The sequence below is a fragment of the Scyliorhinus torazame genome, chromosome 7, assembly GCF_047496885.1.
Source record: "Scyliorhinus torazame isolate Kashiwa2021f chromosome 7, sScyTor2.1, whole genome shotgun sequence".
Taxonomy (NCBI): Eukaryota; Metazoa; Chordata; class Chondrichthyes; order Carcharhiniformes; family Scyliorhinidae; genus Scyliorhinus; species Scyliorhinus torazame.
The window spans coordinates 134,236,981-134,358,876 of record NC_092713.1 but is presented as its reverse complement, the minus strand read 5'-3'; the positions used below and the strand labels follow the sequence as shown (position 1 = coordinate 134,358,876).

The window sequence follows — 121,896 nt, the reverse complement described above, 5'->3', positions numbered from 1 at the left end:
GCGCACCTGGCACCGTGGGGGCGGACACCCGCTCCCGGTGGCCGTCAAGATATTGGTCGCCCTGAACCTATACGCAATGGAGCCCTTCCAGGCGCTGAGTGGGGACCTGTCTGGGATCTTGCAGGGCTTGGTGCATTTGTGCATATGCGCCGTCACGGAGGTCCTATATGTTCAGTCGGCACAATACATCCATTTCAATGTGGACGATGCCCACCAGGATGCCCGGGCAGCGGGGTTCGCCGCCATTGCCGAGATGCCTGGGTCCAGGGGGTGATCGATGGGATGCATGCCGCCCTACGAGCACCTGCAGATGACAGGCTGCTCTTCACAAACCGAAAGGGGCTCCATTCGATGAACGTGCAGTTGGTGTGTGACTTTCAGATGTGCATTATGTACGTCTGCCCATGATACCGGGGCAGCGGGCACGACGCCTTCATCCTCGACGGTTTCCAGCCTCTTCGAGGCACTCCACTGGCTTGGGGGTTGACTTTTGGGTGACAGGGGTTATCCGCTGCGGTCATGGCTGATGACACCTACCTGAAGGCCACAGACTGATGCGGAAACCCGCTACAACGATGCCCATGCAGCGACCAGGGGCCTGATTGAGCGGTGCTTCAGCCTCCTGAAGATGCGGTTCAGGTACCTGGACCGCTCTTGAGGGGCCGTGACCATTGAGTCTCTGGCTGCGATGGGAGCAGGCCTCCAGGACTTTCAGCGCCAGATGGCAGGGGAGCCTCAGGGGTTATCTCCGCTCGCACACCCATCCCAAGGAGTAGCCCAGGGGCCATCAGGCATCCCAAGGGAGGAGGAGGTGATGGGGCCCGTCCCGGTGACTCGTGCAGGGGTGGTGCCCTCAGACCCCCCACTTCCGTCCCTGGTGCATCTGATGCGCAACGGGCAGAACATGGTAGCCCCATGCCACCTGGAACATCTGAGTGGCAGCCAGGCCCACCTAGGCTTGATCGCCCCAGAAGACGGCCACCAAAGGGGACCCAGGTCACAGGGCGGGAACCGCAGCAGGCCGCCTCCGCTCCTGATGTACCGCCTGGGGATCCACCTGGATGCAGCATTTGGGCCTGTAAGGCCAGAAAAGTAGACACCAGTTAAGTTTGCACCGATACTGCACATAGTATAGTGTTAGGGGTTGGAGCACACACCTGTCCATATATATTCATCATTTTACACAATAAAATGAAAAATGAAATGAAATCGCTTGTCACAAGTAGGCTTCAAATGAAGTTATTGTGAAAAGCCCCTAGTCGCCACATTCCGGCACCTGTTCGGGGAGGCTGGTACGGGAATTGAACCGTGCTGCTGGCCTGCTTTAAAACATAGCTCTTTAGTCCTGTGCTAAACCAGCCCCTGAATAAACATCTGTTCATAACATTTCAACTCGGTGCTCTGTCAGAAAGGTGTGTGGGATGGCTTGGGCTGGCTGCAGAGGGCTGGGGGGTGAGGGTGGGGATGAGATGGTGAGATGGGCGGACATTAGGGGTGGGCTTGGGCCAGGGACCCTAGTTCAGCCAGCGCTCACCACTCCTGTGCCCCACCCTCATCCCTCTCCACCCCATATCCCCCACCGCCACCCGTCCTGACCACCCCCACCCGTCCTGACCACCCCCACCTCCACCACTCCAAGGGTGCGGTGGGACCGTGTGATGGAATGGCCAGCTCGCATGCAGGGATCACCCAGGCGGATGGTATAAAGTATTAGCGTGAGCAAGAGTCACTGTCAAATGGTGTGGAGCACCAGAGCTCATGGCAAAATGGGTTGTCATCATCCTCCAACCCATGGACCAGACCGCTGTTAATGCCAAACCAGGGCCTGCACCCCATAGTGAAGCAGGTAGGCATCAAGGAGGGAGTATCAAGAGGGGGTTGTCGCCCTTATGCGTGTGTGCTGTGGGGGAATCTCTGATATTGGGGGGGGGGGGCTCTTGTCACCCTCATGCATGCATGTATGGGGGAGGGGGTTGACCCAGCAATTCCCATGGCTGGGAGGGGGGTGGGGAAGGAAGATGCCCCGACAGAGAGCAAGTTTTGCGTTGGGGGTTAGGGGGGGTACCCAATTTATTTCCCCAATTAAGGTGCCATTTAGCATGGCCAATTCATCTACCCTGCACATCTTTTTGGGTTGTGGGGCGAGTCCCACACTGCCGTATGTAATTTGAGGTGAAGAGGTTAGATACATTTAAGGGAATGCTACATGAGAAATAATGAAGGGAAGAGATGGCTATGTTGAAAGTGAGATGATAAAGATGAAAACACCTCAAGAGGAGCATAAACTATGGTATGGGCTGGTTGAGCCGAATGGCCTGTTTCTGAGCTGAGGTATGTTTCCATTTTTAACCATAGTGGATATCGCGGTGTACAAGTAACCCGCTCTGGAGATACGAGTGCATCATTCTTTAAGTGTAGCTCCATTAAAGGGGCTGGTTTAGCACACTCGGCTAAATCGCTGGCTTTTAAAGCAGACCAAGGCAGGCCAGCAGCACAGTTCGATTCCCGTACCAGCCTCCCCGAACAGGTGCCGGAATGTGGTGACTAGGGGCTTTTCACAGTAACTTCATTTGAAGCCTACTTGTGACAATAAGCGATTTTCATTTCATTTCATTTCATACTTTACCCCAAAATACTTAAAGGAAAGTCTCATTCAATAAGCGCATGGTTGCGGTTCTTCTCGATTCCAATCCTATTTCCACTCAACTTCTCTTAACACACCCAACTTCAAATTGCATATAAACTTAGACTTGTGTTTTGAACCCACTGTCCCCCTGCCCCAGCCAGATCCCAACTCCACCTTATTATCAATGCCAACATTCCAGCAAGAGAGAGCCTATTAACTGGAACTTGCCTTAAAGGTAGAATTTTCTCTAATCATTTGATAGGGAGTCACCAACTTAACAGCTATAAGATTAATAAGCAAACAATAAAATTAGATGATTTTATTTGACTGTGAAAATAATCACTATAAAAAGTGAGACACAGAATCAGCAATTTGCTAATGCTGCAAAAGCCACATACTGAATTTCTATGACAATACATCTCTTCCCATTATTGAACATTCTGTAGATGTAATTTAATAGTAAAATGTACCATCATTACTATTACAGAAAGTAAAAGTTAGAAAGATAGTTTTTATAAGAGCAGTAACAAAAATTAAAAGTTGCAGCATCTTTAGAGCATGGCTTTAGAATCCTACCAATAGGCTAAGAAGTTCAAGATAAATTTAAAATTTGGCCATGCCTGGCTTCAAAGGATCCTAATTTTGTTTCTAATGGGAGTTGTTCGTCCTCATTTCTTTACTGCTTGAAATCACTGTAGTAAAGTTTAATCTGTGTTACATGCCAGAGTATTGGTCCAGAATATGGGGTGATTTGGAACAGACATAATTAAATTGGACTGCAAGCTGCAATACAAACTCAGCTTTTGTGGGAGAAGGTGAGTATAGTAACTATAACAGACCAACTCTAATCTATGGAAATTATGCTTTAAAGGCTCAGTTTCAAAATATAAATATCCTAGTACCAATTGAAACCCTTCATATAGAACACAGACCTATAAATATGTGTGTGTGAGATAATGCAGTGAGTCATTTTTAATTGCAAGTGTAAGTTCCATAACTCAAAAGTGCTGTAACTGAGAGTTATGAAGGTCTTACCCACAATTAAAGAAATAATTAAGTTGAACCGTCACTCAAATGATATTCTAATTATTGTATGGGTTTTGAGTTTTAAAAAAAATCAAATCAATTGTCACATTGAATATCACGAGTAGATAAAACAATTAATTTTAATGTGAAATATTAGCCCTACAAAATTCAACTGTACCCAGTGACCAAAACCCATTCTACTGAAAAAATAAATCGGTTTCTATAATGCAAGTAATGATTTAAATACTAAAACTGTAATAGTTTACTAAAATTTTCTTTCAAAGAAAATATTTAAATTATAATTTAAGACCTGTTTGGCTATAACTGTTGCTGAACAATGTACAAATGGACCGAGTTACATTTTGTTGTGCAGTTTAACTGTTGTAAAAAGATGACGTCAGAAGGATCTTCCTATTCTGCTTCATGTTGCATTTTAAAGCCCATTTGCAGTCAATTCTCGGACTCCTTTCTCATCTATAATCAGCGGAGGTCGTAAATCTCGTCCTGCAACATATTTATCCAGACCCTGAAACACAAATTTCAGTTTTAATTCCAGTAAGATTAGTAAGAGATAGCACCATTCACATGGAATTAGAACACATTTTCAGGATGGTTGTGGATTATAACTGTTCTGTCAATACTTTAAAAAAATATATATTTTATTCCAAACAGTCACATCAACAAAATTACGCAGTCCATCAAAGCATAATCCAAAGTTTGTAGTTTTCTCCCCTTTTATTCTCTCCCCCTCGCTCCGACAAACAACTCCTCAAATAACATTATGAACGGCCTCACCGCATCTCGAGACCCTCCTCAACTTCTTCCCCGGCCAGAGAACGTTGCGCAAGTCCCCCAGCCAGGCTACCACCGCTGGCAGTGTATCCAATCTAACAGGATCCTTCGCCAGGCAATCAGAGAGGTGAAGGCCACAACATCGGCTCCCTTCTGCTCCAGCATCTCCGGAACCACTGAGACCACAAAGATTGCCACCATAGGTTCTGGCCTAACCTCTACCCCCATTACCTTAGATAATATCCCAAACACTGCCTCCCAAAAACTCTCCAGCTTCTCGCAGCCCCAGAACACGAGGATGGGGCTCCTTCCACTTGCGCTTTATTCTCACTACTTGTATCCCACCCAGCTACCCCAACCACCCGTATATATCCCCCAAATGGTCAGGGAGCAGCAGTTGCTCCAACAATGTGTACTCCAGTAGCTTGGGGAATGTCCACCACTCCTTTCGCGCAATGTCCCGCATCTGCATAGACCTAAACTCATTGCCCCTCGGCAGATTAAACCTCTCCGCTGTCATAATATCCACTCATGTATATAATGAGATGCAGACAGGCAGTGATTGACACACAGGATACCCAATGAACACACACGACACAGAACAACCAATCACCAGACAGGACACCACCACTACAAAACACACATGGCATTAAGACTCTCCCTCTTCTCACAGGATACAGCTACAGAGATAGTTAGAGTGCACAAGGCCGTGAGCACCGTCTCCATGTGACAGAGAGCTAGTCTGGTCAAGCCAGTCAGAGGTTATCAGTTTAGATTAATAGAGTGTCAACCCACAGCAGATTATGTACAGCAATCAGCAGGTTCAATAAAACAGTGTTGGACCATCTCCGGTGTCAGAAGCCTGTTTCTAGTCTCACTGCATCCAGTTGCAGTCAATGTTAAACCAACTCAGATAACACATCATGGTACCAGGGAACTATTAACTCTTTTTTTAAATTAAATAATTTTTATTAAGGTTTTCATAAAATATCAATAACAAAATGAAAAAGGAACCCAACAGGGTTAAGTACAAAACACAGTCTAGAAAAGCAACCCTCCATACCCCCCTCCCCCCGTACATGAATAATAAATTAACATTAACACCCCGACTTAACACAACAGGTATATACACCCCCTCAGACCCTCCAGTGTAAGTAACAAAAACAGGAATAAAGTAAAACCCCTCCCGCCGAGTTGCTGCTGCCATTGACCAATGTCTACCGTTCTGCCAGGAAGTCTAAGTACGGTTGGCACTGCCTAAAGAACCCTTGTACCGACCCTCTCAAGGCAAATTTCACCCTCTCCAACTTAATAAACCCCGCCATATCGCTGATCCAGGATTCCACGCTTGGGGGCCTCGCATCCTTCCACTGAAGAAGAATCCTTTGCCGGGCTACCAGGGACGCAAAGGCCAGAATACCGGCCTCTTTCGCCTCCTGCACTCCCGGCTCCTCTGCCACCCCAAATATTGCCAGCCCCCAGCCCGGTTTGACCCTGGATCCTGCCACCCTCAACACCGTCCTCGCTACACCCTTCCAAAATTCCTCCAGCGCTGGGCATGCCCAGAACATATGGGTGTGATTTGCTGGGCTCCCTGAGCACCTAACACACCTGTCCTCACCCCCAAAGAACCGGCTCATCCTTGTCCCGGACATGTGTGCCCTGTGCAGTACCTTAAACTGTATGAGGCTGAGCCTCGCACACGAAGAGGAAGAGTTCACCCTCCCTAGGGCATCTGCCCACATCCCTTCCTCAATCTCCTCTCCCATCTCCTCCTCCCACCTACCTTTCACCTCCACCACCCAGGCCTCCTCCTCCTCCTGCATCACCTGGTAAGTTTCCGAGATCTTCCCCATTCCCCCCCACCCCCCCCAAGAGCACCCTGTCCTGTACTGTGTGTGGCAGTAGCCGCGGGAATTCCACCACCTGCCGCCTGGCAAACGCCCTTACCTGTAAGTACCTGAAGGTGTTCCCCGGGGGGAGCCCGTACTTCTCCTCCAGCTCACCCAGGCTCGCGAACTTCCCGTCCACAAACAGGTCCCCCAACCTTCGTATCCGTGCCCTGTGCCACCCCAAAAACCCTCCATCTGTTCTCCCTAGGACGAACCGGTGGTTCCCCCGTATTGGAGTCCACACCGAGGCCCCAACTTCCCCCGTGCCGCCTCCACTGCCCCCAGATTTTGAGGGCAGCCGCCACCACCGGGCTGGTGGTAAACCTCCTTGGAGGGAACAGCAGCGGAGCCGTTGCCAGTGCCCCCAGACTCGTACCCACACAAGATGCCATCTCCAGCCTCTTCCATGCAGCCCCCTCCCCCTCCATCACCCACTTGTGCATCATCGTCGCATTGGTGGCCCAGTAGTACCCACAGAGGTTGGGCAGCGCCAGCCCCACCCATCTCTACTCCGCTCCAGGAACACCCTTCTCACCATCGGAGTCCCTCGCACTCACACAAACCCCATTACACTCCTATTTACCCGCCTAAAAACGGCCTTCGGGATAAACACGGGGAGGCACTGGAACAGGAACAAAAACCTTGGGAGCACCGGCATTTTGACTGGCTGCATCCTACCCGCCAAGGGCAGCGGCAACGCGACCCATCTCTTGAACTCCTCCTCCATTTGCTCCACCAGCCTTGTGAAATTAAGTCTATGCAGGGCCCCCTACCACCCTTTCCCCAATCTTACCTGGTCTGCCACCTTCAGGTGTGTCTCCTGGAGCATAACCACATCCGCCTTTAGCCCCTTCAGGTGCGCGAACGCGCGGGCCCGCTTGACCGGTCCATTCAGTCCCCTTACATTCCAGGTTATCAGCCGGATCAGGGGGCTATCCGCCCCCCTCCCCCGCCGATGAGCCATAACCCCTCCTCGGCCAGCCACGCGCCCGCACCCCACGCCCGGCCCATTCCCCACGGCGCCAGACCCCTGTCACGACCACCGCCCACTCGCTCCAGCTCCCCCTCGACCATAGCAGCAGCAACTCGATCCCCTCCCCCTCCCCCCCAGGACCATCCTAGCTGTTTTACTCCCCCCATTGCACTTCCGCAAGTCAGCTGACCCCGGCCACTCCCGCCTCTCCTCCGACTCCTCCCATTGTGTGACACACCCTCCTCTTCCGTTCCCCATCCACAGGCTCTCCCCCTCCCCCTTCCATCTTAAACGCGGGAAATAACCCTCGCTTCCCCGCCCCGGCCCAGCCCCCTCCAGTCTTCAGCACGGGAAAAAGCCCGCGCTTTCCACCTACCCGGCCCCGCCACCTCTGACGCAGCTCCTTTTACAGGCCCAGTCCCCTCACCCCCGACTCCAGCCTCCCCCTCCCCCACGGGGCCCCATCTCACCGCCGGCCATCCATCCCTGTTCCATTTGCTTACCCCCCTCCAAGAGCAGCCCCGACCAACCCAACCAAAACAGTGCCCAACCCGCCCTAACCGACCAGAAAGCGAAAAACACAAAGAAAAAGAAACCAAGAGCAAAGGACCCCCCATCAAAAAGTAACATATCAACCGCAGTCCCCAAACGCCCATCCCGACCCTCAATCTGTGTCCAACTTCTCGGCCTGAACAAAGGCCCACGCCTCCTCCGGAGACTCAAAATAATGGTGCCGGTCCTTGTAAGTGACCCACAGTCGCGCCGGCTGCAGCATGCCAATCTTCACCCCCTTCCTGTGCAGCACCGCCTTCGCTCGATTGTACCCGGCCCTCCTCTTCGCCACCTCCGCACTCCAGTCCTGGTATATTCGAACCTCTGCGTTCTCCCACCTGCTGCTCCTCTCCTTCTTGGCCCACCTGAGCACACACTCCTGATCAGCGAACCGATGAAACCGCACCAGCACCGCCCGCGGAGGCTCGTTAGCCTTGAGCCTCCTCGCCAGCACTCTATGGGCCCCTTCCAGCTCCAGGGCCCCCTGGAAGGACCCCGCTCCCATCAGCGAGTTCAACATGGTGACCACATAGGCCCCCACGTCCGGCCCCTCCAGCCCCTCCGGGAGGCCCAGAATCCGCAGATTCTTCTGCCTCGACAGATTCTCCAACTCCTCGAATCGCTCCTGCCATTTCTTGTGGAGCGCCTCGTACGCCTCCACCTTTACCACCAGGCCTAAGATCTCGTCCTCGTTGTCGGAGATATTTTGGCGGGCCTCGCAGATCGCCACCCCCTGGGCCGTCTGTGTCTCCAGCAGCTTATCAATAGAAGCCTTCATCGGCTCAAGCAGGTCCGCTTTAATCTCTCTGAAGCAGCGCTGGATACCCTCCTGTTGCTCCTGCGCCCACTGCAACCACGCTGCCTGGTCTCCACCCGCCGCCATTTTGTTCTTCTTCCCTCGCACCTTCTTCGGGTCCACCACCACCTTTTTAGTCGCCCCGCTCCTAGTAGAAGCCATATGCTATCGGGGAATTGTTGTAATCTCCTTCCCACACCGGGAAACGTCGAAAAAGTACCGTTGGGGGCCCTGAAAAGAGCCCAAAAGTCCGTTTTTGCAGGAGCCGCCGAATGTGCGACTTAACTCCGCATAGCCACAACCGGAAGTTGCGAAGAATCTAACAAACCCTACCTCGAGTGAATCCAACGACCAGCAAGCAACCATCCAGCGGCATGAAAAAATCCAGCCCCCTCCACAACTCCGGATTTCTGGCAACCTCGGTGCCAACTGGAAGGTCCTCAAACAGAAGTTCCTCCTGTATATCGAGGCCTCCGATCTCGAGGCAGCATTGGATGCCAGGATGATCGCGCTGTTCCTGTTGACTGTGGGGGATCACGCCATCAACATCTTTGATTCGCTCACGTTTGCCGATGGCGAAGACAAGACGAAGTTCAAGACAGTTCTGCTGAAATTCGACAGCCACTGCGAAGTTGAGGTGAATGAGAGCTTTGAACGGTACATCTTCTAACAGAGGCTTCAGGGTAAGGATGAACCTTTTCAGTTCTTCTTGACCCATCTCCGCATCCTAGTGCAGTCATGTAATTATGACTCGACGGCTGATTCCATGATCCGGGATCAGATCGTTTTCGGGGTCCAGTCAGACTCCCTGCGGGAGCAGCTACTCAAAATCAAACAGTTGACCCTCTCCATCGCCATCGAAACGTGCGTTGTCCATGAGCATGCCAGAAATCGTTACTTCCGCATAAGGGCGGCAGAAACTGCAAAACTGACCTCCCATGAGGCAGAAAGGGTGCAGGCCATCGCAAAAATACAAGGCCTGAGCATCGAGGAGAGTGGCCGTTTCGCGCGTTTTTCCCGGGTCCCTACGCATGCGCGCCACGACCGTGAGGACGATGAGGCCGAAGACCCTACTGCGCATGTGCGAACGTCGGCCGACCACACTGCGCATGCGCGACTGCGCACAGAATGCGCTGACGTCAGCGTCATGACATGTCCAAATTGTGGCTCCGCCCATTTAAAGCGGCAATGTCCAGCCAACGGCAGGCGATGTCTACAGTATGGAAAGCCTGAGCATTATGCCGCCCTCTGCAGGTCCGCTCCACTGAGCAACAGCCAACGAACCCAGCTGCAGCGCAGATGTGTCCACTGCGTACAACAAGGCATGCAGGATTCTGAGCCCGAAAGCCCGACAGACCCCGATGCTGACTGCCTCGAGTCTCCATATTGGGTGGGCATCATCACCACACACGAGCTGGTCTCCACCGCGCCTGCAAACCGCCTTTCAATCCTGAGTGTGGATCCTGACGACGAGTGGTGTGCTGTCATCACGGTCAACCAGTGTCGCATCCAAATCAAATTGGACACTGGCGCGTCTGCGAATCTCATATCACAGTCAGACCTCGACAGCATCCAAAACCAACCTAGCATTCTTTCACCTGCCTGCCAGCTCCTTGACTACAATGGCAATGCCATAGCTGCCAGTGGGTCCTGTCAGCTAGGTGTATCTCACAAGGCAATCAAGGCGCCGTTAAGATTCAAGATCGTCCGGCCTGACAAGGCATCCCTGGCTCAGTGCTCGTGCATGCAAACACCTAAATCTGGTCCAGCGAGTCCATGCCATGTCATCTACACCTGCGACTGCCTCGCTCAATGCGAACCTACAGGCTGAGATAGATGGCATTCTCACGCAATACCACAATGTGTTTGATGGGATGGGCATGCTCCCATATCGCTTCAAGATACTACTCAAGCCGAATGCCACCCCAGTCATTTATGCACCACGCCGGGTGCCGGCTCCTCTCAAGGATCGTCTGAAAACGCAGCTATGAGAGCTTCAAGACCAGGGCATCATTTCAAAGGTCACGGAACCAACAGACTGGGTCAGCTCTATGGTCTGCGTCAAGAACCTTCTTCACCCGGCTCCTGGGCAGCACGGTAGCATTGTGGATAGCACAATTGTTTCACATCTCCAGGGTCCCAGGTTCGATTCCGGCTTGGTTCACTGTCTGTGCGGAGTCTGCATATCCGCCCCGTGTGTGCGTGGGTTTCCTCCGGGTGCTCCGGTTTCCTCCCACAGTCCAACGATGTGCAGATTAGGTGGATTGGCATTGCTAAATTGCCCTTAGTGTCCAAAATTGCCCCTAGTGTTGGGTGGGGTTACTGGGTTATGGGGATAGGGTGGAGGTGTTGACCTTGGGTAGGGTGCTCTTTCCAGGAGCTGGCGCAGACTCGATGGGCCGAATGGCCTCCTTCTGCACTGTAAATTCTATGATAATTCAAAGGGTTGTGAATCTATGGAATTCCTTGCCCAGTGGAGCAGTAGAGGCTCCTTCATTAAATGTTTTTAAGATAAAGATAGATAGTTTTTTGAAGAATAAAGGGATTAAGGGTTATGGTGTTCGGGCCGGAAAGTGGAGCTGAGTCCACAAAAGATCAGCCATGATCTCATTGAATGGTGGAGCAGGCTCGAGGGGCCAGATGGCCTACTCCTGCTTCTAGTTCTTATGAAACACTCTGGTGAACTCCGCATTTGCATCGATCCCAAAGACCTGAATCGCACCATCATGCGAGAGCACTATCCGATCCCGAAGCGAGAAGAATTAACCTGTGAGATGGCTCATGCCAAATTCTTCACCAAGCTGGACGTCTCATGTGGTTTCTGGCAGATACAGCTGGACGAGTCCAGTACGAAGCTGTGCACGTTTAACACTCCGTTTGGCAGGTATTGCTCCAACCGCATGCCTTTCGGTATCATTTCAGCTTCCGAAGTCTTTCATCGAATAATGGAGCAAATGATGGAGGGCATCGAGGGGGTGCGAGTCTGTGTGGACGATGTGATCATCTGGTCCACGACGCCCGAGGATTACATCGCTCGCCTCAGACAGGTTTTCCAGAGGATCCACAAAAATGGCCCCCAGCTCAACAGGGCCAAATGCTCATTTGGTCGGTCCGCTACCAAGTTTCTGGGTGACCACATTTCACAGCAGGGCGTGCAACCTGATGCTGACAAGGTACTGGCAATCAATGCCATGAACACCTCAGAGGACAAAAAGACGGTCCTACGTTTCCTTGGGATGGTAAATGTTCTCGGAAAATTCATTCCTAACATGGCACCCCACACCACAGCCCTCTGGCATCTCGTAAAAAGGTCCAGAGTGTTCCAGTGGCTTCTTGCACATCAAACGAAGTGGCTTGAGCTGAAGGCAAAGCTCACCACAGTACTGGCGTTCTTTGACCCGACCAAGGATACCAAGATATCCACAGACGCAAGCCAGGTCGGCATTGGTGCGGTGCTCCTCCAGAAAGACGACTCCTCATCCTGGGCTCCAGTGGCATATGCATCCAGGGCCATGACTCCGACCGAACGGTATGCCCAGATCGAAAAAGAGTGCTTGGGTCTCCTGACAGGAATAGTCAAGTTTCATGACTACGTATACGGTCTGCCAAAGTTCACGGTGGAAACAGACCACAGGCCTTTAGTCCACATAATCCAGAAGGATTTAAATGATATAACACCTCGGCTGCAGCGAATTCTACTTTGTCTCCGTCGATATGACTTCGAACTCGTCTACACATCGGGTAAGGAGCTGATCACCGCGGATGCCCTATCCCGATCCATCACCACGCCGTGTGAACAGGGCGACTTCATTCGCCACATTGAGGCACAGGTACAGTTGTGTCCCAGCAACCTCCCAGCCACTGATGAACGAGTTGTCCAAATACGCGAAGAAACTGCCAAAGATCCTCTACTGCAGCGTGTGATGCAACACCTCGCCCATGGCTGGCAAAAAGGGCAGTGCCCCCAGTTCTTCAACGTTAAGGACGAGTGAACGGTTATTGAGGGAATCCTTCTTAAACTGGATAGAATCATCATTCCCCAAAGCATGCAAACCATGGTGCTCAGACAGATCCATGGGGGTCACCTTGAGGTTGAGAAATGTCGACGCAGAGCTCGGCAGGCAGTTTACTGGCCTGGCATCAGCCAGGACATTGCCAACACGGTCCTCGACTGCACAACATGCCAGAAATTCCAACCATCCCAGTCCAAGGAAACACTGCAACAGCACAAGACCGTGACCTCTCTGTGGTCCAAAGTGGGGATAGACCTCTTTCACGCAAATGGGCGTGATTACGTGCTTTTCGTCAACTACTTCTCCAGCTACCCGGAAGTGGTGAAACTGTCGGACCTCACGTCCAAGTCAGTCATCAAAGCCTGCAAAGAGATGTTTGTCAAGCATGGGATACCACTCACAGTAATGAGTGACAACGGTCCATTTTTCTACAGCCAAGAGTGGTCCGACTTTGCACGAGCCTACCACTTCAGGCATATCACATCCAGTCCCCATTACCCGCAATCAAATGGGAAGGCTGAGAAGGGGGTCCATATTGTCAAGCGGCTGCTTTGCAAGGCTGCAAACTCAGCCTCTGATTTTAACCTGGTGCTGTTGGCATACAGGGCAACCCCTCTGTTGACTGGTTTGTCTCCGGCGCAGCTGCTCATGAACCGCAACCTGCGGACGACTGTTCCAGCCATTGACCACCTCACGGTGCTGCAGAAAGTGCAACGATCCAGGGACCAGCAGAAGATCACGTATGATGCTCATGCCACTGATCTGCCTGCGCTGGCTCCAGAAAATGTTGTTCGCGTCCAGTTACCTGAGGGAGGCTGGTCAGCCTCAGCTGTTGTCGTCAGACAGGCCGCCCCCAGGTCTTTCATTGTTCAAATGGCTGATGGCTCCATTCTACGGTGCAACAGGGGGGCACTGCGCAAAGTTGCCTGCCCACCACCTGACCGCACTCCTCCGCATGTCATCATGCCACCTCAGGACATCTCGCACCACGAGGCCACCGATCTGGCAGCAATCCTGCCTGTCCACGAGGCCACCGATCTGGCAGCAATCCCGCCTGTCCAGGTGCCGACGTCCCCCCCTCCACCTCTGAGGTGATCGACAAGAATTCATCGGCCACCACAAAGATTGAATCTATAGACCTGAATCCTGTAAATTTTGTTCAGTTTGCTCTGTATCTGCACGATAGACACCTTCCCATGTACATATGTTCATTCACTCACCACTTGTGCATAGTCATACATGTATATACAGCCACATTCCAAAATTTATTTCAAAAAGGGGAAATGTCATAATATCCAGTCATGTATATAATGAGATGCAGACAAGCAGTGATTGACACACAGGATAACCAACGAACACACACGACACAGAACAACCAATCACCAGACAGGACACCACCACTATAAAACACACATGGCATTAAGACTCTCCCTCTTCTCACAGGATACAGCTACAGACATAGTTAGAGTGCACAAGGCCGCGAGCACCGTCTCCATGTGACAGAGAGCTAGTCTGGTCAAGCCAGTCAGAGGTTATCAGTTTAGATTAATAGAGTGTCAACCCACAGCAGATTTTGAACAGCAACTAGCAGGTTCAATAAAACAGTGTTGGACCATCTCCTGTGTCGGAAGCCTGTTTCTAGTCTCACTGCATTCAGTTGCATTCAATGTTAAACCAACTCAGATAACACATCATCCGCAGCTCGTCCAGTCCCCCAAACTTCCCCTCCAAGAATATATCCTTAACCTGCTCCAGCCCCGCCCCTGTCCACTTTCCAGATCTGTGGTTCCCACACTGTGGCGTCACACAGACATTCTTTCCAGCTTGAAATGCCTACTCAGCTGGTGCTATATCCTGATCGTCGACTGCACCACCGCACTCCCCGTATACTTCCCTGGAGCTAATGGCAATGGGGCCATCACCAAGGCCCACAGACTAGACCCCCTATAGGACTCTCTCCTCCAACCTGATCCACTCACCCCCACAACCTCCTCCAGTCGCACTCCTCCCTGGCCCCCACAAACCCCATTCTGTTGCCCAACAAAATGGCCACCCCCCTCGACTTTGAATCAAAAACTGTGAAATACTTGTTCCACCCATTCCTTCCTCTGCCGAATCTGATCCTTCACCTGGAGATATGTCTCCAGCAAGAAAATCACCTCCGCTCTCAAACCCCTCAGGTGTGCAAAAACCTGGGATTTTGACCTGCCCATTTAACCCCCATACGAGTCACGTTATGACTCTTACTAGAGGCTTGCGCCTCCATCCTCCTCTATCGTCCGCCCCATCCGTTCTGCCTCACCTAATCCCACTCTGAACCGGGCCCATCCAAGATGGCCCCACCTCTGCCCATGGCGACACTCAATCCCCTAACCGACCATGTTGCATTCCCCCCGTTTCCCCAACACGCACACCTGACCATCCCCTGCGACCTCCTCCCCCACCTCACTTCTGTTCACTACCATTGCTTGTTAGCGTTGCAACTCCTGCCCAAAGAATCCCTTGCACCCCCCCCCCCCCCCCACCAGTCCCTCCTTAGCCTGCGTAACCTGCCTCTAACTCACCTCACAAGGGCCCCATCAAATTAATTCACAAACAACCTCCTCTTAAAAAACATACGGTCGGGGGGAGTGATCGCTCCCTCTTACAAACTTACAGCTTCCAAAAAAAAAACCTTCGGCAACACAAAACAGCAGTAACATTCAACTTGTGAGAACTTAACTCCTCCATCCCACACTGCCCCTCAGTTCTCCACCAACTTATGATCCCTTTTAAAGCAATTCACCTCCCCTAGCGTCTCAAAATTATACTCCCAGCCGTCATAAGTAAGAGTCTGGCCGGATACAGCACCCCAAAGCGAACATCACCATGGCCTTGTTGAATCCCGCACGCCTCTTTGCCAGCTCTGGACCAATGACCTGGTAAATCTGGACTTGATTACCCTCCCAATCAGAGACTCGCTTCGCCCCAGCCCACCTCAGGATCTTATGGTCCACGAACTTGTCATGGCGCAGAATCACCGCCTGTGGCAGCTTCCCGCTCACAGCCTCTGCCTCAAGGACCTGTGGGCCCGATCCACTTTGGGGCCTTGTCCGACACCTTCTCCTTCACCAACCAACCAGCATCCTCGAAACATACTTTGTGGCGCTCATTCCCTCCACACCCTCCAGCAGACCCACAATCCGCAAATTCTGTCGTCTGGACCCATTCTCCCGCTCCTCCACCTTCAACCGCAGACACTTGCACATATCCTCCAGAATCAACATCTCCGCCTCCAACGATACAATACGGTCACTCTGGTCGGACACCACTTTTCCACATCGCGGATTGTCGCCCCTTGCGCCTCGAGACACTTTTCCAGCCAATCCAACGACCCTCGAAGAGGTGTCATTGCTCCCTCAATTGTCCTCGACCGGTCACTGTGCATCTCCTTCTGCTGTCGAAATTCCTCCTTGATGAAGCTCATCAATTGCTCCATCTGAGGCTTTCCTACCAACAAAGGCCCTTCCCCCTCCGCCATTCTCATAATTGGTGCTGCGCCACATGTTTCCCCCAACTCCTTAGCCAGGTCCTTCACTATCTTCTGCCGAGTCTGATAGCCAGTAGACATGTCAATTGCCGGAGCTGCCCTGTATGCGACCACTCACAACATGGCCACCACTGGAAGTTGTGTCCTGTCACTAGTGGTTTCAAGTGATCCTCCCTATCTGCCATTTAGAAAAATCCCACATGTAGTGAGTTTTGGGAGCCTGAATTCAGCTTGCAGAGGGGATGAGCCGACAATATAGCACTGAAAGTTTAGAACAATTGACAGAAACTTGCCAATCCCATGCAGATAGGTCAAAGGGGACTGGGTTGTAAAGTGTAAACAATTGTACTGGAGGGTGTGTTCTTCTGATACTGGTGTTATAGGGACATAATGGGATGATTTCTTCTGTGTATTAGAACTGTTAAGTACAAAGGGCGTACAATTTTGCTGCACTAAAGGAAGTCATTCTTTCATTCTTAGAAAAAAAGCAAAGATGAACTTTATTCCACACATGATCCATCGTATGTGGTCTTGGAATGTTCTTATAGATACAGGGGAACCAAAATGCCTCATTCTTTGGCAAGCACAAAAATTGAATGAAAAAAACCACAATTTTTATTTATATTCGCTTGGTAGCACAGATCTTGAGTACTGCTGAAAAAAAGGCATGCTGTTGGAGCTTTTCATTTTGCATTTTCAGGACAGTATAAATTCTTGCTCTCTTTGAAACTTGGTATCTGTGCTGATGAGTTCACAACAAAAAAGCTTTGACAGCACATCTCTGTTTTCAGCAATGTTCTGTATTCAGCAATCAGCGCTTTCACCGTTACATTTTCAGATCTATCCTATTAATTGTTGAACAATGAAGGAGAATCTGGAGTATGTTTACACTGTCAATGCCTTCCAAGAATCCTTGAATGGTTCTTGCTGCTATATAGCACAGGACAATTTTTATGGTCCCCTGAAGTAATCTTAAAAGTACATTCAGCTAATCTATTTTCAAATCTCCTTCAATGAACATCCAAAGGTTTGTCATGATTATAGTAAGAAGTCTTACAACACCAGGTTAAAGTCCAAAAGGTTTGTTTCAAATCACTAGCTTTCGGAGCACTGCTCCTTCCTCAGGTGAATGAAGAGGCAAGTTCCAGAAACATATATATATAGGCAAAGTCAAAGATGCAAGACGATACTTTGAATGCGAGCATTTTGTTATGGGCGAGGTGTTTTCAGAACCCCAAAATGTATCATGGAGTTCAACCAACCTCTCCCTTTAATGGATTTGTTGCTTTTCCTAGCACACGGCTTTTCCCTAGGTGTGGGATTACAATTATGGACACGTGGGTTTTTAAACACAAAACACTGTTTATTCCATGAACTCAACTTCACATCTTAAATAAACATTGGATCTCTTAACACCCCTTATTTCAAAGATAACTCAGAAAATATTGCAACAGTAAATAACTCCTTAAAATGTTCCTTCAAACTTCCAAGAGACTTAACACCTTTAAACAGTATCGCATCAGGTTAAAGGATATATATTTTTTCTGTAGAATGGCAGAGACATATTAGCTTGGTTGACTTCAGCTCCAGCACCTTGCTTTCTTCCTGCAAACTGCAAAACACAGACACACACCCAGCTCTTTTCAAAACTGGCTTCTCCCTTCAGGCAACTCACAGCAAACCAGAACTTCTCAAGCTGCTGTCTCAAACTGGCTTTCTCCTTTTAATCAGCTCACAGCAAAACAGCCAGGCACTTTTAAACTACTCTCAGCAAAACCAGCCAGGCATATTTTAAAACTGAAACTTCAAAACCAAACTGCAAAATGGCTGAACTGAACTGAGCTCCACCCACTCTATGACATCACTGTTTTCTTAAAGGTACATTGCTTAAACATCCATGTCTTAAAGGTACCCTCACATGACAATTTGCAGGTAATTAAGTCTTTACAGATCCTGATAGAGGGGTAATCCCAGGTTAAAGAGGTGTGAATTGTCTCAAGCCAGGACAGTTGGTAGGATTTAGCAAGCCCAGGCCAGATGGTGGGGGGTGAATATAATGCTACATGAATCCAAGGTCCCGGTTGAGGCCGTACTCATGTGTGCGGAACTTGGCTACAAGTTTCTGCTTGGCGATTCTGCGTTGTCGCACGTCCTGAAGGCTGCCTTGGAGAACGCTTACCCGAAGATCAGAGGCTGAATGTTCTTGACTGCTGAAGTGTTCCCCGATTGGAAGGGAACATTCCTGCCTGGCAATTGTCGCGCGATGACCTTTCATCCGTTGTCGCAGCGTCTGCATGGTCTCACCAATGTACCATGCTTCGGGACATCCTTTCCTGCAGCATATGAGGTAATATGAGACAATGTTGGCCGAGTCGCACGAGTATGTACCACATACTTGGTGGGTGGTGTTCTCACGAGTAATGATGGTACCCATGTCGGTGATCTGGCACGTCTTGCAGAGATTGCCATGGCAGGGTTGTGTGGTGTCATGGTCGCTGTTCTGAAGGTTGGGTAGTTAGCTGCAAACAATGGTTTGTTTGAGGTTGCGCTTGTTTGAAGGCAAGTAGTGGGGGCGTGGGGATGACGTTGGCAAGATGCTCATCTTCATCGATGACGTGTTGAAGGCTGCGAAGATGATGTGTCATCACGTCATCGATGAAGATGAACGCTGAGAACCTGGGTTCGATCCCGACCCTGGGTCATTGTCCGTGTGGAGTTTGCACATTCTCCCAGTATCTGCGTGGGTCTTTTTTTGACTGAGGCTTCCAGTTCTGAGCTTTCACCTTCAAACAGCCAGAGCCCAAAGCATAGTCCAAGGAGATAGGGAGAGAAGTGGAACCTATAATAACTGGCCTTGACTGGGGAGCTCAACAGTGCCTTGTCAAGTGCAAGGGGATTAAGTTTCTAATTACAGGGTGAATTTCAGTGAAATAAGATTACCACTAGTTACAGGTGCAATATAGGGGCAACACTACTAGAACAGCTTATATTTCTTCAGCATCTTTCCTATAATAATATCCCACGATGTTTCACAGGAGTATTATAAAACAAAATAGGACACAGAGCCATGGAAGTAGGTATTAGGTTTGATGACCAAAAGCTTGGGCAAAGGAATTTTAGGGAGTGTCCTAAAGGAGGAAAGCATGGTAGAGAAACAGAGGTGCAAAGAGGGAATTCCAGAGCCGAGGATCCTGATACCCACCGAGGATTCAGAGCCCCCCCACTGCGATGATTGATGTGTGCGGCTAATGATGCCCCTCTGTGTCCCACAGGAGAAGTTGGCCCACAACAGACGGAAGAGAGACTAGACATGGCAGCATGGTGGTGTGGTGGTTAGCACTGCTGCCTCATGCCGCTGAGAACCTGGGTTCGATCCCGACCCTGGGTCATTGTCCATGTGGAGTTTGCACATTCTCCCAGTGTCTAAGTGGGTAGATGGATTGGCCATGCTAAATTGCCCCTTAATTTGAAAAAAATATTGGGTACTCTAAATATCTTTTAAAAAAGGGAGAGGGCACATATGTGCGGCAGGGTCTCGGACATCAGAGTCCTCACCCCCTACAAGGAACGAGCCCTGGAAGTCGCTGGGGGGCTGAGGAGAGATCAGTCACCAATGTAGAGGTGGGCATACGGTGCAGAGGTGAGGGTACATCGGCCCCCATCCAGATGATCTGTCACACGTGAGTTGTTACTGCCTTACAGAATGACACATCACTCCCACTGACCACATGTCCATTCTCCTGCAGGTTCTTCATCAGATGGTGCTGGCCCATCTGGGCTGCGGCCGTGAGATTTCGAGGGGGATGTCAGCGACTCTCCAGCAGATCCAAAGCCGATTGGAGGAGTCATAGAGGCTACGGGTGCAGGAGGTGGCCCCAGCAATGCATGCCACTGAGGCCAACACTGCTAGGGTGGCGACCACAGTGGAGAGCCTGGTGCACAACCTCGGTAGCACGAGTGGAGGTGTTCAAGGTGTGGCCCAGTCGGTGACGACCATGGCTGAGCGCCTAGACAGCGTGTCCCAGTCGCTGGGGGACGTGACCCCTGTACCAGGCAGACTTTGATGAGGTGCAGTGGGACATGTCCTAGTCTCAGGTGGACATTGCCAAGGTCCTCCGGAGCACGTCCCAGTCGCTAGGGGAGGTCTCCCAGTCCCGTGTGGGCATAGCCATGGCATTGCGGGACATGTCCCAGTCTCAGGTGGGCATAGCTGAGGTACTGCAGAGCATGTCCTGATCACTGGGGGATGTGTACTGCAGTTCACCACCAGAGTGGTTGAGGCATCGGGTCTGCATCTTGAGGAGTCCGATGCACCGCTCAAAGACAGCCCAGGTAGTCACATGGGCTTTGTTTTATCGGATCTTCATTTGTATCATCAGCCTCCGTACTGGAGTCATTAGCCAGATCCTCAGCGGGTATCTCTTATCACCCAAGAGCCAATTGGCCATTCTGGGATGGTCCTCGAAGAGGCCAGGGATGTCCGTCTGCCCTAGGATGTAGCTGTTATGCATACTCCCTGGGAAGCGTGCATACACATCTCATGCCTCTTGGAAACCTTCCCAGACAGAATTCTTAACTTTGTCTCATTGAAGGACCATCAAGTTGTAGTAGCAGTGGTTACAGTAATTATTAGCTGGGATAAAGGATGCACGTATTATTAGTTGCATTTATAGATTACATATCTGCAATAATTGAATCCAATCATTTGTCCAGTTTATTTGTTTCTGTTCTTAGTCTGCCATATTATTTTATATGCAATAATTAAAAAAAAAAATGCTGGAAACACTCAGCAAATCTGGCAGCAACTGTGCGGAGAGAGACATGTTAATGTTTCAAGTCCAATATGACTCTTCTAAAGGTGTGCTAGTCAGTGGCCAGTCCAGCATTTCTTACAAATCCCTAGCTACCCTGGTGGTGGACTTTAGTGAATTATGGTACTCGATGTGGTAACTGCACTCCCACAATGCTGTTAAGGTAGGGAATTCCAGGATTTTAACTCCGCGGTAATGAAGGAATGGTGAAGTATATTTAAGTCAAGATAGTCTGTGGCTCAAAGGGAACCTAGGAAGTGATGGTGTTCCTCTGCATTTGTTGCCCTTGTTCTCCTAGACTTTTGAAATTGCTGCCAAAGCGGCCATGGTGAGTTGCTGCAGTGCTTCCTGTGGATGAGACACTCTGCAGCCATGGTAGACCAATGGAGAAGGAAGAGGTTGTTGAAGCCAATGGATTGGGTAACAATCAAGCAGATTGCTTTATTCTGTATAGTGTCAAGCTACGAGTGTGTCAAGCGACGAGTGCTGAAGCTGCACGCGACTGAAGAGCATTCCATGACATTCCTGACTTGTGGCGTGATGGTAGAAGAGAGTGCTTTGAAGACTCAGGGTGTGCTATTTGCTGTTGAATACCTACTGAAATACAGCACAGGTGGCTATGCTCTATGATGTCGGAAATGGTTATTGCATGATAATTGTAAGATGTGTGTGTGTGCTACCAATGCCACTTACTATTTATCAGCCCAAGCCTGGGCACAGGATGGGCTACTTCATTATGTGAAGAATGAATTACTTTGTGCATTCAGCTCCATTTATAATTATAAGCAAGTGTTTCCATTTCTCACCTTTGTTGCAGAGATCATGGATGAAGCAGTCATCACGAAGGAATTCTTGCAGTGATACCCTGGGACTGACATGATTGTACTTAAACAACCACAACCATCCTTTGTGCCAAGCTGACTCCAGTTACTGATAATTAACTGTTAGGTAACAAGGCACTACTCACTTTTTGGAGCAGACAGGAAAATGTGGGGGTTCGCTCATCTGGCTTCATGCATTTTATAGGCCTGTGATATGCTGTATTATTCACTGTACTCATAAGGGTTCAGGTTCTGACTTACATAAGATTTGCTCGTTCATGGAAACTGCCATTTAGTTGTGAAGTTAAGATTTGGGAGGAACAGTCTTTTGCAAGTCTGTTCTAATCATACTGTACAAATACTTCTCAGAACTCATTGTTCAAAACCACTAATTAGTTGAAACAAAACTGTGACAAAAATTACTTTTAGACAAGTGGAAAAGATTTGCAATAAATCCCATGGGGGCGATTCTCCAATATTGGGCCCAAGAGTTTGCGCCGCCGGGCCCGGTTACGTATGATTCTGGCCCCCAAATGGGCGCCGCGCCAACCCGCGCATGCGTAGTTGGGCCGCGCCAACCCGCGCATGCGTAGTTGGGCCGCGCCAACCTGCGCATGCGCGGGGGACTTCTTTTGCGTGCCGGCCCCGACCAACATGGGGTCGGTCCCGGTTCAGGGTCCGGCCGCGCCAGGAATTAAGCCCGGGGGAGGGGAAGCGGCCGGCCCGCCGATCGGTGGGCCCCGATCGCGGGCCAGACACCATAAGAGGCCCCGTCCCGGTGAAGGAGCCCCCCCCCGCCATAGGTCGCCTCCCGACCGTTCCCGCAGATTCCTGCCGGCAGCGACCAGGGGTGAACGGCGGCGGTGGGACTCTGTCGTATCGGAGCGGCCGCTCGGCCCATCCGGGCAGGAGAATCGGCGGCCCGCACCGCGCCAAACGCGCTGGCGCCGATTCTCCGCACCTCGGGGAATCGCGCGCTGGCGTTGGGGCGTGGTTGCGCTGATTCTCCGGCCCGGCGCGGGGCTCGGAGAATCGCCCCCCATATGTCTCAAACAGAAAATAAAATTCAACTCTTACTCACTTTTACATATTGTCAGAATTTGATTATCTTGTGCCAGGTTTAGTAATCAGGAAGATTCTTTTATGAAATGAAATGAAAGTCGCTTATTGTCACAAGTAGGCTTCAAATGAAGTTACTGTGAAAAGCCCCTAGTCGCCACATTCCGGCACCTGTTCGGGGAGGCTGGTACGGGAATTGAACCGTGCTGCTGGCCTGCCTTGGTCTGCTTTAAAAGCCAGCTCTTTAGTCCTGTCTAAACCAGCCCAAGTAAATGTAGGTCTTCCGCTGTTCAAGCCAATGAATAATTATAAGTAATATTAGATTAGGACAATGATTTTTGAATTTAAAATAAAATTATAATATCAGTGACATTGTAAGTAGAATTAATTTAACTTTAGGTAACATAAAATGTATCAGAATTTGCTCTTCAAAATGGGTATGCTACCCGCCTGCTGATATTCTACTTTGGAACATAGGAAATATGCTGCTACCTCCAAGGTGACTCATGAGCATTGACTGCAGGGCCTGCATTTCACAAAAAAAAATTTAAGCCACAAGATGTAACCTGACCAACAGCCCATTGTCATTCGCCACGGACCACTGGCAACAGCATTAAGAGGGTCCTGCAATTTTAAAAGTAGCAGGATTCCCCAAAGTTTATCAAGCTATGGATATGTAACTGTGCAGCTAACGGTTCTCATTTGGGCGATCCCTTAATCGACTTTGCCCAGGACATTCATGGCCAGCAACACTGCATTATGCAAATGGATACTCACTTTATGGCAGCTGACAAAATAAAATTAAGGCAGTTTCACCCACACTCTTTGACTTAGCAAGGAACGTAACTGGATAGATCTTGGGAGATCAAGAATACCATTTTTAGGGTGGCACAGTGGTTAGCACCGTTGCCTCACGGCGCTGAGAAACGGGTTTGATCCTGGTCCCGAGTCACTGTCTGTGTGGAGTTTCACATTCTCCTCGTGTTTACATGGGTCTCACCCCTACAACCCAAAGATGATGTGCAGTGAAGGTGGATTGCCCATGCTAAATTGCCTCTTTATTGGGAAGAAAAGAACTGGGTACTCCAAATTTATTTTACATTTTTTTTAAAAAGAACACCATTTACAGCAAATACCAATGCTTCTGCAATTTATCAGGACACTTTAAATATGGTTATAACAAGGTCTATTTTGACAACAGTCATGATGAAGAATGCAACTAGAAATCTTAAAACAGTGGCCTGGATTCTCCACTGTCCACTGCCGGTAGTGGGGTTCCCGATGCAGCGGAGAATTGAAAAATCCAGACCGGTGCCGGTAGTGGGGTCCCCAATGCAGCGGAAAATTGAAAAATCTGGTGCTGGTCCGATCGTGATGCTCTGGCCCCTGCTGGTCGCGGTACTGCGGTTCGTGCCTGCGTGCCAGCGGGAGGATGTTAATCGACTTAGCGGGTCCGGCCTTCAGTGATTCTTCTGTCCTCTGGGCCAGGCTTTACGACAGCTCGCACCAAATGTGAGCCTGGTGTGGTGGCCCTTGCAATGGTCCAAGGGGGTTGCCCCTTAATGGAGTTGCCCCCAAAGTCAGCACCCCGCTCCCCCCCACCCACACACAATGAACAACTTGCCCATTCCTCCTGTATCATAAACTTGCATGACGAGGAAAATAGAATTTCTTCCTGATTTGCCTCCCAAGGGGAATGTGATCTGGCAGCAATTCTCCTCCGGTGGGAGAACATAGGGCTGGATTCTCCAGTCGCCGACGCCAAAATCGCATTCGGCGAATGGCCGGAGAATCCAAATTCCCGATGAAATCGGGGGGGGGGGGCACTTTAGCGATGCTTCACCCCCTCCAAAACGGCATACTCGTAGAGTACACCGTGCCATGTATCGACGGCCTCAAGCCATTGCCCGAGGCCCGCCCCCCCCTCAATGCTCCGTTCCCGACGACGTGGGACACGTGTGGTCTCATCCGTTGGGAACTCGGCGTGGCGGCTGCGGACTCAGTCCAGCGCCGCCACAGTCGGGGGAGGGCCGATCCGTTGGCAGAGGGGGGGGGGTCATATTCGGGGCTTGGGGCGCTGTGGTGGGGCAGTCTGGGGCGCGCGAGCCAGCCGAAGGGGGGGGGGGGGAGAGAAACTATTTGGCGGGCCGGGTCCGCGAGTGGCCTCCGCCACGAAGCACGGCGCGGCCGTGCCCATGGGTCCGGCAATTCTCCAGGGTGTATCGGCAGCTAGAGCCGGTGCTTTATGCTGCCACCCTACTAGCCCCCTGCAAAACGTGGAATTGGTGGCCGTTTTGCAACAGTTTTCCGCCACCGTTCCCACGAATGCGTGGGGACATAGCCCCAGAATTGGAGAATCCAGCCCATAGTCTCCCAAACAAGAAACTTATCTAGTGGTTGGAGCGTTCGGCAATATATTCTGGCTGGAGTCTCAAGGATTGTCCATGTTGGACCACTTGGAGGTACCAGAGAGAGGCAGGTACCCAAAAGCAGTTTGAAATAGGCCGGCAACTTAACCTTCCAATGAAAGGAACAATTAAAAATGGCAGCAGCTGGCTTGGTATTAATAAGAGTTAATTATAGGCTGTTACTGCTAAGTTGTATCAATTTGGTCTGGTGAAAATTAACCCAACGTGTGGAAGCAAGCCCAGTGATACAGCCCAATGTACACAGATTATGGGCTACCCACATGCTAGGAAATAGAAAATAAAGAGAGAAGCAGAAAGAAGCAGAATAAAGAAATAAGCAGAAAATTGCAAATGCACTAGTGATAATTTACCAAAATTCACTAGACTCTGGGGTGGTCCCGGCTGATTGGAAATTAGCAAACGTGACACCACTGTTTAAAAAAGGAGGTAGGCAGAAAGCGGGTAATTATAGGCCAGTGAGCTTAACTTCGGTAGTAGGGAAGATGCTGGAATCTATCATCAAGGAAGAAATAGCGAGTCATCTGGATGGAAAGTGTCCCATTGGGCAGACGCAGCATGGGTTCATAAAGGGCAGGTCGTGCCTAACTAATTTAGTGGAATTTTTTGAGGACATTAACAGTGCGGTAGATAACGGGGAGCCAATGGATGTGGTATATCTGGATTTCCAGAAAGCCTTTGACAAGGTGCCACACAAAAGGTTGTTGCATAAGATAAAGATGCATGGCATTAAGAGGAAAGTAGGAGCATGGATAGAGGATTGGTTAATTAATAGAAAGCAAAGAGTGGGGATTAATGGGTGTTTCTCTGGTTGGCAATCAGTAGCTAGTGGTGTCCCTCAGGGATCAGTGTTGGGCCCACAACTGTTCACAATTTACATAGATGATTTGGAGTTGGGGACCAAGGGCAATGTGTCCAAGTTTGCAGACGACACTAAGATAAGTGGTAAAGCAAAAAGTGCAGAGGATACTGGAAGTCTGCAGAGGGATTTGGATAGGCTAAGTGAATGGGCTAGGGTCTGGCAGATGGAATACAATGTTGACAAATGTGAGGTTATCCATTTTGGTAGGAATAACAGCAAAAGGGATTATTATTTAAATGATAAAATATTAAAACATGCTGCTGTGCAGAGAGACCTGGGTGTGCTAGTGCATGAGTCGCAAAAAGTTGGTTTACCGGTGCAACAGGTTGTCCTTCATTGCTAGAGGGATGGAGTTTAAGACTAGGGAGGTTCTGCTGCGATTGTATAAGGTGTTAGTGAGGCCACACCTGGAGTATTGTGTTCAATTTTGGTCTCCTTACTTGAGAAAGGACGTACTGGCACTGGAGGGTGTGCAGAGGAGATACGCTAGGTTAATCCCAGAGCTGAAGGTGTTGGATTACGAGGAGAGGTTGAGTAGACTGGGACTGTACTCGTTGGAATTTAGAAGGATGAGGGGGGATCTTATAGAAACATATAAGATTATGAAGGGAATAGATAGGATAGATGCGGGCAGGTTGTTTCCACTGGCGGGTGAAAGCAGAACTAGGGGGCATAGCCTCAAAATAAGGGGAAGTAGATTTAGGACTGAGTTTAGGAGGAACTTCTTCACCCTAAGGGTTGTGAATCTATGGAATTCCTTGCCCAGTGGAGCAGTAGAGGCTCCTTCATTAAATGTTTTTAAGATAAAGATAGATAGTTTTTTGAAGAATAAAGGGATTAAGGGTTATGGTGTTCGGGCCGGAAAGTGGAGCTGAGTCCACAAAAGATCAGCCATGATCTCATTGAATGGTGGAGCAGGCTCGAGGGGCCAGATGGCCTACTCCTGCTCCTAGTTCTTATGTTCTTATGATATGGGGCGGAATTCTCTGCTTCTGCGGCTAAATGCCAATGTCGGCGTGGAGCCTGTGGTGTGTCACGACCAGCAAATCGGCGTGAAACCCTCACCGATTCCAGTGAGGGGCTAGCACCGGCACCGGGTGAAACACCCGCGGATCGCGCCAGAAATGACCGGAGAATCGACGGGTCCCGGGCCGCACATGCGCATGGCTGATGACCTCCACCGGTCGTGCCGTACAACATGGTGCCGGCCGTGTTCGACCCCAACCTGCCAATCGCGACCCTACAGCCCACCCCCTGGCCACTACCCACCAGTCCTCCCAGCTCTAGCACATGCCCTCCCGGACAGCGGAACGGATTCCCGCTGAGTGTTGGAGCGCAGGATATAGCCCGCAGCCATCACGCAAGGTTCCCACAGTTGGGACCACACGTAGCCTGCGCCGTCGGGAACGTGGCCCATCGGGGCTGGAGCATCATGAGTGGGCCTACCGATGATGCGCCAACACCATTGAAACGGTGCGCGTCATGATGACGCCAGTTTGAAGGGGGAGGAGCATGGCAGACCGGCATGAAACTGGCGCTAGCCCCGACTTCAGCATGAAAATCCATTCTCCGCCTGATCGCCAAACACAATTTTGTCGCCGGGCTACGGAGAATCCAGCCCTGGGCCCTGGTTGTGTACAGCCCAATTCCACAATCTCTTTTGCAGAGGTCCTGAAAGCTTTCTCTCTTAAATCCTGTCCCTGAAGCTCCCAGGTTTCTTTCTGTTTCTCCTTACCAGACTTACCCTTAACAGACTCATTCTTCAAGTTCCTCAGTATATAAGTACATCCAAGTTTAAATTTCTTAAAATGAAAACAGGTTATACTTTGTATTATGGCATGGGTGAGAGGAGGTGGGTGTTGAGGAAGGGTGGAAGCCACATGGGATAATTCATTCAAAGGGGCATACTAAGGAGAAACAGGAAGCATAGGCAGCACGGTAGCACAGTGGTTAGCACTGTCGCTGCACAACTCCAAGGTCCCAGCTCGATTCCCGGCTTGGGTCACTTTCTGTGCTGAGTCTGCACATTCTCCCCGTGTCTGTGTTGGTTTCCTCCGGGTGCTCCAGTTTCTTCCCATGGTCCAAAGATGTGCAGGTTAGGAGGATTGGCCATGCTAAATTGCCTTTTGTGTCCATAAAGGTTAGGTGGGGTTACGGGGATAGGGTGGAGGTGTGGCCTTAGGTGGGGTGCTCTTTCCAAGGACCGGTGCAGACTCGATGGGCCGAATAGCCTCCTTCTGCACTGTAAATTCTATGATTCTAAGTCCCAGCAAGAGGTTCTTATGGCTCTGCAATATAATACTCCACCTGAAGGACTCATGCTCAAATCTTGCCGGAAGCATGAGAAACATGTTGAAGTGGACACCATTGCGAGATCGCCAGAGCTGATTCTGCCTGGGACTCATCTAACACTATGGCTGAAGATAGAACAGTACACCTTGCACCATGTGTATGCATGAATCATACTCACTTAGCAGCTCATGAGACATTCACCACTGCAAAATGAGCAAGTTTATCACAGTAGGTTTTCTGGTTAAATTGACTTCTCTGTACAAGGTTTGTTAGATTGGTTTATAGAATACTTGCTCGACTATATACCACATTTAGCCTTGTAGCTATTGAATTGATTTTGAATAACTTACTAACCCTCATACTAATTATTTATAATTAGGTTTTCACATCACTTCTTACTGGTGTTAAATAAATAGACTCACCTCTCCAGCATAAGACACAAGTGCAGAAATTTCACATTTGATTGGAACATCTGTTAACTCCTTCAGACTGAAAAGTAAAATATGATTTTCAGTAGTTTATTAAAAACTCACTCAGCAAATACCAAGTCTCCTTAGAATCTATCACCACAATTCTTGCATAGCCACTTTTTAACACCTCATTTCAATAGACTTCAAAAGGTTCATGTTAAACCAGAGATAATTGGATTCGAATTGTAAACAACTATGTACCCCATTTGGAGGTGATTGGAAATATGTATTTACAAAAAACTTGACAGCATACAGCAGTGCTTTCCACTTCCCTGTGATACTAAAATCAAGTGGTCTTATTCACTATGAATCACAGTCATTACAAAAGCATCAATACCGTCGAAACCTCCCATGTACTTCTGCAATCAGATCAAAACTTCATAATTATAAATGAAGGGAACATGTTACATTGAACATTTAAAAAATGTCAAATCAGGTTGCAAGGTGGAATAATGGTAAACATAACCCCTGGTTTTAATAACAGAACTGTTTCCCTTCTCTTATATATTCAATAGAAAGAAATGTGATAATGTTAGTATATCAATGGAATTTAAGTTTATTTCAATTTAAGGAAGTAAAGGCTGGGTTTGGAAGAGCCACTGTAAAAAAAGGTGAAGCTCAAAGATGAATTTGAGGGCAATTTGGCTTTCAGTTAATTTTGTGGTGTATGAGTGCACTCTAGTAACCTCAACACTAAAGGAATCAAATGAATAACCTGTAATTTTAAATTGGAATTTTGACTGATGTATTTGTGGATAGATTCTTTAGAAGACACAGCACTGCTGAATTAAAAGCCCAAACCGACCACCAATACTCAAGTTAACATGCTAAGAAGTGTTGAGGCATGCAATCCTTGGTTTGTGTTAGTATGTCTTTTCACCGCCAATCTAACAAGCCCAGCATTTACCTGCAACTGCCAATGTCTAAACCTAATTGATGTGTGAAAGAATTGCATTACGAACACATAGGCATGAACTATTCTCTTATGCTCAATGGCATTATCTCTATTCTATTGATGCACATTTTTAAAAAAAATCAAGGATTGATAAACAGCGAATATAGTGGGTGTTTTTTTAAAAATAAACTTAGAGTACCCAATTCATTTTTTTCCAATTAAGGGGCATTTTAGCATATTCAATTCACCTACCTTGCATATCTTTGGGTTGTGGGGGCCTAACCCATGCAAACACGGGGACAATGTCAACTCCACACAGACAGTGACCCAGAGCCGGGATCGAACCTGGGACCTCAGCGCCGTGAGACTGCAGTGCTTCCACTGCGCCACCGTGCTGCTCTGTAGTGAGTGTGGTTAAGTGGCTGCGTTGTACTTGAGCAAGAATGCAACCTGGCTGGTAGATCCCAGGAGAGGCCTCTTGCGGGCTTATCGGCAGCCTTCACGTCTCGTGGACATACCCAAGTCCCGTGAGGTGTAGGAATCGGAAATCATGCCCAACTACCGGTCTCCCGGTATCTACCAGCCTCCCCATACAGGCTGTATCTGGGCGCCATTCAGTACTGCTTCACACAAACGTGGACCAGACGGAACAGAACCCGGGGGTCTACCAGGCCATCAGAGGCCTCGGGTAGTCAAGGATAGTGCAGGGTGCCTCCCTGGCCCAACCCCTGGAATGCCAAGGTGCCCAGGTGGCACTGCCAACGGTCAAGGCCGGGGGGGGGGGGGCATGCCCAAAAAAGGAGAGTGACGGGGAAGAAATCTGAAGGGTGGGGTGAACGTGGCAGATACGTAGGGGCCTCAAGAGGGTCCAGGAAGGGGGGGGGGCTGAAGAGGGAGAATCCATAGGGTCCCCATTGTGGGGTGCCCTCACTTGGGAGTGAATGCGGGGTAGCGCACATGTGTGTGGGGGGTGACATTGCCCATGGGTGGGTTGGGGGAGTGCCCACAAGCTCACTTAGAAATCGGGGCACCCTTTCAAAATGGCAGCCCGATCTCGGAGTTCAGCTCCCCAGTGCTGAAATATTTTTTAAGTGTGGGCTAAACCGCTGAGAAATTCCCCAGGGCCCATAAAAATGACTGTCATTTGGTGGCAGTGGGAAACTCGCCGGCAGGGAACTCTCTGAAAAACCTGCCACAAATGAACTTAGAAATTTTTCCATTAAATTACACCCACCATTTTAAACAATGGGTCAAATTCAATATTTTAGTGGTTTGAGGTTGTATACACCCATGAATGGAATGATAGCAAACAATGAATCACGAAGCAGAATAAAACTGAAGTGCCAAGGACTGTCAAATTAAGAACAAACTTTTTAAAAAAGCATGGGCGGGATTCTCCGCAATCGGCGCGATGTCCGCCGACCGGCGCCAAAAACGGCGCGAATCAGTCCGGCATCGCGCTGCCCCAAAGGTGCAGAATTCTCCGCATCTGGAGGGGCCGAGCCCTCACCTTGAGCGGCTAGGCCCGGCGCCGGATTGATTTCCACCCCGCCAGCTGGCGTGAAAGGCCTTTGGTGCCCCGCCAGCTGGCACGGAAATGACTTTGCCGTGCGGCGCATGCGTGGGAGCGTCAGCGGCCGCTCACAGCATCCCCGCGCATGCGCAGTGGAGGGGGTCTCTTCCGCCTCCACCATAGTGGAGACCATGGCGAAGGCGGAAGGAAAAGAATGCCCCCACGGCACAGGCCCGCCCGTGGATTGGTGGGCCCCAATCGCGGGCCAGGCCGCCATGGGGGCACCCCCTGGGGCTAGATCGCCCCACGCCCCCCCCCCCCCAGGACCCCGGAGCCCGCCCGCGCCGCCTTGTCCCGCCGGTAAGAGAGGTGGTTTGATTCTCGCCGTCAGGGGGGGGGGCGGCCAACCGGTGAGGCGCGATTCCCGCCCCCGCCGAATATCCGGTGCCGGAAAATTCGGCAACCGGCGGGGGCAGGATTCACGCCAGCCCCCGGCGATTCTCCGACCCGACGGGGGTCGGAAAATCCCGCCCCAGGTCTTTAATATCAGTCTGGATAAGTGCAAGACAACTTTGCATTATTTTTGTTTTGTTTACAAGACTGATGATCTGTAAAGAATAGAGTTCTTGTGAAAATAACAGAACTTGAGCAGATCTATGGGTGACTACCCTTCACATGACTTATTTAATGTGTAGCCTCAAGGATCCAGATGTTCTTCTGCATTTATAAGGCATCTCTACAGATTTCTAGTGCAAAGGTAATAAATTTGGACTTGTGTAAAAAATTGGATCTTACACAATTTGCACATGCCCTTTTAACACTGCTGTTGTAAAATTTTCCAGAGGGCAATATTAAGTTCATAGTAAGGACCACAATATACAAAATGTGTTAATAGAATCTTGCTTTGCTTTATGAGCACTTACACTGGCAGTACAAAAAGGCAAGTCCTTTTCTACAATCTTTTTTTTTTAAGTCAGCAAAGCAGCCACGACCCATCACCATGCATTAAACCGAATCCAAGATATTTACTTGTCATTGACAACAGCAGTGACTGCTTCTGACATTCCAGTTGTCGAACTGCCACATGGGAAGAAAAAGTGAGTTAATGGGAAAATAAAATGCAACAAAACCACAATGTTACAAATAAATTTGGGATTAAGATAAAACTGAATTAATAAAAAACACCTCCTATAAAATGGTATTGCCTGAAAGTAAATTTTAATAAATGTGAAAGACCAAAATAAAGGATGCATAAATAAGATTTTTTCTCTCGACTTCCGGTTGCGGCTACGCCTTGGTAGGTTGTACGGTTGGCAGCTCCCGACGATAACGGACTTTTGGGCCCTTTTAAGGAGCTCCAGCGGCACTTTGACGATGATTCTCGGTGTGGGAAGGAAACAGTGAGCTGTATGGAGTGGACTAGGAATGGGACGGTCAAAAAAGAGGCTTTGGAGAAGAGAGGAGAACGGGCGTGAAAAAGCAAGATGGCGGCTGGCGGGGATCAGGCAGCGTGGGCCCAGTGGTCACGGGTGCAGCAGGAGTTTTTAAGAAACTTCTTTGCGGATTTAAAGGCGGAGATGTTGGCCCCTATGAAGGCATCGATTGAAAGGTTGGTGGAGACCCAGAAGATGCAGGGGACGGCGATCAAGGAGGTGCAGCAGAAGGCCTCTGATAATGATGACGAGGGGCGAAATTCTCCTACCCGCCCGGCCACATTTCTGCCCCGACCGGCCAGCGGGAGTCTCCGTAACACTGGCCGGTCAATGGGGTTTCCCATTGTGGGGCAGCCCCACGCCATCGGGAAACCCCCGGGCGCTGGCAAAACGGAGACTCCCGCCGGCGGAGAATGACGCCTGAGATTCTGGGCCTGACGGTTAGAGTGGAGGCGCACGGGCCGCTGCACAGAAAATGGCAGGAGAAGCTGGAGGACCTGGAGAATAGGTCAAGGAGGCGGAACCTGCGGATTCTGGGTCTCCCTGAGGCGTGGAGGGGTCGGATGCTGGGGCATATGTGACCACGATGCTGGGTACGCTGATGGGCATGGGGGCTTTCCTGCGGCCCCTGGGACTGGATGGGGTGCAGAGTCCTGGCAAGGAGGCTGAGGGCGAACGAGCCGCCGAGAGCTATGGTGGTAAGGTTCCACCGCTTCACCGACAAGGAGTATGTCCTGCGATGGGCGAAGAAGGAGCGGAGCAGCAGGTGGGAGAACACCGAGATCCGTATTTATCAGGACTGGAGTGCAGAGCTGGCCAAGAAATGTGCGGGATTCAACCGGGCCAAGGCAGTCCTTCACGGAAATGGGGTGAAGTTCGGTCTGTTACAATCGGCGAGGCTGTGGGTTACATATCAGGACCGGCACCACTATTTCGACACGCCGGACGAGGCGTGGACTTTCATCAAGAATGAGAAGCTGGATTCGAGTTAATGGACTGCAGTATGTTGTGGGGGTTGTTGGTGGGGGGGAGGGGGCGGTGTTATGTTGGGGTTTTCCCCGTGTTTTTTGGTGTTTTTGTGGCCCCTTTGCCCTGGGCCCTTGAGGCTTTGGGCGAGGTCGCAGATGGGAAGAGCTGCGTCACAGGAGGTGGGGCCGGCCCAGACAGGGAGTGTGGTTTACCCACAAAATGGTGGGGGTGGCACCTGAAGCTGGGGGTTTGAGGGTACGGTACTTTGTTTTGTTTTTCTTTCTCTGTTCACACGGGGTGTAGGGGTGTGACTCTCTCTACCCCACTTAGGTGGGGGAGGGGGTGGTTGGAGATTTGTAAGGGGAACCCACAGGGGGATTGGAGGTGGAGGTGGGAGCGGCCGGGGTCAGCATGAGTCAGCTGACTTACGGGAGTGCAATGGGGGGGCGGTGGTGGTAAGCGAACGCTTGACTTTGGGGGGGGTTAAAGGGGGGAGCTGGGATGCTGCTGTGCTGACTGAGGGGGTATCGATCTTAAAGAGGGGAATCGGGACAGGGAGCCTCTGGCTGGGGGGCTGGAGGGTGCGGGGGGCGCGGGCACGTGGCTGGCCTAAAAAAGATGGCTAGTCGGTGGGGGGCGGGGAGGGGGAGAGCCCGGGGGGGGAGGGGGGGTAGCCCCCCGACCAGGCTTATCACGTGAAACGTGAGAGGCCTGAATGGGCCGGTCAGGAGGGCCCGTGTGCTTTCACACTTAAAGGGGCTAAAGGCGGACATAGCCATGCTACAAGAAATGCACCTGAAGATCGCGGATAAAACCAGGCTGAGGAAAGGATGGGTGGGGCAGGTTTTCCACTCAGGGCTGGATGCGAAGAACAGGGGGGGGGGTCGCAATTTTGGTGAGCACGCTAGCGGCATTTGAGGCGGCGGGCATTGTGGCGGATAAAGGGGGTCGGTATGTTATGGTGAGTGGCAGGTTGCAGGGGGCCCGGGTGGTGCTAGTGAATGTGTATGCTCCGAACTGGGACGATGCAGGGTTCATGAAGCGCATGTTGAGTAGGATTCCGGATCTGGAGTCACGCAGTTTGGTAATTGGGGGGGGGGGGGGGGGGGGGGGAGTGGACCCGTGGAGATTGGCCAGGCCAAGGGCAAAGGAGTTTTTCTTCTTCTCCCATGTGCACAAGGCGTACTCGCGGATTGATTTTTCCGTGGTAAGTAGGGTGCTAATCCCGAGAGTGGAGGGGGTGGAGTATTCGGCCATTGCGATCTCGGACGATGCCCCGCATTGGGTGGAGTTGGGGCTGGGGGAGGTGAGAGGCCAACGCCCTCTGTGGAGAATGGACGTGGGACTACTGGCGGACGAGGAGGTCTGTGGGCTGGTTGGGAGGTGTATCCAAAGCTAAATGGAGACCAATGATAATGGGGAGGTTTCGGTGAGTGTGGTCTGGGAGGCGCTGAAAGCAGTTGTCAGAGGGGAGCTAATTTCAGTCAGGGCCCACAGAGAGAAAAGGGATAGGATGGAGAGGGAGAGATTGGTGGGGGAGATACTTAGGGTGGACAGGAGGTATGCGGAATCCCCCGAGGAGGGGTTGTTGAAGGAGCGTCGGAGCCTGCAGGCGGAGTTTGACTTGCTTACCACGGGGAAGGCTGAGCCTCAGTTGAGGAAGGTACAGGGAGCAGTGCATAAGTATGGGGAGAAGGCAAGTAGGATGCTGGCGTATCAGCTGCGGAAGAGAGAGGCGACCAGGGAGATTGGGGGAATTCCAGAGATGGGGGGGTAACACGGTGCTGAGCTCGGCAAGGATTAACAAGGTCTTCTACAGCAAATTGAACGAGCCAGAACCCCCGGAGGGGGGGGGGGTTGGGGATGAGACAGTTCCTGGACCAACTGAGGTTTCCACAGATGGAGGAGGGGAGAGTAGAGGGATTGGGGGCCCCGATTGAGATGGAGGAACTGGCTAAGGGTTAGGGGGTATGCAGGTGGGCAAGGCCCCGGATGGGTATCCCGTAGAGTTTTATAGGAAATTCTCGGAGCTGCTTGGTCCGCTGTTGTTGAGGACTTTCAATGAGGCTAAGGAAAAGGGAACCCTTCCCCCGACAATGTCGCAGGCTCTGATCTCGCTTATCCTCAAGCGAGATAAGGACCCGTTGCAATGTGGCTCCTAAAGGCCGATTTCGCTCCTTAATGTGAATGCCAAGCTATTGGCCAAGATTTTGGCCACTAGGATTGAGGACTGTGTCCCGGGAGTGATCAATGAGTTTCAGACGGGGTTTGTGAAGGGCAGGCAGTTGAATACAAATGTGTGGAGGCTCCTGAATGTGATCATGATGCCCTCGGAAGGGGGGGGATGCAGATGTGGTAGCGGCAATGGACGCGGAGAAAACCTTTGATTGGGTGGAGTGGGAGTACCTGTGGGAAATGTCAGGCAGATTTGGGTTTGGAGAGGAATTTATAGGGTGGGTCAAATTGTTGTAGTGGTAACCCAACCCGGTAGCGAGTGGGTTGACGAACCGGCTGCGGTCGGGGTACTTTAGATTACATCGAGGGACGAGGCAGGGGTGCCCCCTGTCCCCCCTGCTGTTTGCCCTGGCGATCGATCCTCTGGCCATGGCGCTGAGGGAGTCCAGAAACTGGAGGGGGTTGGTTCGGGGGGGGGAGGAGCATCGTGTTTCACTGTATGCGGATGACCTGCTCCTGTACATTGCGGATCCGGTGGAGGGGATGGGGGAGGTCATGCAGATCCTTAGGGATTTTGGAGACTTTCCGGGGTATAAGCTGAATGTTGGAAAAAGCGAGCTTTTTGTGATACATGCGAGGGGCCAGGAAAAGGGACTGGGAGAGCTACCGCTTAAGATGGTGGAGAGGAGCTTTCGCTACTTGGGCATTCATGTGGCTAAGAGTTGGGGTGTCCTACACAAGCTCAATTTAGCGCGGCTGGTGGATCAGATGGAGGAGGACTTTAAGAGGTGGGACATGCTGCCGCTTTCCCTGGTGGGCAGGGTGCAGCCCGTAAAGATGACCCTCCCCAGGTTGTGTTCGTCTACCCATTCTCATCCCCAAGTCCTTTTTCAAGCAGGTAAATAGGATTATTACGGGATTTGTGTGGGAAACAGGACCCCGCGTGTTAAGACTGTTCTTGGAGCGCAGTCGGGGGGTGGGTTGGCGCTGCCGAGCTTTTGTAGCTATTACTGGGCAGCGAATATTTCCACGATTCAGAAATGGGTAATGGAGGGAGAGGGGGCGGTGTGGAAACGGTCGGAAGCGGCGTCTTGTAAAGATACTAGCTTGGGGGCACTGATAACGGCACTGTTGCCGCTTCCGCCAACGTGGTATACCACGAGCCCGGTGGTGGCGGCGACATTGGGGATCTGGGGGCAGTGGAGACGGCACAGGGGGGAGGCAGGGGCTTCAGTCTGGCCCCGATATGGAACAATCACAGGTTCGTTCCGGGTAGAATAGACGGGGGATTCCTAAGTTGGCATAGGGCGGGTATCAAAAGGATGGGGGACTTGTTCATGATGGGACTTTTGCTAGTCTGAGGGCGCTGGAGGAGAGATTTGGGCTACCCCCGGGAATACCTTTAGGTACATGCAGGTTCGGGCGTTCGTGAAAAAGCAGGTGGGGGAATTCCCGCTGCTGCCTGCCCGGAATATACAGGACAGGGTGGTCTTGGGCGTGTGGGTAGGGGATGGCAAGATATCGGAAAAATATCAGGAGCTGCAGGAGGCCTCGGTGGAGGAGCTGAAGGGCATGTGGGAGGAGGAGCTGGGTGAGAAGCTGGATGAGCGCCTGTATGCTGACGCCCTGGGCAGGGTCAATTCCTCCTCATCTTGCGCCAGGCTTAGCCTGATTCAGTTTAAGGTGGTACACCGGGCGTATATGTCAGTGGCGAGAATGAGTAAGTTCTTTGGGGTGGAGGACAGGTGTGTGAGGTGCTCAGGGAGCCCAGCAAATCACGTCCATATGTTCTGGGCATGCCCGGCACTTACAGGATTTTGGAAAGGCTTCACAAAGGCTGTGTCTAAGGTCTTGGATACTCAGGTAAAACCGAGCTGGGGCATAGCGATATTTGGGGTATCAGACGATCCAGGAGTGCAGGAGTCGAAAGAGGCCGGAGTTCTGGCCTTTGCCTACTTGGTAGCCAGGAGAAGGCTCTTGTTAATGTGGAGGGACGCGAAACCCCCAAGCGTGGAGGCTTGGGTCAGTGACATGGCAGGATTTCTCAGGTTGGAGAGGATAAAGTTTGCCTGGCGAGGGTCCTTGCAGGGGTTCTCCGAGGGTGGCAACCGTTCCTTGACTTTCTTGCGGAACGTTAGGTGGAGGTCAGCAGCAGCAGCAAACCAGAGATGGGGTGGGGAGAGTGGAGGGGAGGGGGAGGATTGGTTTGGGCAGTGGATGGATTTCATTTGTAAAGGGCAGATACCCCACCTTGTTTTGTTAAATTGTTAAATGGTTAAGTTGTTTTCTGTTTTATTGCTATGTTTTCTTTTCGTTGTTTTTCTTTTTGTAGTGGTTTGTAAAAATTATTGAAACATTTTGAATAAAAACTAATTTAAAAAAAAAAGATTTTTTCTCTCACTTCAACGCACAATGTAATAAACTAGACTGACTATTCTATTGTTCAAATGACGAGTTAGAATGTAGACATTTCATATACTGGGCACCCCAAACAGAATTAAGATATCAAAAGAATTATGAACAAGTATTCATTGTGTATTAAACTTCTGTAAAAATAATAAAGATAGATTTTCTGGATTGCATTATATCGATTTATCAGCAGTCAAACAAACAGACTTTTTAATGCAGGTTCATGGCATTTGAGGAAAATAAAGCTAATATTTTTAACTGCTGGAATTACTTTACAGACATGGGAATGTGAAGCTCAAGTTTCCATATGATAGGGTAAAGGAAACTGCAAAAGAAAAATGCACATTAATTATGATGTACTCTAGTTAGTTTGAGAAATCAGGAAAATTCATGAAAACTCAGAACCATGAAAGTTTACCATGGGCTACTACCATAATGTATGCATAGGGATCATTAAATTGAGGTAGCAAATAAGCCACACAGGGCATGGGAAACATTTCATGTATCAACAGTTGTTTGGGAAGCTACCACCAAAATTAAAACCTAAATGTCATTGTTTCTGGCTATACTATCAATGACAGCCACTTATGTGAATGCAAAAGCATACATATGCATATAAAACACATACATTTCCACCAAGATTTCCTGATCGTTGATGTTTTGATTCTGGTGATAATCCATTTATGCTCAATGGTTACAGTGGCTTTTAAAAGGCAACATCATTTGGTAAATCTTAGCTTTTGGCATCCATAATAATAACTACTGTTACTATGAAGATGCACCTACCATGTATCAAATGAACTGAAGGCTATAATCCAATCTGTGTTCTAATAGTTATAAAACTTTTCAAACAGATTATGATTTTGAAATCTCTGCTTGTCTTTATATTCTACAACAGATTCTATTCCAGGTGTTATTGCTCATGCAATGAAATATTGTTGTTCTGTAGCAATCTCGAGACGCAATCTAGCATGTTTACAAGATTCCAGAACAAATACTGCAGGTAGGTGAAGACAATAGGTAGCCCCTGATACAGGTATAAACAGGGTTTCTATTGCTCTATTACAGGAGCCAATGTAATCACCTCCAAGAAGATTTTTTTTGATTACCTTCAATTTTATATCAACAGATGATTCCCACTTTGAAGATAGAAACACACCATGGAAGTCCAAAAGGTGAAGTTTACACTTGGAAAATGTCATGGGGCGTAATTAGAGATAAATTAATCTGCCCACCCAATGTTTTTACATTCATTTTTGGAAAGTAGGCATCACTGGGCAAGGACCATATTTAGTGCTCATCCCTAGATGTTCTTGAATAGATGGTGTAAACTTTGTTCTTGAACCACAGCAGTCACTGTGGCCAAGGTACTTCCATAATCCGGTTACGTAGAGCGTTCCATGAATTTGACCAAGAAGAAACAACAAAATGTTAAAGTTTGAATGAGACTTGGAGGGAGATTTGGTGCTGATCATCTTCACATAATCCTGCTACCCTTGTACTTCCAGGTGGTAGAGGTTGCTGGTTTGGGAGGCATTGCTAAAGGAGCCATGGCGAGTTGTTGAGAGTTTCATTCAGAATCTTAAAATTTGCTCTAGAACTTTGTGCAGAGATTTTGGTTGCTACATGAACTGCCTTTTTATTCTATTTAAACCAAAGTTAAAAACAGAGGTGGGGATCATTCCATGCGCATGTTGCCCATGACCTTCTAATTGGTAAAAGTCACGGGTTTGGGAGGTGCTGCCAAAGAAAGGTATATTTTATTGTAGAAATATTGCTTAATTATATACCTGGGAATTGCAGGAATCCTGGTTCCATTTTCATCAACAAAGTTTCCACCTGCATTTAGCACCCAACGATGGTGCAGGGACATCAGAGCATGGCATGCTGTTGTAGGTGTGTCCTTCCCATTCTGACTATCTGCATTCTTCAGTGGAGAAAATTCATCTTCTCGTAAGACTTCAAAGACTACAAATTTCCTATGAAAAAATATTTTAATTACATTTAAGAAACAGTTAGGATTGCCCCTTCACATGCAAGTGACTTGTCGAGGAGTCAAGAACGAGGAGACACAACTTAAAATGTAGGGGTCTCCCATTTTAGACAGATGAGAATTTCTTTCTTTCAGTGCGGTCGTTAGTCTGTGGAATTCCCGTCCGCAAAGAACAACGGAGGCTGGAGCATTGAATATATTCAAGGCTGAGTTAGATAGTTTGATGAGTGACAAGGGAATCAAAGGTTATGGGACAGATAGGAAGAGAGAAGATGAGGCAAAAACCAGAGCAGCCATGATCTTATCAAATGGCAGAGTGGGCGCAAGTGGCCAAGTGGCCTACTGCTGCCCCTAATTCTTGTGCATAATGTGAAAGTGATTCCAAATACCACACCTAAAAGGAAAAACAGTATAGATCGTAATTACAGTTACATGGGAAAGCTTACAATAGTCCAAAATTATACGTTAGTGAACAATTAGCCTACTTCCCTCCTAACCCTGGAAATTTAAACTACTTGATGATTAGGTACTTTCCTCCAGGCTAAAGAAAAACTTACCAGTGATAAAGGAATATTTAAAATCAGATCTATGAATTGGCTGGGTGAGAAACATTATGCATTTATAAATAGTAAAAGGTGCAGTGAACAACTGAAACAAGTTGTGTGGGAACCTCTGCAATGTTCTTTAAAGAAATTCTCAGCTGAGTACCAAATTTAATTTATACTATAAGATCCCTATCAATTGGGGTGCAACATTAGGACAGAATCATTAGAAAATGATGCTCAAATGTACACATCTTGGATGAGTGCAACATGACACCTAGAATTAAACTTAACCAAGGGTTCAAAATTATGAAAAATCACGCACATGTCCTGGTGACAAGGGGTGGGATTCTCTGTCGTGAACGCCGTCGAGGTTCACGATGGCGTGAAACGGCCCCGATCCCGACCGATTCAGGCCCTGACAATGGGCTAGGATCGGGGCCGCGCCAGGCCTTGTCACCCACGTAAAGGCGGCGCCGCATAGATGATGCGGCTGGCGCTGCATAACTGCCGTCATCCGCGCATGCGCGGGGTGGCCGGCGCCACCCCGCGCATGCGTGGTTGCCGTCCTCTCTAAGTCCGCCCCGTAAGAAGATGGCGGACGGATCTTGCGGGGCCGCGGAAGGAAGGAGGTCCTCCTTCAGAGAGGACGGCCCGACAATCGGTGGGCACCGATCGCGGGCCACCCCACATTTGAGGTACCCCCCGGTGCAGGATCCCCCCTCGCCCCACCGCAGGCCGCCCCCCCAGCGTTCGCACGCTGTTCCCGACGGCAGCGACGAGGTGTGGATGGCGCCGGGGGGAACCCGCCGTTTTGGCCTGGCCACTCAGCCCATCCGGGCCTGAGAATAGCGGGGGTGCCGGAGAATCGCCATTTTCGGTGTCTCCGGCGATTCCCCGGCCTGCGGCCCGCGGAACTCGACCAGGCCGGTCCCGCCGCTTGGGAGAATCGCGGGAGGGCGTCCGACCGGCGTCCCGGGAAATTTTGGCGGCCCAGGCAATTCTCCCAACCGGTGCGGGAGTGGAGAATCTCGCCCCTGATGTCCCAAAAAAATAAAAAGACCATTCATGGGAAGTAGAGGTGGGAACAATAATATGGGATCCAAAAGTAAAACCCTTCCAATGCAGTGCTTTAAATTATCACAGGTGGAATTCAGGAAGAGGATACTATTTTATTCCCACCCAAAGTCTAGCAGTTTCTCACTATTTTGTCCCATTTTGGATGTAAACATTATAAAATTTATATCGACAAAAGGAACTAGTATTTGGCAAAGGATTCATCACACAGCGCAAATTTAAAGAACTGGTTTTGGCTGCTTTTAGCACAAAAACAATACTATATCGCAGGAGTTTGTTTGCAGAGCTGACTCCGAAGATACTGAAGCCAAGGCCACCTCTACTATGAAGTCTCAACACTCTTCCTTCACACTTGATATAATAGAACTCCGATTTGACAAAGTTTACTTCCATATTATTTAGTTTTAAGAAAGGGAGCTTATGCTCCCCACGCTCTCTCAACATTAAAAAAAAAAGCTGATGGAGTAGAATAAATAACACAGCTCTTGTGCAGCCAGCAGTGCAAATAGTATTTTCTGGTTGCAAAATAGGACTCACTTTTAAAAAAAGTCTGAATGATGCAAGGCTATTTTCAAAACCAAAACAATATAATAATAAGTTAAGGAAAACATCATCTGAACAAAATCCGAGGAACTGTCTTTCCAAAGTTGGTATTAACTGCCACCTAGTGTTGCGAATGGCAAATCAGTATAGCTCAAAATGGTTCTCCATTCATCACGAAGAAAGAATGGGGGTTGAACACAAATAGGAACAAATCAAACATGGCCAAAGAAACTGAAAGGGAAACTCAGTAACACGGGCTTCTGGATGGTATTGCTGATTTTCCTACCCATTGTAGTCCTATAAATTATGTTTAATGAGTGCAGAAGAATAGATTACGTTTTAAATAAATGGGAATGCAAGTGTCTCAATTAGATGACAAAATACACACTGGATCAATGTATTTATCCATCAGATTCTTCCACTGGCTGAGGGTAAAAGGGCTGATGGGCGTATTAAGCCATTTATGTCAGGGAGGTTCAGGAGCGGATAAGGCTCTACTGCCCCTATAGTCAAATAGTTGTTGATGTTCATTAACTAGACTCTTTTGTAAAGGGCAACATGGCCAGGGTATTGAATGAACCACACCAAAGCATGTGTCATCACTTAAGAGGAGAAAGAGAACATTTATAAAGAGATTGTTATTTGCAAGAAAACTTACTTTGAAAACTGAAAGATGTCAAATACAAATTTTTCCAATTTGATTCCATTCGGACGGTCTGGTTTAATTTGCTGGCCGCGATCATCAATAAAAGCAATTTTCTTCTGCGCAACATGGTGTCGCAATTTGGGTTCATAATCTCTGATAGAGAAAAAGAAAACTTCAACTAATTCCGTAGCATGGAAACAGTCAAATGCATTTGCATAATGGTGTCTGAAAGCAATCATATTTCATAGAATAAACCCAAATGCAATAACTTACTTAACAATGTTCTTTAAAAACTTCAGTGTAAAGAAGTGGTTGCATATGTTCCCTGCGTTGAATGTTAGCCGCCCGTCAGCATTCCTTCTCTGTGCTGTAGTTAGGGCGATCTCACTGTATTCCACAACTTGATACAGGCCATTGACTTTACAAACAACACCAACAGCCTCAGTTGGATTGGTCTTTTCTACTACCTGAATTTAAACACAAAATATCACAAGAACGCAGTTTTCAGTGCTGCTTTACTCAATCATAGGCAGCTGGAATATTTCATAACAGCAGGAACAAAGATCAATAAATTGTAGACATTTAGCCAAGATTGCAAACCACATAATCCCCCTTTAAGCATCCCCATTACACTAAGTTTACATATGTAAAATTTACGTTTGCATTTATTTTGGTCACACCACTGAAACATGAAAATCTTGGAGAAAGCATATAAAATGACTGGGACCCAACATAAGCACTTGGCCTGCATTGAAATATGCATTTGCATAATCACAGTAGGAAACGTGGTCAAAATGTTTGAAGTAAATATTTTTAAAAATATATATCCTCAAGGTGACAATTGTTGTGTGGATTTCCCTCTCAAAGCCGAGAGATGCTAAGGCTTGAATTGCCCACTGAAAACGGAGTAGTGTGGGGCCTAAAATGGGAATGCTGCATTTATTACCTTGTCCCTTGACCTATCCCATATCCCGCCATTTCCCTCCACTCCAAAGAGATGGTGCTCATTAATTATGCAAATAAGGATCCTAACACAAATTCCAATTTTTGAGGACAAATGGGCAAAGCAGGTGCTGGGCACATTCCACCCATTTGGACCAGCTGGCGAGCAATGCTGGAGCCGGTACACAAAATGGTTCAAGTTATTTTGTTTTATTGGGGCCAGGAGAACCAAGAGTGTGGGTGTACAAAAGCAAATATCACTATGTTCTGCCTGTTTGTCCACCTCCTCCCAATGATGGTCTCTCATCCCTCACCACCGATTATCTGTTGGCAGCTCAGTATTGGAGCCAGCCAATTATATGTCAGGCTGCAGAAAGGGCACCGCAGCTTGCTGGTGCAATAAAGATGAATCCAAGGCCAGCCAATTATTAAAGGAGCTACATACAAAAACGAGCAGGCACACACCACCCATTCAACTCGCCGTGACACAGCATGGCCGATAAAGTCAGGAGACCCTGCTCCAAGGATCTGCCTAGCTTGCAACGCCTCGCGAGATCCAATGCAATTTTGCGACACATTGTGATGTAAACCCGATGTGGGCGGGGTCATTTTTTGGGCAAATCTGCATATTACTGCGAGACAGCAAGCCTTACTGTAATATGCAGATTCCAGAGGTGCCTGAGGCTTTGGGATTCATCCCTTCACCTCGGAGCCCTCGAGCGAGCGCCATTCAGCACTGATCCCCACAAATAGGGACCAGATGGAACGGCACTTGTCAGTGACTCCCAGGGGAACGGATGCCCCCAGCTACATACCCTTTGGGCAGGGTGGTGCCCTGGCACTGCTGGTGCCATTTGGGCACCCTGGCAGTGCCACTCTGGCAGTGCAGCCTGGCACTGTCAAGTTGCCATGTTGGCATTTTCCGCATGTGCCAATCGGGCCGGGAGTGCCCGATCGGCAAGTACTCTCGCTATACTGGGGAATTCGGCGAGCTGAGCTCCCAGTGTACAAAACTGGGCTCTGCGTGGCCTCGGCCACACGTTCCCTACTGAGGCCCCTTATCGTGTTGTGTAGCCATGTGTTTCTCGGTGCTGTGAGTGCCGGGAAACCTGTGGCTAAACGCACTCGGTACGGGACTGCGGCTAAACACACTCACTACGGGACTTTGTTCCCAATTAGTTGAATCAGGCCCCTAGTCTACAAATGATCTGATCACGTATACCCATATATTGACACCATGAATTAAAGGAAGCATAAAAAAAGCTGCTGAATATGCAAGATTATGTTCAAATATCAAAATACTTGCATATATTTTAGCTGCATCCATTGCATGAGGTGGTGGTGTAGTGGTATTGTCACTGGACTAGTAATCCAGATTAATACTCTGGGGTCCCAAGTTTGAATCCCACCATAGCAGATGGTGAAATTTGAATTCAATAAAAATCTGGAATTAAAAGTCTAATGATGATCAATGAAACCATTGTTGATTGTCTTAAAAAATATCTGGTTCACTAATGTCCTTCAGGCAAGGAAAACTACATGTGACTCCAGACCCACACAGCAATGTGGTTGACTCTTAACTGCCACCCATTGAAATGGTCTAGCAAGCCACTCAATTCAAGGGCAATTAGGGATGGGCAACAAATGCTGGCCCAACCAGGGATGCCCATATCCCCAAGAATTAATTTAAAAAAAGAATGATTACAGCCCTTGCGGGCTCTATGCAAGATCAATTTGACCTACTGCCCCACCCTTGCCCCATAATCTTATAATTTTTTTCCCCCATAATATGTTTAGCGAATTTCCTTTTGAAAGCCTCAATTGCATCTTCCTCCACTTCCCTTTCAGGCAGTGCATTCCAGTTCGCAGCCACTCACTACCTAAAAGTCATTTTACCCATCACTTTGTCTTCTGGTTCTCAACCCTTTAAACAAAAAGGGTTTTCATTACGCTAGTGTAATATGTCCATATATTTATAAAAGTTAGACACTCTACTTTTTGAAAGAACAGAATGAAAATGGTCAAGTGACTTGTGTGCTTTGTACAGATCACAGAACTGACATGGCTGGGCACATCTCTAAAAAGTTACTCAAAATGTAAATGCCTTCCCAGGTGTTGATGATTGTCCCTCTCCATTCCAGTTGCAGAGACCAAAACTAAACTAACAAAGGCTGTTAGACTTTGCTGGCCCCATGAAGATAGAATTACAAATAAAAGACATTTGAAAGCAATCCTCAACTGTAATGTTCATAGGATATCAAACATCCTCCATTATGAGAAAAATAGCTTAGCCATCAGTCCATTGTGTACACAATGGAAACAGAGGACTGAAAATTTCATTTTAAGAAATGTTTGTCTTCTCAAGTGGCTGCAGTGATGTCAGTGTGGGTGGACTGGGCTCTGGCTCTGCTTTTTACTTTTGTTTTGAGCTGGAAGATGTTTTTGGCTCTGAGTTTTAGTTTTGTTTTCAGTTGGAGAGCTGCATTCAAACCAAGGTGTATTTTGGTCTCTCTCTCTGCATGCTAAAGAATGTCTGCAGATCACGTGATGATTTCAATGTAATACCTGTTTCTGTAAGGAATGCAAACCTAATGCCTTTGTTAAAAAGGGTCTTTGACTTATGGCTGTTGTTAGGAAAGTTACTATGGGTTACCAAGAGTACTGTATCTTTGGGGGGGGGTATCAGTGTTGGTAGTTGATAAGATGTTTACTGTGTGTTTATAAAATGTTAACTGGATTCATAGAATAAACATTCTTTTGTTTAAAAATACTTTAGATCTCTGTTGCATCACACCTGTAAAGTGGGCCCTTGTGCTTCCCATACCAAAATCTATTCAAGGTTGTGGGTCAGGTGAACTCCCATGATATACTTTGGTGTTCTCTAAACCCTGGCCCATAATACGTGGTCCCCTGGCAGCTTGTTTCTCAGTGGTGCGGTGTTTGCTGGCGGCAGGATTCTCTACTCCCACATCTTGTCAATGGGGTTTCCCACTGAAGCCAGCCCACGCCATCAGAAAATCTGCATGCCATGCAGTGGTGCACTGCCGACGGGAACAGGGAATCCCAAAGACTGGAGAACTCTGTCGAGGGATACTGTTATCACATGATAGGAACTGGCTCTTGATTCAAAAGGGCAGTTAGTCTGGGATACAAAGACCAAAGCCATTCCACCTAGCAAAAGGAAGGATCATGCCTAGAAAATCCATCAAAGGAACTGAATTGGGGCTAAATCGTTTTGCTCAAGATTACATTTTTTTGCTGAGGGGCTCATCCATTTCAACTGGAAAACAGAAACCTGCTTTTGCATGGAATGAACTATTGTGAATTCATCAGAAATCTATGACACTTTTTCTCCAGGAAGCCAACAGAATTCTCAGGCCTGCATTGTTTCCAACCAAAGAATGCACCACTCAACACTGACAACTGTTATTGTCAGATACCGGCTGCTGCTAAGCTGTCTTAATAGGCCAAGAACAATGCCACGTATCATTTTTTTCTCACATGTAAAGGCCCTTTCCATTCACAGCATATTTGGGGATTAATTTTTTCTTGCACCCAATATTTAAGATATGCTCTAGAATCATACCGCACAAAAAGCCATTAGGCCCATCATTCCTGTTACAGTTTTCTGAAAGAACTATCAAATTAACCCCATTACCCCAGCACCTTTATCCCACAGGCCCATAATTTCAACTTTCCAGTTCCCTTTGTGATAATCCCAGTGGATGATGATACTGGACAAGCCAGATTCCAGAGTGAAATCTGTCTTGAAAGATCCTAACCTTTTTTTTTAAAGCTGTGGAGGAAAGTGAAAGAGCCAGGCAGAACCTACCAGCCAAACCTGCCTGAAGTGACACTTTAGAAATTTTCCATTACATCGTGCCCCATGCTTCAAACTCACTTTCAGTAGCAACACCACAGAACTGATCACATTACTGAGTCCCATAATTGACTATTAAGTTAATTACCGTCCCATTTTTCTTTTCAAAGTTGAGAAACCCAGTCTTCCCTCTCTGACACACACTAAATGAAATGTCTCTCAGATCCGGTTTGTGTCTCTTGATCAATGTCATTCCGTGCAGCCCTGTTTTTCTACTTTGTTTTCACCCCCCCAAATTACTAATTTTGAATCCCTTATTAATCTCTTTCTAACTTCAGGGTGTTGTAATAACCCATTAAAATGTATATACATATAAACAAACCCACCCAGATTTCTAGGCATATATAAATAAATATATATATATATATATATATATACACAAATATATATATATATATATAAAAATTATACATTGTTCATCATACTTTTGAAAGTTACTACTGAATCCGTTTCCACCACAACTTCAGCCTGTGCATTCCAGATAATTTGCTGTATAAAAAAGAAATTCTTCACTTCCCTTCGGGTTCCTTTACTAATTATCTTGTTTCCTTGGATTACAGACCCTCATATCAGCAGAAACAGTTTTTCCTCAATCTTCTGTTTCAAGGAGACAATTTCAACTTTCTGCTCTTTCTTCATAACCAAAGTCCAACATCGATGATATAATTCTGGCTATCTCCTCTGCTCTGCTGAAGGCCTTGACTTCCTCCCAAAATTGAACATAATATTGCAGCTGAGGCCTATCCAGCAGCTGATAAAGATTTCTTCACACAGAGTTAAAGTTGGGCCTCATGCCTCTAAGGCACGGATCTATAAACTTTACCGTTCATCCACGTTTAGGTTTGTAACGGTGGGCAGAAACTTATAACTACAGGTCTATATTTTAGAGAAAAACCAACAAAATAAGATAGGAAAAAGAGCTTGCATTTATATAGTGCATTTCATGGTCCCAGGTCAACCAAAATTATACAGCTAATTAAGTACCTGTGAAGAGCAGTTTCACTTGTAAAATAGGAAGTACACCAGCCAATTTTTCTCATAGCAAGGTCTCATAAAATGTAGTGAAAAAATGGTCCAATCAATATATTTAGGTGTTCCTTAACAAATCCCCTGCTCTCTCTGCTGTGAGATCTTTTATGTCTACCATGGGGGTAGACATCTTGCCGGAGTAAGTTATAAACTGGACTGTACAGCAAGTTTAGGGTGCCAAAAGATGTTGAGCAGAGTTTTAAAATATATACATACCTTGGCTCCACAGTCAGCGTGCTGCTTCACACAGAAGCCAATAAATGTTGGATCTGCAACTTTAACAAGAATATTGTCCACACAGTACACATGAATAAAACCAATGCCTCGTTTTTCCATATCCTCCACAATCTTCTGATTTCGAAGTGCACGATAAAGACCCCCGTTCCCATCTGTGAAACAGAGTATTTTATATAACATCAACATCTCTTGAAATGTATATAGTACAACTGCCAGCTTTATATTCTATATATTTTGAATGTGAAACTTGGCTAAATTTCAAAATATTGGGGATAAATGCAACACCATAAACAGCATGGTTGTTGCAAAACGGCTGGTAAGTAAGGCTACAGGGCCACCCAGTGACTATTGGTGGTGTTGCAAGAACAGGCAATTCTATAAGACCATTTGTAGATATTGATAGAAGAGAAGCAGTCCAGGTGATTGGCACCCCATCCACTACCTTCAAAATGCACTCCCTCCACCACCAACACACAGTGGCAACATCTACAAGATGCTCTGCAGCAAATCACCAAGACTCCTTCGACAGCAGCTTAAAAATCCCGACCTCTACCACCTGGAAGGACAAGGGCAGCAGATGCATGGGACCACCACCACCTGCAGGTTCCCCTCAAAGTCATGCAGCATTCTGACTTGGAACTATATGGTTCTTCATTCACTGTCGCTGAGTCAAAATCCTGGAACTCCCAAACAGCAATGTGGGTGCACCTAGGTCACATGGCCTGCAGTTCATCATCACCTTGTTAAGTAAGGTCAATTAGGGGTGGACAATAAAAAATGTTGGCCTAGCCAGCATTGCCCATGACCCAGGAAAGATTAATAAGAACAAGGGTTTTCTAGCATTAGAGGCAATGATATAAATCTCAAGATAATTTGGGTGGGCCGGTGGCACATTGGTCAGCACTGCTTCTTCTCAGTGTCAGGGAGCCGGGTTCAATTTGGACCTTGGGTGACTGGAGTTTGCACTTTCTCCCAGTGTCTGCGTGGGTTTCCTCCGGGTGCTTTAGTTTCATCCCACAGTCCAAAGATGTGCAGGCTAGGTGGATTGGCCATGCTAAATTACCCCTTAGTGTCCAAGTCGTTAAGTGGGGTCATGGTGATAGGGATGGGGTCCTGATCCTAGGTAGGGTTCCCTTTCAGATAGGCAGTGCAGATTCGATGGGCCAAATGGCCCCCTTCTGCACTAAAGGGATTCTATTCTATGAATTCTCATCCTCATATTATTGCACAATAGTGGTTCTTTTTCAAAGGTTATAGCAGACATTCAAACAATCCAAGTTGACAAATTTATACTATACCGAAATATCACAACCACAAAGGGATCCACAGTGCCAGTAATACTCTATATTGAACTGACTTTAGAATGTAATCAAGTGATCTGGGATTTTAAAAGGATAATAGTTCCGTTACTTTTTGCAGAGTTAGGAGTAGACAAAGCTAAAGCAGATGCAGTTCAGAGTGGTGAAGTGGGGTTATTTTTTTCACTACCAAGACAGGAGATCAAGACCTGTGAAGCAGCAGGTGAATTTAGGTGCCCAAGTACACAAATTTTTAAAAGTTTGTGCGATGGTATAAAAAATAATCAAAAAAGGCTAATGGAAGTTGGCCTTTATTCAAGTGGTTGTAATACAAAAGTGAAGAAGAGCTGCTTCAGCTGTATGGAGTTAGGGTTAAACCTTATGTCAAGCACTGTGTGAAAATTAGGGCAATAAATCTAAGGACAGATTTATTGGCCTTAGAAGAATACAGCATAGATTCATTCGGTAAAGGGTTAAATTGACAACAGCTCACAAAACTGGCTCATATTTCATTCAGTTTAGAAAGTCAAGGGATGATAAAATTAAGATATTATAAATGATAAAGGGATTCAATAAGTTATAAGCAAGCGAGAGATTTTTTTCAGATGAGGGAATCCAGAACAAGAAGGCATAATCTTGAAATGAGAGCAAAACTGAACAAAATTAAGAACCTGAATCTTATCACAGACCTTCCATTTATTCTTGTTCCCACCCTTCCCTTACTCAAAACCTAGTTCTAACTTTCTCGGTGAAAGATCATTGAACTGAAACATTTCTCTCATAGACCTGTTGAGTGTTTCCAGCATTTTCGATATTTATTTCAAAACGAGGGAGCAATTCTTGCACACATTGTAATGAATGTAGGAATTTCAAGAATTTCAGATATATTGTATTATAGGTATTTGGTACCATAAGTGTTAAATTCCTGAATTAGTATGTGACTGCTGCAGCAGCCATGTTTTAAAATAATCTTGGCTTAAAGGGTTTTAAGAGCCAGGGGTGCAGTTCAGGCATCGGAAAAAGCTTGAGCTAATGCAGCATTGTTTGGATTAATGGGATTCCCTGTGGAGTTAGTTAGATTTCAGCTTGGTAAGATTATGTAATTACTGGATAGAGCTACGGTATCAGTCATTTTTTGCAGAAAAACAAGTTTAGTTGAGTTCTAGATGAAACTGTGAGCAGACGTCAAGCAATTTTCTCTCACTGCTGTTCACTTAAAGATATGTCTGTAGGTAGATTAGCAGTCTTTCCAAGCAGTTTAGAATGGTCTGATAAGGTGGTGAGCGGAAAACAGAGGAAGCAGCTTCTGGAAGAAATACTGCCAGAATTTCTGCATGGTTCTGACAGGATTCAGGTCTTTCCTTTAAAACAGTCTCAAAGAACATCTCTTTACAGTAGGTATTCCTGGGTGCTAACTGTATTTTAACAGTGGATTGAGAGCTGAGATGTTTTTTTAATTGTTTGAGTGGGAATAAAGATAGCAGTTAGGGGTTTCTGTATTCACTGTTTTGATTAGCATTATTTAAGGGGTAATTGGAAGTTATTTTCTGGTGTGATGTTAAAGATATTTTAATATTGTGTTAGGAATAAAGTTTATTCCTAGCTATACCATTATTTTTTTCATGAAATCACACCAGGAACCAGGGGCGAAAATCTCCCCAAACGGCACGATGTCCGCCGACTGGCGCCCAAAACGGCGCCAATCAGACGGGCATCGCGCCGCCCCAAAGGTGCGGAATGCTCCGCATCTTTGGGGGCCGAGCCCCAACATTGAGGGGCTAGGCCGACGCCGGAGGGATTTCCGCCCCGCCAGCTGGCGGAAACGGCCTTTGTTGCCCCGCCAGCTAGCGCGGAAATGACATGTCGGGGCGGCGCATGCGCGGGAGCGCCAGCGGCCGCTGACAGTTTCCTGTGCATGCGCAGTCTCTTCCGCCTCCGCCATGGTGGAGACCGTTGCGGAGGCGGAAGGGAAAGAGTGCCCCCATGGCACAGGCCCGCCCGCGGATCGGTGGGCCCCGATCGCGGGCCAGGCCACCGTGGGGGTACCCCCCGGGGTCAGATCGCCCCGCGCCCCCCCCAGGACCCCGCCCACGCCGCCTTGTCCCGCCGGTAAATAGGTACTCTAATTTATGCCGGCGGGACAGGCAATTTATCGGCGGGACTTCGGTCCATCCGGGCTGGAGAATCCAGCGGGGGGGCCCGCCAACCGGCGCGGCCCGATTCCCGCCCCCGCCGAATATCCGGTACCGGAGACTTCGGCAACCGGCGGGGGCGGGATTCACGGCGGCCAACGGCCATTCTCCGACCCGCTGGGGGGTCGGAGAATGACGCCCCAGGTATCCTTTCCTCACAGTCTTACAAATTTAAAATAAAATATTGGGGTATCTGTCCAGTATCCTAGTCACTGTTGGGGTCTGGTCTGGGATCAAAAAATATGGAAATCTGGAGTTCTCTCTCAAAACTCTACGGATGTTAAATGAATTGCAGTGTTTAACATGGAGATTTTCATTTGTCAAAATTATCAAGGGATATGGAGCAAAGTCAGATAAATACCTCAGCAATGATCTAACCGAATAGTAGAACTGGCTTGAGGAAAGAATAGTTTACTCCTGCCTTCCTATTACTTACCTGAACAATTTTAATTAATATCATAAAGCATTCTGATAACGTTCAATGATGTTTTTTTTAAATTAAAAAGCAAATAAAAGCTGCCATTAGTTATGTCTTTATGAAAACTGCTCAACATATAAATGTTATTTTGTGGAAGATGTAACACGTTCCACCTTGATTCATTTTGGACAAGGGGACGAGGGCAGCTATGACCAAGCATGCATTCTTCTGGGGCAGCACGGTAGCATTGTGGATAGCACAAATGCTTGACAGCTCCAGGGTCCCAGGTTCAATTCCGGCTTGGGTCACTGTCTGTGTGGAGTCTGCACATCCTCCCCGTGTGTGCGTGGGTTTCCTCCGGGTGCTCCGGTTTCCTCCCACAGTCCAAAGATGTGCGGGTTAGGTGGATTGGCCATGCTAAATTGCCCATAGTGTCCAAAATTGCCCTTAGTGTTGGGTGGGGTTACTGAGTTATGGGGATAGGGTGGAGGTGTGGACCTTGGGTGGGGTGCTCTTTCCAAGAGCCGGTGCAGACTCGATGGTCCGAATGGCCTCCTTCTGCACTGTAAACTCTATGATTCTATGATTCATCTAAACCCAGTTGTAATATTGAACCAACCGTATGCATGCAATTCTCCCCAAAGTTTTTAACCAACCTGGTGCCATTGAAATTTTGCTTTTTCCTTCAAGGATGGCTTTCCCATCAAACGTCATGGCCGGCAACATTCCCTGTTGGAAAAAGATGACATTTCCTTCCTCCAAGCCAAAGTAGCTATTTTTAGCAAAAAACGTTTCCGTAGATTCCATTGTCTGGCCACTTGTCATGATATACCTAAGAATTATTTTAAACGGCAAAAGAATAAAAAATAAAAGTCTAATCTATTGGTTCAATTAAAAAAAGACATTTGAGCAATATTAAAATTATCCAGAAAGATGTCCGGCGCATCAGCATACTACAGCATATTGATCTGAAAATAACAGGCATCATAGAGTAATAATATATGACAAAAGTAATATTTGATGATTCAATCAACAATGCTCTTCGACAGAATGAAGAATGTCATATCCATTAAGTATGTCTAATCAAAGGGCGGCACATGGCGCAGTGGTCCGCTGAGGACCCGGGTTCGAATCCCGGCCTTGGGTCACTGTACGTGTGGAGTTTGTACATTCCCCCAGTGTCTGCATGGGTTTCACCCTCACAACCCAAAGCTGAGCAAGTTAGGTGGATTGGCCACGCTAAATTGCCATAAATTGGAAGAAAAGTATTTGGGTACTCTAAATTTAAAAATAAATGTTTGTCTAATCAAGTTGAGAAAGTAAAAATGGCATATTCCAAAGTACTTTTCACAAGAAAATAAATCTTGCAAAAAGCAGCTGTGTTTTAAAATTTGGTTTGAATCCAATTAAAAGGCCATTGTATAGAAACAAGGGCCAGGATTCTCTGAGCCCGTGCCGGGTCGGAGAATCGCCGGTGACGCTGGAAATGCCCGCCACGCTGCTCCGATGTCGGGACGCGATTCTCGGGTGACCGGCGCGGGGCAATAGTCCCCGCGGTGATTCTTTGCGATTGACCCACCGAGTTCCCGCCGAATTCTGCCGGCGTGGTTCCAACCTGGTTCCACCTGGCGGGAGCTCGGACCTACAGCCCCACTGCCCATCCTGGTGGAAGGGGACGGGCGTGTCAGATTCCGGTGGGGGCCTCCACGACTGCCAGGCCCACAATCGGGGGCTACCAATTGGCTGGTGCGCGTGATCCGCGGGGGGCCTACCTTCGTTTGCGCCAGGCCGCTGTGTCACTACGACGCCGGCGTGGAAACGGCTACCACGCGGATGCGTCGGCATGGAAATGGCCGCTGTGCGCTTGCGCGGAAACGGCCGCCGCGGACTCACGCTGACAGTACAGGGCTGCATATCAGTACTGGAATTGCGTGCTGCACTCTGGCGCCTTGCTGGCTCCCTGTGGGCCACTGAATCGCTGGGCCAAGAGGCTTGTTGACACCGTCATGAAACACTCCGGTGTTTACACTGGAGTCAACACCTAGCCGGGATTTTGCAGAATCCCGGCCAAGATCTCTGTGGAAAGGCGCAGAGTATATTTTTAGATTCAGAATAAAACCAATTAATTCTCAGTAACTCACCAAGGATCCTTCAACAGCACCTTCTAAACCAGTGACCTCAACCATCCAAGACAAGGACAAGAAGTGTTTGGGAACAGGACTATCTACAAGCTCTACCCCAAGTCACAAAGTTTATAATTTAGCCATGTGACCCTTTTGCATCTTTCAAAGGTAAGGAGAATATATGGCAGCCTACGATAAAGCCAGCAGCTGAAACAAACTGAAGACAGTTCTCTACTTAATCGAGGAAGCTATTTACAGAGAAAATAAAACCACTAAAACACTGGGAGCCATTTGCATCAAAAACAGAAGCCAAAAAAATAACTAGTGCAAATAAAAGTAAATCCTCAAAATGGAAGGTACATTTTCTCATCCAGAATCACTCCTACACTAACAACCATTTTATTCCCCATAAGATCTACAGTAAGGGGCCATGAATTAAAGCAGAGAATTCATTAAAAAATGTGACTAGTCACCATCCTTAATTAACCCCACGTTAAACTGATTACGCAAGTGTATCCAAAGGTTCTGCAAGGGATCTCTACATGTCTTTTCTCCCCTCCCTATCCTTGGAGCCATGCAATTGTTTCCATATTTGGCATGGAAGCCAATTTCATACAGCTGAAGTAACATTGTAACAAGCACAAAAGCTATGACTGAATCAATTAAGACAAACTGAATTCAATCTACATCCACTTCAGTGATCCTTTTAATTGTGCAGCTGAAAGGAATACCCTTCATTCAAAATCTCATCTGTACATTTAAACACGTACAAGAGTAAAAATACTAAAATCGGATAGACATACTGACCATGGAATAGTGCATTTGTGACCAAACTGCTCTGTAGCCAACTGCTGAAGTTTCAGAATACGTTCAGCTTGAATTTGGAAGAGAGTTTTTCTTGAAAGTAAACCAACATTGTACATTCCTTTAGGATAGGATACTCCAAGGCGTGTTCCCTGTCCACCAGCTAAAAGCAATACAGCTACTTTGTTTTCTGAGATTCGAAGAAGACCTGAGGAAAAACAAAGATCAGAAAATGGATTTGTTTTTTCCCTATACATACTGAAATAAGCACTTATATGGTACTTAACAATAATAGCTCATCATTAAACCAGCAAAAAGAAAATTGCTGGTCGAACAGAACAAAGGGGAATCAAAGTATAATTTTAATGTAAGGCTTTTGGAGATTGCAAACCAAAAAATAGCTTTGTGAGAAAATTGCAAATGGTGAACTAACTGTAGTGATGGAAACATAATGAAAGAAATAAAGAATAAACAGCAATCAAGTGTCAGAGAATGAGGAAATTATTCAGTTAGGCACAGTAAGATTGTGGCAAGCTTGGATATTTAACTCCAAGTGGAAAATTGGCTGTTTCTCCATTTTTCCAAGCTTCGGCACGTCAGGAAAGATGCAATCACATCCTTACTGACATCAACGCTAAAATGACAGTTGGGTCCAAATGATTTAATCGGAACCCAATCTTTGGGCAAATGTCCTTGACACCTGCAATTGAAAACTATAGTTTGTGGGAATAGGATGGGACAGATCTCCTACTAAACTTCAACTGCCAGTGTGTGGGAGAAGTTATAATCACCTCTTAATATTTTTCAGTTCATAGGTAGCTGCAAGTATAATGAAGCACTGTTCAATCGCAGCTGACTGCAACGTCTATGTCATCATATTCACTACTGATGCCAGATAGTTGGAATGCATTTCCTTTTTTTTAATAAATATGTTTATTAAGAATTTTCAACAGAATTTTCAACCATATAAACAACCCCCCCCCCCCCACCCCGTAACAAAAAAGAAGAAAAATCTCGCATAGCAAGACATAAACATGGCAAATCATTATGATACAGAACTTTGTACATTGGATTCCTCCCGTACATATCAGTTTTCCGGATCGTTTATGTATTTTCTTGCTCAGATGCCCCCCCGAAGAACCGCCCCTTACCTATCCCTCCCTCTTCCCCCCCCACCCAGAAAGAGATACCCCCCCCCTCCCCCCTCTCCCCTCCCCCCCCCCCCCCCCACCACCCTGGGTTGCTGCTGCTGTCGACCAAACTCCATCTAATGCTCCAGGAACGGTTGCCACCGCCTGGAGAACCTCTGCACAGACCCTCTCAAGGCAAACTTTATCCTTTCCAACTTGATAAACCCTGCCATATCATTTATCCAGGCTTCCACACTGGGGGGCTTCGCATCCTTCCACACTAACAAGATCCTTCGCTGGGCTACCAGGGACGCAAAGGCCAGAATGCCGGCCTCTTTCGCCTCCTGCACTCCCGACTCGTCCGCTACTCCAAATAGTGCTAGCCCCCAGCTTGGCTTGACCCGGACTTTCACCACCTTAGATACTGTTCTTGCAACTCCCCTCCAGAACCCATCCAGTGCCGGGCATGACCAAAACATATGGTCATGGTTCGCCGGGCTTCCTGAGCACCTCCCACATCTGTTCTCCACCCCAAAGAACCTACTCAGCCTCGCCCCCGTCATATGCGCTCTGGTGAACAACCTTAAATTGTATCAGGCTAAGCCTGGCACACGAGGAAGAGGAATTAACCCTACTTAGGGCATCAGCCCATAGACCCTCCTCAATCTCCTCCCCCAGCTCCTCTTCCCATTTACCTTTCAGCACCTCTACCAAAGCCTCCCCTCTTCTTTCATCTCCTGGTATATCGCCGACACCTTGCCCTCTCCGACCCATACGCCCGAAATCACCGTGTCTTGAATCCCTTGTGCCGGGAGCAGCGTGAATTTCCTCACCTGCCGCCTCACAAACGCCCTCACTTGCATGTACCTCAAGGCATTTCCCGGGGGTAGTCCAAATTTCTCCTCCAGCGCGCCTAAGCTCGCAAACGTCCCATCGATGAACAGGTCCCCCATTCTTCTAATCCCTGCCCGATGCCAGCTCTGAAACCCCCCGTCCATCCTTCCTGGGACAAACCGGTGGTTATCTCTGATCGGGGAACACACCGAGGCTCCCATCGCACCCCTGTGCCGTCTCCACTGCCCCCAGATCTTTAGCGTTGCCGCCACCACCGGACTCGTGGTGTACCTTGTCGGCGTGAGCGGCAGCGGTGCCGTCACCAGCGCCCCCAGGCTCGTTCCTTTGCAGGACGCCATCTCCAACCACTTCCATGCCGCCCCCTCTCCCTCCAATACCCACTTACGGATCATCGCCATGTTGGCTGCCCAGTAGTAGCCACCCAGATTCGGCAACGCCAGCCCTCCTCTATCTCTACTATGCTCCAGGAACCCCCCTCCTTACCCTCGGGGTCTTGCTCGCCCACACAAATCCCATAATGCTCCTGCTTACCCTCTTAAAAAAGGCCTTGGTAATCACAATTGGGAGGCATTGGAATACAAAAAGAAACCTCGGGAAGACCACCATTTTAATCGACTGTACCCTGCCTGCCAGCGAGTGGCAACATGCCCCACCTTTTAAAGTCCTCCTCCATCTGCTCCACCAGTCGCGTCAAATTAAGTTTGTGCAGTGCCCCCCAGCTCCTAGCTACCTGGATCCCCAAGTATCGAAAGCTCCTTTCCACCCTCCTCAACGGTAGGTCGTCTATCCCTCTTCCCTGATCCCCCGGATGCACCACAAAGAGCTCACTCTTTCCCACATTGAGCTTATAGCCCGAGAAGTCCCCAAACTCCCTTAGGATCTGCATGACCTCAAACATCCCCTCCACTGGATCCGCCACATACAGCAACAGGTCATCTGCGTACAGCGACACTCTATGCTCCCCTCCCCCTCGGACTACCCCCTCCATTTCCCCGACTCCCTTAGCGCCATGGCCAAAGGTTCAATTGCTAATGCAAACAGCAGGGGGGACAGGATACACCCCTCCCTCGTCCCTCAGTACAGCCGGAAATACTCCGACCTCCGCCGGTTCGTGACCACACTCGCCTCCGGGGCTCTATACAGGAGCTTAACCCAACTAATAAACCCTCTCCCGAACCCAAACCTCTTCAACACTTCCCAGAGATACTCCCACTCTACTCGGTCAAATGCCTTCTCCGCGTCCATAGCTGCCACTATCTCCACCTCTCCCTCCACCGATTGCATCATAATCACATTCAGCAGCCTCCGCACATTGGTATTTAGCTGCCTGCCCTTTATAAACCCCGCCTGGTCCTCGTGAATCACCCCCGGGACACAGTCCTCAATCCTCGTAGCTAACACTTTTGCCAGCAACTTAGCATCTACGTTGAGGAGCGAGATCGGCCTATACGACCCACATTGCAGTGGGTCCCTATCCCGCTTCAGGATCAAAGAGATTGTCGCCTCCGACATTGTCGGGGGCAGGGTCCCCCCTCCCTTGCCTCATTGAAAGTCCTTACCAGCAACGGGGCTAACAGGTCTACATACTTTCTATAGAACTCCACCGGGAACCCATCCGGTCCCGGGGCCTTCCCTGCCTGCATGCTCCCCAGTCTTGTAACCAGCTCCTCTACCCCAATTGGCGCTAATTCCACCCAGTGCGGGGCGTGGTCCGAAACGTCTATGGCCGAATACTCCGTTCCCTCCACGTTCAAGATCAATGCCTGCCCAGAACAAAAAATCTATCCGGGAGTAGGCCTTGTGTACATGGGAGAAAAAAGAAAATTCTCTGGCCAAAGGCCTGGCAAATCTCCACGGGTCTACTCCCCCCATCTGGTCCATAAACCCCCTGAGCACCTTGGCCGCAGCCGGCCTCTTTCCGGTCCTGGATCTGGAGCGATCCAGTGCTGGGTCCAGCACCGTGTTGAGGTCCCCCGCCATTATCAAACTTCCTACCTCCAAGTCCGGAATGCGCCCCAACATACGTTTCATGAATCCAGCGTCGTCCCAGTTCTGGGCGTATACATTTACCAATACCACCCACGTCCCCTGCAACCTACCGCTCACCATCATGTATCGGCCTCCGTTATCCACCACTATGTTCTTGGCCTCAAATGACACCCGCTTCCCCACCAGTATTGCCACCCCTCTATTCTTCGCATCCAGCCCCGAATGGAACACCTGTCCTACCCATCCCTTTCTGAACCTGACCTGATCTGCCACCTTCAGATGTGTCTCCTGAAGCATGATCACGTCTGCCTTCAGTCCCTTTAAGTGCGCGAACACTCGGGCCCTCTTAATCGGCTCATTTAGGCCTCTCACATTCCACGTGATCAGCCGGATTGGGGGGCTACCCACCACCGCCCCCCTGCCGACTAGCCATCTCCTATTTTAGGCCAGTCCCGTGCTCGCGTCTCCTGCACCCTCCAGTCCCCCAGACGGGGAACCCCCGCCCCGAACACCTCTTCCATTTTCAGTTCCCCCTCGGCCATTGCAGCAGCAACCCTATTGCCCCCCCCCCCCCCCCCCCGCTAGATCCAAATCTAGCTCTTTTGCTCCCCCCATAATACTTCCGTAAGTCAGCTGACCCCGGCCCCCCCTGCCTTCCCGCTGACCCCTCCCGTGTGGAAATCCCTCCTCATCCTTGCGCTCCTCCATCCCCCCTCCCTAGCGCGGGAAAAAGCCCGTGCTTTCCTAAGCCAGCCCCGCCCCCTGTGGCAGCCTTATCCTAATTCCCCATCCCCGAGTCTCACCTCCCTCCAGCACCGACGTCCACATTCCTCACTGTCCCCCCTTCGAAAACTCTTCCCCCATTCCAATCCATTGTCCCACCCGTGAAACATTTTTTACCCATATTTACAACCCTGTATACAGTCAACATCTCCCCCACTACCACAGCCCCTCAGTTCGAGTCTAATTTTTCCGTTTGGATAATGGTCCAAGCCTCTTCTGGCGTTTCGAAATAGTGGTGTCGGTCCTGGTACGTGACCCACAGTCGCGCTGGCTGCAGCATTCCGACTCTCACCCTTTTTTTATGCAGCACCGCCTTGGCCCGATTGAAGCCAGCTCTCCTTTTTGCCACCTCCGCGCTCCAGTCCTGATAAACTCGGATCACCCCATTCTCCCATTTACTGCTCCGCTCCTTCTTGGCCCCTCTCAGGACACTCTCTCTGTCCGCGAAACGATGGAACCTCGCCACTATCGCCCTTGGTGGCTTGCCAGCCTTGGATCTCCTTGCCAGGACCCGGTGAGCCCCTTCTCGCTCCAGGGGGCTCGGAGAGGCCTCCGCATCCATCAGTGAATGGAGCATCATGCTCACATACGCCCCAGCATCAGCCCCCTCCACTCCTTCGTGGAGACCCAGAATCCGGAGATTCTTCCTCCGCGACCTGTTCTCCAGGACTTCGAATCTCTCGGTCCACCGCTTGTGCAGCGCCTCGTGCACCTCCATCTTCACCGCCAGGCCCAAGATCTCGTCCTCGTTCTCATTAGTTTTTTCCTTCACCTCTCGGAGCTCTACCGCCTGGGCTTTCTGGGTTGCCTTCAGCTCCTCAATCGCCAACAGCATTGGCGCCAGCACCTCCCTTTTAAGCTCCTTCACGCAGCGCCTGAGAAACTCCTGCTGGTCCGGCCCCCATGCTGCTCGATCTCCGCCCTCCGCCATCTTGTTTTCTCCCCCTCGTTTCTGCCGCTGCTCCAAAGCTTCTTTTTTTGTCCCTCCACACACGACGGAAGGGGGACCTCACTTCACCTTCCCACACGGGATTAGATCAAAAAAGTTCCGTTGGGGCTCCTCCGAAGAGCCCAAAAGTCCGTTCTAGCGGGAGCTGCCGAAATGTGCGGCTTAGCTCCGCATCGCCGCAACCGGAAGTCTTGGAATGCATTTCCAACAGTGCTTTTTGCCAATGGTAGCATGCAAATGATGACTAGAAGGAAGTCCAAGCAAAGAGTTCTGAAACACAGAGGAGGTGGTGCTAGCATTAAGGAAGAAACCTTTGAAAAGGTTGCAGTGCCTCTGCTAAATGCCGGCTGAAATGGAGAATTCGAGGGTGTTTTATGACGTCAAAATCGGCACCGAACACACCGAGTGTGGCGGCTAGACAGTCTGCAGATATCACGCTGGGTTCCCAACAGACCACATGTTAACCACGAGGTCAGGAACTCAGCCCAGCGGGGAGCGAGCATCGGGGGAGGGCCTTCCGATGACGCGCCAATGCCGTATGAAAGGCATGCGATGCGATGATGCCATTTCGAAGGGGGCGGAGACTCAAAAACCGGTGTCAAGCTGGCGCCACCCCCGATTTGGGTGTCAGAAGGGATTCTCCGCCCGATCGGCGATTACGATATCGGCGTCGGGCAACGGAGAATCCCGCCCAATGTTTCTGATATGGTCATCGCACCTCAATGTCTCTAGGCCCCTGCTAATCCTGTTACTGGGCAAATTGCATCTCATTATTCCTTTAGATGCCTGCTAATCTTTTATTAAAAATCAACTAATCTTGTTAACTTCCCACATTCCTAACAATGTTTAAGGAAAAAAGAGGTCAACGTGAACATATTCCCTAAGGAGCCTAAGATGGGGAAATAATAATGGGGAACCAGGAAATGGTGGAAGACACTAATAACCTTCCAAAATACCAAATAATCAAGGGAAAAGGTGGGGGGGGGGGGGGGGGAATAAATACAATAAGTATCACGAGAGAAAACTACTAGGGAAACCAATGGGGCTAAAGGCCGATAATTCCCTTGGACCCGATAGGTTGCATCCTAGAATTTTAAAGGAAGTAGCTACAGAGATGGTAGATGCACTGGTCGTAATCTTCCAAGAATCCTTAATTCTGGAAAAGTCCCAGAGAATTGGAAAACTGCCAATGTAATATCCTTATTGATAAAAGGGGAGACAAAAGCAGGTATCTATCAGCCAGTTAGCTTAACATTGTCATTGGGAAAATGTTAGTGTCCATTATAAAATTTGTAATAGCAGAGCACTTAAAAATACATAATATAATCAAGCAGAGTCAGCATGGCTTCATGAAGGGGAAATCATGCCTGACAAATTTTTTGGAATTATTTGTCGTGGTAATAAGCAAGATAGGTAAAGGGGAACCGCTGGATGTAATATACTTGGATTTCCAAAAGGTCCTTGATAAGGTACTGCACAAAAGGCTACTTTATAAGAGCCCACGCTGTTGGAGTAGTATATTAGCACGCATAGAAGATTGGCTAACTAACAGAAGTCAAGTTGGGATAAGAGACATTTTCAGGATGGCAAGCTGTAACTAGTGCAGCGCTACAGGGATCAGTGCTGGGGTCACAAATATTTACAATATATATTAATGACTTGGAAGAGGGAAGTGAATGTAATATTGCCAAGTTGGCGAATGATACAAAAATAGGTGGGAAGACAAGCGGATTACACAAAGAGTCTACAAAGGAATTTAGACAGATTTAGTGAGCGGGCAAAAACTTGGCAGATGGAATATAATGTTAGAAAGTGTGACGTTATGCACTGTGGTAGGAAGAATAAAGCAGCTGAATATTATTTAAATGGAGAAAGAAAGATTGCTGAAAGCTAGAGCACAGAGGGATTTGGGGGTTCTCGTGCATAAATCATAAAAACTAGCATGCAAGTTCTCGGGAAGGCAATGGAATGTGGTCGTTATTTCAAAAGGAATGAAGTATAAAAATAGTAAAGTTTTGCTAAGGCACTAGTTAGACCATACCTGGAATACTGCGAACAGTTTTGATCCCCTTAGCTAAAGAAAGATAAGACAGGCTTTGGAGGCTGTCCAGAGAAGGTTCACTCGGTTGATCCCGGGTATGGCGAGGTTTTCTCATGAGGAGAGATGAGTAGGTTGGACCTGTACTCATTGAAGTTTAGAAGAATGAGGCAACCTTATTGAGACATATAGGATTCTCAGGGGGCTAGGCAGGGTAGCTGCAGCGAAGTTGTTTTCCCTTTTGGGAGAGTCCAGAGGGCATAATCTCAAGAGTAAGGGGTTGCACATTTAAGACAGAAATGAGGAGGAATTTCATCTCAGGACTAGTGAATCTGTGGAATTCTTTACTGCAGAGGCTGGGTCATTAAGTATGTTCCAAGGCAGAGATGGACAGATTTTTTTATCAGTTAGGAAATTAAGCATTATAGGGATAAGGTGGAAAAGTGGAGTTGATGATTATATCAGATCGATCATGATCTCATTCAATGGCAGAGCAGGCTTAATGGACTGATTGACCTACTTCTGCTCCCAAGTCTTATGGTCTTAAATGTGAAGGAGAACAAATACACAATTTGGAAAGCACCCACATCAGCAAATTGATAGAAGCCCAAACCACAAAAGAAATGCAAGGTGAACCAATTAGGAAAGATGAAACAAGTGCTAATCTTTACAATCCATACACACCTGAATTAGATCACCACCTGCTCTTCTACAATCAAGGGATTATTAACCTAGTTTATGCATATCTTTTTATTAAAACAAACCTTTCTTTGCTTTTGGTGACTGCAGTATCAAATCATTTTTGACTGGAAACATTACTTTGCTTCTCTCTCTACATGCTACCATACCTGCTGAGTATTTCCAATATTGTGTGTTTTTATTTTTGGGGTTCCTAATTTGTAGGAGCTGAGTGCCTCATTCAGTAACAGAGGACCATTTGGCTTTTAGAGCAAAAGTCTAGGGTTGAATAAAAGATTGACCTGGATTTCTGATCCATTAAATTTGGAATTATTAGTGCAGGACATTTTCTCCCCAACCTCCTGGTATCACCAAAAAAGTTGTCAATTTCAACAAGACCAAAACCGAAGCGGAGGTGAAAAGAATATCCATATCTGGTAAAATAGCATAATTGAGTGTAACAGCAAAGCCATGGTATATGCATCTTATGAAAGAGTATTAAGTAACCTAGTAGTTATCCAGCATTTTTCAAGTGAAAGTTATCTCAGAAGCTAAAACTTAATTAACTGCTACAGTATTTGAACAGAACTACTACATTTACAATTTAGCCCCTTTTGAAACAAGAAACAAGACTTGTAGCAAAGGAGTTTTCTCATTATATTAGCTGGCTTTCCAGTGGAATTTCTCCAAGGACAATTCTGCTCATCAGTAAAGTTGCTATGAATTTGTTCCTCATTGCAGAATATTTAATACTATAAATAGCTGCTGCAACTTGGAGGGAGGGAACTACATTTTTAAAATTAACTATCATTCACATACAAGAACTTTGTCACTTAATTTATACAATTACTCAGCTTTAATCAATTTACAACACTTGGATTGTTAGTAATTTTCATTGCTTTCTAATTTTGAAGACTGCAGAATAACTTTGTAACTGAGAACAGGAGCTACGCCAATTTATTTAATCACCTTAAACATTCTCCCTGTACAATTTCCAACGTTTACAAAGACAGAGAACTTGGTTCAGCAGTTGGCAAAATACATAGGCATCCCAAGTCTTTCCGCAGATATTTTACCAACTATTGCTATGACCCTGGTCCTAGATTAAACTGTGCCGGATAAAATGTGGTATAGTAGCACCTCAAATCCAGCTGTCCAAATATTGGAGTTGTCTGAAAACTGGACATTTTTAGAATGTGTCATGCATCGATTTTAATTGAGGAAAATTACCATGACAATTTGGCTAGGCACTGTATTGGCACGGTGCATCACCATACTAGTTATACCAATGGCTGTTTTTGTGCCGGTAATTTTTAATATATTTGTGAATGGGATGTTGGCCTCACCAGCTAGGCCCTTATTTATTGCCCATCCCGAATTGGTACTGAGAAGGTGGTGATGAGCTGCCTTCTTGAACTGCTGCAATCCACGTGTTTGGAACACCCACAGTGCTGCTAGGGAGTTCCAGGATTTTGACCCAGCTACAGTGAAGAAATGCCGATATAATTGCATCAGTATGGGTGTGTGGCTTGGAGGGCAAATTGCAGGCGGTGGTGTTCCAATGCATCTGCTGTCCTTATCTTTCTGGATCAGACAGGGGTTGTAAGGTACTGTTGAAGGACCCTTGGTGAGCTCCTGCAGTGCATCTTGTAGATGATACACACTGTTACCACTGTGTACTGAATGAATGTTTATAGTGATGGATCGGGTACCCATCAAGCAAGCTGTTTTGTCCTTAATTGCGCCAAGTTTCAAGTATTGTCGTTGCTACATTCACCCAGGCAAGTGGACAGAATTCCATCGCACTCCTGAATTTTGCCTTTAGACTCTGACCTGCTCTTGTAGCCACAGTATTAATATGGTTGGTCCAGTTTAGTTTCTAGTCAATGGCAAACCTAAATGTTGATATTCTTGTGCTCTAGGCAACCCTGACCCCCACCCGATCTGGCTTTTTTCTAACTGCCCATGGCCCAAACCTAAATCTGGCAAGATCTGAAATCCAGCACGACTTCAGTCCTGAGGTTGCCAATTTTGAGGCACTGTACCTAATGAATTCTGATTCGTTAGCTCTATCTTACATTCCACTTACAACATAACTTGGCTAATGGCTTGTAATGCAAGTCAGAATCTTGTGACGGCTCTATTCCAATACAATATTGCAAATGGAATACTGAAGGCTGGAGATTGGGTTGGATAATTAATTAGATATAATGGCTCAGCTTTTACTTTGAAATAACTGCACTATTAATAGGGTCTGCCGGGCTGGCAAGGTGGCACAATGGTTAGCACTGCTGCCTCACAGTGTTGTGGACCCAGGTTCGATCCCGGCCCCCGGGCACTGTGTGGGGTTTGGACATTCTCCCCGTGTCTGCGTGGGTCTCACCGCCACGCCCAAAGATATGCAGGGTAGATGGATTGGCCACGCTAAATTACCCCTCAATTGGAAAAAAATAATTGGGTACTCTAAATTTATATTACATAAGATGGGCGGCACCGTGGTTAGCACAGGTTCAATTCCAGCCTGGGCTTACTAACTGTGTGGAGTTTGTATGTTCTCCCTGTGACTGCGTGGGTCTCCTCCGGGTGCTCCGGTTTCCTCCCCACAGTCCAAAGATGCGCGGGTTAGGTGGATTGGCTATGTTAAATTGCCCCTTTTAAAAAATGGATCTGCCGGTGTCTAAACTCAGCCAGTAAACTTGCAGGAAGATGTCCCATCAGTTTTAAATTCATAGGCAATTTGACTCACTCTCCTTAGCTTCATAAAAATAGTAGCTGGCCCTCAATCATCTCAAATTTTGTTGAATTCCAGCATTTATGCATGTTTTTGCCAATTGAACTCTGCAGAAATTGAGGCTTGCTTGATAAGTGATACAGAACACTGGGCAGACAACAATTGGAGTGGTGTAGTCTTGGGGCGAAATTTACCAGCTGTTCACGCCAGTGGGATATTCCCGTCTCACTGACGGCGCATGGGTTCCCTGGCGACGAGGGGTGCAGTCAACAGGAAATCCTGGTGACAGAAGCAGGATCAGAAAATCCCACTGGCAGGCCACCTCCGCAAAACACACGGCGGGTTGATTGGTAAATCCCACCCTTTATCTCCTTCTTTAAGGAATGATGTAAATGTGTTGAAAGGTGTTCAGAGGTTTACTCGTCTAACATCTGGAATGGTCAGTTTGTCTTATTAGGAAAGACTGGATAGGTTAGGTTTGTATCTGCTAGAGCAATGGTTAGCACTGCTGCTTCACAGTTCCAAGGTCCCAGGTTCGATTCCCAGCTTGCGCCAGGGTCCAAGGTTCAATTCCTGGCTGGGTCGCTGTCTTTGCAGAGTCTGCACGTTCTCCCGTGTCTGCGTGGGTTTCCTCCGGGTGGTCCGGTTTCCTCCCAAGTCCCGAAAGACGTGCTGTTAGGTAATTTGGACATTCTGAGCTCTCCCTCTGTGTACCCGAACAGGCAACGGAATGTGGCGACTACGGGCTTTTCACAGTAACTTCATTGCAATGTAAGCCTCCTTTGTGACAATAAAGAGTATAAATATATATAACGATACATGAAGTTTGGAAGCTTCGAAAAGTTGAAAAAACAACTTTTATTATGGAAGTATGCAAAGCAAAACATTGAGTACTTTTTAAAACTAAACTGAATTGGCTCTTTAAGCCTGTATCCACTGGGAATGAATATTTACTGAAAAATATTTTACCCAACAGGCAGAGGAGAATTTCAACATTATGTTCAGCTTGGATTTTGACCAAGAACCTTTATGATGAATGAATAACTAATTTCAGTATACCAACCAGTCTCCAACTTGTTTTACGAATGCCTACTCTTTCAGAAGAATTTTGTTAACTTTAACATGCAATACTAAATGGAAAACTGGAATCTTCTGCCGATATAACAAATTGTTAAAAATTGATTTGGAAAGCTATAAAGATATTTTGTGAAGATGTCCACATGTTGGAACAACATGAACGTTTATACACAATTATCTCTGTGGGAAAAAAAAAGGTCTCATTGGAAGGATGCTAAATCAACCCTGCTTGAATTCAGGGCAAAATCGATTAGCTTATCTTTCATGATGTTCTTTGAAAAATCTAACAACTACAGCACATTTATAATATTCAGGTGCTAACATGGCATATCAACTGCCCCTTTCTGAGCACTACTCAGTTACTTCCCGTGCAATGCGTCTGAAAGGTCTAAAGTTGATTTCGGAATAAAAGTAAGCTCTTTTTGTTGTCAGCTACTAGGTAGCTCTCAAAATAAAAATAAACTAACGCAATTTTATTTTAACCTGCTTGGTAGAAAACCTATGGGATTAGGTTTGATGACAGCTTCTCTTTTTGTACACTTTTCCCTTAAAATTGTTGGTGCTTTACAAAAGGTGTGATGAATGACATGATTTTCAATGCAATTGTTTACCTCAATTAAAAGGCCAAGCATGTGACAAGAGACTTTTATCCATATTGTATTACAAGCAGAGGAGTAGGCCAGTACCCCCTCAAGCCTGTTGTGCCATTCAAATAGATCATGGCTGATCTGTACCTCAACTACATTTAGCCTATGTTCCAAATCCGTAGAATCCCTACAGTACAGGCCATTCAGTCCATCAGGTTGGCAGTGACCCTCCAAAAGAACACTCTACCGAGGCCCACTTCTCCGCCCTATTCCTGTAACCCCCTCATTGGTCATGGCCTAAGGGGCAGCACAGCGGTTAGCACTGTGGCTTCACAGCGCCAGGGTTCCAGGTTCGATTCCCCGCTGGGTCACTGTCTGTGCAGAGTCTGCACGTTCTCCCTGTGTTTGCGTGGGTTTCCTCCAGGTGCTCTGGTTTCCACCCACGGTCCAAAAGACGTGCAGGTTAGGTGGATTGAACATGCTAAATTGCCCTTCTGTCCAAAAAGGTGAGGAGGGATTATTGGATTACGGTGATGGGGTGGAGGTGAGGGCTTAAGTGGGTCGGTGCAGACTCGATGGGCCAAATGGCCTCCTTTTGCACTGTATGTTCTAATCCACCTAACCTGCACACCTTTGGAATGTGGGAGGAAACCGGGGCACCTGGAGGAAACTCATGCAGACACGGGAAGAATGTGCAAAATTTCACAGAGGCCGTATACTCCACACAGGCTGGAAATGAACCTGGGTCCCTGGCACTGTGAGGCAGCAGTGCTAACCACTGTGCCGTCCTTATCATTTAATATCATTTTACTGGATTACCTAACAATTAATTGATCTGTCTCTGAAGTTCAATTTATTTTTTTGACTTAGCATCCTCAGCTTTTGGAGAAATAAAGTTCCAGATTTACTTTGTGTGGAAGAAAATGCTTCCGGAGTTAACTCCTTGATGGCTTTGCTTTAAGATTATGCCCTCTTGTTTGGGATCGTCCTACCCTAACTTGAGGAAATAACACATCTATGCTACTGAATCACCTTTTCATTTTAAACATCTTGTTCAGATAACCCCAAATGTAAGCCATGTTTTTGTAACTTGTCTTATTATTTCAACCCTCATATTATTCTGGTGAATCTGTTATACCCCCAAAAAATGAAAGCAGTGCTCCAGGGGTGAGATCTGACCAAACCTCATACAACAAAAGCATCACTTTTTCTAAAGGGGGTTGACATTCTAAAGGGAAATATTCTATTAGCATTTGGTTATCGCTGTCCCTTTGCTCCTCAATAGTTCATAGGATTGTAGAATTTACAGTGCAGAAGGAGGTCATTGGCCCATTTGAGTCTGCATTAGCCCTTGGAAAGAGCACCCTACCCAAGCCCTCACCTCCATCCTATCCCACACCTCCACCCTATCCCCGTAACCCCACCTAACCTTTTTTGGACACTAAGGACAATTTAGCATCGCCAATCCACCCAACATGCACATTTTTGGACTGTGGGAGAAAACCCACACACATCTTCGGACTGTGGGAGAAAACCCATGCAGACATGGGGAGAATGTGCAGACTGCAATGACAGTGGCCCGAGCCAGGGATCGAATCTGGGACTCTGGAGCTGTGAACCAAGTATGATAACCACTGTGCTGCAAATTCTTCATGTTTCATCATTAAGAGAACACTTGGGGCACGATTCTCCGCTCCCGCGCCGGTTGGGAGAATCGCCTGGGTCACCAAATTTTCCCGCGACGCCGGTCCAACACCCTCCCGCGATTCTCCCAAGCGGCGAGAACGGCCCCGTCGAGTTCCGCGCGGCGCAGGCCGGAGAATCGCCCGAGACACCCAAAATGGCGATTCTCCGGCACCCCTGCTATTCTCAGGCCCGGATGGCCGAGCGGCCAGCCCAAAACGGCGGGATCCCCCCGGCGCCGTCCACACCTGGTCGCTGCCGGCGGGAACAGCGCGGGAACGCTGGGGGGGGCGGCCTGCGGGGGAGGGCCTGAAATGGGGTGTGGCCCACGATTGGTGCCCACCGATCGTCGGGCCGTCCTCTCTGAAGGAGGACCTCCTTTCTTCCGCAGCCCCGCAAGATCCGTCTGACATCTTCTTGCGGGGCGGACTCGGAGAGGACGGCAACCACGCATGCGCGGGTGATGCCAGTTATGCGGCGCCAGCCGCGTCATGTATGTGGCGTCACCTTTATGCGGCACCAAGGCCGGGCGCACGTAAATGACGCGGCGCCGCTCCTCGCCCATTATCAGGCCCTGAATCGGTCGGGATAGGGGCCATTTCGCACCGCCTTGAACCTCGACGGCGTTCACGATGGCGCGAACACTGCCTCCATTTCGGAGAATCCCGCCCTTGATGTTCCGATTACTTTTTGGATTCTGATTTTCTAGTCACAGGGTTAAATTTAGTTAGCATTAGCTCTTTTCTAATCAAAGCGAATAGACATAAAGGTCTGGCATGCCAAAAACAATATACATCTGGATCTTATTCCGATGGGACAATGGATATTTTAATGCCTGTTGACTGTTAAGCCATTCTGTCCAGATGGTTGGAATGTGATCATTTGCCATAACCACAAGTTGATTGAAATATTACAAAAAATTACATGGTAATTACAAAAAATTAACATGGTATCAAATTATTCAGTTTAAAACTCCAATATGATTGACTTCCTGAGAATCTTTTTGAAGCAATAGATTTGACTGACTGGAAGACTTAAGCCAGGTTTGTGACTGTGATTCTTCATTGTTCCTTTGACTGACAGCTCTCAGTTCGGATTCTCAAATCCCTCAGCTCAAACAAGCACTCTAAAAGTTGAGTGATATAGGCCTACCCAGAAGATGCTGTGACAGAGATAAAGAACAGCCATGCACAAGATGATAAGAAATTAGAAAAAGGCTATTGTGGTCTCCTAAGCTTGCTCCGGTTGATCTTCTACCGTAGCTACATTAACTCAGAGTGAGGCTATTCAAGTCTACACTGACCCTCCGAAAAAACTGCCTAGGCCCCACCATATCCACGTAACCCACACATTGATTATGACCAATCCAACTAACCTGCACATCTTTGGACTCTGGGAGGAACCTGGAGCACCCGGGGGAAATCCTCGCAGACATGGGAAAATGTGCAAACTCCACACAATCACCCAAGGCCAGAATCAAACCCAAATCCCTGGTGCTGTGAGGCAGCAGTGCTAACTACTGTGCAGCCGTGCTGTTCCTTTCTATCGAAACATTTATTGATCTCTGACTTGAATATGCTCAACAACCGAATATCCAGAGTTCTCAGAGTTCCAAAGATTCATAATTCTGAAAGTCAACATTTCTCCTTGTCTCAGTCCTAAATGACTGACTCTTTACCCTCAAACACTTAATTTTCAACTCCCCAGCCAGGTGAAACATTCTCCCAGCATCTAGCACATTAAGTCCTTTAAGAACTTTAAATTTGAATCAGACTTGTACAGTATTGTAAATTAACTCAGGAGAACAGTCTTTGTTGCTTTTATAATAATATTCGTGTCACCAGTAGGCTTACATCAGCAGTGCAATGAAGTTACTTTGAAAGACCCCTAGTCGCCACACTCCTCTGCCTGTTGGGTACACTGAGGGAGAACTCAGAATGTCTAATTCACCTAACAAGCATGTCTTTCAGGACTTGTGGGAGGAAACCGGAGCAACCAGAGGAAACTCATACAGACACGGGGAGAACGTACAGATTCCACCCCGACAGTGACCTAAGCTGGGAATCGAACCTGGGTCCTTGCGTCGTGATTTTGATCAAGGCGATTAACAAAAATATTATTGAAAATATATAGTGAAGATTGCTCTTTATTTGTTTGACAACACAAGAAATAGTGGGCTCCTGGAGTCCCTCCACCATTTAACAAAAGTTTGGTTCATCTTTTACAACTCCATCAACCTGCTCTATCCCCATATCCCTCAATATTTTATTATATGTCATTATGCGACGTGATAGATCTAGTAACTTTAGTCGTCACTACCGGTGTATTGGGAGGAATAGGCACATCTGAGTTCATGACAGAAGCAGGACCTGCTTTTGGGATTGATCTGTTAGACTAAGCCCAAGGGGAAACTCACATAAAAACGCATAATAAATGAGTAACACACCACATGAAAATAAATTACAGAATAGCAACTGAAAACCCAGTTTTATACGGATTTGGTTTCTAAAATCTGGGGCGAGATTCTCCAACCCCCCGCCGGGTCGGAGAATCGGCGGGGGCTGGCGTGAATCCCGCCCCCGCCGGTTGCCGAATTCTCTGGCACCGGATATTTGGCGGCGGCTGGAATCGTGCCGTGCCGGTTGGCGGCACCCCCCGCGATTCTCCGGCCCGAGTGGGCCGAAGTCCCGCCGCTAAAATGCCTGTCCCGCCGGCGTAGATTAAACCACCTACCTTACCGGCGGGACAAGGTGGCGCGGGCGGGCTCTGGGGTCCTGGGCGCAGGGCGATCTGGCCCCAGGGGGGGTGCCCCCACGGTGGCCTGGCCCGCAATCAGGGCCCACCGATCTGCGGGCGGGCCTGTGCCGTGGGGGCGCTCTTTCCCTTCCGCCTTCGCCACGGTCTCCACCATGGCGGAGGCGGAAGAGACTACCTCCACTGCGCGGAAATGCCGTCAGCGGCCGCTAACGCTCCCGCGCATGCGCCGACCGGAGATGTCATTTCCGCGCCAGCTGGCGGGGCACCAAAGGCCTTTTCCGCCAGCTGGCGGGGCGGAAATTCGTCCGGCGCGGGCCTAGCCCCTTAAAGTTGGGGCTCGGCCCCCAAAGATGCGGAGCATTCCGCACCTTTGGGGCAGCGCGATGCCAGACTGATTTGCGCCGTTTTGGGCACCAGACGCCGGACATCGCACCAATACCGGAGAATTTCGCCCCTGATCTTTTGAATACTTTTCTAAGCATTCAAGAGCATCATGTTCAACAGGATTATTGAAACAACAGTGATAAGTTTCTGAAATTCAGCAACTTTCAATGGGATAGCCGCAACTTTATCCCTATTTCGAACAAGTTCTTCCAGCGAATGTTAATGCTTAAAATTCCAAAATGTAGCAAATACGGCTAAAGGAGTTGTTGAAGCTTGTGAAGTCAAAAACAATTTCTCTGAACAATAAATTTGTGCAATGGAACTTATTAACTATGCTATCCAAAATGATATATGGGCTGATTTATTTCTTTCCCTGCAGGATATACATCAAGATTAGCAGTTTCTGCAAAATTAGGAAAGGCATATGTACCCTCCCACTTCCTCCTTAAAACCTTATTGACCAACCTTTTGGTCACCTGTCAAGTCAATGTTCCTGTTCAGTTGTGTACTTGTATGACTGCTCTGATCATTCCCTCCCTACATGAAACCATGTGCGCAAGGCCATGCAAAAAAATTTGAAAGAATCATGCATTGAAATAAACAGGCCACGCACAAAGAAATTTAGGGGGAACAACGATCTTAATACCTCTGCATGTGGCTCAATTTGTTTGTTAATGTTCAACGCCTTGTAGAAGTGCACATTTTGTTAAAGAAATTAAAACTCAGCATTATGCTGACAAGAGGGTACAGGGCCTTTTCACAATAACTTCATTGTAGTGTTAATGTAAGCCTACTTGTGACAATAAAGATTATTACTTTCAAAAGTTTACGTACACCAGACGACAGCTTTTTCTTTTGTGTATTGAGTCAGACAACTCCACACTTGCGTCTGGGGCCAGGGCCACAAAGGAATTTAGTGTTACTCTGGCTAGTTTCACTTAGCGGTACTGTATAGTAATTAGGGATTAATGGATTCACTTGCTCTCACAAAGATTAATAGCATTTGGGAATATTTTAAACTGGATATATTGCTTGTGACATGCTTCAATTCAGGACTCCCAGTTTGCTTTATTTTTTGTATAGAATGGTTCTGCAAGGCAATATAATGATTAAACTTGATTTGTTGAAGTAGAAACCAGATAAATCTAATCTAATCCACATTCTCAACACTTCAAATCTGGGAGCAAACACCATGAAAGACTAGTCAATAATTCTTCCTGTTTGCCTTTTCAGGTGAAGATGATCGTGCTCATCATTCGCAGTGTTCCAGTGGGTATGTGGGTGACAGCAACTTAAAGCTATTGACTTGAAGATGGAGAAACAAACTCATTACTTTATAATAATTTTAATTGTAGCAGAATCAGTGTAACACTATATAGTAAATAAATATATAGCCTGTGTTTGCAGCAAAATGCTGTTGCTTTATGGAGTTTGCGTAAATATTGACTTTTAACAAATGACACTTTCAGCTTCTTGTCTAGAGCAACATCGATAACTCATTAAAAACCTACCATTTAATGATTATTACCTTATGCTAGGCAATATTGAAGTGGGAAATATAGTTTTGCTCAATAAATCAAACAATATTTTTGAACAAAGTGATTAAACCTAGATCATTAGATAGATCAATTATGTATTTCACGTCAATTTGGATTGCAACATTTTCATGACTGCACAAAACATGGATCATTGAAAAAAAATTTAGATTGCTTAATTAACCAAGTTTATAAAGGAAAGAAAGACTTGCATTTATGTACCGCCGTTCAAAAATGCAAGATATTCCAAAACACTTTACAGTCTCTGAAGTACAGTCACTGTGGTAATGTAGAAAATATAGCCAATTTGTGTGCAAGTTCCCACAAATGGTAGTGATATGACTAGATAATCTGTTCTCGTGATATTGATTGAGATAAAGAAGATTAATGAATATTTAAGGTTTCATTGTAGAATTGTGGTGAGTGAATTGGTTCAACATGGCTGACATTATTATACATTACATTGACTGAACACAATTTCCTTGAAGTGATACAAGACTTGACATCTTTAACAAATGATTCTTTTTAGAAAATATACATCATCTAACTGATCAACTGGATTGACATTCATGTCAGCACTTCCACACAAAGCTGGAGCAATTATCTCAAATTTAGTTCAGGCAAATCATGTAATATTAAGTTAGTCATTCTTTCCACAGATGTTGCTAGATGTTTCCAACATTTCCCATCTTTGCTCCCTCAAATTTACAGTGGACAATAGCTACATACATGCAAAAACCAGCTGGTTCAATTAAAAAATAGCCTAGCCAGTCATAGTGAACCAGTGTTAAGCAGTTATTTTACAAGCAATTTTTACACAGGCGCAGTTGTCCTGTGATTGAGATACACATCTAAACTGACAAAAGTTACTGAATTTTTAAACCAATTCAATTTTTTTTAATGCACATGCAAGGATATTCATATTTTGTTTTTCACTGGTTAACAGGTCTTAGAAAAGATTTTGAGCAAACTTTGGGCCATATCCAAATTCAGGTTAGCTTTGCATTCGGTAAGCATGGAGGCTTTTCTATAATTCATTTTTAGATAAAATAAGTGTTTATTGTAAACCAATTTCCAGCAAAACCATTGTACTTTCAACATGTATGTTTGTATATATTTGTGCAGTACTGTGTTGTGAGCTTACTCAGGGTCACTGAACAATCTTGGATAAACAAATAGTGCAGAAACTTTGATACAGACTGAAATACAATTTTAATGTAATATACATTAACAGAAAAAGAGACTAAGTGGTTATTTTACCATTGGTTGTCATATTCTGTAAACTGGCCGAAGTGAATGATGAACGACAGAACATAGTTTTAAATAATTTATTATGGAACAAACTTTGTGGTAAGATAACTAGGATAAATTATCTAACAAACAACTAACACTAAATAACACCCGAGGAACTACTGCAAATACGTCTATCTTTCAGCACAATCAACTCCCAACTCCTAGATCACATGGTGATGTGATGAGTTTACAATGCCACCTCGTGGCCAGAGTTCATGCATTACAAACGTACAATATGCATATCATCACATTGGTCTTGAACCATAGACCAATGCTCAGTGTACACCCAAACTGAACTGCTAACAGCCCAGGTGTCCCAAAGGTACAGATTCAAACTTCTCCCAAAAGTGTCCATTGTATAGGACAGGGAGATGTTGACAAGCTAATGTTTACTTGCAAATTTCTTTACTTGCTAGTGTTATTGTGTGAAGAGTTTAAGTTGAAGTGACCCTTTAACTATTAGGTAACAAATGAATTGTCATAGGAGCTTTAAGTAAGCTTTCTTTTTAAACTGGGAAACTTCAGTCTTTTCTCTTTATAGATGCTGACTACTGTGTATTTCCCACATTTTCTGTTTGAGATTTCTGATATTTGTAATTTTTTTTTTTTTAATTGTCAAGTGTACCTAGTTAAGGTTCAGACAAAAAGAGAGCTCTGTTGTATTTGGCATTCTATAAATGTTTCACAACCTGATGTAATTAGGATACATAGTTTGACTTCTTTCATTCCTAGACAACTTTGGAAAGGTACAGATATAAACAATAAGAATAAACTTCTATGATTCTATTAAAAAGCATTTAGATAGTTACATGGGTAAGATGGGTATAGAGGGTTATGGGCCAAGTGCGGGCAACTGGGACTAGCTTAATGGTAAAAACTGGGCGGCATGGACTGGTTGGGCCGAAGGGCCTGTTTCCATGCTGTAAACTTCTATGATTCTATGAATGTATGCTCTGATGATCAGATTTCCACTGAAACCATCAGGAGGATGGCTATGATCTTATGCAAAGCTATAGTCATGGTATCCTACTTTCAAGCATGGAAATACCCATCAGTTAATTTTTATACAGGTTGAAAATCCCTCATCTGAAAAGCTTGGGGCCAAATGTGTATCAGATTTCGGAATATACTGCGCACAGGCAGTGTGCATTGGTAACTGCGCATGGGTGAAAGGTTGGGAACTGTGCATATGCAGGGTGTGTTGGGAACTGCGCATCACCCAGGCACCTTGTGGGATTTCCCACTCGTGATGTCATGTTGCCGTTCAAAAAAAAGTGTGGATTTGGGTATTTTTCAGAATTTCGGATAAGGGATGCTCAACCTGTACTTGCGCTTTTCTATGCACTTCTGTAAATCTGTTGCGTGGACCATAATAGACTACACAAGCTGAAAATAGTAGTAAGGGTCTCTCTTCGAAGTGTCTTTTGCTTATACTTTCTTGTTAATATTCGAAAACATTTTGCATACCTCAAATTTCTAAATTTACAGCTTAAATTTACTATTCTTTCTTCATAATTCAACTCTCCCCGAACAGGCGCCAGAATGTGGTGACTAGGGGCTTTTCACAGTAACTTCATTTGAAGCATACTTGTGACAATAAGTGATTTACATTTTCATTTAGACTTGGGATCAATGTTTTTGTTCTTCTTCCACCATCCACAACATAATTAATCTGGAAATGACAAGGTAAAGAAAAGGAATGATAAAGGGACTGTCCTGTCTCTGATACCCTCGTTCACATTTCATCAATCCTAATTGTAGTTGTCAGAGTTCCCATACAAAAGTGCAAGTTGCATCACCAGCTTATTTACCTCACCTACATCACGGTTGAGGGCTCATGAAAGAGCAATTTATTTGCACTTTTAGTCTGATCTATAATACTGTATATGCTGCCAGCATGCAGTCATCTCTATATTGAGGACAAGTGCGGACAAAACAAAGTGGTAACCTTAAGTGTGACAAGGGATCCTCACTTTAAGACCCCTAACCTCTCTGATCCTTGTCATTTCTACAGAGTTGCTCAACACACGCTTAAAGAACAATGTTTCAGTTTTCTTCTGGGCATTCTGAACCCTCTGGCCCAAACATTGATGTCAGTAACTTAGACTTAGCTACATCATTTTCAAACTGGTTTTAATTACGTTTTCCATCTCTCTCATTTCCCCAAACATACTTTTCAAGCCCTTTGTCTCTTTAGATATCTTAATCCTTCTTAATGCTCATTGGTACTTTAGAGTCTAAAACATCTGTAACCAAAACATTAACTTGTGTCCTTATTCCATAAATCTTGACTAACCTGTATCTATTTACAGCATTTTCTGTTTTACATTTCGGGCATCTAAAGTATTTTGCACTTCTCCCTCCAACATGAAATTCAATACATTCTCTCTAAAGCACATAACTTGTTTCCATAACCATAATGAACAGTGTTTCAAGAGTTGTCTGACCAGTTAATTACTTGACCCCAGAATTACTGGAACTGCTGCTAAACTGATCATTTGTTTGTTTTTGTAATTACCTTCCCACTTTGTTCTCACATTCAAAGTGGTGAGGTAACCATCAAGTGAAGATCACTTCAGTCTGCCAATCCAATCTCACCTATTGTATGATGTAAATGTCAATTTCAAAAATTGCTCAATGTTGAATTTAATTTGCTGTTTTTTCAATCCAATTGTGGATCATTCTGCAAATCTTTTAGTACATTCTCGATACAATCAATCTTTGAGCATTAATTTTTTTTAAAATTTAGAGTACCCAATTAATTTTTTCCAATTAAGGGGCAATTTAGCGTGTTCAATCCACCTACCTTGCACATCTTAGTGTTGTGGGGGCGGAACTCATGCAAACACAGGGAGAATGTGCAAACTCCACACAGATGGTGACCCAGAGCCGGGATCGAACCTGGGACCTCAGTGGCGTGAGACTGCAGTGCTAACCACTGCGTCACCGTACTGCCCTTTAGCGTTTTTTTTTAAACCACAGGGCACCATGGCCATTGACAGCTAACATGATATCAACAAACAATTCACTCAGTGGGAGGGGCTGTGGGCTGACGCCCTACGTAGGGTAAACTCATCGTCCTCGTGTGCCAGGCTAAGCCTGATACAATTCAAGGTTCTACACAGGGCGCATATGACTGGAGCACGGCTCAGTAGATTTTTTGGGGTAGAGGATAGGTGTGGGAGATGCTCGAGAAGCCCAGCGAATCACACCTACATGTTCTGGTCATGCCTGGCACTACAGGGGTTCTGGGTGGGGGTGGCAAAGGTGCTTTCGAAGGTGGTGGGGGTCCGGGTCGAACCAAGCTGGGGGTTGGCTATATTCGGGGTTGCAGAAGAGCCGGGAGTGCTGGAGGCGAGAGAGGCTGATGTTTTGGCCTTTGCGTCCCTAGTAGCCCGGCGCAGGATATTGTTAATGTGGAAGGAAGCCAAACTCCCGGGTGTGGAGACCTGGATAAACAACATGGCAGGGTTTATAAAGTTAGAACGGATCAAGTTCGTATTAAGAGGTTCGGCTCAAGGGTTCACCAGGCGGTGGCAACCGTTTGTTGACTACCTCACAGAAAGATAGAGGGAATGGAAAAGAAGAAGACAACAGCAGCAACCCAGGGGGGGAGGGGGGGGGGGGGGGGGGGGGGAAAGGAACCGGACAGACTCTCAGGGATGTCATTGTATATGTATAGACACTTGTTATAGGTAATGTATATTGGATTGTTGGATTGTATCTTTGGAGAGTAACTATTTTTGACAAGGCAGTTGCCACTTAGTTTTGTTTTTGTTTATATATTATTTATTTATTTGTTTAAAATTGGCCACGGTTATTTTTATTGCTTTGTTGTTGTTCAAAAGAAAAACTATGTACTGCTATGTTTGGCCACAAAATTGTGAATAAAATATATTTGTTTTAAAAAACAATTCACTCAGTGTTTAGTTCGGACCGTTAACTACTTCCAAGTTCAGTAGGATATGTTAATCATCTGAATGATTTGCATCCTGCCTTATAACTAATTCCAAATAACCACGATACTCTCTATATCATTTTTTTTTTGCCTTTCAGCATACTTAATAGCCTCAAAAGAAACAGCCACACCTCCATGTTTTGAGATCAGGAAATAAGCAATAGATGTGACCTGAAACCATGAATCAGTCTACTTTAAAATGGATGTTAAGTCGTCTTGTATCTGAAACACTAGCTAATGTGAAAGACTGGTAAGTACAGCCCTACAAAACATCTGTGGTTAAATTAATCTCATTATTGCAACAGTATTGCTTTAAACGTTTGTGCGACAGCATGCACATTATAATAATAATCTTTATTGTCACAAGTATGCTTACATTTACACTGCAATGAAGTTACTGTGAAAAGTCCCTAGTCCCACAATCCAGTGCCTGTTCGGGTACAGAGGGAGATTTCAGAATGTCCAAATTACCTAACAGCACGTCTTTCGGGACTTGTGGGAGGAAACCAGAACGCCTGGAGGAAACCCACGCAGACACAGGGAGAATGTGCAGACTTCGCTCAGACAGTGGTCCAAGTCGGGAATCGAACCTGGGACCCTGGAGCTGTGAAGCAACAGCCACCCAAATCAGACTGTGTAAAAACTGTGGAGGGTAAAGACTGCAACTATCTTCTTCGCTTATGGAATCATTACTGATGTACTGTTCTAATTTGTCTGGCAGCCCTCCTAAAAGTTTTTCATTCAAATCTAGCAAATTCTCACTTTTAGCACAAAGTTTCCAAATAATAAGTTGCATCAAATTGCCCCTGCCATTTTGCTGCACTTCACCAAATTTATCATTGCATCCACCCTTCCCATTCCTTTCATCTCCGTTTCTCACAGCAAGAATCTTGGCGGTCAGAGTAGTTTTGTTGTTGGGCTCCCCTTACCATCAATTGTTTTTGCTCTCAGCATGCCGCCCTCTTACCCACCATTTCCACCAACCACTGGCAACCATACGCAAGTTGGGTGCCCGTTTGTGCCAGGCACCACTCACCAAATAAACCCCATCAACAGGCTCGCCCTTGGTTGACCAATCAAGGTGGGCAGGGAAAACAAATATCATTGATGCTGTTTCATCAATGACAGTGGGAGAAAGCATGCAGCAGTTGAACAAAACATAAGTACTGAGCACAGGGCAGCACGGTGGCACAGTGGTAGCACTGCAGTCTCACGGCACCGAGGTCCCAGGTTCGATCCCGGCTCTGGGTGTGGGGTTTGCACATTCTCCGCATGTCTGCGTGGGTTTCGCCCCCACAACCCAAAAGATGTGCAGGGTAGGTGGATTGGCCACGCTATATTGCCCCTTAATTGGAAAAAATGAATTGGGTACTCTAAACTTTAAAAAAAAGTACTGAGCACATCAACAATTAGGGGTTTAGAAGACCGATGGACAGCAAAAATAAATCTGTTTTCCCAGGCATCTGGATACAATTAAGTGACTGGGATTGTAAAACCATGTGCGTCCCATGCTGCATGGAAAACACGTTTTTCTTCCTCTTTTACTGAAACTCACTTTTGTTAATGGCTCGCAGCTGTCACCCCATCGCCAACTCCACCGCCGCCCCATCCCCCTCGCTGTGGCGGCATGTACTGCCGGTTCGAGGTCTATAGGCACCGCTTGGTGCAGAGTGCCTACCCAGCTGAAGTTTCAAATCGGATTAAGGGGGGGGAAAAAGTGCCCAACACGGACTCACCCTCCGCCTCCCATTCGGGCAGCCGCCCCTCGTCTCTGGTCACGCTGCCCTGCACGTCCCTGGGCACCGGCTCCATCTGCTCGTCGATTTGCTTCTGCTGCTGCTGCCGCCGCCTCTGGAGCGCCGCCGGCACCTGCATGGCCCGCTCGAAGAAGCGCGTGATCTCGGCGAAGTGACAGCCGCGCAGGTCGCCCAGTAGCTCGGCTCGCTCGGCCTCGTTCAGCTCGTCCCAAAAGCGGAGTAAGTGAGCCTGTCCGGCCGGCTCCAGCTGCTGCCGCTGGGCGGCCAGCTCCCCGTCCATCCCCCCCCCCTCCCTCACCCTGAGCCGCCCGGACCAACCGACCCCGCGTTCGAAATCCGGTTTGAACCGAGCGCGAGCTCAGCGGAGGCAAATTCAAAAAAAATTATATAGCAAAATATTATATAGTTATTATCAATTTAAATATGTTTTGAAATTTCAAAATTGAGGCGGATTTACTGAACGCCGAATAGTATTTAAAATGTACAATCCTTCGGTTCCGACCGTTAATACGGTGAGTAATCGCTTATTTAAAAAATAACCTGCTGAAAAATATATATTAGCGGATTTTAAGTAAAACGCTGTCCCACTGATAGCATACACGCCTTTCCGTGTCCGGCTACACTCGGATTTAAAGTCACAGCATCTCAAAGGTGTCAGTAAGCACACGGAGTTGATGGACACGGATGGGGCTGTACCGCCCCGCCTCTCTCTCATGTCCTCTCCGCTGCTGCCCGATCGCCTTCCCCTCTCGGCTCAATGCGAAAGCGGCCCTCCCTCATTCCTTCCGCCAGCCTCACTGACGTGGCGCTACCGCAGGCTTTCTGTGCGAGGCCAGGACCCGCCTCACGGACGAACACACAATAGTCGGCGGTGTTGCCGCCTCCTCCTCCTCTTATCAGCAGGACCGACAACGAACAGGGCGGCTCTGCTCGGCTGCCAAGACACCACCGCGGGGCAGGGAGTTCCCCCGTGCTCACCCCGCACACATCCGCATTCCCAAAGTGCACGTAGACCTACATTCCCGGTGACACATTTTCGATGATAACACCCACACCGAAAATCTAACTATCTTTTCCTTGATATTAATATCTGTTGAATCCCTGCCCCATTCTGGGGGTGACCATTGACCAAAATCTGAACTGGACCAGCCATATAAATACTGTGGCAACTGTTGTGTTATGCTTCTTCATGCAGCATAAGGTGCTTCCTTGATATATACTCTGACAAAGGAAGGTTCAGACTTGGAGATAGGTTTAACACATTTATTGAACAGTTAACAATTCTCCTACTTGAGTTCGACTCTCCTGCTGATCTTACTATAGTAACTCAATCTAACTAACCAGTCTGCTCTAATCCACGTGTGGGTGTGATGTTTCCGATCTGCGCCTGTGGAAAGTGAAAGAGCATGTGTGCCCTGTCCTTTTATATGGGTTGCCCCCTTGTGGTAGTATCACCTCTGGGTGTCTTGACTGCCCATTGGTCGTGTCCTATCTTACTGACCTATTGGTTGAATGTCTGTGTGTCATGATGTCTGGTGCTCCCTCTAGTGTTTACTCAGTCCTAGTGTACCTACATTAACCCCTTGTGTATTTACAGTGATGCATATCACCACAGCAACAAGAACAGGCCAGAGCCTGGGAATTCTGCAAATGGTCACTGACCTCCTGCCTCCCCAAAGGCTGTCCATCATTTACAAGGCATAAGTAATGGAATACTCTCCACTTGCCTAGCTAAGTGCAGCATTTGAAACTCAACATAATCTTGGACAAAGCAGCTTGATGGGCACCCGATTTACCGTCTTAAACATTAATTATCTTGGGCGTAACTATGACTCTGGTGTTTTGTGATTTCTTACCCGAGTCGGGTAGGTACTTCTACATTGGTGCTGCTGGTAGCATCCTATCATATGGATGTCAAGCTATCCTGATTTATTCTACAGTGCTGTTTCCTTTATGGTAGATTGACGGCTAAATCAGATTATTGCAAAGTCACGTCCTGAGTGGTTGCGGCGCAGAGTGGCTCTGAAACAGAATGGCATTTAAATAGAGTGACTTAATTGGGAATTTGGAGACAGTGGGAAGTCCTGACAAGTATTGATAAGTGGAATCTATAAAAGCGGAAGCCTAGTTTACCTTGATTAAACTAGAATTTCTAAAGTTCTAAGTTTATCAGAACCTGCCTGCCAGTGGCAGTTAACTGTCAATCAGTTGTAAAGCGTTTGGTTTTGAACAGGTGCCGGGGCGGCATGGTAGCGCAGTGGTTAACACTACCGCCTCATGGCACCGAGGACCTGGGTTCGATCCCAGCCCCAGGTCACTGTCCGTTGCATTCTCCCCATGTCTGTGTGGGTCTCACCCCCACAACGCAAAGATGTGCAGGCTAGGTGGATTGGCTACTCTTTTGAGGTCAACCATATATAAGAAAGGAAACAAACTTAGGGACAAAGCAAAAATGGGCCACTCCTGATAGGGATCCTGCCCGAATGTAACAAAGATCAATGGAAACTTAAAAACATTAAAAGAGTGCAATTAAAAGAGTCAATAAAGCATCCGACCCCTCCTTTTCTTGATCTCATTGCCATTTGCATTCATCCTTGGTCGCAGTGCTGTCTGGAATGTGCAGCCTCTCAACAAGCTCAAGTGCCTGCTCTTCCGCTCCCATGATAGACTCGCGTTCCGTGTCCACAATGGAAAATGGTATGATGTGACATCTGTTGCTTCGAGCTCACATGTTCCCAATCTCATTCCCATTGTAGCTTTCAGTAGTCTTGTTTGATTGACGTCTTTCGGTTTAACTCGTAGTCCGTTCAAATCTGACAAACTGATAAGGTTTGACTTCGCTCCTGTGTCGAGCTTGCATTTGATCAGTGTGTGATTCGGCATCGATGGAATTGTCCATCTGTCTTCCATGGTATCGGCATCACCTTCACTATTGCCGCAACTAGTAAGTAAGACTTCTTCACTTTGCATATTCAGACTCAAGGGGCTGTTTAGCACAGGGCTAAATCGCTGGCTTTGAAAGCAGACCAAGGATGGCCAGCATAACGGTTCAATTCCCGTAACAGCCTCCCCGAACAGGCGCTGGAATGTGGCGACTAGGGGCTTTTCACAGTAACTTCATTTGAAGCCTACTTGTGACAATAAGCGATTTTCATTTATTTTTCATTGTGTCCTCAGTCAAAATCAGATCAACGAAAAACAGGTCTTTAATGCACATCTCATCAATCACGTTGACGGATCCTGTTTGGTCCACTGTTGGACGTGAAAAACATTGCTTCGCAAAGTGATTTTTTTCTGCAACACTTGGAACACACATTCCCAAATGCTGGACATTGTCGTGGCAAATGTCGATTGCCGCATCGCTGGCATAAACTGGCGGACCCGGTTGGTCGCTTAAAATGGATGCCCACATTGGGACCCTGGTTCTTATTCGACTGCGTCACAATGCTTATGGTTCTGGCATCTTCTCCCACATTGGCACCAAAATGTTTCAGATTGAACGTGCTAATCTGCTGTGCAGATTAGCTCGCAGGCATGACAAACCGTGATTGTGTTTCCTAGTTGAAGCTCACCTTTCCTCAATATCTTCTTGCATACCTTGTTATTTGATATCCCGAACACTATCTGATCGTGGTTATTGACGACTTTAAAGTACTAAAATTGCACGATTTTGCCTTCAAACGGAAGTCGGTTAGAAAACTATCAAACGATTCGCCAGCCTTCTGAGTAAGTGTGCAAAAGATGTAATGCTCAAACGTTTAATTTTTTTCGGGTGGGCAATGTCGATCAGAGTATTGTATTACTTCATCAAAGCTCTTGCTTTCTGCTTCGCTGTCGAACGCAAAAGTATTATAAATTTCGATCGCTTGAGGACTTGCTACCGTGAGCAGCAACGCAATATGCCTCTTGTTAGAGGTGAAAATACTCACACGAAGGCCTGAGTATAAGTAAAAAATGCAGTTTATTATATCAGAATTCTGGGAGAAAAGGCCTGAGGCTCTGCAGCCTATTGCAGCACCCTTTCTCACTTGAGCTAAGGCTCACACGGGTTAATATACAGATTCAAAAGCGAAATCAGTTTGTAGTCTCATTTACATACAGCCAATCACCTTTATTCGAGTCACAATTCATTACATGCAACTAATTAGTCCTCCATTATCTCAGTCATGCCATAAATGGTTATTAGTTTGTAATCTGCAGCCTTTTCCTGGTGTTGCTAGTTCTTCAGCTTGTAGCTCGCCGGGCCGAGCAGGGTTATCTTAAGGCATTTAGACCTTGGGCAAAGTTTGTGAATAGTCCGTTGTCTCTGGGTCAGCACCTGGCGATGAGTCATTTGTTTCGCACACAGGACTGTCTAGTAGCAGGCACAGAAAGCATATCGAGCTGCAAAGTTAGCTACAATTTGTAATATAATTAATAATTAGTTGTATAATGCAAAAAGCAGGATTTCCCACCAACATGTCCCACAGTCATATAATGTGAGAGACAGAATTGAATATAATGTGAGAGACAGAATTTTTCTCACCAATACCTCTCGTCAGGCTATGCCTGCAGGCCAAGGGCTGTAACAGAGAGCTTGAATTGCTGCTTAAAAACATGCCAATTCTCATCTACATTACCGGTGACTTGAAGCTGGTGAGGTGCCTTCAGACCTTCCATCTCTAACTTCACAGTCTTTCTGTGCATTGAGTTCCAGTTGCCCTTAGTAGTTTACCAGGTAGATGGAAGAATTTGCTTTTTTCATTCTTCGGTCTGTTTCGTCCTGTCTTCTCCGTAGTTATCTTCAATTGTTCAATTTCCCTGGTACCATGTTATGTTCTGTGTTTTGGTGGTGGTAAAGATGCACACACAACATCTAGTTCTTTACTAGTAATATAGTTAATTTACAAAATGAACACATGGAAAGATAACTAAAGGAACCATGATAGAAACGGTAACAATAAGTGAATTCTCCTGGAGCTACCTCTAATGCGACTGTCCTCGAGTACAACTTACTACCAACTGCCCGATCTCTGGAGTTATGTGGTGGATCTCTGTCCCCACCTGCTGGGCGGAGGTTGCAAATCTAACTATATACATTACTATGCATATGCATATCACCACACGCGTGTCGGCGTGGGTCTCACTCCCATAACCCAAAAAGGTGTGCAGAGTAGGTGGATTGACCATGCTAAATTGCCCCCTTAACTGGAAATTAAAAAGAATTGGGCACTCTAAATTTATTTAAAAAAGAAATACTTGTAAATGAAGAAGTGAAAGGGAGAAACTCAAAACAATTATAACCACCAGTGAAAGTGTACTGAGAAAACTATTAGAACTAAAGTCTGACAAGTCCCATGACCTGATGGCCTGCATCTTGGGGTCTTAAAATAAGTGGCTACAGAGATAGTAGATCGATTGTTTGTAATTTTCTAAACTTCCCTACATATCGGAAAGGTTCTATCAGATTGGAAAATAGCAAAAGTAATTCTTCGGCACAAGAAAAGAGGGGGTTAAAGGGTTGGAAACTACAAGACAGTTTGCCTAACAACTTAGAGAAAATGTTAATAACTTTTATTTTTTTTAAATAAATTTCGAGTACCCAATTATTTTTTTCCCAATTAAGGGGCAATTTAGCATGACCAATCCACCTAACCTGCACATCTTTTGGGTTGTGGGGGTGAAACCCACGCAGACATGGGGAGAATGTGCAAATTCTACACAGACAGTGACCCAGGGCCGGGATTCGAACCCGGGTCCTCAGCACCACAGTCCCAGTACTATCCACTGCGCCACATGCCACCCTCGCTAAAAACTATTATTAAGGAGGTTATAGAAGGGCACTTTGAAAATCTCTGCTCATACAAAGCAACAAGGTTTGGTGAAAGAAAAATGATTTTTGACTAATTTATTAGAGGCCTTTGAGGAAATAACAAGAAAAATGTATAAAGGGAAACCAGTCGTCGTGGTCTACCTAGTTTCCAAAAGGAATTTGATAAGGTGCCATTAAGGATTGCTACACAAAAAGGGAGCTTATTATGTAGGAGGTAACATATTAGAATGAAAGGGTGATTGATTAGCTAACAGGAAGCAGAGAGTAGGGATAAAGGGGTAATTGTTCTGCTGTCAAGCTGTAACTAATGATTGCCACAGTGTTCAGTACTGGGGCCTCAACTATATACAATCTATATCAATGACTTGGAAGAAAGGATGGAATGTATGGTTTCTAAATTTGCTGATGACACAAAGATAGGTAGGAGGGTAGATTGTGAAGAAAATGTCGGCGGAATTCTCCATTCCTGAGATTAAGTGTTGACACCGGGGCAGGATTCGTGGACTTCTATGACAGCAAAACTGGCGCTGCACCTGAACCAATTCAGTGACCATTGAGGGGCTAGCACCGACGCCACATGAAACACAATCTATTCCAATGAGAAACTGTGCCGGATTCACTGGATTCACAATGGACACTCAGGAGACTGACAAGCTGCAGCCGCATATACTCACACCCCACGCACACCATCCCAGCCAACAAGATGGCAGTGAGGAGAGCGGCACCCCCACATCATTGCTCCACACCCCCACCACCCCACTCCCTCTCCCCAGCCTGCGGTCTAATCATGCGTCCTGTCTTGCGTCTTGCAGGACCTGCTGATGATGGGGCAGGTCCTTTTGGTGTTCCCTGCCACAGCCAGTGCCATAGCCCCAGATGCCGAGCAGCGACAAGGATGATACCAACACTGACTGGAGCCATCAATCCAAGACCAGGCCAGCCCGGAGTTCGAGTCCGGCGATGTCACAGATTTCCTGTCACAGCTGGCTCAAACACCCTCCAGCATCCCAGAACCACTCACCTTGGTTGGTCACTTAGGAGAAGGGGTTCCTGGGACACTATCTGGTTCATACCACAGAGCTGATCAGGTATCATCAAGTGGAGATAGGAACTCTCAAGGAGAGGACGGTCAGAGGACAGGCCGATCCCAGGGACTAGAGCGACATGGTAGCACAGCAGTAGCACTGTTGCTTCACAGCGCCAGGGACCCAGGTTTGATTCCTGGCTTGGCCACTGTCTGTGTGGAGTCTGCACGTTCTCCCCGTGTCTGCGTAGGTTTCCTCCAGGTGCTCAGCTTTCCTCCCACAAGTCCTGAAAGACGTGTTTATTCGGTGGATTGGACATTTTGAATTCTCCCTCTATGTAGCAGAACAGGCGCTGGAGTGCGGTGCCGAGGGGATTTTCACAACAACGTCATTGCAGTGTTAATGTATGCCTACATGTGACACTAATAATGATCATTATTTTTAGCTGCCATCCGGATGGGTTTCAGGCTTCTGGAACGGACAGTCCCATTGACCATGGAGATGCAGACGCGGAGCCAGGGACTGCATGAGGGGTTCTCGGCTATCATCCAGCACCTGCAAGCACAGGTGGAGGAGACCAACCGTATGCCGACCATGCGCGCCACCCAGGCCGAAACCGCACGGGTGGCGTTTGCGGTGGTTGCCTCGGGGGTGAAGGTGTTGGCCAGGAGTCAAGATGTCCAAAGCCTAGGTCACTCTATGTGGGCACTGGCCGAGTCACCTGGACAATGCAGCGGTGCCCCTGAGCATGGTCCACTCCCTGTGCTGCATGGCTGCGAGAATGCAGACCCTGGTCGAGACGGCAGAGGGACTTCAGGACTGGTTGCGCTGGTGGCGGGGAAGCCTCAAGGCTTAGCTCCACTCCGCCACATGGAGTAACCCGGGGCCATCAGACACCCCGAGGGAGAAGGAGGTGATGGGACCCATGCAGGTGACTCCGGCAGGGGTGATGCCGGAACACCACAGCACCTCGGACATTCCCCCACCCCCCCACCCCTCCTGTTTCTGCTGCATTTGATGGGCAGCGGGCAGAAAAGAGTAGCATCACACCACCTGGGACACCCGAACAGCAGCTGGGCCCATCCAGGGCTGGTCACCGCAGAAGACGCCCGCCATAATGGACCAGGTCACAGGGCGGGAACTGCAGCAGGCCACCTCCACTCCTGATGTACTGTTTGGGGTTCCACCTAGACGTAGTGTTAGGGCCCGTAAGGCCAGAAAAGTAGACACCAGTTAGCACGGGAGCTGGGCGCAGTTAAATTTTAGGGGCTAGGGCATGTATCTGGATATATGTATTCACATTAAACCCCCCTGCTCTGCACAATGTGACAACCTGCCTCAGTGCTCTGTCAGAAGGATGTGAGGGGTGGACTGGACTGGTCTGAGCTGCCCCCCTCCCCCTCAGTCAGTGAACCTGGAGGTGATCAGAGCGTCCCTTGCATGTTGGACTTGGGCAACACATTTTGCGGCCTCCCTTGCCTGCTCAGGCACCATTTCCTGCCCAACCTCGTCCTCCCCTGCATCCTCCTCATTAGATGAGGACTGGCATTCATCCTCCTCCTCCAGTATGTCTCCCCTGTGTTGTGCAATGTTGTACAGGATGCAGCAGGCCGTCACGATGCGCACAACCCTCCCAGCATCATACTGGAGGGCCCCTCCACAGCAGTCTACATACCTGAACCACATCTTCAGGATGCTGAAGCACCGTTCGATCATGCCCCTGGTTGCGGCATAGGCATCATTGTAGCGGGTCTCCTCATTGGTCTGTGGCCTCCGGATATGTGTCATTAGCCACGACTGCAACGGATAACCTCTGTCGCCCAGGAGCCAACCCTCCCAGCTGGGAATCGTTGTGTGTGCCAGGATGAATGTGTCGTGCACATTGCCCGGGTATCAGGCGCAGGCGTGCATGCTGCGAATCTGATGGTCATACACCAGCTGCGCGTTCATCGAGTGGAACCTCTTTTGGTTTCTGAAGCCTGCCCTGTCATCTACAGGTGCCCATCGGGTGACATGCATCCCGTCAATCACCCCCTGGACCCAGGTCTTCTCGGCGATGGCGGCGGACCCCACTGCCCAGGCATGCTGGTGGGCTTGGTCCACATTGAAATGGATGGATAATGCCGACTGGGCATATTGGGCCTCCGTGCACCAAGATCTGTGAGATCCTAGACAGATCCCCACTAGGTGCCTGGACAGGGCCCGTGGCGTTGAAGTTCAGGGTGTTATGGGCCAGGGTTTAGAGAACTCCAAAGTGTATCATGGAGATCACCTGACACATGACTTTTATTAGATTGTGGTATGGGGAGCACACGGCCCACTCTACAGGTGTGGTGCAGCAGAAATCTAAAAGTATTTTTTAACGCAAAACAATATTTATTCTATGAACTCCGTTAACATTTTTAAAACATTCAGTGAACATCTTAGCAATCATCAATTCAAATATAACCCCCAAAGAATACAACACTCTAAGATCAAAATTACACCTTTGGCTGGCTGCAGCTCCAACATTAAAACAATACTAAAAAAACACAGACACACCCAAGCTTTTCCTCAAAATGAAACTAAAAGCAGAGCCAGAGCGCAGCTCCACCCACACTCTGATATCACTACAGCCACTTGAGCAGACAAACATTTCTTAAAGTGACATTCCCATGACACCTCTTCCCCCCCCCCCAAGAAAAAATAAATAAATCATCAACTTCAAGATGGTTTCATTTTTCACCTTTTCACTAGCCTTTAAGAAATGCACACAGTAAATATACTTTGTTGTTTTAAAAGCAACACACGCAAACAGGTATAATAACATAGTCCACTTTAGTTCTTCTTCCTCTACCAAACCTCTTCTTGATTGACAGTTTCTTTGGCCAAGAAGGTCTCTGCACGATCCATCCATTTCTTTATGCCTCGGCATTTCTCTTTAAAGTCAGATACTTTAGTTCAATCTGATCACAGAGTCACTTGTAATTCTCCAACACAGGAGCATTGATTATCACCGCTTTCAGGCAGTCAAATTCCTGTTGAAACTCCTCTGTCCACTGAACTTTTCGACTTTTCTTCAGCAAGTCCATCGGTGGAGCAACCATGCTACAAAAAATTGGCACCAATGTTGGATCAAATCCAATCATGCCAAGAAATCGCATTATTTCCCTTTGTGTCAAGGGTATTGGAAACTCCCCAGTAACGTTTGTTTTAACATCCCGAGGGACCATTCGACCCTGTCCGATTGCATGGCCAAGGAAAGTGACTTGGGCTTTTCCAAATTCACTTTTGGCTAGGTTTATCATCAAACCCGCCTCCTGAAGTCGATTGAAAAAGGGTTAAGTCTGTATGGATGTTGTTTAATTGGAACAGCGTTTCCCACATCTACATCATGTATAGCCATTTTAGTACTTCCCAATTTATCTCCACAAACCTACCCATGTGATATTAATAACTCTTTCAGGTCAGTCCGTTTTTCCTCTGGAAGGTAACTCAACAATTTATCCCAATTTTTAAGAACATCCTCGTTTTCCAATTTAATTTGAGGTATGTCAAAGTCGCAGTCATCTGGATTCGGGTCGTCATTTAGAGTTAGAATCATTAAAACCTCCTCTTTTTGCTCTCCTTCCCTTTCAAAGTACTTTTTAAGCATATTCACATGACACACTCGGTGAGTTTTCCTTCTATCCAGCGTTCTTACCACATAATTCACCTCACTTAATTTTCTTTCAATCTGATAAGGTCCACAAAACCTTGCTTTTAAAGGTTCAGCTACCATTGGTAATAATATTAAAACTTTATCTCCACAGGCAAAACTACGAACTTTGGATTTCTTGTCCGCTACCCGTTTCATCACATGTTGTGCACCTTTTAAATGCTGTCTAGCCAATTCACCTGCTCTATGTAATCATTCCCTAAAATTTGACATGTTGCTCACTCACCAATTTTTCCTTCATCAATTTAAGTAGTCCTCTTACCTCCTGACCAAAAATGAGCTCAAAAGGACTGAATTTGGTTGACTCATTAGGTGCATCCCTAACTGCAAACAGTATGAATGGAATTCCTTTATCTCAATCCTCTGGATAACCTTGACAATAAGCCCTCAACATTGTCTTTAGTGTCTGATGCCACCTTTCTAACGCTCCCTGCGATTCTGGATGGTACGCAGTTGATTTAAATTGTTATATTCCTAAGCTATCCATAACTTCTTTGAATAACTTTGAGGTAAAATTTGATCCTTGATCCGATTGTATTTCTGTGGGTAGTCCATATCTAGTAAAGAATTTAAATATCTCCTCCACAATCTTTTTAGCTGTAATATTGCATACTGGAATGGCCTCTGGAAACCTAGTAGATCCATTATAGTCAAAAGATATTGATTCCCACTTTTTGTTTTAGGAAGCGGTCCTACGCAATCAATTAGGACCCTTGTAAAAGGTTCCTCAAATGCTAGAATGGGTATTAAGGGTGCTGGTTTTATCACTGCTTGCGGTTTCCCTATCGCTTGACATGTGTGACATGATCGACAAAATGTAACTACATCTTTATGCAGTCCAGGCCAATAACATTTTTGGGGGATTTTACCTTGAGTTTTCCTTACTCCTAAATGACCTCCCACTGGTACCTCATGTGCTACTCACAACACCTCCTTTCTATACCCTACCGGCAATACCACTTGATGAACTTCTGCCCACTTTTCATCCGCCTGCATATGTAAAGGTCTCTATTTTCTCATCAAGACATCACTTTTACGGTAATAACACTCTGGTATACACTCAGATTCCTCTTCCGTGTATGCTTTCTGATACGTCTGGTTTATTTCTACATCTTTCTGTTGGAACTCCACCAATTTTCCTGAACTAAAAATATGCGCCTCATCCCCCCCTGTTCTTTTCCAACCATCTGATCAAAAATCGTTTCTGATAATGGCACTTCACCTTTATCTTCACTCTCTGATTTCTCCTCTTGTCTTAACCTGTGACTTTGCGACCTTGTTACTGCACAATCCAGAAAAATCCCAGGTTATTCGTCCTTCAACACTTCAGTTGTCTGATTTTTCCACTGCCTTATCAATCACAGTAGGCATCACTCCCACCTGTGATCCAGCTATATCGTTACCCAAGATAAACTGTATTCCTGGACAAGATAGTTTCTCTATTACTTCTACTACCACATCACCACTCTTCACTGGACTTTCCAACCTTACCTTATATAATGGAACACTACTCTTCTCCCCCTTAATTCAGCATATTACCACCTATTCTGGCAATATTCCACCCAAACTACATAACTCCTCATCTCTTACCATCAAGGATTGACCAGCTCCCCTATTTCATAAAATTGTGAATTCTTTACCTGCTCCTCCTGGTACACATGAGTAAACTTTACCCACATAAGTAAATTCTTTAAGGAGATCTGGCACCTTCTTATCAATCACCTCTTGATCAGGCTGTACAATCTTTTGCACCCCCTTCGCTTCACTTGGGCTTTCCTTTACCACTTTAACAAACCCCACTGTCTTATCCTGTTTTACCGTATCAGCCTTCCCAGTGCTTTTCTTCAACCACCAACACTGTGACTTTACATGGCCTAGTTTATTCCAGTGAAAACATTTTAAACTTTTCATGTCTCTTCCACCCTCCTGCATTTCCTTTTTAATCTGAGGTACACTCTTCTTATTATCTCCCATCAGATCACCTTTATCATTACCACTTGAGTATTTCTCATGTCCCCAGTTTCTATCCCTCACAGGCTGAAATGGATGTTGTTAACCAAACTTTGATTTATGAACAAATTCATAATCACCTGCCATTTCTGCTGCTAATCTCAGTTTTAACCCTCTGCTCTTCCACGTGAGTTCTCACTACATCAAGAATTGAATTTTTAAACTCCTCCAAAAGTATAATTTTTCTGAGAGCTTCATACGTTTGGTCTATTTTCAAAGCCCTTATCCACCTATCAAAATTACTCTGTTTGATCCTTTCAAACTCCATGTATGTTTGACCTGGTTCTCTCCTTAAATTTCTAAACCTTTGTAGGCTTCAGGCAGTAGTTCATATGCACCTAAGATGGATTTTTTCACCTCCTCATACGTCTCAGATACCTCCTCTGATAGTGATGCAAACACTTCACTAGCTCTACCTACCAACTTTGTTTGAATCAGTAATACCCACATCTCCTGTGGCCATTTCATTTGTTTAGCCACCTTCTCAAATGAAATGAAAAAGGCTTCTACCTCCTTCTCATTAAGCCTTGGTAATGCTTGGACATACTTAAATAGATCCCCAACAAGCCTTCGACTATGAAGCTCTTTCGCTTCATCCTCCTCATTATCCTCCAACTGAACGTTTTTCTTTCCATCCGCCAATCTTAACTGACTGTCATGTTTCATGGCCATTTTCCGAAGTTCAAACTCTCTCTCTCTTTCCCTGTCCTCTCTCTCTCGTTCTTTTTCCTCTCTCTCTTTCTTTCTTTTTCCCTGATCTGTATTTCACTTTCTCTTTCTTTTCTGCTAGGGTCATTATTTCTTTTCTCCTTTCTTCTCTCTCTTTTTCTTTTTCCTCTCTTTCTCTTTCTCTCTCTTTTTCTTTTCCCCTGATCTGTAACTCCCTTTCTCTCTCTTTTTGTTCCGCTAGGGCTATTCTTTCTTTTTCTCGCATTTTGTATTCAAGCTGCTTTAATTGTTTTTCATGTTCAAGTTGCTTGAGTTGTAACTGAAGTTTTGCCATTTCTAATGCGTCAGACTGTACCTCAGGCAATTTTAAATGCTCAGCTACAACCGTAAGTACTTCATCTTTTCGTACCTTGGCAGGTAATGTTAAATGTATTTGACAAATCTAACAGTCTGTTTTTAGTCTCTGTCCGTAAGGTACTGCGTGTGACCATCTCCACCCCGAAAAACGTCTGAGCCTCTGAAAGAGCCATTGTCCACAACATACTCCCGACTTAAAAATTAAAATACCACACCTGAAAAGCTACCACAATATGCTGACCCCTCACCATCTTTAAGTTCCCAAAGCCAACCCAATAGATAGACTTTTATTCCCCTCGAGCCCCCAATTTGTTATGGGCCAGGGTTTAGAGAACTCCAAAGTATATCATGGAGATCACCTGACCCACGACTTTTACTAGATTGTGGTATGGGGAGCACATGGCCCGCTCTACAAGTGTGGTGCAGCAGAAATCTAAAAGTATTTTTTAAAGCAAAACAATGTTTATTCTATGAACTCAGTTAACCTTTTTAAAACATACAGTGAACATCTTAGCAACCATCAATTCAAATACAACCCCCAGAGAATACAACACTCTAAGTAATCCTTAAACTTTCCTTTTAACATCCATAAGACAAAAAACATTTTTACAGAAGCACATCAGGTTTAAATTCTCTACTGAGAGCAGTTATCACCCTGAATTCACCAAATGATCTAGAGATAGTCTTTAGATGGCAGAGAGATCAAAATTACACCTTGTGGATAGCGATGAGGACTGTCAGAGGATACAGCAGGATTTAGATTGTTTGGAGACTTGGGCAGAGAGATGGCAGATGGAGTTTGATCCAGACAAATGTGAGATAATGCATTTTGGAAGGTCTAATGCAGGTAGGGAATATAGAGTGAATGGTAGAACCCTCAAGAGTATTGAAAGTCAGAGAGATCTAGGAGTACAGGTCCACAGGTCACTGAAAGGGGCAACACAGGTGGAGAAGGTAGTCAAGAAGGCATACGGCATGCTTGCTTTCATTGGCCGGGGCATTGAGTATAAGAGTTGGCAAGCCATGTTGCAGCTGTATTGAACCTTAGTTAGGCCACTCTTGGAGTATAGTGTTCAATTCTGGTCGCCACACTACCAGAAGGATGTGGAGGCTTTACAGAATGTTGCCTGGTATGGAGGGCATTAGCTATGAGGAGCGGTTGAATAAACTCGGTTTGTTCTCACTGGAACGACGGAGGTTGAGGGGCGACCTGATAGAGGTCTACAAAATTATGAGGGGCATAGACAGAGTGGATAGTCAGAGGCTTTTCCCCGGGGTAGAGGGGTCAATTACTAGGGGGCATAGGTTTAAGCTGAGAGGGGCAAGGTTTAGAGTAGATGTACGAGGCAAGTTTTTTACACAGAGGGTAGTGGGTGCCTGGAACTCGCTACCGGAGGAGGTGGTGGAAGCAGGGACGATAGTGACATTTAAGGGGCATCTAGAGAAATACATGAATAGGATGGGAATAGAGGGATACGGATCCAGGAAGTGTAGAAGATTGTAGTTTAGTCGGGCAGCATGGTCGGCACGGGCTTGGAAGGCCGAAGAGCCTGTTCCTGTGCTGTACATTTCTTTGTTCTTTGTTCTAAAACAAAACTAAAAAAACACAGACACATCCAAGCTTTTCCTTAAAGCGAAACTAAAAGCAGAGCCAGAGCTCAGCTCCACCCACACTCTGACATCACTGCAGCCACTTGAGCAGACAAACATTTCTTAAAGTGACATTCCCATGACAAGGGCGACCGTCACCTTGATGGCCATTGGGAGCAGCTGTCCTTCCCCATTCCCCCATGGTGCCAGATGCGCCATGATCTGGCAGATTTGTCACACTGTCCCCCTGCTTAGCTGGAATCTTCGACGATGTGTCTGGTCCGGCAGGGTCCTCGAATGACAGGTGCTTCCAGTATACAAGAGGCCTCAAGCTGTGCCCCCTTTGCACCTCCTCCTCTTCAGCCTGTTGGGTGGCCGGCTCTCCTTCCATAGCGGCTGCCTCCTGTTCCTCTGCGGCATTCTCTAGCTGGATGGATCCAGAACTGGCTTGGCCATAGAAAACATAGGGTAGCAGTGGAAGGGTGTTTTTCCGAATGGAGGTCTGTAACTAGTGGTGTTCTGTAGGGATCAGTTCTGGGACCTCTGCTCTTCGTAATATATATAAATGACTTGGGAGAAAACGTAGCGTGTCTGATTAGCAAGTTTGCGGATAATACTAAGATTCCAGGAGTTACGGTTAGTGACAAAGATTGTCAGAGACTACAACAGAATATAGATAGGCTGCAAAATTGGGCAGAGAAATGGCAGATGGAATTTAACCCGGATAAATGCGAGGTGATGCATTTTGGTAGATCCAATTCGGGTGGGAGCAATAAAATAAATGGCAGAGCCATCAGAAGCATAGAGACACAGAGATCTGGGCGTGCAGGTCCACAGATCCTTGAAAGTGGCACCACAGGTGGAAATGGTGGTAAAGAAAGCATATGGCATATGGCATGCTTGTCTTCAAAGGACGGGGTATCGAGTATAAAAGCTTGAAAATTATGTTACAATTATATAGAATGTTGGTTAGGCCACATTTGGAATACTGTGTCCAGTTCTGGTCACCGCACTACCAGAAGGACGTGGAGGCTCTGGAGAGAGTTCAGAAAAGGTTTACCAGGATTTTCCCTGATATGGACCGTATTAGCTATGAGGAGAGATTGAATAAACTGGGATTGTTCTCCCTAGAGAGACGGAGGCTGAGGGATGACCTGATAGAAGTGTATAAAATGATTAGGGGTATAGTTAGGGTGAACAGTTGGAGGCTTTTTCCCAGGGCAGAAATTACCATTCCAAGGGGGCACAGGTTAAAGGTGAGGGGGGAAAGGTTCAGTGAAGGATGTGTGGGGGAGGTTTTTTATGCAGAGGGTGGTGGTGCCCTGGAATGCACTGCCAAGTGAGGTGGTTGTGGCAGATATGTTAGCGGCGTTTAAGACTTATCTGGATAGACACATGAACAGACAGGGTATAGAAGTATGCAGGCAGTTGGTCGAGATAAGACACGTGATTGGCGCAGGCTTGGAGGGCCGAAGGGCCCGTTCCTGTGCTGTATTGTTCTTTGTTCTTTGGCACGCTCCACTGCTGCAGCTTCCTCCTCCTCGAGCAACTCCAGTTCGTACAACCTCAATGCATCCCTAAGGGCTGCGGTGACTAGGAGGAAGGCCACCATTGCTGGTTGTATTCCAATATCCATTGTTTTCAGGAGGTGGAAGGCAGCCATGTTAGCATGGTGCGTACTCCTGTGCCCAACCAGGTCCAACGGGCTACACGGTTCACCTGGTTGGCACTGTGGACTCTGCCCCTGCATGTTCCCCTCCACTCCATCTTTTCGGCACACTGGGCCCCATCGGTGCCCAGCACCGTAGTGCCCTATAGCCCTGGCGCCCGCCCCTACTGCCAATGGTACCGTTGGCTGGCACTGCCCATGCCAGCAATACACTCTGTAGCCCCCTGTGGGGTTACTGTGGGTGTTGCCCTTGGGTAGGTCATGTAATGCCCCACCGGTGGGTGGCAGCTGGTTGGGGAGGGGGGTCATATGGCAGAGGGTGGGTGAGGAGAGTGGTAGGGTGGGGGCACCCATATGGCCGGTGACACTCTGCAGAACCAGGAGCCAAAGTGGGTGGTCAGTAGGGTGCGCAGGAAGATGGCTGTCTTGCAGCCCATGGCAATGGCGGCCTGTGCCTGAACACAGTCCCGGTCCCATGGTGGGGTCACCACAGCCTCCCCCCCCCCCCCCCCCCCTCCCCGCCCCTGCTATGGCCTTGGCAGGGCCCCTCCTCCTGGCCAGCTCACCAGTGTCTCTCCAGGTCCTACTTCCTCTTACTCCCTCATCAGCCACGGTGCCTGGTTCTCAGTTTTTAAAAGCACAAGTGAACCTCGCCTTCGGGAATTCGCCCCGGTGGAGGCGGTGAATGGCTGAGGCCAATCATGGTGCAGGCCCACTAATGGTATGCAAATGGCGTTTAATGTATGTGCGGACTGGAATGCATTGGCGCCGCAGTCAAGGCATCGGAGAATTGCGATTTGGCATGAAACTGGCCCCGCCACGATTTTGGCATCAAGACCGAGGGTGGGATTCTCCGATCCCGCGCCGGGTTCGTAGAATCGCCGGGGGGGGGTGCGAATCCTGCCCGTTGCTCCGCCGCCGGGCCGCCGATTCTCCGGTGACCGGAGAATCGGCGGCAATGGCGCCACGTGCTCGCTGCAGCGCCGCTCGCGGCCCCCCCCGACGATTCTCTGCGCTTGACGAGCTGAATGCCCGCTGAGTTTGCACGAGTCCCACTGAGGTCGTTCGCGTGTGGTCCTACCCGGCGGAACCTCTGCGTTCTGGCTGCGGGGGCCGTCCTGGTGGGGGGGGGGGGATCCAACTCCGGTGGGGGCCTCCATGGTGGCCAGGCCCGCGATCGGGGGCTACCGATCGACGGGCGGGTTAATTTGGGGGGTGGGGCCTATGTTCCTCCACGCCGGGCCCCTGTAAGGCTCCGCCATGTTGCCCGGGGGCCGGCGCGGGACGGCAACCCACGCGCATGCGCGCGGACCCGCGCTGGCCGTGCTGGCGCCCGTATCGGCAGCTGGAGCTGTGTGCTACCAAGTGCTCCAGTGCCGTGCTGGCCCCCCGTGCGGCGCAGGATCGCTGCTCCTAGCGGCCAGATGACACCGTCGTAAAACGCTCCGGCGGTTACGACAGCGTCAACACTTAGCCCCATTATTGGAGAATCCCGCCCCAATTCTCTGCACAATTGCATTTCCTGGGGCGAAATTCTCCGTAATCGGCGCGATGTCAGCCGACCGGCGCCAAAAACGGCGCAAATCAGTCTGGCATCGCGCCGCCCAAAGATGCGGAATCCTCCGCATCTTGACTGGCGGAGCCCTAACCTTGAGGGGCTAGGCCCGCGCCGGACTGATTTCTGCCCCGCCAGCTGGCGGGAAAGGCCTTTGGTGCCCCGCCAGCTGGCGCGGAAATGACATTGCCGGGCGGCGCATGCAGGGGAGCGTCAGCGGCCACTCACGGCATCCCCGCGCATGCGCAGTGGAGGGAGTCTCTTCCGCCTCCGCCATGGTGGAGACCGTGGCGAAGGCGGAAGGAAAAGAGTGCCCCCACGGCACAGGCCCGCCCTCGGATCGGTGGGCCCCGATCGCGGGCCAGGCCACCGTGGGGGCACCCTCCGGGGCCAGATCGCCCCGCCCCCCCCCCCCCAGGACCCCGGAGCCCGCCCGCGCCGCCTTGTCCCGCTGGTAAGAGAGGTGGTTTAATCCACACCGGCGGGACAGGCATTCTAGCAGCGGGACTTCGGCCCATACGGGCCGGAGAATCGCCGGGGGGGGCCCGCCAATCGGCGCGGCGCGATTCCTGCCCCCGCTGAATCTCCGGTGCCGGAGAATTCGGCAACCGGCGGGGGCGGGATTCGCGCCAGCCCCCGGCGATTCTCTGACCTGGCGGGGGGTCGAAGAATCTCGCCCCTGATTCCGGCATTAGCTGACGGAAAGTCCTGCCCAAGGTGTCTGCAAAGTTAGTTTACGTGAGTGGGCAAAAATTGGCCAATGGAAAATAATGTGGGAAAATCGAAAAGCCAGATATTATTTAAATAGAGCGTGATTGCAGAACTCTGCAGTACCGAGGGATCTAGGTTCCCTGGTGCATGAATACATAAAGTGTGCAGCAAGTAATTAGGAAGCCAAATGTGATTCCAGTATTTACAGCAATAGGACTGAAATAGAAAAGTAGTGAAATTTTATTCCAGTTGTCCAGAGTGTTGGTGAGACCACATCTTGGAGTACTGTGTATAGTTTTGGCCTTGTTACTTAAAAACAAGATAATTACACCAGAAGCAGTTCAGAGAAGGTTCATTTGACTAATTCCTTGAATAGGGGTGTTATGAGGAAAGGCTGGGCAAGTTGGGTTAGTATTGGAGAAGATTGAGAGGTGATCTTATTGAAACATTTAAGATTTTGAGGCGATTTGTCAGGGTGGGTACCAAGAGGATACATCGCCTTAAGGGAGATACTGGAACTAGGGAGCACAATTCAAAAATAAGAGGTGGGATTCTCTTCTCCAGAAACTAAGTGTTGATCCTGGGACTGAATCAGTGGACATCTACAACAACTAAATTGGCCCTGGTCGCAGAGCAATTCATGATCCGTTAATGGGCCAACACTGGCGCCACGTGGAACTCGATTGCTTTCAAAGAAAAACTGTCAGTTTTGCGGATATGGAGCTCGAGATCCTACTAGACGCCATGGAGGAGGGATGGGCCACCCTGTTCCCTGGAGTGGGTACGAGGCTGTCACCTGCTGTTTTACACCAGGCCTGGGCGCAGGTGGCAGAGGCCACGAGCGGCCTGGACCACACCGCTAGGACTGGACCGCAATGTTGCAAGAAGCTGTTTGACCTCAGGGCGGCCAAGGTAAGTAGGCAGCACTGTGCCCCTCGCAACAACTCCTGTCCTAAACACCCAGAACCCCCACTCATCCCCCAACCCAGAGGTGACCGAACCCCACCCGCCTGCAGTCTGCGCGCCCCCCACTATACACCACATGCCAGCACCCATTCCGCGTGCCATGGCCGGGCGCCAAGGCCATGAATGCCACAAGCTGCCCATTCCCTTTGCTGCCCGTTTCCAACTATCTAACACTGTGCGCTTTCTGTCCCAGCCCCCAGGAGAAGGTGGTGCATAACCGGAGAGTGGAAGAGAAGACTGGATGGGTACTGCCAGACCTGCAGCCCCTTACTACCGCGGAGCGGCGTGCACTGGATCTGGTTGGTGGGCCCAGAGAGAGGGCAGTCGCCGAGGGCGAGGTCGACATTGGGCAACCACGTAAGACCCCACTGCATTACTGTTTCCTTGGCACGCATGGCACGACCCTAATCACCACCCGAACCCGCAATCCAATCATGTGTCGTGACTTGTGTCTTGCAGGTTCACCTGGCGCCGAGGCGGGCCCTTGTGGTGTCCCCCACCCTGACCCCAACCCCGAGCAGATTCCAGCGATGAGAAGGCAATGGACAGTGGCATGAGCCCCCAAATGCCCGCCCACAACACCCCGGAGCACCAGTCTGGGGAGAACACTGACCTCCCATCATAGCTGTCTCCAACATCTTCCAGCATCCCAGAATCACTCATCCCGGTTGGGTACTTTAGTGAAGAGGCTCTTGGGGCACAATCTGGTCGCGTGCTCCACACATGTGCAGCGGTATATCAGATGGAGGTAGAAGCCCCAGAGGGGGCAGGCAGTCAAAGGGCAGCCCTACCCCAGGAACTAGTTGCTGTACAGACTGGTTTCGTATTCCAGAATGGGTGGTCCCATCAATAATGGAGAGGCAGACACAAAGCCAGGGACTACATGAGGGGCTGTCGGCAACCATCCAGCGGCTGCAGGTGCAGTTGGAGGAGTCCTACAGTGGTAGGATGCAGTGCTGACTACGCATGCCACCTAGGTGAACACCGCATGAGTAGTGACCGCGGTAGAGGCCTAAGGGATGAATTTATCGGCCATGGATCAGGATGTCCAAGGCCTGGGGCACTCTGTGTGGACAGTGGCCGAGGCACAGGATAGGGCTGACCTGTCACAGGCATCTATGTATCAGGGCCATCTGGACATTGCCCCCCCACAATGCCACCCCCTCCCGGTCCATGGCGCATTCAATGGGCAGCAGGCAGAACAGGGTGGCAGCACACTTTGGGCACCCGAGCAACTGCGGACCCATTCAGGCCCGGTCGCTTCAGAGGATGGCAGCCAAAGGGGACCCATGTCACAGGGCAGCATTCGCAGCAGGCCGCATCCACCCCGATGTACCACCTGTGGATCCATCTAGACATAGCGTTAGGGCCTGTAAGGCCACAATGGCAGGCACCAGTTATGTTGGCACGGGCGCAGTACATAGGATAGCGTTAGCAGCGAGGGCACAGACTTTTGCAGTGATGTTCACCTGTTATTTGCAAAATAATTACCTGTGCACAAAAGTTCCAACCTGCCTTGGTGCTCTTTCAGAAGGGTGTGAGGGCTGGGCTGGCTGGCTGCTGGGTCGGAAGATGGGCGGATGGTGGGGGTGGTTGCAGGCCAGGGCACCAAGTCGGTCACCGCACATTGCCCCGGTACCCTGCCCCTCCCCTTTCTCTCGCCCAAAACCCCTGCCCCGGCATCCCGTCCGCACCTCCGCCATCCCAGGGCTCTGGTGGGCCGTGTGATGCAATGGCCAGCTGGCATGCAGCATCACCTAGGCGGATGATGGGAACTGCTACCGTGGGCAGGAGTCAGACGTTGTCAAGCGATGAGGAGCACTAGAGGTCATCACAGAGTGGGGCATCATCATCCTCCACCCCATAGACCAGACCTGCTGTTGCCACCAACCCAGGAGTCGCACCCGCAGGTAGGGATCACGGAGGGGGTTGCAAGGGAGGGGTTGTGTGCTGCGGGTTGAATGGTCATGGGAGGGGGTGGTCGGCCGTGGGGGGAAGGACGGTGGGTGGGGGTGGGATGGGATGTTCGTGCTCTCGGCCAGGTCCCCTAGTCATAGAATGTATAGTGCAGAAGGAGGCCATTTGTCCCATCGAGTCTGCATCAGCCCCTGGAAAGAGCACCCTACTTAAGCCCAAGCCTCCACACTATCCCCGTAACCCAGTAACACCACCTCACATTTGTGACACGATGGGGCAATTTATCATGGCCAATCCACGTACCCTGCACATCTTTGGACTGTGGGAGGAAACCGGAGCACCTGGAGGAAACCCTGGCAGACATGGAGAGAAAGTGCAAACTCCACACAAACAGTCACCCGAGGCTGGAATTGAACCCATGTCCTTGGAGCTGCGAGGCAGCAGTGCTAACCACTGTACCACCGTTCAGCCCCATTTCAATCCTTCACTTTGCTCCCACTCTGACCTTGCTGTCCTTGGTCTGCTACAGTATTCCAATGAAGCTCAATGTGTCGGCGAACCTGGAGACGATTAGAGCATCCCGTGGGGACCAGCCCTGCGCATGTGTTGTGTGGCCTCTTGTGTCTGCCCGGTCTCCATGCCCTGCCCATCCTGGCCCTCTCCTGCATCCTCCTCATCGGATGAGGCCTGCCGTTTGTCCCCCGCCTACAGCATATTGCCCCTCTGCTGTGCGAGACGCAGCAGGTCACCATGATGTGGGAGGCCCTAGCGCTATACTGGAGGGACCCTGCAGAGCGCTCCAGGCACCTGAACCCCATCTTCTGGATGCTGACGTACCGCTCGATCAAGTCCTTGGTCGCAGCATAGGCATCGTTGTAGCGGGACTCAGCATCGGTCTGTGGCCTACGGATAGGCGTCATCAGGCATGACCACAGCGGATATCCGCTGTCGCCCAAGAGCTAACCCCTCACCCGGAGGTACTTGAACATGTCAGGGACCGTCGAGTGTGCCAGGATGAAGGTGTCGTGCACACTGCCTGGGTGTGCACACTGCCTGGGAAACAGGGTGCAGACATGCATGATGTGCAGCTCATAGTCACACACGAGCTGCATTAATCGAGTGGGACCCTTTTCAGTTTGTGAAGACCGGCCCGTCATGTGCCGGTGTTCGTAGGGGGACATGCATCCCGTCATCCACCCCCTGGACCTAGGACATCCTGGCGGTGACATCGAACCTCACTGCCCAGGCATCCTGTTGGGCTTCGTCCACATTGAAGCTGATATATTGTGCCGACCGTGGACATATAGCCTCCGTGATGGCGCGGTTGCACCTGTGCACCGAGGTCTGCGGATCCCTGACAGGTCCCCACTCGCTGCCTGGAAGGTCCCTGTGGCGTAAAAGCTCAGGGTAACCGTCACGGTGATGGGCACCGGGAGTGGGTGTCCTCCCGCATACCCCCGTGGTTTCAGGTGCGCAATGATCCAGCAGATACACCTTACGGTCCCCCTGTTCAGCCGGAGTCTTCGGTAACATGCCCAGTCCAGCAGGTCCTCAATTGACATGCACTGAGGTCTCATGTAGCGCCTGCTTCCCACCTCCTCATTGGCTTGTTGGGTGCCGACTCTCCCTTCTAACCGGCTGACTCCTGTTCCACTGCGTCCTCCCTGAGAAGTTCCTGCTCTTACAGCCTCAGTGCATCCTGTGGCCGTTAGAATGAAGGCCATCATTCCTGGATGGATTCTGAAATCCATTGTCTGTAGGGGGTTAAAGGCAGACAAGATAGCACGGTGAGTAATCCCGTGCCCAACCAGGTCCAACGGGCTACACGGTGACCCCAGACTGTACTGCAATCCCTGCTATGCATGCCCCTCTCCCCTCCGGCACCACTCCCATCCCCATAACCAACACTGGCCAGTGCCCCTGTACTCTACCCTCTGTGTCGTACCCCTGGCCCTGCCAGTACCAGGCACCGTTGGGGCCTCTGGCCCCAGCAGCCGTCCCTGCCCGTAGGGGTACCATTGGCATGTGCTACATGTGCCAGGGGCATGCTCTGTGGCCCCTGTCTGGTGCACTCCTGTAGGGGCTACTGTGGGCATCCTCCTTGGCTGGGTCGCTTGATGCCCTGCCAGCATGTTGGCACCCGGGTGTGGGGGGGGGATGGGTGGGGGCACCCATACGGCTGGTGTCACTCTGTGCAGCCATGGTGGAAGGTTAGTGGGGCGCACCACTGGTTTGTAGGCCACGGCAAGGACGGCCATGGCAAGGACAGCCCCGTCCCCGCCACATGGCCCATCGCCTGGTTGCCCCCATCAACCGAGGCTACTCCAACCCCCCACCCCCCTGCCTTGGCCCTGGAAGGCGCTGCTCCCCAGCCCCAGTCAGCCCTGCCAGCCCTGCCAGCGGCAGGACTCGCAGCCCATGGTCGTGCCTCGGGGAACATGTCCGACCTCCTCTCCCTCTCAGCAGCCAGTTTCACGATTTTTAAAGCTACGAGTGAACCTCTCTGTCGGTAATTCCTCCTGGCTGAGGTGGAGCATCACGGAGGCCCGGGAGAATACTGTTAGAGGCCCGTTAATGATATGCCAATGGCATTTACTGTGCGTGCAGAATAGAATGCATCGACGCTGCTGTCAAGGTACCGAAACTTGGCATTCCATCGGGTGCCCTGCGGCGGCCACGATTTTCGCCTCATGCACGATTCTCCGTTCAATCACGTCACTAGATGGCCCAAGGGGGTGTCCTACGTAAGACGGAGCTGAGAATTATTTTCTTAGCGTTGGTTAATATGTGGAATTTTCTTCCCTAACAAGCAGGGAAGGCATAGTTGTTGAATATTTTTAAGGCTGAGTTAGTTAGATTCTTGATTAGCAAACAAGTCAAAAGTTAGAGGGGTAAGACAGGAAAGTAGAGTTGAGACCACTATCAGATTATTCATGAATTTATTGAAGGGGGAGCAGGTTCAAGAAGCTGAATTGTCTACTCCTCCTAATTTGTATGTTTGCATGTTCCTCAGCAACATCATCCAAACACAGCTTCAGCTTTCACATGTATGTGCTGGTGCCATGCAGCTCTACCTCACCACCGCCCATCTTCACTCCGCCACTGTCTTTAATTTATCAAACTGCTGTTCGAACATGCAATAGTGGGTGAACAGAAATTGCTTCCAATTAAAGTTTGGAAAACAAAGCCATTGTCCTTGATTCTCCCACAATTCCACTTCCTTTCCACCAACTTCATCCTTCTGCCTGGAAGCAGTGAATAAAGTATATAGTATTCTGGGCTTTATTCCTAGGGACACAGAGCGTAATAGCAAGGGGGTTATGCTGAATTTATACATGAGTTCGACTTTTGGAAAATGGAGTACAGTTCTCTGCGCCACACTTTAGGAAGTGTGCACCACCTTGAAGTGCCATGGAGGCAGGTTTAATTGAGATACTTAAGAGGGCATTACATAATAACTTGACTAGAAACAATGTGTAGGGCTAAGGGAAAAGACATGGGAATGAGAGTAAGTCATGATGCTTGGTTGGAGAGTCTGTGTCGATACAATGGGCCAAATGCTCTCCTTCTGTGCCATAGCAACTCTGATTCTATGATACTCTCCGTAAGCTTGTGGTCAATCTAAGCTCTCCTGCCTGTCTTCTTGCTCACACTCAGTCCCAGTCACCCATCACCCCAGTGCTCACTGACCTTCAGTGGCTCACAGTTAATCAGCATCTTAACTTTAAAAATTAATTCTTGTTTATAAATTCCTTTGTTGCCTTGTCCTTCACTATCTCTGTACTCTCCTCAAGGCCCATAACCCTTTAAGATTAATTTGGTCCTCTAATTCTGGCCTCTTGAGCATCCCTGGTGCATTGTTCTATTATAAAGTTGTTTATGCGCTTCTCCCAATTAAGCAATCTAATTTTCATCCTCATTGGATTGTCTCTTTCACTACCACTTGAATAATTCACACAAGAAGCTTTTGTTGAGTTTTTATTTGTAGTGAGGAATGTTGATTAAATGCAGTCAACTGCATATAGAATATATGTAGCAGGGTAAAGACATGGCAAATAAAGTGAATATATAGCCTCCACATAGGAATTGCTGGCTAAATGTACTAACCTAATAAGATACTAACACAGGAGTGTCCCAGTTAGATCTCTGGAATATGCTCTGTTACCTGTCCTGTCAATTCGCAAGAAGAGTGCCTCCAACATCTGTTGGAAAGCTGAGATAATGTCAGCCAAAATTCCCACTGATGATTGCCACCCAATGAGTCCTGTTGGAAAATATGTCCAGACATCACTTGGAGCAAGATACTATGGTGCAAGTGAAAGTATTGGTCCTGCTTAGTACCACAAACTTATGTAAAGCTGGATAGTTAACATTGACATAGATGAAAATAAAGTAGCAATTCACCATGGTATGTGCAAGTCAAATACACCTTTACAGCTTGACAGAATTGTTGCTCAGCACCAACAACCGGTTTCATAAAAACAAAAGTGATAAATAGATACATTTAATTGGTTAACTGATCATTATATAGAAATGAATATTTGTGTTATGGGGGGTCCACCTATTTTTTATAACATTAGGTTGACTGTATGCTTTTAAGTGAGTTTGTGTAATTGTGGGCCCCTCTGTTCAGCCTCGTTTGGTACCACCACATTGGCACATGCAGAGATGGTCCTGTTGCTCCTGAGTGGGAGATACCAAGAGGGGTTGGTTTAGCACACTGGGCTAAATCGCCGGCTTTTAAAGCATGTGGAATGTGGCGACTAGGGGCTTTTCACAGTAACTTCATTGAAGCCTGCAGTAAGCGATTTTCATTTTCAAGAGAAGTGATGGTGACCAAGATAGTCTCGTGGATCAGATCAGATTGCTAGTTAAATCTTAAAATTATTAGCAAATCTGACATCTCCTTGGCATCCGAAACATACTACGCACTGGCTTGCACAATTCTCTGTCATGGTTCATCCATTGTGTCAGAGGGCGGCAAGGTGGCGCAGTGTTTAGCCCTGCTGCCTACGGGGCTGAGGATCCGGGTTCGATCCCGGCCCCTGTCTGTGTGGAGTTTGCACATTCTCCCTGGGTTCTCTGCATGGGTTTCACCCCCACAACCCAACGATGTGCAGGTTAGGTGGATTGGCCACACTAAATTGCCCCTTAATTGGAAAGAATTTGGGTTTTCTAAATTTAAAAAAAATCCACTGTGTCAGACTCATCATCCGACTCCTCAAATGAGCATGATGCTTGCTCCATTTGATCTTGCTCTCTATAAGCTTCCCGCTCGGAGTGCCAGGATGTACAAGGCACATATTACTTGAGTAGGAGAGTATTGAAGAGCATCACCTGATTAGTCTAAGAATTGAAATTGGTCAGCTCAATAATGGCCCTGGGTGAAGGGTGGCGCACGTAGTGCCTCTCCAGCTCAGCATGTGGATTTCAGACTGAGGTTATTAGACATCTTTTCAGGGGGTGTCCTTTGTCACCCAGAAGCCAACCATCCAAATATTCTGGTTCACAGAGCACCTCAGATACCTGGCAAGGCAGCATGGTAGCACAGTGGGTAGCCCTATTGCTTCACAGCTCCAGGGTCGCAGGTTTGATTCCCGGCTTGGGTCACTGTCTGTGTGGAGTCTACATGTTCTGCCCATGTCTGCATGGATTTCCTCCGGGTACTCCGGTTTCCTCCCACAAGTCCTGAAAAACGTGCTGTTAGGTAATTTGGACATTCTGACTTCTCCCTCTGTGTACCCGAACAGGTGCCGGAATGTGGTGACTCGGGGCTTTTCACAGTAACTTCTTTGCAGTGTTAATGTAAGCCTACTTGTGACAATAAAGATTTTTTTTTTTTTTAAGTGTTTAAGGATTATAGGCACCATGACTGCTGCTAAGATAGCGTGCACACACCTCCATTATCCTTTTCCTGTGGTCATGTGCAAATTGCACTTTGATGGAATCATAACCCTTTCTGTTAAGGAATGCCCCTGGCTATCCCAGTGACATTTTTACATATGCATGTGCAATCTATTATGTCTTGCACCTTTGGAAATCCTGCAATGTTCGATAAGTCTCTGGATCTGTCTGCCTGACGGGCATTGTCATGGCTAAATAGAATGAACTCATGGGCACACCTGAATATTGCATCTGTAAAAACCTATAAGCAATAATGGGTTGCTGGCTTTAAGATCCCACAAAGGCTGCCAGATTTTGGCTGTAAGGAGACTAGGTAAAAAGATTCAGGACCAATGTGACCTTCAATGCCACAGGCATGGGGTTTTTACCAGCATAATTTGAGGCAATCTTCTCAGCCACCATGTCACACAATAATGTGTCTGTCTCCCTGGAGAGATGCAGCCTTCTCAGGCACTGACACCCTGACATTTGAAAGTATGTTATCGTTTGCTGGTATATTTGTTGGCAGGCTAGTGTTTCTGCCTACTGTCTGCCTGCTGCTGTTGTCTCTCCTCTACAAGCTCTTGGTCAACAGCAGGTTCCAAAACTTGCTGAACCACAGGGTGTACTTGTCCTTGGCGAGCTTCCCTTCTCCTCACTGGAGGATCCCCCTCCAGAATGTACAGTGATTTCAGGGTCCAATACTGGGTTGCAGAACATTCGCTTTCTATCTATCTTGAGGTCACCTTCCCTGACAATATTTTCCACTGAAGGCTCAAAAGGATTATTAAAGTAACTTTCAACAATACTGGCAAACACAGGCAGCATGGTGGCACAGTGTTTAGCATGCTGGCTCACAGCTCCAGGGTCCCAGGTTCAATTCCGGCCTCGGGTGACTATGTGGTGTCTGCACATTCTCGCCGTGTCTGCGTGGCTTTCCTCCAGCTGCCCCAGTTTCCTCCCACAGTCCAAAGATATGCAGGTTAGGTGGATGGCCATGCTAAATTGCCACTTAGTTTCCAAAAGGTTAGGTGGGGTTACTGGATTATGGGGATAAGGTGGAGGCGTGGGCTTAAGTGCGGTGCTCTCGCCAAGGGCCGGTGCAGACCCGATGGGCTGATGGCCTTCTTCTGTACATTCTATGATTCTACCACCTCCTCCAGATGATCATTCTACGAAAGACAGCCATATTTCCCCTTGCGGCTTTTTTATTCGCCTGTGCAATGCCTCCTCATATCTGATGTAACTGCTTTCAAACATTTTCCTATGCACCCACGAAGAAAATGGCGTGGGCAATGTAAAATTTAAGTCGATTGGCCTGTTAACCATAGAATCATAGAATTTACAGTGCAGAACATAAGAACTAGGAGCATGAGTAGGCCATCTGGCCCCTCGAGCCTGCTCCACCATTCAATGAGATCATGGCTGATCTTTTGTGGACTCAGCTCCACTTTCCGGCCTGAACACCATAACCCTAAAACCCTTTATTCTTCAAAAAACTATCTATCTTTATCTTAAAAACATTTAATGAAGGAGCCTCTCCTACTCATTGGGCAAGGAATTCCACAGATTCACAACCCTTTGGGTGAAGAAGTTCCTCCTAAACTCAGTCCTAAATCTACTTCCCCTTATTTTGAGGCTATGCCCCCTAGTTCTGCTTTCACCTGCCAGTGGAAACAACCTGCCCGCATCTATCCTATCTATTCCCTTCATAATTTTATACGTTTCTATAAGATCCCCCCGCATCTACATTCCAACGAGTACAGTCCCAGTCTACTCAATCTCTCCTCGTAATCCAACCCCTTCAGCTCTGGGATTAACCTAGTGAATCTCCTCTGCACACCCTCCAGTGCCAGTACGTCCTTTCTCAGGTAAGGAAACCAAAACTGAACACAATACTCCAGATGTGGTCTCACTAACACCTTATACAATTGCAGCATAACCTCCCTAGTCTTAAACTCCATCCCTCTAGCAATGAAGGACAAAACTCCATTTGCCTTCTTAATCACCTGTTGTGCCTGTAAACCAATTTTTTGCGACTCATGCACTAGCACACCCAGATCTCTCTGCACAGCGGCATGTTTTAATATTTTATCATTGAAATAATAATCCCTTTCGCTATTATTCCGACCAAAATCGATAACCTCACATTTGTCAACATTGTATTCCATCTGCCAGACCCTAGCCCATTCACCTAACCTATCCAAATCCCTCTGCAGAATTCCGGTATCCTCTGCACTTTTTGCTTTAGTGTCGTCTGCAAACTTGGACACATTGCACTTGGTCTCCAACTCCAAATCATCTATGTAAATTGTGAACAATTGTGGGCCCACCACTGACCCCTGAGGAACACCACTAGCTACTGATTACCAACCAGAGAAACACCCATTAATCCCACTCTTTGCTTTCTATTAATTAACCAATCCTCTATCCATGCGACTACTTTACCCTTAATGCCATGCATCTTTATCTTATGCAGCAATCTTTTGTGTGGCACCTTGTCAAAAGCTTTGTGGAAATCCAGATATACCACATCCATTGGTTCCCCGTTATCTACCGCACTGGTAATGCCCTCAAAAAATTCCACTAAATTAGTTAGGCACAACCTGCCCTTTATGAACCCATGCTGCATCTGCCCAATGGGACAATTTCCATCCAGATGCCTCGCTATTTCTTCCTTGATGATAGATTCCAGCATCTTCCCTACTACCGAAGATAAGCTAACTAGCCTATAATTACCCGCTTTCTGCCTACCTCCTTCTTTAAACAGTGGTGTCACGTTTGCTAATTTCCAATCCGCGGGACCACCCCAGAGTCTAGTGAATTTTGGCAAATTATCACTAGTGCATTTGCAATTTCCCTAGTCATCTCTTTTAGCACTCTGGGATGCATTCCATCAGGTCCAGGAGACTTGTCTATCTTTAGCCCCAGTAGCTTGCCCATCACTACTTCCTTAGTGATAACAATTATCTCAAGGTCCCCACCTGTCATAGCCTCATTTCCACCAGTCACTGGCATGTTATTTGTGTCTTCCACTGTGAAGACCGACCCAAAAAACCTGTTCAATTCCTCAGAAGGATGCCATTCGGCTCATCGGGTCTGCACCGGCCCTTGGAAAGAGCATCCTACCCCTCCACGCTATCCCTGTAACCCAGTAACCGCATCTAACCTTTTGGAAACTAAAGGGCAATTTAGATGTTTGTGCCATTTGGCCTTGTTTATATTTTGTACTGTTTTAATAAAAAGATATGGCCAATCCACCTAACCTGCACATCTTTGGACTAATAAACTTAATAGCTTATTAATTTGTTTTTTTAAATGGCAGATGGCTTGACAATTTTGATGCTCACTTGACCTCTATTAGAGACTAACATGACGACGTTGGGTGGGCGAGCCGACATGAATACCCCAGATTTTACATAAGCATGGGTGGGCAGCAGTCCCGATTTCCAAATGTAAAATTCAATCTCATATGTTGATACTGAGCAAGAGATAAATGCGTAAAGCCTCATGGTAAATTCCAACAGAAAAAACCTGTAGGTCAAAGCACTGAAGTTTGGAGATACAGCATCTGAAAGAATGAAGGGTGCTGAAGTTGCTGGTTAGAATGTTGTTAAATTAAAATATTTGGAATTCCCATTGAACATCATGCAAATTCACATGCTGCCACAACCCATTGTCTCTTAGAAATGAGTAATCTGCATAATAATGGGTGATACAAATGTATGAACCATTAAATAAAGCAATTGCTCTTTTTGGGATTGTTCCTGATTATGCCTTTTACATTGCTATGTACTCATAATCAAGACCACTGAGGGTAATTTGATTACTAAGTTTATTAAGACACAACAGGAGGCATAGATAGTGGAATCAATTGATTAAAATGTCACTAAGTGGATTCAATATTCTCAAACACCGATGTAATTTAGAGGGATGCTACAGGTGAATATTCAAATATAGTCTGAAATCTCTCCACAATGGTGGTATTGGTTAAACAAGTCTTTCTGCCTGAAGACTGGGAGTTATTTTGAGTAAAGGGTGAAAGCAGATGTTAAATGGGTGTGTGAATAAGCCACTCGGCCCATCGAGTCTGCTCCGCCATTCAATCATGGCTGATATTTTCTCATCCTCATTCTCCTGCCTCCTCCCCATAACTCCTGATCCCCTTATTAATCAAAAACCTATCTATCTCTGTCTTAAAGACACTCAGTGATTTGGCCTACAACCTTCTGCGGCAAAGGGTTCCACAGATTCACCAACCTCTGGCTGAAGAAATTCCTCCACATCTCAGTTTTAAAGGATCGTCCCTTTAGTCTGAGATGATGTCCTCTGGTTCTACTTTTTCCTACAAGTGGAAACATCCTCTCCACGTCCACTCTATCCAGGCCTCGCAGTATCCTGTAAGTTTCAATAAGATCCCCCCCTCATCCTTCTAAACTCCCAACGAGTACAGACCCAGAATCCTCAACCGTTCCTCATACGACAAGTTCTTCATTCCAGGAATCATTCTTGTGAATCTCCTCTGGACCCTTTCCAAGGCCAGCACATCCTTCCTTAGATACGGGGCCCAAACTCCAAATGGGGTTTGACCAGAGACTTATACAGTCTCAGAAGTACCTACCTGGTCTTGTATTCTAGCCCTCTCGACATGAATGCTAACATTGCATTTGCCTTCTTAACTGCTGCCTGAACCTACACGTTAACCTCAAGAGAATCGTGAACAAGGACTCCCAAGTCCCTTTGTACTTCTGATTTCCTAAGCATTTCCCCATTTAGAAAATAGTCTATGCCTAAATTCCTCCTTCCAAAGTGCATAACCTCACACTTATCCACATTGTATTTCATTTGCCACTTCATTGCCCACTCTCCTCGCTTGTCCAAATCGTTCTGCAGCCCCCTTGCTTCCTCAATACTACCTGTCCCTCTACCGATCTCTGTATCATCTGCAAACTTAGCAACAGTGCCTTCAGTTCCTTCTTCCAGATTATTAATGTATATTGTGAAAAGTTGTGGTCCCAGCACAGACCCCTGAGGCACACCACTAGTCACCGGCTGCCATCCTGAAAAATACCCCTTTATCCCCACTCTCTGCCTTCTGCCAGTCAGCCAATCCTCTATCCATGCCAGAATCTTACCCTTAACACCATGGGCAGATAAGCCTGCTTAGTACTCATGACGTCACTTTCTTTGTTATTCAACACTACATTTCTGATAATGACATCTGTTGATGATTTAAGATCTCACTGAAAAAAATAAGGAGGTTTGTCCTCGAACTTGCCATGTTTAGTCTTCAAATGTCTTTGAAGTTTGGAGGGTTTTAAACGCTCATGCGGCAATCGCAAAGGTCCGTCACTGCCGACGTTTTTAAAGGCCAGTGGCGGCCATTTTGCCGTTCCTCCCACAATCGGGAACGCCGCGATCGAGTGTCGTGATCCTCCCAAAACCTGCCCAAAACACATCTGCAAGTTGTAACCCTGAGTTTGAAAACTGGTCTAGAAGGAAACAGATGTCCTGCATTTGCAGTGCGGAAGGAGTCTACTTTGCCCTCCTGTTTCTCTGTCTTCATCACCCTTCTCCTCTTCCTCTCATTTCTGCTGACCTTCACCCTGTGGCACAATTACTAATAGTAATGTCTGCTCTTGTGATTACAAGATTGTGGGGCATGCAGCAAGTCATCAGGATTCTGGAGCTCTTCTCACTCCCAGGATATCCTCTTACTCTCACTTGCAGCAGCTGGGATGGCTCTGCGTGGCTTTATCTCATTTTCTCATTCCTGCTGCAGACCAAGGATGGACCCCAAGCATGAAGCCAGTGACCAAGCATTCCTTTTCCCCCGGGGATTCCAATAAGGTGGAATAACCACTAGATGGCAGCACCAGATCTATGTATATAAGGTACACTCAGAGAGAGTTTCTGCCTCTTTGTATCAGGAGTGACTCGTGAACAGAGTGTTAGAGATATAGCTTAGTGTGCAGGTGTAGTTAAACAATATATATGTACTTAATCTTAGTTATCTAATCTACAGTTATAGTTATTGAAGAGTGAACAAACTCATAGTTAATTTATAATCGTTACTCAATAAACAGTATTTGCTTTATTTGAAGACTTCGAGTGTTACTGAACATCAAGCATACGTCCATTCTGGCAGTAAGCAAATGAGTAACAAGATATTACAATACGTAGTATAACAGAGGGCTTTCCAAGTTTGGAGGTGCTAGAGGAGGAGTGTGAGTTGCCAGGCGGGAACGGGTTCCGGTACCTGCAAGTGCGGGATTTCGTTCGGAGGCAGGTCCCGAGCTTCCTGCGCCTCCTACAAGGGGGGCTACAAGACAAGGTGGTGTCAGAAACATGAGTTGAGGAGGGGAAGATCTCGGAAGTATATAAGGAGCTGATGGAGTGGGAAGGAGTTCCAATAGGGGAGGTGTAGACGAAGTGTGAGGAAGAATAGGGAGGGGAGTTGGAGGTTGGGTTGTGGGAGGACGCCCTGCGGAGATTGAACGTGTCCTCATCATGTGCCAGGCTCAGCCTGATCCAATTCAAGGTAGTCCGAAGGGCTCATATGACTGTGACCCGGATGAGCAGAGTTTCTGAGGAGGTGGAGGACAGGTGTGGGCGCTGTGGGGGAGGTCCTGCGAATCATGTGCACATGTTCTGGGTGTGTCCGAGGTTGAGGGGCTTTTGGCAGGGATTTGCGGATGTCATATCTGAGGTCCTGCAATGGAGGGTGACCCTGAGTCCAGAGGTGGCGATATTTGGAGTGTCGGAAGATCCGGGAGCCCGGGGGGGCCAGAGGCCGACGTTTTGGCCTTTGCTTTCCTGGTTGCCTGGTGACGGATTCTGCTGGGCTGGAGGGACTCGGAGCCCCTGAAGTCGGGGGTATGGGTAAGCGACATGGCGGGGTTTCTCAGGTTGGAGGAAATTAAATTCACCTTAATGGGTTCATTACAGGGGTTTGCTCGGAGGTGGCAGCCGTTCATCGACTTCTTTAAAGAAAATTAGTCTGACAGCAGGGGGGGGGGGGGGGGATGGGGGGAAAGGGGGATACATGGGGGGAATGGGGGGAAAGGGGGAGGCATGCAAGGGATGAATAAGTGTAGGAAACCCCAATGAAGGGAGGATCGTGAGATGGAGTGTTTACATGGACCATATTAGTTGGGGTCTGTGTTTGGGGGGGGGGGGGGGGGGTGGCTATGTTATTATGGATTTTTTGTCTTTGTTGGATCTTTCCATTTAAAAGTGTTAAAATCATAAATGCCTTAATAAAACATTTTCTAAAAAAAAAAGAATTAATATTTGTTGTTAGCTTTTGTAGCTATGTAGCTCTTTTTACTTTTATGCTTAGGAATGTGTATTAGTTGACTGTATCATGTTATATTTTTAAGTGAATCTTGTTGTCTTAACTTTAGCACACCAAACACTTTTAAACACTGATTTTACATGGATTTTATATAGACTGTAATTTCTGTAACTTTGTAATTTTTGTAAGTACACCATTCTGTATTTTCCATTGACTTACACCAAGCATTGGCAGATATAACAAAAACATACAATTGCAAAGCAGTTTGAACAAAACGCACAGATACGCCCTGTTTCAATGAAAACACACTGATCAGCCCTATCTCCAATGAAAGTTCTGTAGGACATGTCATACTGATACCTATAAATCAATTAGAAACCTGGAATTATTAGACCTAGACATCACACACTCTCTTATCTCAAATAAGCAGATACCCAAACTATCTTAAGGCCTCTGTTATCCCAATAGAAAGTCATAAAATTTAATGAAATAACAGTAAAAGCTATAATACGATTGGTTCCACAAATAATTGACACTAAGGGCCGGTCAGGAGACAACAGGAAGGACTTCCGGTTGCGGCGATGCGGAGCTAAGCCGCACATTTCGGCAGCTCCCGCTATAACGGACTTTTGGGCTCTCCAGAGGAGCCCCAACGGAAACTTTTTGATTTAATCCCGTGTGGGAAGGCGCAGTAAGGTCCCCCCTTACGTTGTATGGCGGAAATTAGCGGTGGAGTGTCGGAGAAAGATGCTCTGGAGCAGCGGCAAAAATGAGGGGGAAAAAACAAGATGGTGGAGGGCGGAGATCGAGCAGCATGGGGGCCGGACCAGCAGGAGTTCCTTAAACGCTGTGTGGAGGAGCTTAAAAAGGAGGTGCTGGCGCCAATGTTGTTGGCGATTGAGAGGCTGAAGGAGACCCAGAAGGCCCAGGCGGTTGAGCTTTGTGAGGAGAGGGATAAAACGAATGAGAACGAGGACAAGATCCTGGGCCTGGCGGTAAAAATGGAGGCGCAGGAGGCGGTGCACAGGAGGTGGGCCGAGAGACTCGAGGTCCTGGAGAACAGGTCGAGGAGGAAGAATCTCCGGATTCTGGGTCTCCCCGAAGGAGTGGAGGGAGCCGATGCTGGGGCGTATGTGAGCACGATGCTCCATTCGCTGATGGGTGCGGAGGCCTCTCCGAGCCCCCTGGAGCAGGAAGGGGCTCACCGGGTCCTGGCGAGGAGACCCAAGGCTGATGAGCCGCCAAGGGCGATAGTGGCAAGGCACGGTCGCTTCGCGGACAAAGAAAGTATTCTGAGATGGGCCAAGAAGGTGCGGAGCAGTAGATGGGAGAATGCGGTGATCTGAGTCTACCAGGATTGGAGCGCGGAGGTGGCAAGGAGGAGAGCTGGCTTTAACCGGGCCAAGGCGGTGCTGCACAAAAAAAGAGTCAGGTTCGGTATGCTGCAGCCTGCGCGACTGTGGGTCACTTATCAGGACCGACACCATTATTTTGAAACACCAGAAGAGGCTTGGACCTTTATCCAAACGGAAAAATTGGACTCGAACTGAGGGGCTGCGGTTGTGGGGGGGGATGTTGGTTGTATATAGGGTTGTAAATATGGGTAAAGAATATTTCATGGGTGGGATGATGGATGGGGATGTGGGTAGAGTTCTGGTTAAAATTCTTTTTTTTTCTCCTGTAGACGAGATGGTGGGGAATGTGGGCGTCGGTGCTGGAGGGAGGTGAGACTCGGGGATGGGGGAACTGGGACAATGGCCACAACAGGAGCTGCGCCACAGGGGGCGGGGCTGGCTCAGGAAAGCGCGGGCTTTTTCCCGCGCTAGGGGGGAGGAAGGAGGAAGGTAAGGAGGAAGAGAGACTCCCACATGGGGGAGATCAACGGGGAGGCGGGGAAAGCCGGGGTCAGCAGAAGTCAGCTGACTCACGGAAGTAATATGGGGGGAGCAAAAGTGCTAGATGCGGATCTAGTGGGGAGGGGAGAGGGGGGGACATTAGCCCCCCAATCCGGCTGATCACGTGGAATGTGAGAGGCCTAAATGGGCCGGTTAAGAGGGCCCGAGTGTTCGCGCACCTGAAGGGACTGAAGGCAGACGTGGCCATGCTTCAGGAGACACATCTGAAGGTGGCAGATCAGGTCTGGTTAAGGAAGGGATGGGTGCGACAGGTGTTCCATTTGGGCTGGATGCGAAGAATAGAGGGGTGGCAATATTGGTGGGGAAGCGGGTGTCGTTTGAGGCCAAAAACATAGTAGCGGACAATGGAGGCCGATACGCGATGGTGAGCGGTAGGTTGCAGGGGACGGAGGTGGTACTGGTGAATGTATATGCCCCGAACTGGGACAATGCTGGGTTCATGAAACGGATGTTGGGGCGTATTCCAGACTTGGAGGGAGGGAGCTTGATAATGGGTGGGGATTTTAACACGGTGCTGGACCCAGCATTAGATCGCTCCAGATCTAGGACGGGGAAGAGGCCGGCTGCGGCCAAGGTGCTTAGGGGGTTTATGGATCAGATGGGCGGAGTAGATCCGTGGAGATTTGCCAGACCTTTGACCAGAGAATTTTCTTTTTTCTCCCACGTATATAAGGCCTACTCCCGGATAGATTTTTTTGTTCTGGGCAGGGCATTGATCCCGAAAGTGGAGGGAACGGAGTATTCAGCCATAGCCATTTCAGACCATGCCCCGCATTGGGTGGAGCTAGAGCTAGGGGAGGAGAGGGACCAACGACTGTTGGGGCGGTTGGATGTGGGACTGCTGGCAGACGAGGAAGTGTGTGGGAGTGTGCGGGGGTGTATCGAAATGTATCTGGAGGCCAATGACAACGGGGAGGTGCAGGTGGGAGTAGTATGGGAGGCGCTGAAGGCGGTGGTCAGGGGAGAGTTAATCTCTATCAGGGCTTATAGGGTGAAGAGAGAGGACAGGGAAAGGGAGAGGTTAGTGGGGGAGATTTTAAGGGTGGACAGGAGATATGCAGAGGCTCCTGATGAGGAACTACTCAAGGAGAGACGAAGTCTCCAGACGGAGTTCAACCTGTTGACCACAGGGAAGGCAGAGGCACAGTGGAGGAAGGCACATGGGGGGGATATATGAATATGGGGAGAAGGCGAGTCGGATGCTGGCACATCAGCTCCGTAAGAGGATGGCAGCGAGGGAAATAGGTGGAATCAAGGATGGCAGGGGAACTACGGTGCGGAGTGCGGTGAAAGTGAATGAGGCATTCAAGGCCTTTTACGAGGAGCTGTATAGGTCCCAGCCCCCAGGGGGAAAAGAGGGGATGCGACGATTCTTGGACCAACTGAGGTTCCCGAGGGTGGAGGAGCAGGAGGTGGCTGGTTTGGGGGCGCCAATTGGGGTGGAGGAGCTGGTTTAAGGACTGGGGAGCATGCAGGCAGGGAAGGCCCCGGGGCCGGATGGGTTCCCGGTGGAGTTTTATGGGAAGTTTGTAGACCTATTAGCCCCGTTGCTGGTAAGGACCTTCAATGAAGCAAGGGAGGGGGGGGGACCCTGCCCCTGACAATGTCGGAGGCGACGATCTCTTTGATTTTGAAGCGGGCTAAGGACCCACTGCAATGTGGGTCATATAGACCGATCTCGCTCCTTAACGTAGATGCTAAGTTACTAGCAAAAATGTTGGCTACGAGGATTGAGGACTGTGTCCCGGGGGTGATTCACGAGGACCAGACGGGATTCGTAAAGGGTAGGCAGCTAAATACCAATGTGCGAAGGCTCCTAAATGTGATAATGATGCCATCGGTGGAGGGAGAGGCGGAGATAGTGGCAACCATGGACGCGGAGAAGGCCTTTGACCGAGTAGAGTGGGAGTATCTCTGGGAAGTGTTGAGGAGGATTGGGTTCGGGGGAGGATTTATTAGTTGGGTCAAGCTCCTGTCTTGAGCCCCGGTGGCGAGTGTGGTCATGAACCGGCGGAGGTTGGAGTATTTCCGGCTGTATCGAGGGACGAGGCAGGGGTGCCCCCTGTTCCCTCTGCTGTTTGCATTGGCAATTGAACCTTTGGCCATGGCGTTAAGGGAGTTGGGGAAATGGAAGGGGGTGGTCAGAGGGGGAGAGGAACATCGAGTGTCGCTGTACGCAGACGACCTGTTGCTGTATGTGGCGGATCCAGTGGAGGGGATGGTTGATGTCATGCAGATCCTAAGGGAATTTGGAGACTTCTCGGGCTATAAGTTCAACGTGGGAAAGAGTGAGCTCTTTGTGGTGCATCCGGGGGATCAGGGAAGAGGGATAGACGACCTACTGTTGAGGAGGGCGGAAAGGAGCTTTCGATACTTGGGGATTCAGGTAGCTAGGAGCTGGGGGGCACTGCACAAGCTTAATTTGACGCGGCTGGTGCAACAGATGGAGGAGGATTTTAAAAGGTGGGACATGTTGCCACTATCGCTGGCAGGCAGGGTACAGTCGATTAAAATTGTGGTCCTCCCAAGGTTTCTTTTTGTGTTCCAGTGCCTTCCAATCGTGATCACCAAGGCCTTTTT

At 47.8% G+C, this 121,896-nt stretch overlaps 1 protein-coding gene across 2 annotated transcripts; it reads right to left on the bottom strand.

The window, feature by feature from the left end:
• Nucleotides 1–2,930: 2,930 nt before the first annotated feature.
• uap1 (UDP-N-acetylglucosamine pyrophosphorylase 1) lies at nt 2,931–83,164 on the bottom strand. 2 transcript variants are annotated; one of them, XM_072511514.1, is made up of 10 exons: nt 82,222–83,164; nt 56,062–56,266; nt 53,788–53,963; nt 49,203–49,375; nt 43,409–43,602; nt 43,148–43,288; nt 40,125–40,313; nt 32,378–32,425; nt 28,893–28,959; nt 2,931–4,178 (listed from the first exon to the last, which is right to left on the bottom strand). In XM_072511514.1, exons 1-10 carry the CDS (start codon nt 82,520–82,522, stop codon nt 4,086–4,088), a joined length of 1,587 nt encoding a protein of 528 aa, XP_072367615.1. In that variant the 5' UTR covers nt 82,523–83,164; the 3' UTR covers nt 2,931–4,085. The 2 variants fall into 2 exon arrangements, with proteins under 2 accessions (XP_072367615.1, XP_072367616.1); XM_072511515.1 differs by lacking the exon at nt 32,378–32,425 and having other exon boundaries at nt 82,222–83,161.
• Nucleotides 83,165–121,896: the final 38,732 nt, after the last annotated feature.

Bases quoted from the DNA above. Each gene is read 5' to 3' on its own strand.
- uap1 (XM_072511514.1), bottom strand. From the start codon at position 82,522: ATGGACGGGGAGCTGGCCGCCCAGCGGCAGCAGCTGGAGCCGGCCGGA. The intron at 49,376-53,787 runs GTTGGTTAAAAA...TCTGTTTCACAG, and splicing joins CAAAATTTCAATGGCACCAG to ATGGGAACGGGGGTCTTTAT. The intron at 40,314-43,147 runs GTAAGTTTTCTT...ATTTTTTCATAG, and splicing joins GACATCTTTCAGTTTTCAAA to GAAATTTGTAGTCTTTGAAG.